Genomic DNA, 144,179 nt, shown 5'->3' with positions numbered 1-144,179 from the left:
CTAAAAAGTGACAAAGTAGATTGTGAGAAGCATGGCCTGATCACGAACGTCACTTCACGGTGAAAACGAAATAAATTGTATACAATTTGAATGCACTTCACTCCGCTTTCACCGTGAAGTGACGTTCGTGATGGTGTGCTATCACGACCCTGTGAGACGCGTAAAATATTGTATCACAGAAACTTTCCTGACGTTTATTGTTAATCAAACCGTTTAATACCGATTGACGACAGATAACCTATGGCTCATACAGACAACAATAAAATGCTGTCCGTAGATTTCGAGTAACCCGTCGAAATCATTTGATGTCCACTAGTGATTTAAAAGTTGGTTATCGGTATGTTGTACAGGTTGTGTCATATTATGTCCTTTTGACTACGTCTAACCGGAAGATATAAGGGATAAAAAGGAAAATCTAGACACTGAATAGTAGAAAAAAATTTAAGATTTCGAATGCTTATAACTCCAGCATTTAATTTATTAGATCGCAAAGATTTTTGCATCGATTGATGACAAAAATTCCTACGCGTCTATCACAATGAATTACATTTTGTTTTCCATTACATAAACATTTGAATAATTGTGAAATGTCAAGCATTGTTCAAATGCGATATGTGCCTCGTTTTGATTGATCAAATTTGTGCTCCTCAAATGGTTCCGACCAGGGACCGAAATCTTCGAAGGTGGAAAATGAAGACCGACTCTACTCTCAGTAACTTTGCTTCGACTAGGACTACTTCGGCAGTCGCCGTTGACAGAAAGTAAATTGACCTGAAAATGAATTGACTAGCGTTGAGAGCGAGGATGACTGATGAATTATTCTAGTCAATACTTATTCTGCCTGACGCGACTAATGAATACAAATCTGTCTCTTCATTCAACTGACTTCAATCCATACTTCCATTTCCCCCTGACACTAATTAAATACCCGCGTACACAATCTTATTTTTACGTCCATATAAAGTGAAACGTGATTTCTGATAAAAAACAGGAAGTGGGTTATATCTATGGTATAACTGCAAGGGTGACGTAGGACTATCGTTGATTTAGGGATCATTTGTTTGAAGTTGAATCTGAATTCATTCTGAATGAATGAATATTTGGGGGACTTCGAAAACGAGAGCGTTACATTGGAAGCAAAAGGTTTTATGCATCCAATATTGGATACGGAATTATCCTACTGATGGGGAAGAATAATCTTCAGAAGCTACCCTGTTAATTGCGATTGATTGAAAAATCACAAAACCAAATGTATTTGGTCACAGTGTTACATGGATAGAAAACATTAAAATAAACTCTTTCACATGAATGTAATTTTAAATTCCCAGAGGAACTGGCAGATTATTTTCAGTAACGATTAGATATTTCCACATTTTCCTCAATACTGGAAGCCCACCAGTGGTTAATGCTAGCTCGATAACCATCTGTTAATAGCACTTGATTGAAACATATTTGGTCACAGTGTTACATGGATAGAAAACATTCAAATAAACTCTTTCACATGAATATATTTTTAAATTCCCAGAGGAACTGGCAGATTATTTTCCGTATCTTTCTCGATGCTAAATGACATCCAAACGGAAAGAATTCCGCGCGTGTATGTGTGTGTGTAGCTGCTGCTTCGAAATCCTCCCGGGGAACCGTTTGTGGCATCACTCTCCTCCTGATGGATTCCCTTCTGGCCTAAGGTGCACAAACAGGCTCTTGGTGACACCGTTCATCCGCGCTTTCATGATAAACGAAGAGCTTCACCACAACAGCGACAACATGCTCCAATCGCTGTTCAATTTGAACTGAGTGGATTTCCGAGCGGCGCTCGCTTATATACCGATTGGTGATTTCAATAGCCTGTTTTGAAAGCAATTTTAAGACTAATGAAACAAGTTTTTGGATCAGAAAGTAACAAGTATAGAACGCGTAGACATTTTATCTTTCGAATGAAGTGTTTATCATACCATTTCGTTCAGTTGTTTAAGAGCTATTAACGCTCAAAATCTCGGTCTCCGGCGTAACGCTTTCGTTTTCGAAACTTTGATTTTACACCCCGGTATAGAAATGAAAGACGTAGTCCTACGTCAAAAAAGTAGTTACCCCTTCAATGGACGAATTATTGTCTACCCATCGTGAACTCAAACCAACGAACGAACGAAGACATTTATCAAGTATGCTATAAAGGTCCTCACGTTAGTATTAGTAAATAGCGTGCTGTTTGGGTACAGCAATGCACGCTTTTTTATACGTATGAGTAATTTTCATCTATGATACAAAACAAACTAGCGCACCTGTAGTACGAGGGTCACTATTTATATTTCGGGAATTGGCAACACTGATGTCATGTGAGTCCATCTGACGGTTCCATCGTAAAGTTTGACATTTTTGACGATACACGTACTCAGAACATTTTGTCATACGGACGCTATTTGTTTATTTTATATTTAGTTGAAAGTTTGGTCTCGGCAAAAAAATGGAACTGAATCGTGAACATTTTTGTGCGATGATTTTTTACGACTTTCGACGTGGATTATCACAACAAGAGTGCGTCAATCAACTTAATTTGACTTTTGGCGATGAAGCTCCATCAAAAACCACTGTGTATCGCTGATATAGTGAATTCAATCGTGGTCGTAGTTCGCTGTCCGACGAGTCTCGTGAAGGTCGTCCAAAATCGACTGTAGTGCCAGAAAACATCGATGCTGTGCACGAAATGATTAAGCAAGATCATGTAACCTATTGTGAGATTGAGGCATCCCTAAGCATTAGTTCCACCAGCATATATGCGATTTTACATGAACACTTAGTTGTGCTAAAATTATGTTCCCACATAATTTGACAATCGCTCAAAAAAAGGCTCGTGTCGATTGGTATAAATGCTTTGAAAATTGGTTTAAGCGCAAAGTGTATCGATCATCGTGGCGAGTACTTTGAAAAAAATAAAAATATATTCGCAGCTTAACTATTTGTTATTGTTCCTATTCCCGAAATATAAATAGTGACCCTCGTATATGTCAAACCACGATGAACTCAAACATCGATACATGCGTACGTGGTACATGAGAGAGAGGGGAACGAATTCATTTTTGGGGAAGTCACTTCAAAATGCAATGAAGACAATTTGACGGAGAAGAACGAAATGAGATAGTCGAGTCGTAGAGGAGGAAAGCGACTAAACATCCGACTGTTTAGTCGGATGGACAGTTTATGGACAGGACAGGAGATTTTTGTTCAAAATTTAGTCGTTCAACCATTTGATGGTTCAGTATTTAGATGGTCCTAAAAGCTATTGTTTTGTTCTCGCCCATTTCAGAAGCTTCTATTTCTTCATCTTCAACACCTTCGTAGATATCTTCAGATGCTTTTCCAAATCTTCAAAGTCTGGTCCTGAAACCTCAGATTTAATGTATTATTCTTGGCATATATTACTTAAGAAAGTAACATAAAGTGTTCTGGTGTCCGAATTAATCTGAGTGGATTTAGGTGTTTCAGTTTGTTTTGTTCAATTCAACAATCCATTGCAAAACGTAGTTAAAAAAAACATCGAAATAGGATTTTGGTCGTAGTTGAATCTCTCTAGGTTATGTTTAACGACCTTTTTTTCAGCCTTTTCGAAGGTTCGAGCTTCAATATTCCCTGAACTGATTCAATGCCTTCTATTCGCTTTGAGATGTGCACCTTTCAATTCATTAAAAAAACAAACTTTCAATGGAAATGAATTTTCACAACAGTATGAGTGCACTTTTGGAATTTAAATTCTCTGTGCTTTAGTAAGAAAAAAGGTAAACAATGTTAATTATTTTTATTATAACGCTATATGAATAAAAACAATATTAGACTCAAGCCATCATTGCAACGTTATTTTTTAAAAATCTGTAAATTCTGTATGAAACACAAAAAAAAAATGTAATTATAACAGATAAAGTCTAAAAAATCTGCAGAAATACAAATTATTATGTAGATATCAAGTAATTTTTAGAGGTAAAGAAGAAACTTAAAATTTTGTGTTTTTATGTTTTACCCGCTGAAAATTCCTCGAACTATTGCGGAAAAGGTTTCATATTGCACTGATGAATAAAAGTGAATCGAGAGCGTAAATGAACGGACGTATCCGATCGTATTCCGGAGTGGGTAAAGAACTACACTCGACAAAAAAAACCATTCTTCTTCTTTTTGGCTTTAAAAGGGTTTAAACTTTTCAGTTCATTCGCCTCTACAGGAGCAAAATGCAACATCGAAAATTCCAAGTGATTTTTGAAACGCTGTAACTCTGTTATATAATAATGCATTCGTCAAAGCAACAACTGGACCATGTATGGAATGTTTCCAAGTTTGCAGTGGGCAATTAGAACATCGATTTGCTGTGGCTCATTGTTTTATGAAATATTCCTAATTCTAAATTAAGGGATAAATTTTCATTCGATAGAGAATACCTCTGTAGTAAATAGTTCTACTGAAACTTTCTATGAATCAAATGGATGCGGAATAATCAGGTTCATTGGATTGCTATTGGGAATATATTTTAAAAAATAAAGAAACTTTGAAAGCAAACCAAAAGCGCTTTATTTTTTATTGCAATGTCTTTTGTCTACAACGCATATATACATCGAATTAAAAATATGTACGTGCGATATCCCTAAACTAGGAATTTGTGGCTTGAAAATGTGTTTTATTATCTTCATGTCATCATTTATATCTAAGCGTTTCGAAATCGCTTAAAAATTTCGAGCCTTTACTCCTCAATCCTTTATCAAGTGAAGATCTGTATATCAGTGCATGGTTCCTACTTTATCTTTTTTTTCTTGAAATTCTTTTTAATTGATAAAAAAAAATTGTGCATATAAAATTGTTTTGTTCATTTTTGTGCGCTCCAAAAATTCAAAAAGTTCGTCACTGACGGAGCTCATAGAGTGACACAATATAACGGATGTTAAATAAAAAATGAGAATTTTTTCAATACCTTTCAGTAACTCAAATAAAGAGCGTAAAATTTTCTTTCTCCAAGAAAGTAGCTCTTCGGGCTCCCTTGAAACAGTAGGCGTGTTTGGTTTTGCTAGTTTGAATTTAGTCAAAGCAAAGATGGCGTCGAAACAGCACGTGCTCCGCGAACGCATTGTACGGTTCTACGAAACGCATTTCCAGCAAGGAAAAAAGTTCACGGTGGCACATTTTAAGGAAGAAAATGTACCTGTCAGTACGGTATATCGTATCCTGGTTTCCCTGAACGTAGAGCGGAAGGTCGGAAGTGGTCATCCGGTGACGATAATGACGAAGCAGAGGAAGACATCGTTAAAGAAGCTGTTTGACAACAAAGACGCAACCAGCCTGCGTGACGCCGGTCGGAAATATGGCTGCTCCCACGTATTGATCCATCGGACCCTCAAGATGGAAGGAATCGTCTGCAGGAAGAAGACGAGGTCGCCGGAGTACACGGAGGAGCAGATTGAGACGGTTAAATCACAGTGTCGGTGGATGACCAAAAAATACCGCGGGACGTTTTTCGTTCTGGACGACGAAAGCTATTTTCCGCTGTCCGAAACGCATATCCCAGGAAATGATAATTACTACTCCAGCGACAAGTCATCCACACCGCCTGAAGTGAAATACAAGTTCAAGCACAAGTTTGGAAAAAAGGTTATGTTGTACATCGCCATTTCCGACCTGGGCATTTCAAAGCCTTGGTTTAAGCCGTGCGGTCTGGCAATCAACCAACAAATCTATCGAGAAGAGTGCCTCGATAAAATTCTGCTGCCGTTCCTGAACGAGCATCACGTGGATGGGAAGTACGTCTTCTGGCCGGACAAGGCGTCTTCCCATTACGCCAAGAAGACGCTGGCGTATCTTGAGGAGAAAAAGATACCGTTCGTGCCGAAAGCTCGTAACCCAACAAACTTGCCCCAGTGCCGCCCAATAGAGGATTTCTTTGGCTCACTCAGTGCCCTAGTGTATAAAAACAATTGGAGGGCTAAGGACACGAAGCAACTGACTACAAGAATCCGGAATTGTATCCGGAAAATGGACGTAAGTGCCGTACAACGTTCTTGTGAGAGCATCGCGACAAAGTTGCGTCGAACAGCAGACCACGGCCCTTACTCAAACATTCACTGACATTTTTTTGAAGAAAATACATTATGTTATTAATAAAAAAAATACTGAAATCGATGAAAAAAAATTTTTTTTTATATGTGATTGAAAAAATTCTCATTTTTTATTTAACACCCGTTAGTATACAATCCACTTCAAGGAATGTTGTTGCTACTGCCAACACCTCTGGAAGCTTTAAGATTTCCAGATGAAAAAGCACACTTCTGAAATAAAGCTGTGAACGTAAATAACTTTCTATTTTTGAATATGTATTCTATGTGATAGCAACACATTTCACAAGTGTTTGAAAAATCGTAAACTAAAATTGTACCTGATAATGAATTTAAATCCAATTATTTTCATTCGATTGGCGTTGCTCAAGATCAATCTTTGAAATTGTGTGGTTTATATTCGGATGCGGATTGTTCAACTGTATAATGCGCGTTTCCGTTTCCGTTTTTAGCCTTTATATCTTCGCAGATAATAAAAACAAAGTATTACAAGTATTTCAAAAGCAAATTCATATGAAACATATGCATACTCATTTCTCATTTCCTTGCTATAAAACCTCAATGTGACACAGCAAAGCGTGGCAGGGCTAGTTAAATTTTAAACAAAATAAACTTAAATGAAATAAAAAATTAATTTAGGCGCAGTTCAATTATTTCCCCGATTATTCTAATAAAATAAGGAAAAATATCCAGCATGGACAATATTCAAACGTTTAGGTTGGTAAAACAAAATTTTGGAAACATTATTGAAAGGTAACGTCTTAATGATTGAGTCATGGAGCAGTCACGTGGTGGGCGTTTGAATGGCATCGTATTCCATAGTTTGAGGAACAGTTCAAATGTTTTTCAGAAACGAAAAAAAAGGAAAAATCTCTTCTGTTTCGTATTATTTCACTGTCTGAACCACGAAATGGGTAACCCTACACGATAGATTTGAAGGCGTCAGCGACAAATTTTCAACATGGCTGGTTCAAAATTCATAAAATTCGATCAACTGCATGACTTGTTTTTCCAAGTATTGAGATGATTTGATACTCTTATAATATCACGTTCACAAAAAGGAAAACATCCAGTTCCGCAAACCCATTAATGGTTCAACTCACCGATCTTGGTGGAGGCGCAGGAGCTCGTCGCTTCTTGCGTGGCCTTGTCATACTTTGCCGCACGGTTCCGCCGGCACTGATGCAGCTCTCGGCCAATGAGACACTATCATCGAGGTCATCTTCTTCGAAGGGGTTGGTGCTTTTTAGACTAGATTGTGAAACCCTGGCGGCGATAGAAGTGTGAGATAAGTTGCTGGCTAATCGCAGGTTACAAGTTACAAATTTGACTCTATGTTTACCCTGCAGTCATTCCACGTCCGCTGGTGGCGACGTTATCATATCGGGACCGAGGGGTCGATGTAACCATGCCGTTACCGCTATATGTCGCGTACCCATTCTGGATTGTGCTTCGATAGCGATCGTTCCTATAGAGGCCAATTCCGTTGTTCTGTTTGGAAGATAATATTTCAGTATTTCATATCTTAATCCAGAATCAGACATACCCTCGACTGGTCCTGCAATGAGCTGCGGTAACACGAGTTGCGTTGAAACAGCGGAGTGGTTGTGTTGGACTGCGTGTACCGTGGATTGTGTCCTACGGTATTGATCGTGTTCCGGTAGGCCGAGGCATTACTGATTGTGTTGTAATGCAAATCATGTTCATTCCTCCGTAGCGGTGGTGGACTTTCCGATGTTTTTGTAACTCCTAGCGACGATGCGCGTTTCTTTTTGACGCGAAATGTTTTAAATTCCCTGGTTGAGGAGAAAGAGGGCGAGAAAAAACATACAAGTTACATAAGTAAATGTGTTTCCTTATCAGTTACATGTCGGTAGTGAGTGATTTCATTGATTAGTGTTACCGATGTTGATATAAATGGGGTGCGCTTAACGCAAGTTCATCGAGCGTCACTTCAATTCAATTTACCTCCACAAGTGCTCGCAGAGTACGGAGCTCATGCGGTGCATTTGATAAGCCATAAAATTGACTAGCACACGCCAGACAAAGCGATCTAGTTGATCTTTGCACTGCCAATATATTATTCGTTGTACCCATTCATTTATTTATCCCCGGTTGTTGCGCGATTCTTGCATATTCTTCACAAGTACCTTTTAATTGAACTTAATCGAATTCCTCATACGGTCTTCTGGAATATCGCTGTGAGGAGATCACATGAAGACAAGTGAGCGATTGGGAACGATAAGGCCGAGATGAGAACATCTCCCTGATAAGAATTTTCTGTTCTGTTGTTTTTGTTGTGGCAATAGTATTTTAGCCAACATAGGAGATGTACTTGACAACCGTGGATTAAGCCCACAATTTGAATGAAAAATGAACTTGAAAGTAATTGTGAGTAACATGATAAGTTTTGATATTTTTATCTTCAACCTTCGTTAATTTGAATGGGATTTGATTTCTTTTAAGAATCAATAAAAGCTGAGGTAATACCGTATGTATCATACAGCACAAATGCGTCATTAGGTTGCCATTGTGTCATCTTTCTTACCAATGAAAGCTATTATTGGACATGACTCCAATGATAATTCAAAATTGCTGCATATTAATAATATTAGGCTGTCAAAAAAGACCTGCGGTATTTTTTTTGAATTTTCATTTGTTCATAAAGTTAGTTACAATCATTTGTTTTAAGTCAAATATGCGCCGTTTTGTTCGATGACTTGTTCCCAACGAGATGCCAACTTCATAAAGGGTGTGTCACATCAAATTGCATCACGGAAAAAAACGCTGTAGAAATTCGCCCAGTAGACCGATCATTTTGAACATTTTAGACAGTAAAATAAAAACTATTAAACAACTTTTGGCATTTTCTTTTTATTCATACTTCGAGCCCAAGCCCGTATGCTCGCACCTTCCTCTTTACCCCAACCATAAGGTTCTGTACAACGTCAGGTTGTAGTTTTTTTTGAACAGAAATTCATTTTCTCTTGAAGTCCGCCTCCGATTTGACAACTTTTGGGTTCTTCCGGAGGGCCTGCTTCATAATCGCCCAATATTTCTCTATTGGGCGAAGCTCCGGCGCGTTGGGCGGGTTCATTTCCTTTGGCACGAAGGTGACCCCGTTGGCTTCGTATCACTCCAACACGTCCTTTGAATAGTGGCACGAAGCGAGATCCGGCCAGAAGATGGTCGGGCCCTCGTGCTGCTTCAATAGTGGTAGTAAGCGCTTCTGTAGGCACTCCTTAAGGTAAACCTGCCCGTTTACCGTGCCGGTCATCACGAAGCGGGCGCTCCGCTTTCCGCAAGAGCAGATCGCTTGCCACACCATGTACTTTTTGGCAAACTTGGATAGTTTCTGCTTGCGAGTCTCCCCCGGAACGCTGAATTTGTCCTCTGCGGAGAAGAACAACAGGCCCGGCAGCTGACGAAAGTCCGCTTTGACGTAGGTTTCGTCGTCCATTACCAGGCAATGCGGCTTCGTCAGCATTTCGGTGTACAGCTTCCGGGCTCGCGTCTTCCCCACCATGTTTTGCCTTTCGTCGCGGTTAGGAGCCTTCTGAACCTTGTATGTACGCAGGCCCTCCCGCTGACAAATTCAGCTTATTGGCGACATCCCGGACCGAACTTCTCGGATCACGTCTAAACTGCTTAACTACGCGCTTGTGATCTTTTTCACTGACGGAGCATCCATTTTTGCCGTTCTTCACCTTCCGGTCGATGGTTAGGTTCTCTAAGTATCGTTTTAGTACTCTGCTGACCGTGGATTGGACGATTCCCAGCATCTTACCGATGTCCCGATGTGACAACTCCGGATTCTCGAAATGAGTGCACAGGATTAATTCACGACGCTCTTTTTCGTTCGACGACATTTTTCCAAATTTACGAAAAATTGACAATGAAGCATGGCCAACGTGATCTATACACTCTTATATGATTATAAGCGAAAGCTGAAGATATTATTCCTAAAAATTAAATTAAAAAAAGTTAAAAAAAAACACACCCTTTAATACCCCTATTATAGAAGCTCGCTTCCTTATTGGCAAAAAACTCGGATAGCCAATTTTCACAGGCCTCTTCTGACTACCTAGCTTGTTCGCCATGGACAAAAACAGGTGGTAGTCACTTGGTGCAAGGTCCGGACTATACGGCGGATGCAAAAGAACCTCCCATCCGAGCTCCCGGAGCTGTTGGAGCGTCACCAAAGAAGTGTGTGGCCTGGCGTTGTCCTGATGGAAGACAATGCGGCCTCTGTTTATCAAAGATGGCCTCTTCTTCATGAGTGCTATCTTCAAGCGGTCCAGATGTTGGCAGTACAGGTCCTAATTGAGCGTTTGGCCATAGGGAAGCAGCTCATAGTAGATTATTCCTTGACAATCCCACCAAACACACAGCAGAACCTTCCTGGCCGTTAATGAGGGCTTGGCCACCGTCTGAGCCGCCTCAGCGGGCTTCGACCACGACCGTTTGCGCTTCACGTTGTCGTAAGTGACCCACTTTTCATCGCCAGGCACCATCCGCTTCAGAAACGGGTCGATTTTGTTGCGATTCAGCAGCGATTCACATGCGTCGATACGGTCAAAGATGTTTTTTTTGCGTCAACGTGTGTGGCACCCATACATCGAGCTTCTTTGTGAATCCAAGCTTCTTCAAATGGTTAATAACGGTTTGATGACTTATCCCCAGCTCTTGGCCGATGCTACGGCTGCTACTATGCCGGTCTTTCTCGGCTAATTCAGCGATTTTGTCGCAATTTTCGACGACAGGCCTTCCGGAGCGTGGCGCATCTTCGACGACCTCTACACCAGAACGAAAACGTTGAAACCATCGTTGTGCGGTGGAAATGGAAACTGTATCGGTTCCATAAACTGCACAAATTTTATTAGCAGCTTGAGATGCATTTTTGCCTTTGTCATAGTAGTACTGTAAAATATGTCGGATTTTCTCTTTATTTTGCTCCATATTTGCGACACTATAACTCACGAACGACTTAACCAAACAAAACACTGTAGCGCGCAAAAATACCTTTCCAACAAGCTATAGTATGACTCGATACAAGGAATACAACTAGAACTACGCGCTTACAACGACACCTCGCGGAAATACCGCAGGACTTTTTTGATAGCCTAATATATCATCGGCATTGGTCGTTTATTGTTCATATACCCATCATTTGAGTTACGCTACCCAACTCGTCAAATGTTCTTCATTCTTGCAAATTATTCTCAAAATATGTTCGACCACAGCTATTCGTGATAGCAAATAAGGTCTGGCAATTTGATGTCTATTGATGCCCTTGCGAAAAATGCGGTCCTCTGAAACTAAATCCTCAAGATTGTATTTTTTTATAAACCGGTTCTGCAACGTCAAACCGTTCATCAGAACATCATGGTTGCTTTCGTTTTCATTTTTATATTTGTGTTGATAATCAGGTCGTATTCGACCTGGTAGTTTTTATTCAATTCTGATGTTTCTAGTGTTTTTAATTGTTCACAACAAGACTTTGAATTCATTATTCGATATATGCTTTAGTATAAGACTCAGGTTTTGTTGCATCAGAAATTGTACGAAACTTAATGTGCGTGCTGATTTTTAGGGAAAAATAAAACCATCATTATTATAGGCAGCTTGAAAAAATCCATGCCAAATTCCAGTTTAGTTGTTCAGTTTCTCGTCGAAAAACTGATCGAGCAGCTTTTTGTAATGTTGAAATAGTAGAGGAGAATTTTGCAGATACTTGAACAAGCGACAATCTGAAGGTGCAATATTAAGGGCAATTAATGGTGGTTCATTTCGTTTACCCCGTTTGTGTTTACCCTCAACATTGTGGTAAATATTCAATTTTTCATCATCTTTCACGATATTAAAGCCAATAATCTTGTTTGAAAAAATATTAAACATAGAAAAAAAGCGGATTTTGTATTCGTAATTCCTGTTTTTATTGTTTTTCATAGTTTACGTGGTTTCGGGACGAAGGGCACCATATTTTTTATATTTTTTCTTAAAAGCTGAGTTTTTTTACACAACTTTTCTTTTCGATTTTATGTTATGATTTTTCAAAGTTTTCATGATTTCAGTTTTCGTTTAGTATTCCTATGCGACTGGACTACATCTATGCGACTAGAATCCAATTTTAACGCAAGTGTGGTATTTTTTCGAAGAAGACAATTGGCTTCAAATTGGTATAGTGTTAATCTGAATCTACCTAGTAGTTTGAATGTTATAATTTTTTTAAACAAGTCATTTTAGGAAAGAAGGGAAAAATGATTTTTCAAACCTTAGGTTAAGATATTTGAATTCGATTTTTTCAATTTTTTTTTTGTTTCAAGCAACAAAACCACGTGAATAATCGATTTTTTTGTGGACATCTCTACTGAAGAGTTACTTCTTAAATTTTGCTAAATATCAGAATGATTAAATAAGCGAACTTGCGAAATAAAAATAAAAACGAGGATTAGAATCTTCGGTAAGATATGATATACAGATATCAGTACATTTTTCCGGATAAGCTAGAATTTCCTAGATTTATCTGACGCTTTCAATAAGAAAACTAAGGAATATAATCTGTCTGAAACAAGGAAAATATTAGGTTGCCCCATAAGTTTCTTCCGCGCCACGTGGAAGTGATACTAAGTGACTGTATTTATATAAACATGCAGGCCGGTCTCTCATCCGATTATGGCATCAATTTCAGTCGTCTCAGAGCTCTTAGAAAGTATGTTTCGTTGATGATAAAGTCGTCTCATTTTTTTATGCAGAGTTCAATATGGAGAGCCGAATTTGCGGCATGTTATGCTTCATCGCATTAGAAATTAAAAATTTTGCACAATCAAAACACGAACAGTTTTCAAAGTAGAATTGAAATCCCAAAAAAACACAAATACACCTCGTTGATTCAACCGGACGCTAGGGGTACAGAAATACTTAACTTGTTTACGTTATGCCTTGCTTGTACCTGAAGTCGGTATCTTTATGTTTCGAAAATTCAAAAAAAAACGATGTTCCACAAAATTGGTCAAAAATAGTTTTACCATCTTGTACTCATTTTTCGAATTTTCTACATGATTTCTATTTGGTATGAAAAAATAAAAAAAAATTAAATAAAAAATACATAATGTAGGTATTGTAAGTTAAAGTTTTTTTTCGTAAATAAAAAAAAGAGTACTGATTTTTTTCTCAGTGTATATTTTTTTCACGTTTAAACATCAATGCTCTTTAACTCTTTCTAAGATACTATTTCGGTACGACTTATAGTTTCTGAGGTATAAATTATCAAAATTACACTTGAGTCACAAAATTCCCAATTGCTGTGGAAAACTCATTTTTCCTCCAACCCGAACGGAATACAAAATTCCATTCGAATTAAAAACACATGTTTTTGAAATCTGCATTTTTAGGACGATTTCATTTGGAATTGCTCATAAAAAGGATCCTTTCATAAAGAGACTTGCAACTGGAGACGAGACTTGGATTTTATACTGAAATGTGCATCGAAAACGTACTTGGTCTGAAGAAAATAGACCTTCAACTGTTACGAAGCCTGGACTTCATCCGAAGAAGGTTATTTTGTGCATTTGGTGGGATTCGAAAGGTGGAGCTCCTTTCTCAATTGAGAGCCACTTCCTAGACCTCGCTCCATCTGATTATTAGCTATTCTGCCGTTCTACGCATAGTTGTCCCATGTTACAAAATCAGCAATTGAGAAAAACGCAATCAAAGTTTTCTCGCATATTTGTCTACCAAATGCTTTAAGCATTTCAATTTAGCAATACACCGGGTTTTTTTATAAGGACTATACTATTGTTTAATGAAATGTGATGAGATCCCCTTACTGAATCAATCAAGCTTGATTACGGGCTTAAAAATTCATTGTAGTACTGTTATGTCTAGAATATCAACATGGGACAATTGAACTTGAAGTTGTTTTTTGATATACTGGGAACAAACTTTTTTTTTTGGTGTTTTTCCGAAAGATTTTGCATAGAAACACCGTTTTATGAAGAAATGAGTGATCTGCAACACCTTCGCAGAATGTAAATCTCATTGTTATTAGACATTCGCTAACAAGGTGTAAACGTATTCTGTTAAACTTTTTCTTATTTGTTTGAAAATTAGTTCGTTCTTCCAAACCAGAAATGAATGCATTAGCCCTGCCGAAAGTCTGACATGAAATTTTTGAACCGATACATTCAATATGGATCTACAAAAAAATACATGGTGGGACAGTTATGCATGGAATATCAACATGGGACAATTGAGCTTAATGTTGTTTTTTTAAAAGCTGGGAACAAACTATATGTTTTTTTGTGTTTTTCCGTAAGATTATGCATAAAAATAACGTTTTATGAAGAAAAGTGAAAATCGTCAAAAAGTAACATGGGACAACTATGTGTAGAACGGCAGCTTTTCCTTTAGCATTAGCATTAGCATTGAGCAAGTTGCACAATATCGCAGGTGGTACGATTTCAGAACTGTTACGTCAAAAGCTCGCCTCCATCCGTTGCTGATGATTGGTAATATCTCTGAAGGCATGCTTTCTCCAACAGTTAAGAATTGTCCTGGCCACGTCCTTGCAACTGCTGAGGAAAGGGGAGGAATGTTAGTTCGACATTTACTTAAGAGAGATGCAGAGAACTCTATGACCTCTCATAAATGTCTTGGGAATTTAGGAATGTGTTAGTAGGGAAGGTGAGCCATAGGATACACTCAGCCGGTGTTACTGGTGCAAGTTATTATTACTATTACTATTACTATTACTATTACTATTACTATTACTATTACTATTACTATTACTATTACTATTACTATTACTATTACTATTACTATTACTATTACTATTACTATTACTATTACTATTACTATTACTATTACTATTACTATTACTATTACTATTACTATTACTATTACTATTACTATTACTATTACTATTACTATTACTATTACTATTACTATTACTATTACTATTACTATTACTATTACTATTACTATTACTATTACTATTACTATTACTATTACTATTACTATTACTATTACTATTACTATTACTATTACTATTACTATTACTATTACTATTACTATTACTATTACTATTACTATTACTATTACTATTACTATTACTATTACTATTACTATTACTATTACTATTACTATTACTATTACTATTACTATTACTATTACTATTACTATTACTATTACTATTACTATTACTATTACTATTACTATTACTATTACTATTACTATTACTATTACTATTACTATTACTATTACTATTACTATTACTATTACTATTACTATTACTATTACTATTACTATTACTATTACTATTACTATTACTATTACTATTACTATTACTATTACTATTACTATTACTATTACTATTACTATTACTATTACTATTACTATTACTATTACTATCACTATTACTATTACTATCACTATGACTATGGGTCCAATTTCAGAAAACGAGACGAGCAGACGAGCGCGAGACGACGAGACGACGAGACGAATTGACTATGGCTATGATTATGACTATGACTATGACTATGACTATTACTAATACAATTATAATTACTCTTACTATTAATAATAATATTTAGATTTTAATTACTTAGATTTTAAGACTTTTTCAGATTTTTAGAGTTTTAAATTTTTAAATATTTGGATTTTTAGATCATTAGATTCTTAGATTTTTAGATCTTCAGATTTTTTAATTTTTTTTATTGGCAGACTTATCTCACTTCTTAACTAGGCGAACCTAGCCAGAATTTTCACCTGCCCCCGGGCTTCTGAATGCCAAAGGGGGACTAGGCTCTGCGGAATGCACGTATCTGCATGCTCGTGCTGTTTTAGTCCTGACCGAGGAATTGTCGGACAATCGCGCAGGTGCTAAGGATGACCGACTTTTGGATGCCGGCCAATTCCTTCTCGATGTTCAACACCTTTAGCGCTTCCAGAAGTGTCTTCGGGATAATTCCAGTTCCAGAGAGAACGACTGGAACAATTCTTGGGACCTCCCTTAGCCCCCACAGTTCCTTGAGCTCCACGGCCAATGGTCGGTACTTGCAGATTTTGCGACCGTGGGTCTCCTCCAGATTCTGGTTCAGTGGAATAGCGACATCGATGATGGTGACTTTGCGGTCGCTCTTGTCGTAAACCATTATATCTGGGCGGTTGTGGTGGATCGAGAGGTCGGTCAGAACAGTGCGATCCCAGTACAGCTTGAAACGGTCATTTTCCAGGACAGGTGCAAGCAGGTACCGGTAGTTTGGTACTTTGTCTTCCAGTAGAGCACATTGGAGCGCCAGTTGTCGATGAACAATACGGGCCACGTTGTTGTGGCGCTCGGTGTAGGCTGCGTTGGCCAAAACGGGACAACCTCCCATAATGTGCTCTATGTTTTCACCTGGTTGATGGCACATCCGGCAAATGTCATCAACGTCTTGATGCCAGACGTACCGCCTGCAGTTTCTCGTCGGCATTATCCTGTCCTGGATGGCTATCATGTCGGCTTCTACTACTGAAGAGAGTTCACCACGCGTTAGCCACAGATTAGATGCGGCCTTGTCGACGTGTGGCCGATCCAGTTGATGGGGGTGGGCACCATGCACTGCCTTCTGCTTCCAAGCTGCAATCTTCTCCTCCACTGTCTGCAGATTGCAGTTGAGTTGGTACTCCGCTTGCGCCAAGTGCAGAGCGCTGTATCCTCTGTCGGCGGCGCAGACAGCCCGGTATAGCGCGTTTTGGTTGGCGCGTTCTGCGAAGTACTCGCGCAGTTGTCGTACCTGGGCAACACACAGTGCAGAAATGTCGACGATTCCAAGTCCCCCTTCTTTGCGTGGTAGTGAAACTCTCTCCAGTGCCGATTGAGGATGGTGCATTCCGGCCTCTTTGAATGCTTTCCTCATCCTCCTCTCAAGGTCCTCTAGGTTAGTTTTGCTCCATTTGACTACACCAAAACTGAAGGTCAGCAGGGGAACCGCGAATGTGTTGATCGCGCGTACCTTGTTCCCCGCGTTGAGGAAAGTCCTCAGGACACAGTTCACTCGACTCAAGAACTTGTCTCGCAGCTCCGTCTTGATGTCGGAGTGGCGAATCCCGGTGAGCTGTCGGAATCCAAGATATTTATAGGATTCGCCACGAACCATGTCTCTTATAAACTCGCCGTCATAGACCTCGTAGCCTCCGGATTCGGTAAGTTGTCCTTTCAGCAGGTGGACACAGCGACACTTGTCGAGGCCGAACTCCATACAGATGTCCCTGCTTATGTCTTCGACAACCCGGATAGCTACACCTAGACGCTGACGTGAATCAGCGTAGACCTTGAGATCGTCCATGTAAAAGGTATGGGTCACTTCTTCGTGGGCGCCGTCGCCATACCTTATTTTATAGCCATGACCGTTTCTATTGAGCGTCCTACTGAGGGGGTTCAGTGCCAGACAAAACCAAAGCGGGCTGAAAGAGTCGCCTTGGAATATCCCCCTCTTTATCTGCAGCGTTCTAGACTGCAACACATTTTCCCCATCACTGAGGTGCAGAGACGTACTCCACTGCCTCATCGCATGCTGCAGGAACCTAACGACGACGGGATCAATTTTGTAGAGCTCCAATACCCGGACGAGAAACGAGTGAGGTATGGAGTCATAAGCCTTCCTGTAATCGATGTAGGCCATACTTAGGTTCCGCTGGTTATATACCGCCTGGCCGACTATGGCTGCGTCGATGATGGCCTGGTCTTTGCAGCCATGCGTATTTTTCCTGCATCCTTTCTGCTCTTCTGCGATGATGTGATGCTGTTCGCAGTGAGCAGAAACTTTGGCGGTAATTATGCTGCTCAGTATTTTGTACAGACTCGATAGGCACGTTATCGGTCTGTACTTTGATGGGTTCAATGTGTTGCTGTCTTTCGGGAGGAGGAAGGTGACGCCACGGGTGGCGAATTCAGGAAGGTTGTGTGGGTCACGTAGCACCTTGTTGAAGCACTCAGCTATCTTTGGATGTGCGACGGTCAGCTTCTTGTGCCAAAAGTTCTGGACACCATCGGGGCCCGGTGCTGCCCAGTTCCTCAGGTACCGCGAGGCTTCGCGGACATCGTTCTCTCCGACGATGATAGCTGGCATCTCTCCAATTTCACCACAACTCTCCTCCTCCCGTCTTAACCACATTTGCCCGTCGCGATGTTCTACTGGGGTCTCCCAAATACCAGCCCAGAAGTTCGTCACATCGCTAATATCTGGCAAACCTTCGCGGTAGTCGGGCTTCTCGTCGCTAATGTGGTCGTAGAACGCCTTTTCGTTATCTCTGAACATCCGATTTTGTTCCTGGCGCTTTGCAGAGTCAGAGTAACGTTTCAGCCGTTTAGTTAGGACGCTCAATTGCTGTACCAGTGTGTCGAGTTTTTCCGTCAGCTGGTGAGCTCCCAGCTGGCGAAGTTCAGTAGGCCGCACGATCACAGCAACTTGACGACATAATTTCGCCGATCTGCTGCCTCTTTTGTACGCCATCAGTCCTCCAATTGCGGCGCGCTTGTTTAGGATCCGTTGCTCCAATCTCCTTCGCCATGGAGGCTCACGCCTTTCACGGAGATGTTGGAGCAGTCCGCCTCTTGGCCTAATACGGTATCCTAAACTTTTGGCGGTCGCCACAGCAGCACAGTAAACTTTCAGTTGCAGCTCCTCCATGTTCTCAGCATCAACCAAGTGCAGCGGAAGAACGTGCTCGTTCATGAGCTTTACTGCACTTGTCAGCCTGCGGGAATGCTGCAACTTCGGGATCCTGGGGCGCGACAAAGGGTCCGTGTCGCGGAACTGTGAGATCGCCTCGTCGTAATGGAAGACCAGATCGCGTAGTAGTTGTTGATCTGGCTGTGGATCTTCCGGCTCAGGGGGTTGTTGTACTGTGGCCTCCACTGGTGCTGATTCGCGTGCCCCACTCGCGAATGAATTGCTCAGCCGTACTGAACTTCGTCTCGACACATCGCTTGCTCTGCTTGTTCTGAGGCTTAGTTCTCTCTGCACCTGCTGCTTGATCTCGTCGACTTGCGTTTGGGAGAGCATATTGTTGCGTACAATCGCTCTACGCCTCGCGTTCATCGCGTTTTGGTCAAGCCTCCCGACGAACTCTGGATACGCTTCCTCGAACATTGCGAGTATTCGAGGGCGACCGCTCATGTCCGTCTCCAAAGCAGTGCAGATGTAATAGGCGCGGATCACGAATTCATTCATTTCATGTGTCCACATGATCCGTCGCCTAGTAGTACCCACAAGTGTGGACGACTGTCGTCTGACAGTCGCAACACGCCTCGTAGGCGCAGCGTTTCGTTGGTGATGTCGATGGCTGCTGTTTCCGTGTGGCGGTAGCTCTTCGGGTTGAACCCGGCTGGTGGCCCGCTCTTGCACATCACCCTCCAGCCGCTGGCCGCTCGCTCTTACGCCCGTTCCAGGACCAGCTCCAGTTCGGGGACCCTCCTCGGGCGATCGCATTCTGAGTATTCTTCGTGAACGTAGCTCCATTTTCTGGGTGTATCTCCTTTGCCCGGGAGACAGCGGGTTGGCAAGGCCTCCATGACCCGGGAGGCCTTCCCCGGGAGAGATATAGCGCTCTGACTCGCTCGCACCCCCTCACTTAGCCACTTTCGACACCCGTTCTCGGAGCCAAGACCAGGTGTGTGTTTCCAGTTCACGCCCGATCTAAAAATGTCGTCATATGATCTTCGTGGAGGCGTGAGATAGGAACATTTGAGACCAACAGGTAGGCTCCTACCCTAGTGTTGATCCCCATTTGAGAACCATTAATTTTAATTTTTATATTTTTAGATTTTTAAATTTTTAGAGAATTTTTTTTTCTAGAGCTTGCCACTCATAATGCATTCAAGGCGTGTTATTTGGCATAGAAATCTCAACTAAGTACTAAAATGACGCAAGTAATACCACGTTGAGACGGCGAAGTTCCTCTAGGAACGTTAGTGCCATTGAAGAAGAAGAAGATATTTGTATTTTAAGACTTCTATATCTTAGATTTTAAATTTTTTAGATTTTTAGATTTTTAGATTTTTAGATTTTTAGATTTTTAGATTTTTAGATTTTTAGATTTTTAGATTTTTAGATTTTTAGATTTTTAGATTTTTAGATTTTTAGATTTTTAGATTTTTAGATTTTTAGATTTTTAGATTTTTAGATTTTTAAATTTTTAGATTTTAGATTTCTAGATTTTTAGATCTTCAGATTTTTAGATTTTGGATGTTTAGATTTTTAGAATTTCAGTTTTCAAATTTTTTGGGTTTTTAGATTTCTATATTTTAAATTTTTAGATTTTTCAAGATTTCCAGATTTTTGCTCTTTAGATTTTTAGATTTTAAAATTTTTTAGATCCTTAGATTTTTTAGATTATTAGATTTTTAGGGCTTCAGATTTTTGGGTTTTAAGATTTTTAGATTTTTATATTCATATTATTTGCTTAGAACTTTGCTTTCCGGGATCGTTCTAACAATCGTTTCCGGAATAGCACCGACACCGAGATTGCTAAATCGGTGAGTGGAAAAACACCATCACTATCTCGCATCATCAGCGAGCAAGGAGAAGTTAACTTAGCATCCGATCTGTTTATGAGTTCAATATGTAGAACGGCAGCTTTTCCTCTCCTTAAAAACTATGGGTGGGTTATACCTAAGATATAACCGCAACGTTGATATAGGACTACCGTGAGTTCAAAACTCAGGGCCCTCAATTGGCCATCTTTGTGTTGTTACAGAATAACTACGTCCACGCAACAATCATCATCGATGGAGATCGATCCACGGTCGAAATAAGATCGATTTAGCCTGCTGCTCTGCTCTACAAGAAACATCGGATCAACTGTCTCCGCTGTCCGGTGGTCTAACTGAACAATGGAAGAACAGAAGGAATACTCTTACGCCTAAATGGCTACTGTGTAAATGTACCATATGGAATGGTATAAAAGGGAATACTCTTACGCCGAAAAATGGCAACTGTGTAATGTGCTAACTATAGATATGATAAACATGTGACACGTACACGATTAAAATTCGATTCTGTTACAGCTAAAATGCTAATGAGCCTAAAATTAACGAATGAGAGAAAAAAAACTATATCTAGGCTTTCTTGAATCTACAAAAATCCTCGAATAAATCAAATGGTTCCTATAAGATGAAAGGTTGCGATGAAAAGTCGAAGTTATACAATAAATCAGAGATTATTACTGTAAGCGATGATGATTTATTTACGGATCAAATCTATCGATTGATTCGTCGTTTGTTACAATTCCAACGAAAAATTGCATTGTGTACCTATGAAATTAACACTATTGCTCATCATCTCAGTGCAAATCAATGAAAATTTATTCTATTCCCCCTAACATTGCACATGGATATCAATCGCTGGGGCGGAGGTGTAAAATGATGCTGAAGTTCATCTTTGCGCGAACTGAAGGTGATAATAGTTATCACATGCGTTGTGCAACCTTCGCCGTTAGCTATGCACATCTTGGACTTCTTTTGGATCTATAAAAGCGAATAATAGCACTTGAATAGTTACAGTATCAATATAGTCGGCCAGCTACGTTATAAAGCAGATTTATTTCACCGTTCACAATGAAATTGTTCGTAGTTCTATTTGTGACGCTGTTCGCGGTTGTTTTCTCGGCACCGCAGGGACCCACTCCGGTGCCAATTGTGAGTGAAAATTCCGCCATACAGCCTGACGGTAGCTTCCAATATTCTTTCGAAACCGGAGATGGAATAAAGGCCCAGAATCAGGGATCGTTTAAGAAAGTCCATGTGTCGAAGGCTGACGGCAGTGGAACCGAAGAGGTACAGGCACTCGTTCAAACCGGAAGCTTTTCCTATCCGTCACCTGACGGGAGCCACATCGAGTTGAAGTATACCGCCGATGAGAACGGATTCCAACCTGAGGGAGCCCATCTGCCTGTGGTAACCCACGCCTGAAGGACACGTTCAATTGAAACACATCACGAATACTCACAACAACAATGAGTTAGGAATGACTACAAATACAGAATCGAGCTTTTCTATTTAGACCACTCCAAATATTCGCAATATCAATCGCAATGTATGCTACTAAAATTAAACGCATTCAAGTTTATTCCACTCTCAATCCCCCCAAATCAGTGTATCCCAACAATCGCTAAAATGTTTTGACAAATACCGCTCAATTCAAGTTAACGATCGTTTGGTCAAGTTGACCTCAAGTCAGCCGCGTGATTGCTGCACTTGTTCATCTCTGGAGAATACACTAGACCCTCAGCATCAATATTTACATCCACATAACAGATTCGATCGTTCCTCATTTCTCAGTTGAAATAGGCCAGCTACTGAAAGAAAAAAAAAAACAACAACGATATATTACGCAAGTTGATTGCTGTATTTTCACTTCGTGCCGTGCCAGGCGGGTTAAATGAAACAATCAGCCGTAATATACACAGGCGCGAATGAAAACAAACAGAAGCCCCCGCCGATCCGACCCGGAGCAAGGCGCTTGAGATTTTACTGTATCGTAATGACAGCTGTTTGACGACTTTTTTCCTAGCCAACTGAAGTGCATTTGCATCAAGAGCAGTCTATTCAGAGCGTGGAACTATCAGAGGCTTAGCCGGATGGATAAGCTTGTTAGAACATTAAATTGATAAAATGTTTTCTTCCACCAAACAAATCAAAATCGAACCATTGAGATAATGTTTTACGGCCATACGCAGTTGAAATGTTTTGTGTTTAAGAACGGAGCATTTTCTTTTTGTGGCAGAATACGTCATGTAGAGGATTTCGATAGTTCAAAGAGTTTCCACTGTTTTTAGTCGTGAAAATTAATAGTTTATTAAAAAAAAATATAAATTTGAAGATATTCTTTGGAGCTAAGATTGAGAAGGTCGGTGCAAGTCTTATGGAGGGTGCTCACGTTGGTCAACGCGAATTGGTACAAAATGTCACTACTAGATCAACGAATTATAGTCCGTGAATTATTCAAACGAGCGTCATATAGTGTAAATTATTTGGGTTTTGGGAGTTAAAACAGTGCTAGAATAAGCATCTTCATACGAAATAGGAAGGCAAGTGGGTAGATCCTTCAATTCGTTGCTTCAAACGTTTTTCAAACCCGTCGCAGGTGGTACGCACGGCTCACATAGGCATTTCGTCCCAAAATCGGAGGATCACGACCTTGAATTGGTCCAAAGATACATTTCGCTCGTTTACCTTCGACAGCATATATGACCATACGAAGTAATACAAGGGGTTAGGTATTGTGGACCCTCTTTGGCCAAAAAGTCGGTCAAATTTTCTCGACACCAGTTTTATCCAGAATCACAGTATGAGAAGGCGCTCCGTCCTGCTGAAACATGTAATGATCATTCCGGTACAATTTTTTCATCGACATTCCGCATAATTTGGCTTCACTACATTCTGCGAAACATCCATTTTGTATTATAAAGTGTTACTTTAAACACCTTTCTCAATGCAACGAATCTATCTATCTGGGATATCCCTTGAACTGCAGGCCCATAATTTGTCGTTTTGGATACTGTAAGACTGACAAATAACATTTTTTCCGAGAACACCAAATGTTGTCCACCGTACCGTGATAGTAGGTAGTGTTGCCCTTTAAAACCGTTCGTTCTTCAAAGCTTACAAAACTCCATGAGTTTCACGTTCCTTAGAAGCTTAGAAGCCTGGCAACCCAATGGCAACCCAACCCAAATAAAATATATATAGAAGGTGCATTTGCATATGAAGTAAAATTCCGATTATACGCGAGCGTAACATGAGCACATTTATAACACATGTGAATTGGGGCTTTTTTTGGTATTAACAAGTTCTTCTGCATAGTAACTCGATCTTGATAATTCCTCAATATTTTCCTTCGTGGATCGTATTATTTTCACATATTTACGTTGGAGAGCCTTAACCCTTCTTTTCGTTGGACGAGGCATTTTGATTGAATGTAATACTTTTCCGTTTACTGTTTTTGAAAGCATAGGCAGTCGTGGCAGTGTTCCGAGCTCTGCAATACAATTTTCTTAACCAATGTTAAAGTTGCTAAAACTTTCATCATAGATCCATTAAACGTAAAAATAATAATTGTATTGATATCAACACAATTTTATTCTATTGATTTTCATGCCATGAAACGCCATGACTCAGGAATAACATTTTATCGAGTGGTTTTTATAGCTGGTTTCTGGCATCAGTGTCGAAAAAATAACGACGCTTTCACCAATACAAACAAAACCATTGCCGAAAATTGAAAAATGAAAATTTAACTTTCAGAGTACTAGCTCGAGTTTTCCTACGTTTTTCACTATACAGTGCGACAACAGATGAAGATTGAATATCTTGTGAGTAATCGATTAGAGTTTGGTTGATATTACTTGATGGGAAGTGTGCGAAAACGATCATTTTCTTCACACTCTTTCGCAAAATTATTGATTTTCCGGCGAGGGGTGAGGGAGGGAGATGAAAGAAATGAGCGCCATCGTGGCAGCCATTTGTGGCTAGCTTCTACCTTTACCTTAAGATGTCTGTCTTTACCTTTCTTCTTCTTCTTATACAACAGTTTTTTACAACAGTCTTCATATCCATATGCATAGATTTTCAAGCAATATGTAACAATATGAGTTTGAAAAAAATTGTTTTAATTTGAAAATTTTAACTTTTGAGAGCATACCATCCCTGTCATGTACAAAAGCTGAAAGAAACATTTTATGAGCATGAAGTAAATATAGAAATTATGAATGAAAATGAACTTGAATATATGAAATGAACATTTGATGTAATAGAGTAACGTGAAATTGTTCAGTAAGTATGATAAACGTATAAACTGTTCACTTTGAGATCGTGTATGCTGTCTTGCAAAAAAACAGCCAAAATTCTATGGCTCCTGCACGATCGGTGATGTCATATGTGTCGCTTTAGCTTCATGCATGGTATACGAAGTTCTGGAATATTTTGAATAACCAATTTCGAGGTTGTCCGGTCCAGTCCGACCATCTGCCAGATTATATAGCATTATGCAGCACAATGCATAATATATCCTTTATGCATTGAGATGAAAACTCGAAAAGATATACAAGAACCTTTCAGTTCGCCAATTTTATTAACTTTGGATGATCCCCAAATTATTAGGCGCTTGAAATTTCTAATAGTTTTGCTAATACAGTGTGTGTTTTAGAAGGGTGTGAAAATATGTATTGAAATAAAATACAGATAAATAGAAAAATAGTGTTATCTGCCATGAATTGGGATTCATTTAAAGAATAATTATTTTGACATTTTTATTTGAATACTACTTCGTTCCGCCCAAAATTGAGTTTTTGATATGGATACTTTAGAACATTGACGTTTTCTTATAAGGCGAGAGTTTGTGGGTCCAATCGCAAAACTCTTTATTGATTGAACTTCTAATTGGCCCTTATATTTTTCAGTATAAATCTCCTAATACTTCTACCAAAACTAGTCTTTATAATATTAGGTTGGGGAAAAAGTTATCCACTATTTTCTCGGTAGCTGGTTTTTGGTGACAAATATCTCGTGTAATATCGATCATACAATTTCAGGTTTACGCTCGTTGTAAAGGTGACATTTCACACTAAAAAAAATTCTTGCTGTTTTTTGTTAGTTCCATTCATTTGTGAGTTACAGGGTGCTAACAATGGAGGTCAACAAAGAGAAAATTCGGTACATTTTACACATTTTTTTATAAATGCGAAAATGCAAGCGAGGCCGCTATAATTGTGAATGGTGTTTATGGTGCCGATACTGCAACTATAAAATACGTGCATTTTAATTTATAAAAAAAAAATTGTTTTTTTTTTCATTTTTTTTGATTTTTTTTTCAGTGCAAAACATTAAATTAAGATCTCTACAGTCAACAAATGGACCGTTTGACGCTAGCGATTGATCAGAAAAGTCCAGAATTGGTCAACAGAAGAGGTGTTGTGTTCCATCATAACAACGCAAGGCCCCACAATTCAATTCAGCTTCATTGGGAAGTTTCAATGCATCCACCCTATAGTCCTAACCTGGCACCAATCGATTATCACCTTTTTATCGCACTGCAAAATTACACACTGAGATACACACTCTTTACAGATACACGGGCCGAAGGTTGTGCAGTCCCCTGATGATTCAACAAGAGCCAAAGGTTGTATCGCTCATGACAACTCTACACGAGCTGATGATTGCGCCGGCTAGTGATCATTCTATCCTGGGTTCCTCGAGTCGAGAAAGACGCACCACGCTAGATATGGGGTACAGACAAGGGGCGTTGCTGATTAACGATCAGCTGCATCTCAATAGGAAGCCAAATACTGGCAAATGTCGTATATTGTCAATATATGGCAACACTTAAACATATCTGGTGTTATACTTATCGCATCGGGTCATACTATACGGCTATTTAAAGATGACAATCTGTGCTACAAGTGTCGTTTTGACAGTGTTGTGATTGTCCTTTTCAGTCTCAAGTTATAGCGCGTCAAAGATGGAGTCCACCAAGCAAGAAATTCGCCATATTTTACGTTTTTACTACATGCGAGGTAAAACTGCAACGAAGGCGGCCGAAAAAAATCGTGTAGTTTATGGACCCGATGAAGTTGCCTTGGCAACAAGTTTGCGAACAAAACGGCACATATTTGATTTAAATTGGATAATTTTATGTATGTTAAATAAAGCGTCAAATTTCGATCAGAAATACGACATTTCTTTTTCCCCAACCCAATATATTGTGAACGTTTTATAATATTATTTTATAATTTTGTGTTTCTATTTTGAATTACAATTCGTATATTCGGATTTCTGATAAAGGATTGAAAACTCCCCAGTGAGACAGTTTCAAACTTCATTACTTTAACTCTATTCCAAATTCGAGATCTGAAGTGGATTGGTACATTTTCCAGAGTTTCGGTCTCAGATCTCAGATAATGAATGGAACTGCGTTTTTATGTGTTTGTTTTGCAGTTTAATCCACTACATATCAAGTATTCATCGACATAATATGCCGATGCATAAAATTGAGTGTTTGCGTGTTTCTTGATTCCATTTTAATTTTTGTATTCATTCTTTAATTCTTCAGTTCTTTAATTCATTGATTATTCAATTCTTTTTTTTTTAATTCTTTCATTCTTTGGCTTTATAATTCTTCCATTCCTTCATTATTCCCAAACATAACGCGGAGAGTAATTTCAACGAATAGTACGTACGATGAATAATAGAGTATAAAGATTTTTTTCGGTTACCTTTTCAGGTTTCCACAGTCCGAGATATGTATTGTAGATCCTTCTTATTGTAGAGGAGTTTCTCGGTGACCTTCTCAGGTTTCTCATAGATAACCTCCATTGTCGGGTGTCGAAATCATATGTAATCGTATCATATTCATTGTTATAATATTCTAGAAAGTATAGAATCGTACGTCCCGCAGTGTATTACCTTAAATAACTTCGATTTTTGAGATTTCGTTTCGTCGAGTAGTTTAGAGTTAGCGTTTACAGAATCACAACACTTACCGCAGTGAATCCTGATTTTTAACCTATCCCACTAACAAACATCCCTTCCATGATAAACGCTAGGAAACCACGCTATAGAGGCGACCCTTCTGGCCTTCGGGCGGCGAATATCATACTAACATTCCTTCCCTTCCTCTGGTGACAGTAAGGACGTTTTTTTTATTCTTTATTTTTGAGACTTTCAGCCTCCTGGGCTGGTTCGTCTCAGGCTGTAAGGACGTGGCCGGCGCCGTTATTGACCATTTTAAGCTCGAATCACCGAAAATTGCACAACGAGATTGATTTGCTAGTCCCAAGCGCCATTCTGTGTGTTCTTTATGCAATTTGATTGGTTCAGGTTTATCACGGAGAGCAACTACGAATTGTACAGTCTACCCAAGCTCAAGCTCAAGCTCAAAAGTAGTGGAAAAAGATCTGCATGGTGGGGTACGATTACGAGATTGAATCACTGTATAAAAATTGGCCAATTTGAATATGCAAAGAATACGAGAGAACCAAAAAATAGGGAAAGCATTTTTGTTTCGTGAGAATGTACTGGGTTATGTAGAGAAATCTGTAATTCAGAAACCGAGAGTTAGAAAAATTTCATTATTTGTGTGGAAATAAACCCTTCTTTATTTTAGATGACAGTATTGTTATATTCGTTTTAGAATTGAAGCAAAATCCGCTAAGAATCGAATGGTTTATTGTGATTTTTGAAAATGATGTTACGGGTGCCAAAATTTCGCATTTACCCATCATATGCCCACGTGTTGAGAACGATTTTCTGGAGAAGAGTAAACAAAATATGCCATTTGGCCGGTGTATTTAAAACGTGGAGAAAACATTTGCAACAGATAACTTTATTCAGTCATCCCATATGTTTTTCGCCCGCATTCTGCTGCATATAAGCTGCTGGATGAACAAACGACAAGACAACCTTGAAATTAGTTATTCAAAATATGTCACAATTCAGTAGAATATAGTTAAGTCTATAGCTGCACAGAAATGACATCACCGGTGATGTTGCAGTACACGAAATTTATGCTGGGCTTTCGTTAATATACAATAATTTATAATGGATTTTAAGTTACATTGTTGAACTTCTACTCATAACCAATAAAGCGATCATTAACTACATGGAGGAATTTAAATGGACAGAAGGTCAAATTGTTTGTGCATTTGTTCAGAATATTGGGCATTCTCATCACGAATGAATTCAATGAATTCGACAAAACTTATATTAGCATTGGACATATTTAAATCAATCGAATCGAATTGGGTATGTGTGGATCTTTTATGTATAAATTCGAAAATAAAACTGGTTTATTCATATACAACATATCACAGCTAAATGTCAAGAACCAACATATAAAGAACATCGGAATAAATATTCCCAGACATCTAGAAATCGATGATGAACACTATTAGTAGTGCTGGACAATACCAAAAAGTTGTACATTCATAAAAACCATTGAAACATCGTTTCATTGTTGGAGATTTCATAACCGCTATCTGTCATCTGCTAAAGTATCTCCCAATTATGATGAACTCCCGCGATGTCATTGACGCCGCCGCGTATTCAAAACTTCAACAGATATGTTGTTCTTCATTTCAAAATGCTGATCGCCAAAATGCTGACCACCTTGAAATTATTCATAATCAGCCGCATCATTGCTTTCTAGTTATCATTTTTGTTAATCGGAACTTTCGTGGCATCTTCTTCGCCGATTCGGAGAAACTCCCAGTGCTTTACCTAGTTTTGTAAAATTAACACTTCGTTCCAAGGTGAACAGGTCGCCTCGAGGGGGAGATTTTCTATATAAAAGATTCGTATTTGGGTGCTTGCCGTAGTACTATTAGATCATATTTCGTACGGTGAGCAGGACTAAAATTTAAGCCACAAACAAAAAATGAAACTCTGTGCAGTATTGTTGGCCATTGCTTGCGTAGCAATGGTATGCGCTGCACCCCAGCAGCGCCCCGAAGAGCCAGTGCCAATTCTGTCACAAAATGTGGATCGGTCCCCGGATGGTAGTTTCCGTTTCGACTTCGAATCGGGCAATGGCATCAAAGTTGAGGATCAGGGAGATATCCGAGTGCTGCAGGTGCAACGGGAGGATGGAAAGGGAACCGAGGAGGCCGTAGTTTCGGTGCAACGTGGAAGCTACTCGTATACCGCTCCCGATGGCACTCCGATCACTGTTCACTGGACGGCCGATGAGAACGGATTCCACGCCGAGGGTGACCATTTGCCAGTTGGGCCATAAGTGACTGAGTTATTGTGATAAAACTGAATTCGAAAGCGCGGTCAGCGAGGATGTTGTTGTGTTTGAATGTTTTGTGAAAATAAAGTGTGATGTGACAAACTGAACTTTTGATTTTTTATTGCACTATTTCCGTTTCCAAAACAATATTCTGAGTGAGAGTTATGAAATAAAACATTTCCCATGTGTTCTCAAGTGCGATGTGGAAACGTGGGTTCGTACCCACGATGCATATTGTCGTAAAGCATCGCCTAAATTATGCTCATGCTCTGGTGTCTAATAGTTCATACCAGCTCACAAGCCAGTATGTGATTTAAGGCTAAGGTGGAAGAAAGCCACAAATGGCAGCCACAATGGCGCTCATTTCTTTCATCTCCCTCACTTACCCCTCGCCCGAAAATCAATAATTTTGTGAAACAGTGTGAAGAAAATGATCGTTTTCGCACGCTTCCCATCAAGAAATATCAACCAAACTCTAATCGATTACTCACAAGATATTAAAGTCTCATCTGCTGTCGCACTGCATAGTGAAAAACGTCGGAAAATTCGAGCTAATGCTCTGAACGTTAAATTTTCATTTATCAATTTTCCGCAATGGTTTTGTTTATATTGGTGAAAGCATCGTTATTTTTTCGATACTGATGCCACACAATATAATCGAAACAATTAGAAAAACCACTCGATAAAATGTTATTCCTGAGTCATTGCGTTTAATGTCATGGAAATCAATAAAATAAAATTGTGTTGATATCAATACAATTATTATTTTTACGTTTAATGGGTCTATAATGTAAGCTTTAGCAACTTTCACATTGGTTAAGAAAATTGTATTGCTGAGCTCGGAACACTGCTACGGCTGCTTATGCTTTCAAAAATAGTAAACGGAAAAGTAATACATTCAATAAAAATGCCTCGGCCAACGAAGAGGAGGGTTAAGGCTCTTCAACATGAATATAAATTTGCTCATGTTACGCTCGCGTATAATCAGTATTTTACTTCATATGCAAATACACCTTCTTCATATAATTATAATTGCAACTGTTCATCGGAACACATCGTTCATACATTTTACTTTAGCATTGAATTGTAATTTTTTTCAAATGTATTCTAAGATTCGTGTCCAGGGATGCCAGGCGATTTTTTCAAATGTCTTCTCATGGTACGAAAAATGTCTTCAAATGTCTTCACAACCATGACAGTTTAACAGTAAAGTTTAATGACATATTCAATGTTTATTCTAATTGGTATTGTCATATGGCGCAATTCTTTGAGATTTTGAAGTTTACTTTAATAAATGTGAACAGTGAATATATTGCGTAACTGCGAACTAAATTTTATAAGTTTAGAAATGATAATAGTCTTGATAAACCGTTGATTGAATGTTCGTCTACAAAAACGGAACTGTAAAAACTCAATTTGTTAATTTCAGCTTTGTTTTGGTTGTGACTCAAACCATATCCATAAAACTAATTATTGAAACAGTTAGTAACCGGTAAACCTACGATTTGTGAAGTGATTGTTTGAAAGATCTTGATTAATCTACTTGAAGTTCTCCAGAATTTGAAGTAAAAGTGGTTTTGTTGCTGAATTTATTTTATATGCTTCTGGATTTTCTGCTTGGAAAGGTTTGAAAAAAGCAAGTGAATGACCCCAGGACAAAAATCTCCGTTGATTACTAAGAACAAAAGTAAACAAGTGCCATTGATAAAAAAAGCGAGCGAATGACACTGAAACAAAAACCTTTTGACTTCTTTTGACATTATTTTCGGCCAATAGTTAGAGTTTAATGGAAATAATATCTCTCAAAAACCCACGTACGCTATCATACTGAAATGTTTTCATATATTCCATAATATCTTCAAAATGTTTTCACAAAATCAAATGTCTTCACAGTAAGTCAAATGTCTTCAAAATGAAGACATGTCTTCAAATCTGGCATCTTTGCCCGTGTCAGTGAAGCGCCACACAGTCTTATAAGTGAATTGATCTATTTACATGTGCTTTACTCTTCTCTCACAAACACTATTATCCCATAAGAACACTTTCTTTTACCTATACTACTACAATGGCTTCCTTCCACCTTCACCTCAAGGAACGAGGAACGGGGCTCTTTTGGTATTAACAAGTTCTTCCGCACAGTAACTCGATGTTGATAATTTCTTAATATTTTCCTTCGTTGATCGTATTGTTTTCACATATTCATGTTGGAGAGCCTTAACCTGTCTCTTCGTTGACAAAGGCATTTTGGTTGAATGTAATACTTTTACTATTTTTGAAAGCATAGGCAGCCGTAGCAGTGTTCCGAGCTCTGCAATACAATTTTCTTAACCAATGTTAATGTTGCTAAAACTCTACAGACCCATTAAATGTAAAACAATGATTGTATTGATATCAACACAATTTTATTTTATTGATTTTCATTAGCTTATTTTTTCATTAGGGTGACCATTTCCATTTTAGGGTTGTTCGAAAAATAAACTTTTTCCTCTTTTTTCCAAAAATGACTTTTTCAAAAATTCATAACTTTCGAACTACTAGACCTATTCAGATGATCGACATATCATATTTAATCCAATCAACTGGTCTTTTTTGAAAAAATACTATACCTGCAGAAATCTGCTCTCGCTATTATTGATTGTATTCGTTTTTTATTGTTTTCATAGTCTCGGGATTGGTCCGCTATATTTTTATATATATTTTTCTGGAAAGCTGAGGATTTTTCACATAACATATGTCGAAACCAAAGAGGCTTTTGTTTTTAGTTTTTGAGTTATGATTTTTCAAAGTTAACCGATGGTTCAATCAATAAATTTTTCCTCTTTTCCAACACAAAAATTCATAGCTTTTGATCTACTGGACCGATTCAGATGATCGACACATAAAATTAAAGCCACCTAGAAAGTCGAAAACGAAAAACATTTTCGACATATGTTATGTGAAAAATTCTCAGCTTTTTGAAAAATATATAAAAAAATATAGCACCCTTGGTCCCGAGAGGATGAAAACAATAAAAAACGAATACAATCGATAATAACGAGAACAGAACTTTCTGCAAGTGTAGTATTTTTTCAAGAAAGACCATTGCTTTAATTTGATATGTCGATCATCAAAATCGGTTTAGTAGTTCAAAAGTTATAAATTTTTGAAAAAAAGTCATTCTTGGAAAAAAATGGAAAAAGTTGATTTATCGGACAACCCTAAAATGGAAATGGTCACCCTAATGAAAAAATAAAAAAAACACGGGTCAAATGTTTTGCGATAAAGAACAAAACTACCACTTTTCATTACCACTTTTGGTACTCTACTCGAAATGTAAGGTTCGCCTGAGACATCAACAGTGGAAATAATAAAACATTGCTCTCTTGTTGTTAACAAATAAAAGGGGTATTTTTAACGAGCGGATGCGAAGGTAAATCATGTAAATATTATGCATTCTTTCTTCCATGAGGCGAATGAACTGAAAAGTTTAAAGCCTCTTTAATCCAACATCATCATCATCTTTCTTCCAACTTCGTTCCCATGAATGTTGTATGTAATACAAAATTGCGTGCAATAATTCGTTCTATCCAACAAATAGGAAAGATGTTAAAGTAATCATATGCAAGGTGACATGCATCACTCAAACTTCATGCAAGATTTAATTAAAGCAACGAGGAAAGTGTTACCCGTACAGTAATCGTTCATTACTTAGGAGGAGGCAGCGATTATGCGAAGACTTATTGAGATCTGCATTACATCGCAACACAAAAATGAAACGAAATGATATATTGATATTCTTCATGGCTCATATTCATAATTCCCAATGACTCAATTCCTGCTACGATAGATTGAGCAGTAGAATCAATACGACTTGATTGTGATAGTCTTCAAACGAACATCATTTCACCGAAAAAGCTACTGCCCCTGATACCTAATAATAAGAATAAGACAATGGAAAAAAACAATAACATAGCTATCCATTAAAAAAAAAGCAACTCCATGATTTCATGTGTATTTCACCTCAAAATATCACGAAATCGTGAATATTTTCAACTTGTTTTTTCGTTTCTTCCCCATAAATTTCATATGTAATGTAATCAATGACGATATTTTTTTGACGTAGAACTGCGTCTTTCATTAAGGGTGTCAAATCAGAAAACAGGTCACGTTTTTATGAAATAAAGTTAACGTTAATAACTATTTTTGCCGTGAACGTATTCTGTCGATCCACATACCAAACGAATCGGAAATTCCCTAACATTTGTTTGATATGCTATACATTACAATCCCATAGTCTGTATATGGTTTAAATTGATGAAAATTAGAAGCATTCCCATTTCCTCATACATTTGTTCTGTCCATTTGTGCGCTTTCCCGAACAGAGCTGTTAATAACGAGCAACTTATCGACGAGCAACGAAGGGGAAATCGTAAGATTTAAAGTCTCCGTGAACAAAGGAAATGAAGAAGAATGGAGGGGAGTATTTGCCTAGAGTATAAACAGTGGATCTTGCAGAGGCAAACTTCATTCTTCGTGAGGACACCGACTGGACAACACCGTTGCTGGGCGAGTTGGACAGTGAGGGATCGAATGGGTTTCTCAAGTAAAGGGGGGTGGAAAAGTAATATGAGAAAAGAGTAGAGTTTTCCAAGGGCTTTTTAAAGGCTAGAGACGAATGAACTGAAAAAGTTTAAAATTTCTTTATTTCAACAAGGAAAGGAAGGAAAGGCAAGCTTTCAGTATCGTTCTAGATACGAAACAATGAACATCGCTTGTTCTTCCTTGTTTTGCCCCATCACATGTCTTCGTTTCGGACTGAGCTGTGGACGCGACCAAATTACTCACTCGCTGATGGCATTGCAATCATTGCATCAAACTGACGCCATTGCATTAATGTTTTGAGCTACACAATTGTGTAGGGAATAATCAAGCTATGCTATCGTCAACTCACCAAGAAAATAAATGTTCTGGAATTTTGTCAGTGATTTGGTTTCGCATGACGATAGGAAAACTCTCTCCACAAAGGATGACAGCTAAGTTAATCTAGACTGGCAATATTACCAGAAAGGGCTTCTGTTGAGAAGGGCGCAAAACAGAGATAAGTGTGTGTATATTTAGTTGCTTCAAGACATCGATATATGGATATTTGTGTGCGTGCGTGCGTGCTTCATAACCCATACGTAAAAATAGTGCATCTTCGCTACGCTGAAACCCCATTTGTAATGATAAATATAAACAAGAAGGGGAGATAGCGGGAGGGAATTATTTACGCTAAGGTATTAGTAATGAATCTCTGCTGAGGCAAATATTCAGCCTTTTTCCAAGCAGTTAACATTGTTTGTTTTCTGCCATCATAAAGACTTCGTTGGTGCCTTTGACATTGCATTAATGCATTGAACTGACGCTATGGTGAAGCAGGTGTTAAGGTTATGCACCAAAAAAATATTTGGGGAATACCAAGTTATTCAATAAGTTATAGTAAGTCATTAACTTATTTGGGTTCGCGTGCAGATAGAATTTTTTTTTCTCTTATTTAATCACAAAGAAAGTAAATGTCGTTCTGGAATTTTGTATGTGATTTGGTTCCGCTTGCCAGTAGCAAAACTTTCTCCACTAAGGATGACAGCTGCGCTTATCTCGAACATGTATTGTTCTGCGAGCACAAGAATGAATCATCAAACAATTATCGTCAATGATTCTACAATAAAAAACATTTCAGGGCGACCAAACTGGTAGAATGGTTATGTCAAAATTTTTGTTCCATTCTAAAATAATATCCGCAGTTATAAACAAGCGACTTGCATTAAACTACAGCGTAGTTCTACGTCAACAATGCGGTCGTGTCTTGAACACAACCTCCTATAATTTTTTTTGCTTATTGATTCACATATACTTCATCTATCATTCCACCCTGTCATGTGACCTACTGATATTCATCAATCATTTTCATTTAGTTGATGTTTCTTTGTTATTGTGTTATTTCAGTTATTGCGTTTCTTTGTTCGTTATAAACCGTTTGAAGGTTATGAGCACATACAACAAACGGCTCTTTTAGCGCTATTATTTAGAGTTCCAAAAGAGTTAAACTAACAGATTTCTGAACAATGAAAAAAAATACATTTAAAATAACCAAGTGTTCCGAACAATCACAGTCCTACGTCAAACCTCCGTCCGTGCTCCTAGGCTTAGATCCTTCTACTTTTTTTCCATCACGACAGCGCACTAGCTTTGTGGTGTCAAAATTAATCAAAATAGGGTTCCTACTCGTTTTACATCCCCCTATTATCCAGACTCGCTTCTCTCGCATTGATAAATGTTTCCCAATTTCAAGAAATGGTTGATTGGAAAAAGTTTTTGTTTAAACGTCTATAAAAATTACGCCTTTGTTTTCCCAAAAAATGGGCACGAACTTCCCGAACAACCCAATATGGACTATCTTGATTTCTTGACATTTTTAGTGAGAATTTCATTTTCCATGTAAATCATCAAATATATTTTCACCGATGCGTTTGTTTATTCCATCACTATTATGTTACACGATGATGAACCTTTCGTTGCTACGTGGTTTACTTGCTTGCATTGCATAGAAAAATTTCCTGCGTTATGAAAATATAAGCACATTGGTATAACACTTATGAACAAATGTGCTAATATTCCAAACAATTCTTCACAACCCTTGCGCCCCATCAGAGAGCGCGATGAGTGATAGTGGGTGTCATACCCAAAAATAACAATCGATCGCTTCATCATAATGATCTCATTTCATCCGTTCCACAAACACACTTGTATATTGTCTAATGGGCACGGTTCATTACAGCTCTGCTCACTCTGTCACTTGACTGTTTATGAAACGTGCCGCGAATAAATTTACTTAACAAGTGTCACAAATAAATAGTACAATTGAAATGCTTGCGTATAGACTTACCACATATCTCTCAGGCCATCTCTAATGCTGGACAGACTACCGCGACGCTCTGATTTCGGCTTAAGTGATCGGAAGTTCCAAAATCGCAAACGCTTATGGTTCTCGTCTTCGTAGAAAGGATTCAGATGTTCCGGGTAGTCGTATATCGAGCTTTGGCTGCCGGAGCGACCCGTTGTGTCGTAGCTGTATGACATTTTTTTTTCTTTGGCACTTTGGACTACACTTATTCTGATGATTTCACTTCTGGGGTGATTTTAGCAGAATTTTGCACCTTCTGCATCTCCCTTACGTTATGAAACCACTATCACTCACTTCTTCCGCCACTTGTGTAACATGGATTCACTTGTGTGTTCACTCGAGGCTCTCGCTAAGTTTGATGTTTTTGCCTAGTCGCGATGATAAAGATGGCGATGTTTAACTTGCAATCATTTGTAGCCTCCTCGCCAGCGCGCTGTTGTTTCGTAGTTTATTAGCGACGGAATGATAATTCGTCGAAATTTACGGTGGTTTTGCTGTCATTTGCCTGCCGGCCAGCAGCTCTGGAGTACTGAAACGCGGGATGAGGAAATATAAATCTTAATATATGCTAGTTTTGAATTCCAGCGTGGTCGTCACCTTAGCGTCGCCCTCGCCGAACTTGCGGGAACATTGGCGGTAGAAACTGCAAAATGAAATCGTTTGCAGGTACAGCCAGCCCAGTGCGGACAATCATTATCTGTACAATTTTATCTTATCAATGGTAGCTGCGACACCATGCACAAGGTACACATGTGTGTTATCAATGAGTGCAAACTCTGTCTTCGTGCGATATAAGAAGCTATTTTTGAGGACAGAGAAGATACTTCTTTATGGCGTATTGCAATATCTCTATCGTATCAAATTCGTATAAATAAATAATGATTTCAAATAGCTTAATAGCAAGCATTTTAGGAGTCAAAGATTGTTGTTGTCGACGCAATCTCGGTGTTGTATATTAATGTGAGCTGATAAAAATAGGATAGATAATTCCAGATGTTTCAACAACCTTGTTAAAGTACTCTCTACTTTGCACATCAAAAAGGAATGTGAGCTTTTGAACAATCTTCTTCAATCAAGTGTCCGTTGAACAGGTTGGCATTTACTTAGAAGCACACCGTGCCATAATATAACAAAAAGATTTTAATGAAGTAATTGGTATTGGAAAAAACAGTTAAATCACCATAGAGCTAATTTCTCTGCGGGAATAAAGGTCGTTCGTTGAATTTTAGTCACTATCGGGCGACTTCGAATTGGTCTGAGGCGAAAACGACAAACCTGCATTCCATCAACATGTGCAAGATAACGTACAAGCTCACGATGCACTGCTGATGTGAGAACCTCTAAATGGGAGATTGACCAGGTGCGCAACCTTACTATCGTCTGAGCTTCAGAGAACTACAACAGCCAACTGAATGCCATTGTGGATAAGAACCCCAAAGGTGATATCAAGATCTATCTAAACGACTTCAAAGCGAAGATTGGCTCTGATTCAGCTCTGTCATGGGTCTCCATGGTTTAGAAAAGAAAACAAAAACGATGAGACATCACGATCTCGATCACGATTCCATGGAGATCCCGCGATGGCTCTACCGAGAACCAGATCGACTTCATCTACTGAGTTTATCAACAAAGAGAACTGAGGACCTCGTTGATGAACTCAGTACTTGATCCGCGGATGTACTGGTCGGTTGCAGCGTCGAGACCAGTGGACCGCCATCAAGAACGCCTTCATCGCTAGCAATCGCACCCTGGGTGAATTGCGTATCCGGAGGAGGGAGTGTATCTATGATGTCACCTAGAGAAAGATGAAGGAATGGAGGGGCGACAAAGTCGCAGTTGAGCAAATAACACCGGAGTGTTAAAGACGCATGCACTAGATTGCCCAAATATGGGGAAATGCGTTTTTCTTATTTTTAGCTGAATACTCATGACGGTAAACCATTCAATAAAAATAAACTGTCAAAAGTGGGCCAGAGGGGTTTTTATGAGCTTTTGTTAATTTAATTCAATTGAGAAATGTATCACGCCAGTTTATGCGAATAATGAGTTGTTCAAGACCCTTGTCAACTTGCTCGTTGCTCGATGCCCGATGCCTGGAATGTCTTGTTTTGATTCGAAATGTCCTGGTTCTCCTAGTCGGATAGCGGAAATACGCAAGCGTCAAGCGTTTCTCCAATCAAAGGTCTATTTTGAAGAGCTTTCAATGCAAAGCAATCTGCTACAACAAAATTGGAGGTGAACAATGATCCGAAATTAATTCTTGGTTTTGATATTGGTTTTCATGGTTTTGGCTTCCATATATTTTCTTTTTGTGAAAGGATATTTGCACTAAATGAAACTTTTGCTCCTATGGGTGGCATTGAATGGTCCTGTTCGAGCATTCATGTGTAACGAAACAATTGCTGAATGAGAAGCAAGTCAGTGCTTTCTACCATTTTTGCTCAAATCTTGATTCCAAGAATGTCATTTTGTGGCTCGACAATTGTGCATGCCAGAACAGGAATTTGAATCTGATTGTATAGAATAGCAATCAATTCTTATCAATTCTTCAGCAAACATAATCCATCGAATTAATCAGAAATATTTGGAGGTGGAACAAACATATTTGTCAGCTGATTCATTCCAAGCGTCAGCAGAACGAATTGTGAAGCATAGCTTTTGAGACTTTGCTGGGTGTGTTTAAAAGTCCACCATTGAACTTCAGAATTGTGAAGTGTAACCTACAGATTTTTGAGTCTTTGAGTGTTCAGTTCAATTCAAAAATCGGGTTTGAATGAATACATGAATAGTAACCCTTTGTACTTGGTTTGGGATAAGTGCAGATAGCAGGTCGAATCGACCGGACATCCAAATACGATAGTCAAAATTCACACTAATTAGAATTTGATACATCTCAAGATTGAATTTTTGAGTCCACTGTTGACTGTTGATCTTTGAACTAGTGGACAATTACCAAATTTGATATCCATATTATGAATTTTAGGGTTTCTCTTGTATATGGCCTCGAAACTTGTTTCCGGTATGTCTCCGGAATCTGTGGAATTCGATTATAAAAAAAATCAGGACTGTGGGTTCATTTATTATACAGAAAACAATATATTAGGTTGGGGAAAAAGTGATCCATTATTTTTGGGTGGAATTCAAACGTTTTTTAACATGCTTCGGATTGTTCGACTTAGGTAAAATATGCACCGTTTTGTTGTAAAATTTGTTGCCATTGTAAAGGTAGCTTGTTAATGCCTCTCTAATAGTAGTCTTGGTCCTTATTGGCGAAAAATTCTAGCAATTGATTTTTACAGTCTTCTCTTGATCCAATTTTCTTATCACTCAGGAAAGTTTGAAAATCCAAGTTAAAGGTGGTAATTGCTTGGTGCCAGGTCCGCGCTAAACGTTGGATGCATTAAAACATTCCAATGAAGCTCCAGGAATCTCTGACGAGTCACTATAGACATGCGTTGTCCTGATGGAACACAACAACTCCCTATTGGCCAATCCTGGATGTTTCTGGTCAACAACTAGGTTCAAACGGTTCAGTTGTTGACAGTAGATATCTGAATTTAGTGTATTGCACTCAAACAAAAAAAAATAATAAAAAAAATCAAAACAAAAAAATAAATTGCACTTATACATATACATATACAGTATCGACACCATCAGACCATCAGACATCATTCAGAATTTCAGCGGTCTGGCTTGCATTTTCGCCTTTATTGAAAAAAAAGTTTAAAATGTAAAATCGAATTTTCTCTTCGTTGACTTCCATTGTTAACACGCTATAACTCCCAGCTGAATGGAACAAACGAAAAACAGCGGAAGAATTTGTTTTAAAGGGTGTGTCACATCAAATTGCATCACGGAAAAAACGCTGTAGAAATTCGCCCAGTAGACCGACTTTTTTGAAAATTTTAGACAGTAAAATAAAAACTATTAAACAACTTTTGGCATTTTCTTTTTATTCATACTTCGAGCCCAAGCCCGTATGCTCGCACCTTCCTCTTTACCCCGTCCATAAGGTTCTGTCCAACGTCAGGTTGTAGTTTTTTTTTTAACAGAAATCCATTTTCTCTTGAAGTCCGCCTCCGATTTGACAACTTTTGGGTTCTTCCGGAGGGCCTGCTTCATAATCGCCCAATATTTCTCTATTGGGCGAAGCTCCGGCGCGTTGAGCGGGTTTATTTCCTTTGGCACGAAGGTGACCCCGTTGGCTTCGTACCACTCCAACACGTCCTTTGAATAGTGGCACGGAGCGAGATCCGGCCAGAAGATGGTCGGGCCCTCGTGCTGCTTCAATAGTGGTAGTAAGCGCTTCTGTAGGCACTCCTTAAGGTAAACCTGCCCGTTTACCGTGCCGGTCATCACGAAGGGGGCGCTCCGCTTTCCGCAAGAGCAGATCGCTTGCCACACCATGTACTTTTTGGCAAACTTGGATAGTTTCTGCTTGCGAATCTCCTCCGGAACGCTGAATTTGTTCTCTGCGGAGAAGAACAACAGGCCCGGCAGCTGACGAAAGTCCGCTTTGACGTAGGTTTCGTCGTCCATTACCAGGCAATGCGGCTTCGTCAGCATCTCGGTGTACAGCTTCCGGGCTCGCGTCTTCCCCACCATGTTTTGCCTTTCGTCGCGGTTAGGAGCCTTCTGAACCTTGTATGTACGCAGGCCCTCCCGCTGCTTGGTCCGCTGGACGAACTTGACAAATTCAGCTTATTGGCGACGTCCCGGACTAAACTTCTCGGATCACGTCTAAACTGCTTAACTACGCGCTTGTGATCTTTTTCACTGACGGAGCATCCATTTTTGCCGTTCTTCACCTTCCGGTCGATGGTTAGGTTCTCGAAGTATCGTTTTAGTACTCTGCTGACCGTGGATTGGACGATTCCCAGCATCTTACCGATGTCCCGATGTGACAACTCCGGATTCTCGAAATGAGTGCACAGGATTAATTCACGACGCTCTTTTTCGTTCGACGACATTTTTCCAAATTTACGAAAAATTGACAGTGAAGCATGGCCAACGTGATCTATACACTCTTATCTGATTATAAGCGAAAGCTGAAGATATAATTCCTAAAAATTAAATTTCTACAGCATTTTTTCCGTGATGCAATTTGATGTGACACACCCTTTAGTGCGAAATGTCACTTTTAGAACGAGCCCAAACATGTAATTGTAGGATCGATATTACGCGAGATATCGATCACTAAAGCCAGCTATCGAGAGAAAAATGAATTACTTTTTCCCCAACCTAATACAGTCAACTCTCCCTAACTCGATATCCAAAGGGACCATCGAGCTAGGGAGGTATCGAGATACAGAACATTTTTTCCTAATTTTTTTTTATGTCTCAAATTGTCATATATTAGGGTAAGTGTCCCAATTATGGTATGAATTTGAATTTTTAATTCATTCCCTTAAAGTGAAAAAACACCTTTCTCATATAAAAAAAAACATTTTTTCCAGAATCTTTCAGGAGGTGATAGACGGTTATATTTCACGAAAAAAATTCTTCTACGCATATGTTAGAATTTCAACGATGACAGACTTATAGAACTTTTTCTTTGTTTCGGATTCTGTTGGCTCAAACTGACTCTACATTGAAAAGTATGCTACGTAATCCGATTTTGTTGCTTTCATTTGAAAGATGAGAAAATTTGGTACAGGATATAGTAGTGGAACACCTAAATTAGTGGATAAAACATTTTTTGAAGTGGAAAATTTAAAAGTTTTTTTTATTTGTAATTATTAATTTTATCCTAAAAATTCATACTAAACTAGATTGTTTCTATCAATTAAATTAAAGCTCTCTAACCTCTCTACAATTTGTTCTTTGACGCCCAACTTCTATCTCTCTTAATTTCGCTGCAATATCGATATAAACAATTCCTGATGAAGATTCAATCAAAATCTTCAAAAATCGCGATTTTTAACCCACTGTACTTATAAAAGCCACTTAAATTTTACCTTAATGCTGAAAGGTTAATTTTTTTTCTTGAAATTATTCATATTTGAATTATAAAAAAAAACTTTTTTTTTCAAACTGTATACAATCGAGTCCAAAATTTTACATAATCGAATCATATATAATCGAGTTTGTATATAATCGAGTCCGACTTGCACGAGGCACTAGGTTAACAATGAAAATATTGATTAAGTATGTTACTCAAACTGAATTGTAACGATCACGCAGGAACTGTTCAATCACAAAGAAATGTTCGAATAGTTTCACAGGAACATTTTCAGTTGATTTCAATATTCCGGACATATTCTTCAGGTTTGATTAAACGTTCGAATTAACATCTCAATAGAACTACTATCTTCAGCGTTTTTCTCAGGTTTTTCAACACTTTCCAGTATATCGGTATCTGGCATCAGATCACAGCAAATCACGTTTTGGTCCTTTTTGCACTAATTATTAAAAGACATTGAGCAATCGAACGGTATTGTACCGACGACATCAGCAAGCTCACGACGCATTAATTATGCCAGCGGAATATCACTCCCGTCCATGTTGGTTGTGCTTTGAAGTTAGGAATTCCCAGTTTCTGGACAAATTCTCAAGCCATATCCCGAAGAATAGAAGAGGGGTAAATTATTCTGTCTAGCTTGACAAGACAAAAATTAATTGACCAACCTTATATGCTTTTGGTCTAAATACAATTTTCCATTCCGATTCCATTTTTACTTTAGTTTGAGTAGTGTTGATACCGCACTTTGTGCAATACTGAATTTTTTTGCAGCTTCAGACCCCTTCCGTCCATACTTTTCGACCTGCTCGATGATGCTCAAACGTTGCCCAATGGTTAGCGTTTTAATTGTTCGCTTGAAAGGTTTCTCGTGGTTTTCCATACTTGAAAAGAAATTGTTTGATGACACGAACACTCCGTCTTCACTTTTAAGGGCAATTGAAATCTGAGGTAATAACGCACAAAAACATGTACGCGAAAATCAATCGAGTTAGGGAGGTGAAAATCCATGGAAAAATGAATCAAAACACATCGAGTAAGAGAGGCATCGAGTTAGGGAGGTATCGTGTTATGGAGAGAAGAATGCTTGTAAAATCGAAGGTGCCATGAAATCCATCGAGTTAGGGAAAATATCGAGATACAGAACATCGAGTTAGCGAGAGTTGACTGTATAACGGGTGTTCAATAAAAATAAGAATGTTTTCAATACTTTTTTGTAGAAAAAGTAAACAGCTTAAATTTTTTTCTCACTGAGAGAATTGCTAAAAACGGGTTGCTCGTTTCTTTTCACTCGTGTGCTGTCAGTTTGATCAAAATGGCGTTGAAACAACAAGCACTCCGCGAGCGCGTTGTACGGTTCTTCGAAACGCGTTAAAGTCAAGGAAAAAAGTTTACAGTAGACTACTTTCGGGACGAAAATATGTCGGTAAGTATTGTTTACCGGATCCTAGCATTCCGGAACATCGAGCGGAAGACCGGTGGAATTTCTGAAAAAGCTGTTCGACAACAAGGACGATACGAGTTTGCGTGACGCCGGCCGAAAATTTCATACGGACGAGCAGCTAGCGACCGTGACATCTCAGTGCCGGTGGATGACGAAGAATTATCGCAGGACGTCGTTTGTGCTGGACGACGAGAGTTATTTTCCGCGACAAAGCGTCCACACCCCCGGGGCTGAAGTACAAATACAAGCATTGGTTTGAGAAGAAAGCTGTACTGCATATTGCAATTTCCGACGAAAGGATTTCGAAGCCCTGGTTCAACAAACCAAGCGGACTTGCCATCTACCAGAAAGTATACTAGGAGTAGTGCCTGGAGAAGATTCTGGTTCCATTCTTAGAGGAGCATCATTCTGATGGGAAGTGCGTTTTCTGGCCGGCCAAGGAGTCCCATTACGCCAAGAAGACATTGGCGTACCTAGAGAAGAAACAGAACGGAATCCGACCAACTTGCTCCAGTGCCGTCCGATCGAGGATTTTTTCGGCTCCCTCAGTGCCCTGGTGTACAAGAATAATTGGCGGGCCACGGACACCAAGCAGCTGATCACAAGGATCCGGAATTGCATCCGGAAGATGGATGTCAGTGCCGTCCAGCGCTCTTGTGAGACCATCTCCACCAAGTTGCGCCGTACGGCTAAGCACGGCCCCTTTGCCAACACTCACTAACTTTTATTTGAAGAACAACTGTTTTTAATGAAAAATACTGAATTGTTTGAAATATTTTTTTTTACTATATCACTGAAGAAATTCTCATTTTTAAATGAACACCCGTTATACAGCTGAAAATATGGTTAATTCTGACCTTTTTCAAACGAATTGCCATCTATTAGGAGCGACGTCATTATTGTGCACAAGTGGCTGTTACGTTAAAAAGGTTTTTTCAGTATAATTTAGAATTGTTTTCGAACAAACATACCATGTTTATATGTTTGACGTTTGTATAATGTGGTAAAGAATGTTAATCAGTAAAAAAGGCGTGTTATTTTGCATAAGCGATCTCAACATTATAGTAATAAAAATGACGCTAGTTAAAATCTGCGTTGAGATGGCATGAGTTCCACTGGGAATGTTGGGACTATTCAAGAACAAGAAGAAGTGGCGGTAACTCAATTTTATTTTGCTTTATCTTCACATTGAATCAAAAAATGTATGACCCTTTTAGTTTAAACTGCACTATAACTTATGCAACTTCAACAAGCATTGTTTGAAACCATCGCAAGTTCGAATAGACATATATCAAAAACAATTTTTCTATGTTTTCAATTTTCTCTTCGTTGCGCGTTTCACATAGGTTTTCTTCGAACCTTCGAGTAGCATTGTTTCACAATTAGAAACAACATCGAACAACATGTATGGAAGCGAGAGTCTATTTTCCAAATTCCACTTCCTATGCAAACAAAAAAAAATTGTATGTTCAATCGAAACGGTACTTGTTTTATTAATAAAACCCGGTGTTTCGTCTGTTTACAGCACTAGACAAAATAACGCGTGAATGAATCAAATTCGTGGCTTATGTGTATTGGATTAATTCAGTGTGCTCGCTGACCGTCGTTTTCGGGTCTGAAGGAAAAACAACACATCATCACTCCATTGGGGGTACTTCTCTCATGAGGTGTCGAATGAAATGAATGACACGCGGTTACAGGTGTATATCTGTGTCTTTATTTACACAGAAGTCACGTTATCAGTTTGATGTGTGTAGCAGTAGCGTAAACCTGTGGCACCACACGATAGTTGTTATTAATAATTGAACAGAGGATTTAGTACCTCATGCTACTAAGCGCCCTCCATGCCATTGGTTTACCAGCCAAGAAGTTGAATTTGCGAGTCACGGTGTGAGCGTTGGGAGCTGCACCTCGAATCTTAATGTGTGTGCAGCTCGACAGTGTCCAATTGAACTCGTGGTAAATCCCCCGGTGTAGTCATACTTCTTGGTATGGTCTTTTGCACGTCTGGTCCGATGTTGAAACGAATGAAGATGAGAGAAATATTGCAACCGTGGTGTCCATGTACTTTTGCAATCCTTTCAGTTCTCGCAATGTTCGCGAAAAGTGAAGAAGCAACGGGTACAACATATGGGTTCGAGGTTGTTTTACAAATTGTTCTCGAGGTCGATGTTCGTATACAACAATTCGGCGAGCAATTAAAAACCACAAGCGAACGCTGAATTCAACTTTCTTCATTCTGAATGATAATCCCCATGATGTCACGCAATTGCTTGTCTGACAGCGCAGGGCATATGACGTGTGATGCACAAAGGTTGTTTCGTGGCATCACTTAGCTTTGTGTAGTATCCATAAAGACACTGCTACACTACGCACTCGAGTGCTCTGTGCAATGTTCTGTACTCTATCTATCTATCTATATATATATATATATATATATATATATATATATATATATATATATATATATATATATATATATATATATATATATATATATATATATATATATATATATATATATATATATATATATATATAAATGGATTTCTGTATGTCTGTCTGTCTGATTCTTATGGACTCGGAAACTACTGAACCGATCAACATGGAAATTATTGGTATGTAGGGGTTTTTGGGCCCGGGAAAGGTTTTCGTGATAGTTTGAGACCCCTCCCCCCTCTCTAAGGGGGGGCTGCCATACAAATGAAACACAAATTTGTGCATTACTCGAGAATTATTCAAGCAAATGAAACCAAATTAGGCATATTGAGGTTTTAGGGTGCAATGAATGTTTCTATGGTGGTTAGACTCTCCACCCCCCAATCAAGCAAATGAAACCAAATTTGGCATGTGGAGGTTGTGGAGGCAATTGGAAATTTTCGGAGAACTCTGAAGGAAAAAGGGAAAATTCAGAAAATTTAATTCCCATCTGTTCTATAATTATATAGTGACAAGTGCTGTTAATCCATTTGATGTTTGCGCTAGCGAAATTGATCTTTGTTCGAAACTGGAAATGGATTTTAATGTGATAAAACGCACTCCTATATCTTCTTCTATCTATACCAAAAAAAAAAGAATCGCCAGATGTGTTGATATGAGCAGAACTTGAGGAACGCATTGTCCGATTTAGGGCTGTCTTCATTCTATCATATTTTCTGGATCAAATATTTATTCCATGTAATGGAGAAACATCTGCAAGTGAATGAAAAATATTGCACGAGAATTGTGTCTGAAAATAATCTGATTTTATAATGATGAGTTTTGTTAGAAATACTAGGAACTTTATAGTATAAAGTAAATTCAACGGAGACGAATAGAAGATCAATCAATGAACAGTTCTGCGATTGGATCTATGAATTTGATCATAGTAAGAAAACGTGAATGTTTGAAGGTATTGATAACAAAAAACAAATTTTGAGCGGGACGAAGTTTGCCGGGTCAGCTAGTTTGATATAATATAATACAAAATTTATCCCTTCATCATTATTTTCGACAATTATTTTTCGAATGAACATCAGATTGGAATTTACTCATTGTATCCGCAGAAAAAGAGTTTGACTATCAATTTTGTTCGAGTAGATCAATTGAAGAGTTTTATGATTTTGTCGGTGAATTTTATACTTAAAATGCTTGAGCATGATAACAAACGACTCGTTTCTCTTGGATCTTCTGCCGAAAATATTCTTATTTGGGGGAATCCGTTCCTTTTTTACTCCACAAGTAAGTCTTGTTGTACTACGCGATTTATTTGGAAAATCAAGCCTCAAACTATGGTTACTTTATACCAGTGATCGATAAGAGAACTTCTCTTTTAGGAAAAAGATAATGTTGCTGTTGTTGTTGTTGTTGTTGATTATTTCATTGAAATTTTTCTAGGGGCTAATCCAGGAGAAAAACAGTGTAATAAAAGTTCATTCCTGAACGTTGTGAATGTGTCCCTGTTGTGGTAGATGAAAATATTTTGATTGATTAGTTGACAATGATTAAAGGAATTACAATTAATAAGTTATTACAAGTTATTATAATTAAAACAAGGAAACCAGTTTCAAATCGTGCAAATATATTCAGAAAAGGAAAATCAATTTCTACAGTGTAAGAAATTCGTGAAGCTCACTGAAAATAGACCCTATAGGTGGTCCTTCTTGTCGCTATAGCCCTATAGCTTCTTGTCCAGTAACTCCTATCCCTCTCTCCCCGCTGTGCCGACCGGAGTACGAGTAACCATAGTGAAGATCGGAAAACCAACCCCGGTGGATCTCGATCGTATGCTAACAGGGAAGAGGGCCTATCCGAGCATCTTTTCACTATGGAGATGCGGCTCAAAACAACCTCTGTTTTCCATTTCATGAGCGGCTGATCACTGTTCTCGTGCTAGCGGGAACTCTAATCGGAGCTGGGCACGATCATGGTATATGTATCTCCTTTTGTTTTTCAGCTGCTAATCTATGATACAATACAACTTTATTTAGAGAAAAGTCACATCAATTAGCACATTAAATTTTTACATGGTTGATATGCGATGCGTAAATAAAAACGCATAAATTTCGGAATCCGCGTAAAAAGCGACTTCAGTGTAACTATATATTGATGTATATTTTCTTTAAAAATGTTCAAATATTCAAATTATCTACGTGGTATACCTATCTCTACGGATATGCACTGATTGATATGATTGATATGGATATGATTGACTAGTCTGAGGGATCAATGCCTAGGGATATGGTGATGTAGAGTCTCTCTATTCATTATTTCTATATATTTTCTAGATAGACATAACGGATCCATGAACATATTGTCTGGTGTTGTCTTGCTACACAATTATTTTGCCGTGTCTATTCTCACATTCCTTTAGTTTTTTTTCCTTCAGAGTCCTGTTCAAACGTATTAATAGTAGTCAACATCGATCACAATTGATTATTACAAATTGAAATCATTGTTTCTGAATCGTTTAACTCACTTTCCACGCATGCTTACCGATGGAACGTAATTGAAAGATCGGTTAAACAAACAATTATTATCAGCTGAACTGCAAATTGCGTTTCGACATAGGACTACGTCTTACATTAAGAGTGTCAAATCAGAAAACAGCTCTGCGTAATTGCGCAGTCGTTACCAAGGTTTTACCGAGTTTCGATTATAGCTAGTTGAAAAAAAAATCTATTTAATAGTGTATAATATTTTCTAGAAAGAATTTGGAACAGTTTTTCTTCGATAATGATTTAATTTTATAATAAGTTGATTTTTGTATTGAGATAATTCTAATACTGCACGAGTAAGAATAAGAGTTACATACAATCAGCAATTAATTATTTTCATTAAGATTGAGAACAAACTTAGAACTATCTGCAGGGATGGTAGTTTGAGAGGGGGTACACTTACTTCGCATGAGAACATCTTTAAACATCTTATTCTCTTTAGAGAGTTCGTTCTAACGCCATAGAAGAAGATCAAAATTATCTGATTGCAATCTTTTTAGACCCGAGGTTCAGGTCAGACCATTTAGGAGTTCTTGAAACGTAAACAGACGACAAAAATCAGAAAATATAGTCTTCAAATCACAACGAATCTTTTGAGAATAACAGCTTATTGCTGTCGTCTTCAACACCTGTTCAACGAAACGAAAGTGCTGGAGCTGAATAAAACGTTGATGATATGAGTTGATAATGATTCAACTTTCATAACATTTTTGACATGTGAGTAATCACACCTTATTTTTCCTCACGTGTTTATATACTATTGTGTTATAATTTATCTTACGTTAATAAAAAATTATTTTTTTTTCAAATATCCACTATCCGGTATCCGACCGGATAGCAACGGAAACGGATATCCGTTTCATCTCTAATAAAAAGATATGGGTTTAATATTATGCGATACAGAACAAATCTACCACTTTTCGCGAAAAACTGAGAACCACTTTATCGTTTTCACATGGAATGGCTGTATAGAGATAAACGGATATAGAGGTAAATAGCACGATCTGCAAATTTTTAAAGACGGTCTACAATACGAGAAAATTTTGTTGCAGTCCATTGTGTTATACTGTTATTCACTCTATAAGGAAGATTGTTCGACTGATGAACGATGTTTGAATCTGAGTAACTTTAGGAGTTACGTTGAAAAACATTTGAAGGCCTGTGGCTTAATACAAAGCATAGCGATATTAAAAGTACTTCTGTATATGTATATAAACAAATATTTTTATCATGATGATTTATTTGGAAAAGTTTTTGGAAATGATAAGAAAATTCATAAAATTCCATTAACATGACGGTATAACACGACAAACATTTGATATTAAACGTTTAATAAGGACCTATTTACTATTAAAAAGACAATATATCAGAAACATTGTTTTAAAATATCTCGAGAATGGCTGTATTCAGAAGGAGATTGATAAAGTTTTTTTTGTTTTAAATCATATTAGGATTCATAATTTGTGGCTAAAAATGATTATTAACATACAAAAATTGGAATTTACGAAAATTCATGAAAATTCGATGTTCCATAAAGTTTGTCAAAAACAGTTTTACCATCTTGGATTTATTTTTTTAATTTTGTACATGACTTCTACTTTATATAAAAATAAAAAAAAAAAAAAAATAAATAAAAATAAAATAAACTCTCTGGAACTGGAATTATCCCGAAGACACTTCTGGAAGCGCTAAAGGTGTTGAATATGGAGAAGGAATTGGCCAGCATCCAAAAGTCTGTCATCCTTAGCACCTGCGCGATTGTCCGACAATTTCTCGGTCAGGACTGAAACAGCACGAGCATGCAGATACGTGCATTCCGCAGAGCCTAGTCCCCCTTTGGCATTCAGAAGCCCGGGGGCAGGTGAAAATTCTGGCTAGGTTCGCCTAGTTAAGAAGTGAGATAAGTCTGCCAAATAAAAAATAAAAAAAGGTTCTCAAATGGGGATCAACACTAGGGTAGGAGCCTGCCCGTTGGTCTCAAATGTTCCTATCTCACGCCTCCACGAAGATCATATGACGACATTTTTAGATCGGGCGTGAACTGGAAACACACACCTGGTCTTGGCTCCGAGAACGGGTGTCGAAAGTGGCTAAGTGAGGGGGTGCGAGCGAGTCAGAGCGCTATATCTCTCCCGGGGAAGGCCTCCCGGGTCATGGAGGCCTTGCCAACCCGCTGTCTCCCGGGCAAAGGAGATACACCCAGAAAATGGAGCTACGTTCACGAAGAATACTTACAATGCGATCGCCCGAGGAGGGTCCCCGAACTGGAGCTGGTCCTGGAACGGGAGTAAGAGCGAGCGGCCAGCGGCTGGAGGGCGAGGTGCAAGAGCGGGCCACCAGCCGGGTTCAACCCGAAGAGCTACCGCCACACGGAAACAGCAGCCATCGACATCACCTAAGAAACGCTGCGCCTACGAGGCGTGTTGTGACTGCCAGACGGCAGTCGTCCACACTCGTGGGTACCACTAGGCGCCAGATCATGTGGACACACGAAATGAACGAATCCGCGCCTATTACATCTGCACTGCTTTGGAGACGGACATGAGCGGTCGCCCTCGAATACTAACAATGTTCGAGGAAGCGTATCCAGAGTTCGTCGGGAGGCTTGATCAGAACGCGATGAACGCGAGGCGTAGAGCGATAGTACGCAACAACATGCTCTCCCAAACGCAAATCGGCGAGATCAAGCAGCAGGTGCAGAGAGAAATAAGCTCCAGGAACAACAGAGCAAGCGATGTGTCGAGACGAAGTTCAGTACGGCTGAGCAATTCATTCGCGAGTGGGGCACGCGAATCAGCACCAGTGGAGGTCACAGTACAACAATCCCCTGAGCCGGAAGACCCACAGCCAGATCAACAACTACTACGCGATCTGGTCTTCTACTACGACGAGGCGATCTCACAGTTCCGCGACACAGACCCATTGTCGCGCCCCAGGATCCCGAAGTTGCAGCATTCCCGCAGGCTGACAAGTGCAGTAAAGCTCATGAACAAGCACGTTCTTCCGCTGCACTTGGTTGATGCTGAGAACATAGAGGAGCTGCAACTGAAAGTTTACTGCGCTGCTGTGGCGACCGCCAAAAGTTTAGGATACCGTATTAGGCCAAGAGGCAGACTGCTCCAACATCTCCGTGAAAGGCGTGAGCCTCCATGGCGAAGGAGATTGGAGCAACGGATCCTAAACAAGCGCGCCGCAATTGGAAGGCTGATGACGTACAAAAGAGGCAGCAGATCGGCGAAATTATGTCGCCAAGTGGCTGTGATCGTGCGGCCTACTGAACTTCGCCAGCTGGGAGCTCACCAGCTGACGGAAAAACTCGAAACACTGGTACAGCAATTGAGCGTCCTTACAAAACGGCTGAAACGTTACTCTGACTCTGAAAAGCGCCAGGAACAAAATCGGATGTTCAGAGATAACGAGAAAGCGTTCTACGACCACATTAGCGACGAGAAGCCCGACTACCGCGAAGGTTTGCCAGATATTAGCGATTTGATGAACTTCTGGGCTTATATTTGGGAGACCCCAGTAGAACATCGCGACGGGCAAATGCGGTTGAGACGGGAGGAGGAGAGTTGTGGTGAAATTGGAGAGATGCCAGCTATCATCGTCGGAGAGAACGATGTCCGCGAAGCCTCGCGGTACCTCAGGAACTGGGCAGCACCGGGCCCTGATGGTGTCCAGAACTTTTGGCACAAGAAGCTGACCGTCGCACATCCAAAGATAGCTGAGTGCTTCAACAAGGTGCTACGTGACCCACACAACCTTCCTGAATTCGCCACCCGTGGCGTCACCTTCCTCCTCCTGAAAGACAGCAACACATTGAACCCATCAAAGTACAGACCGATAACGTGCCTATCGAGTCTGTACAAGATATTAAGCAGCATCATAACCGCCAAAGTTTCTGCTCACTGCGAACAACATCACATCATCGCAGAAGAGCAGAAAGGATGCAGGAAGAATACGCATGGCTGCAAAGACCAGGCCATCATCGACGCAGCCATCGTCGGCCAGGCGGTTTACAACCAGCGGAACCTAAGCATGGCCTACATCGATTACAGGAAGGCTTATGACTCCATACCTCACTCGTTTCTCGTCCGGGTATTGGAGCTCTACAAAATTGATCCCGTCGTCGTTAGGTTCCTGCAGCATGCGATGAGGCAGTGGAGTACGTCTCTGCACCTCAGTGATGGGGAAAATGTGTTGCAGTCTAGAACGCTGCAGATAAAGAGGGGGATATTCCAAGGCGACTCTTTCAGCCCGCTTTGGTTTTGTCTGGCACTGAACCCCCTCAGTAGGACGCTCAATAGAAACGGTCATGGCTATAAAATAAGGTATGGCGACGGCGCCCACGAAGAAGTGACCCATACCTTCTACATGGATGATCTCAAGGTCTACGCTGATTCACGTCAGCGTCTAGGTATAGCTATCCGGGTTGTCGAAGACATAAGCAGGGACATCTGCATGGAGTTCGGCCTCGACAAGTGCCGCTGTGTCCATCTGCTGAAAGGGCAGCTTACCGAATCCGGAGGTTACGAGGTCTATGACGGCGAGTTCATAAGAGACATGGTTCGTGGCGAATCCTATAAATATCTTGGATTCCGACAGCTCACCGCGATTCGCCACTCCGACATCAAGACGGAGCTGCGAGACAAGTTCTTGAGTCGAGTGAACTATGTCCTGAGGACTTTCCTCAACGCGGGGAACAATTACGCGCGATCAACACATTCGCGGTTCCCCTGCTGACCTTCAGTTTTGGTGTAGTCAAATGGAGCAAAACTGACCTAGAGGACCTTGAGAGGAGGATGAGGAAAGCATTCAAAGAGGCCGGAATGCATCATCCTCAATCGGCACTGGAGAGAGTTTCACTGCCACGCAAAGAAGGGGGACTTGGAATAGTCGACATATCTGCACTGTGTGTTGCCCAGGTACGACAACTGCGCGAGTACTTCGCAGAACGCGCCAACCAAAACGCGCTATACCGGGCTGTCTGCGCCGCCGACAGAGGATACAGCGCTCTGCACTTGGCGCAAGCGGAGTACCAACTCAACTGCAATCTGCAGACAGTGGAGGAGAAGATTGCAGCTTGGAAGCAGAAGGCAGTGCATGGTGCCCACCCCCATCAACTGGACCGGCCACACGTCGACAAGGCCGCATCTAATCTGTGGCTAACGCGTGGTGAACTCTCTTCAGTAGTAGAAGCCGACATGATAGCCATCCAGGACAGGATAATGCCGACGAGAAACTGCAGGCGGTACGTCTGGCATCAAGACGTTGATGACATTTGCCGGATGTGCCATCAACCAGGTGAAAACATAGAGCACATTATGGGAGGCTGTCCCGTTTTGGCCAACGCAGCCTACACCGAGCGCCACAACAACGTGGCCCGTATTGTTCATCGACAACTGGCGCTCCAATGTGCTCTACTGGAAGACAACGTACCAAACTATCGGTACCTGCCTGCACCTGTCCTGGAAAATGACCGTTTCAAGCTGTACTGGGATCGCACTGTTCTGACCGACCTCTCGATCCACCACAACCGCCCAGATATAATGGTTTACGACAAGAGCGACCGCAAAGTCACCATCATCGATGTCGCTATTCCACTGAACCAGAATCTGGAGGAGACCCACGGTCGCAAAATCTGCAAGTACCGACCATTGGCCGTGGAGCTCAAGGAACTGTGGGGGCTAAGGGAGGTCCCAAGAATTGTTCCAGTCGTTCTCTCTGGAACTGGAATTGTCCCGAAGACACTTCTGGAAGCGCTAAAGGTGTTGAACATGGAGAAGGAATTGGCCGGCATCCAAAAGTCGGTCATCCTTAGCACCTGCGCGATTGTCCGACAATTTCTCGGTCAGGATTGAAACAGCACGAGCATGCAGCAGATACGTGCATTCCGCAGAGCCTAGTCCCCCTTTGGCATTCAGAAGCCCGGGGGCAGGTGAAAAAATTCTGGCTAGGTTCGCCTAGTTAAGAAGTGAGATAAGTCTGCCAAATAAAAAAAGAGTATTATTTTTTTTTCTCAGTGTACTTTTTTTCATGTTTGAACATCAATACTTTATAACTCTTCCCAAGACACCTTTTCGGTACGTAAGTTACACTTTAGTCAAAAAATTTTACAATTGCTGAGGATTTGTACAGCCGCGGAGGTGGCATTATTATTTACTATAGAAATGATATTTCATGTAGAGTGTTATGTTCATCTGAATTTTCTTCTTCTTCTTCAATGGCACTAACGTTCCCAGAGGAACTTCGCCGTCTCAACGTATTTTTATTTGTACTTAGTCATTTTTATTTGTACTTAGTTGAGATTTCTATGCCAAATAACACGCCTTGAATGCATTCTGAGTGGCAAGCTCTAGAATACGCGTGATCACAGTGCAAGTCGGAGGAAAATTTCTTTGACGAAAAATTCCCCCGACCAGAACGGGAATCGAACCCGAACACCCGGCATGTTAGTTATGACGCTAACCACTCGGCCAAGGGAGCACAGCAATCTGAATTTTCTACAGAAGTTCATTATTCCAATCGTACGGAATATTTATTCCCACATGAATGATAAATTTTTGTTAGCTACGGTTTACAACCCTCCTAATTCAGATTGTTCTGAAATTCTATCCGATAAGCTCACTGAGTTTTCTTGGAATTACCTCAACACCGTTATCATAGATGATTTTAATACTGACCTTAAAAAGAATTGTACAAAAACTTCTAAATTACTAAGCGTGACTAGCAATTATGGTTTAAACTGCATCAACACCGATCCCACGCACTACCATTCCAACGGTTGTTCACAAATTGATTTGATCTTCTCATCCAATTTGAATTTTGTGGGCACCTGTCATCAGGTGTCTGCTCCTGTGTTTTCATATCATGACATTATTTTCGCATCGCTTGATGTGTCCCGCGCTCCAGTATCGGAGGTTTATACTATTATAAGAATGTAAATACGAGTGAACTTTTTAATGCAGTCAATTTGGTCAAACTGGTCATTATTTGAGAGCATTGATGATCCAAATATAGCAGTTGATTTATTCAATGATATATTAGTTAAACTATATGACAATTTTATTTCTATTCGCTATTGTAAACCTAGGCGTAATCCATCATTGAAAGGAATATTGACTCTCGAATATCGAACTGTACCTCTGATAATCATGTGCAATATAAACGATTACGGAACCGAGTTACTAATTTAATAAATGTCGCTAAATCAAACTATGTAACTAGTATCGATTCCTCTAACTCCAGTAAGGAATTATGGAATAAACTGAAAAGGATCAATGTATTGCCTATGTCTTCACGCGCTACCCCGTTAAGTAATTCGAGTAACGAGATTAATGAATATTTCGGAATAAATTTAGTTCAGGATAGAAATTTTACATCAGTTCCACCCTTGAATGATAATGGGTTTAAGTTTTCTTCAATTCGTGATTATGATGTTATTCTAGGGACCACTGCTGTAAAATCTAATGCCGTGGGTCTTGATAATGTACCGCTTAAGTTTATTCGTCTGATATTATCTCACATTTTGCCAACAATAACTAGAATATTCAACTTGATTATTTCTTCCTCAAAATATCCTAGTGTTTGGAAGTCGAGTATAGGTATTTCTATTCGTAAAAACCCTAAAAGTAATGATGTAAGCAATCTGCGACCTATCAGTATCTTGTGCGCACTTTCAAAAGTGTTTGAAAAAATCTTGAAATCCCAAATGAATGGTTTTGTTTGTACCCACAGTTTATTATCTCCAAATCAATCTGGGTTTCGCACTGGTCATAGCACTACAAGTGCTTTTCTAAAGGTACATGATGATGTTCACTCTGCAATTGATAAAAAAGGCGTTGCCTTTCTATTGTTAATTGATTTTTCTAAGACCTTTGATAGGGTGTCTCATTCAAAACTATTGCAGAAGTTATCTGAAAAGTTTATGTTTTTTAGGTCTGCAGTAAGTCTCTTACATTCATATTTATCATGCAGATCGCAAGTGGTATCAACAAATGGGACTTTCTCAGATAGAATAGATATCATGTCTGGTGTCCCACAGGGATTAATGACTTGCCAGGAGTTCTCAAAAACTGTAAAATTCACATGTTCGCTGATGATGTGCAATTATATTTTTACGCTGTTGATCTTTCCTTAACAACGACGGCCACCATTATCAACGATGACTTATCTAGAATAATGAATTGGTCTGAAGGAAATTTACTGCCCATAAATTCATCAAAAACCAAAGTGATGCTTATTAAGAGAAATCTCTATGTGAACATTCATCCTGAAATAAAACTTGGCAACGACACTATAGCATATGTGTCCAAAGCTTCCGTCCTTGGCATTCTTGTCCTGAATAATTTAGAATGAGAGAGTCACATAGCCGCACAATGTACAAAATCTACAATGGGCTAAGGTTACTAAGAATCTCTTCTAGCAAACTACCTACAGTTATCAAAATGAAATTATTCAAATCCCTATTACTACCACATTTCATATATGGTGACGTTTTTCTTTTGAATGCATCTGTCATGACATTGAATCGACTACGTATTGCCCTTAATTGTGTGGCATGGTTAAACGCAAGAAATCAGCAATAGAATAAAATATTATTTATCTCATGGAATTATAATTGCAAAAGTCTCAAAATAACGCAGAAACGTTGAATTCATGCTCAGGTGAACTAACTAATTGTAGCAAGTTAAATGGATTGTCCTTACGCTACAAGTAATATATATATATATATATATATATATATATATATATATATATATATATATATATATATATATATATATATATATATATATATATATATATATATATATATATATATATATATATATATATATATATATATATATATATATATAAATACCGAACTCCTCCGAAACGGCTCGACTGATTTTGATGAAATTATACTCAAAATACTTGGTAGGTATGAGAATAGGTTGTAAACTATATATGATACCGGTAGGATACCGATAACCATACATTTAATACCGAATAGGGTGGCTCTATGCAGAAAAAAAGATCTGGATATTTTTTTTTCAAAAATTTGACTTCATATCATACATAAAACCTTAAATTTTGACCCCAATTCCCTATTTTTAATTGCGATTTTATTATTTTGGTGTCAAAAATATTCTAATAATTTAACCGTTGTTCGTTTTTTCAACAGAACGAATTCATTTAAGTTGTTCAAAGACTGATGGCGTAACGCCCGCTTCATTGAACATCCATCTACAAATACACAAGTAACATCAATTCATCTAAAGCAGGGAGCATCTCCGACGAGCTGGAAGCCTTTTTGAATGAGCACAATGAGTTATCGAAATTCTTCAAATCACATTTGCTCGGATTACAAAATGACAATCACGCTATTGCCATCAACCCTGATAAAACATCAGCTGGAGAGCACGTGTATAGATCCAAAGCACAAGCGCTGCTGGAATCATGATAGCACGGTGACACGAGAAATTTAATGCGAAGAAAAAGCAATAATCTGGAATTCATCGTTGACACACACCGTTCATACGACCCTCGCTATGTTCTTCTTCAATGGCACTAACGTTCCCAAGGTTTGCCTTCTCAACGTAGTACTACTTGCGTCATTTTTATTAGTAAATAGTTGAGATTTCTATGACGAACAATACGCCTTGAATGTATTCTGGAGTGGCAAGCTCAAGAATACGCGTGACTACAGTGCAAGTCAGACGGGTTTCTTTAACGAAAAATCTCTTGCATAAACATTAGACCAACCCGTCACAGACCCCGTCACAGATACTTGATTCATTATGAACATCATTTCTCATTTTGATTTAATATTTATGAACATGCGACGAAACAAACAGAGGGCGCGCTCGAAGGATTTTTATGTTTATCATATGGTGATTTGACATGGTCAAGAAACGCCAATTCAAGATATCGTAAGCTGTGCCAACAATTTATGGTCGACATATACGCGAAGGTAGAGATTAAACGACTGCAATTCTTACTACACAATCAACAAAAGCGGTGCGAGGAATAATACATTCACTTGCGAGACACTATCATTAGCAACGCCGACACAGCTTTAGTTATAGCCAGCCCAAAACGCAATGCATTGTCATGACATTGCGCGTGTGTTCAAACACAAAATGAAGTTCGATCGTATTCGTCCCCACATATTGTTGGTTGTATTTTGTTGAATGGAAAAAACGCAATTTTGCATTCTGTTCAAGCTCAAGTCCAATCGAGTTGAGCAAATGTGACAACCTTGCCACCCAATTCGACGTAAACAACATTGGTCTCCATGTTCCATTTCTATGAAGCAAAAATAGTAATAGTTTTTCGGGTGGAATAAACACGCAAAATTTAGCATTCAAACACATTCAAAACAAATTTAGCATCCAAACGAAATCGAATAATAATTTTCATTCAAATATCAACAATTTAGAATTATTTCCGGAATTATGCCGATCAGATAGAGAGTAAATTGAACCACAAATACGGATGACTTATTTTGACCATTGTTTCGCGACAAGGCGAACGAATTTAAGAGTGTAAAAGTCGATTTCGATTGAATTGTAAAATCCGATCACTCATATGCATATATGAATATTGAGTTCTACAAATCGGTGAAGAGTAATAAAAACATCCATGAATAAAGGAAGCAATATGGCTGTGTTTCAAACTTAGATTACCGATGTAAATAGTCCTCGATTGAATGACAACGATAAAATAACGCGATTCCAAACAGGCCGATTAATCAGCTCCATTGAAGTTAGCTGGCGTATCGCTGTTTTCCAATTTATGAACGAGACCAAGCTGTTATAAACTAAGCCATGTTGAAAATCACATGCTCGTATTTTCTAACAAGGAGACAGCAATAAATATAGATTTTCTATATTTAATTTTTTCTACTTTACGACAAACTTATATTACTTTTTTCAGTTGACGTTTAACTTTTAAGAGATCAAACATGTCAGTTACGTTAATAAAATACACCAAGAAACGTCATATAACCTTTCGTTCAAATCATTTAATTCGTTTTTTTATCGGTCACATTCGATTTATTTTAAAGATCGTTAAAATATTCAAACACACTTACAATACATTAGTGTGTTTTATTCAACACCCAAAATATTCACTAGAAATAATTTATTTGGCAGAGAACGTTTGCCTAGTCAGATAGTAAGTAATAAATGAATAAATGAAATGAAATTAAATGAATTGAGAAAACACCCAAACGGAATACAAACTTTCATTCGAATCAAAAATACATGTTTTTGATATCTGCATTCTTAGGACGATTTCATTTGGAATTGCACAGAATACAAATTCATAAGGGGGTATAGGAAGCGGGGTTTTGTTGTACGATTCGAAGAATTGTCGTAAAAACTCTGAATGGTGATATTGAATTTGTTCAAAGGGTCTACGAGTTTCAGGTGTTACCACAACAGACAGCACGAGAAAGATTACCTGAGAATGTCATAATTTGTAAATTTCTAGTTACGCTCATGGCTGAGATAAAACTAGCTCAAGCATAAATAAATGCAATGTTTGTTCCACTCGAACGCCGCTCGTCTTGTCGCGTTCCACTCAACTGACTTACTGCCGGTTGTATCCTCCAATTAGTGTTTTTCTCATCGAATTATCTTCACACTTGTTCCGTGAATAACTCGGAGAATACGTTGGAAAATAATAAATCATCTGTAGATGAATTTATGGGAACGCGTAAAGTTCAATAAGTTGCCACCTGTTCAATTTGAAATATCCTTCGACGCGAGGGTGCGCCTTTTCATCGATCACTCTATGTTATGCACTATCATCTCGTGAGCCTATGATCACCGATATTGCAACCGGTGCTGCGCGAAAACCGCATTTGCTCGAGTGGCCGTCAGTGGGAGGTCATTCGCGAGCGTTGGTTCACTTGTGTATCTCTTTGAGTAAAATTTGAAATTTAAATTCATTCGACATTGTATTGTTATTGCCAGCAGTCAGATGCCGTGCAAAGTTGCGCACTGTACAGTTGAATCAAGGCTTGGAATTTCACACACAACAAACCGCATTATTTTCTGCGCACTCGAGATCTTGAAAAGGAGTAAATTGTATCCTCGCACACCACCAATAACTGGCCAAAAATCAAAGCTACGCTAAGCTATTTTTAGCGTTGACTTATAATTTCCACTACGCTATTTTTCGTTCACTCTCGCTCTCACCGAAGATTTTTCCCGTGAGCTAGCTTCACTTTTCATTGGATTGGGGGGATATTTTTCGCTAACTCACGTCACTGCTATTTTTTGACAAACCAAACACAGAATGCACTTTTCAGAGGTTGCCGAATTTTATCCATATTTGAGCAACCACTTAGCAGTAGTGGGTGGGTGGGTGAGTATCCACCACGGGGGCATGCTCACTCTCGTTTTGTTTTGATACTTATTTGCGCATCACGACGTGCCACAACCGATGAACCATTGACCGATGATCATGGGCGCCATGGGTGGTGCGAAAATTTGGCAGACTTAGTGACTCAGCGCACAGGAAGTAGTAGTACCTCTCGTTACTCCGAACAGTCTCAAACTCGATCGTCTCGCGTTCTCGAATCAACTGTCTTGTAATCGACCTCAACGGCCGAGCGTTGCACACAGTCGTTAGCCGAAGGAAAAAGCGAAGTGTGAGAGAGAAAGAGTGGCGTTTGAGAATTGTAACTATTTGCTGTGGTGTGTAATCCAATAGCAATAGCAATGCGCCACACAACGAACCGACTCCAAGCTGGTGGGTGATCGTGTTTATTGTGAATGTTAATGACGTCAATAAACAGTTTATCGGTGTGTTTGCTAGACAGTACGAAACAGAAACGTGATGAGCTGTTCGCCTTATTCATCAATACATTATGCTGCACTATGTTCTTGCTAGGAATAGGCGGATGAGTGGGTGAGAATAGAAATCGATGTTTTAATATTTGAAAGTGATTGGTTTGAAGCGGTGTTTATGATTTTTTTTACTGTTCGAACTGTTTGGTTGCAATGAATATAAATACATGCTCCACCACCGTCGGAAACGGTAAATAATTTAGCAAACCAGCGGGTCTACACCATTGAACCTTAAACTGATGTAGTTAAACACATCGTTTTTAGATTTCTTGGTAGGTTTCCATAAAGTTTGATAAGCTATAGAGTTGTTGACACGTTTGCCCACAGTGGTTCAATATTGAGATTGAGCGTGAATCATTACAATTGAAATACAGTATGCACGCGATTTCAGTAACTCGGGGAAACAAGTGTTAATACGGATACTTACTAAGGTTAACAGCGAAACGTATTCCGATGAAGTAATGTGACACAGCGCACCTGTGGCAAATCAGGTATTCAAATGTTTCAAACCATTTAAATAAATTTGTTTTGACGTAGGATTACGTCTTTCGGGAACATATGAGGGTACAAATTGAAAATCGAAAATCGAACACATCGTGAAAATTGTCCAATTTCGAACACTTATTGCTCAGTCATTTCATGATGGATTGATGAGATTTTTGCGTCAATCAATTCGGGAACTCCATAAAAAATTTTTACATTGAATAAAATAATATAAATATGTCTTGAAATTAACTTTCGAACAATTGAAAAATCGCAATCCCTATCCTAACAGAAATACCAACTTCTGATTGGTCGAAATTAACGACACATGCGGCGGCTCATGCACAGTAAAACCTGTTTTTGTGCGGTTTTTTTTTGACGTAGAACTACGTCTTTCATTAAGGGTGCCAAATCAGAAAACAGGTCACGTTTTTAGCGTTAATAACCATTTTTGCCGCGAACGGATTTTGGCGATTTACATACTAAACGAATCGGAAATTCCGTGAGATTTGTTTAATATGCTATACATTAGAATCCCCTGGTTTTTAAATGGTTAAAATTCATGAGCGTTTAACACTTTTTTTTTTCTTTATTATAGTGACTTTCAACACATTTCGGCTGGTCCATTTTTGGAAGAATGTCGGGAGTGAGAATTGAATTCGTGATCTCTGCGTGAGAGGTATGGATGTTACCACTACGCCAGATCGCCTCCAGATTTAACACTTTAAGCGTTTCCATTTTTCCATACATTTGTTCTGTCCATTTGTGTGCATTCCCGAACAGAGCTGCCAATAACGAGCAACTTATCGACGACCAACGGAGGGGAAATTGTAGGATTTAAAGTCTCCGTGAACAAAGAAAAAGTAGAATAATGAAGGGGAATACTTGCCTAGAGTATAAACAGTGGATATCGCTGAGGCAAACTTTCATTCGGCATCGGACTGTTGAGCAATCCAGTTCACTTTGCTTTCGCTGCGCTTCGATCTAAGAATGGACCCCACCAGTGGTAATCCAACTTAGATATCGTCGTTTGGTTTTTCTGTTTGTTTTTCGCGTTATTCGTAACCGTGTGATGTGTATGTGATGAGCAAGAAGAAGAAGGAGACAGGCTCGGGACCTGCAAAAAACGAACGCATTGCCAGGGGCAATAAAATTCGAAGCAAGCGTCATCTAATGATGCACGCAATGTTGGTGCAGTGAAAAGCGCTCGCATTGAACCGAGCCTTCGCAAGTGTGACACCGCATCGAACAACAGCGAAGTAGGCGATTTCGGCGCGTCGGTCGTAAATGTGAACGCCGTTACCCAGGCAGCAACCAAAATCAACCGCTGGTGATGAAGGCGGTCGCTCTTGACAAACTCATCAGCGAATTCGCATCGATGGGTGTTACATCAGAGTACGAGCTGTGTGGCATAATTCAGTTTATTGTTTATTGTTGTTTATTGTTTTACAATTCATCCATCGGACTTCAAGGTCTACATGAATACTACACTTAAACTACATTTAAAATTCGATCACGGAAAACTTTACAGCTCACATTGAAATCAAACAAATAATAAAAAGAATTAAAAAGAACACACATAGATGAAACTGGTTCGTGCTGAGCATAATCTGTTCGGTGTGGTGGAAGTCGAAGGAAACTCCGCTGTCTGAGTGGTCGTGGTACAACGTTAATATTGATTCGAGCGAGAATCCATGGGGCATCGATCTCGCCAAGAAGAAGTTTTCCGACGAATGTGGCTTTAGTTATGTTCCGTCTCTTCTCCAGTGTATCCATTCCCAGCAGACGGCATCGGCTTTCATAAGATGGGAGCTCATTTGGGTTTTGCCAAGGCAGAAATCTCAATGCGTACCTCAGAAACTTCGATTCTATTCTCCCAATCCTTTCGATCCATACCGTGCGAAAGGGACTCCATACTACAACCGCTGTTTCCAATGTGGACCGGACTAAACTGAAATACAGAGATCTTAAGCAGTATGGGTCACGGAATTCAGCGGATATCCGGAAGATGAACCCTAAGTTTCGGTTGGCTTTGTTGATGACATAGTCATAATGTTCACGGAAGTTTAGCTCTGAGTCCAGCATTACACAGAGGTCCTTCACAACGCGTGTCCTTTCCAATGGCCCATTCCCTATGCGGTAGGTCCAGATAATAGGGGTTTTCTTCCTAGTGAATGAGATGACTGTGCACTTCTTCACGCTTATGATCAGATAGTTTCGCCTGCACCAACTCGCAAAAATGTCAATGATCGTTTGCAACATCCTGCAGTCATTATTTCCAAGCAGTTAACATTGTTTGTTTTCCGTCATCATAAGGGCTTCGTTGGTGCCTTTGAGAATGCATCAGTGCATTAAACTGACGTTATGGCGAAGCAGGCGTTAAGGTTGTGCGCCTAAAAATTATTTGGGGAATACCAAGTATCTTGAATGTCTTACTGGAATGTAATAAGTTATTTGGGTTCGCGTGCCAGTCGCAGAACTGCCTTCAACTAGGATTGCATTTTCGCTGATATTGATCATAATTAAGCATTGCTACTGTTTTCGAGGTTGTTATTACAAAAAGAGTTTATTTCGCTTGTGTAGTCACCAAGAAAGTAAATGTCGTTCTGGAATTTTGTATGTGATTATGCTTCGCTTGCCAGTAGCAAAACTTCCTCCACTAAGGGTGACAGCTGCGCTTCTCTCGAGCATGAGAAAGTAATGCAACAGGCCAATAAGGCCAATAATATTAACAGAAGCGTTTCTTTTGAGAAAAAAGCAAAATGATGAGAAGTGTTTATATTCCTTGTAGTTCCAAGCTACCAACGTATGGCTTTGTATGCATGCCATTGCGAACGCTTGTTTGGCGCTTGGTTTATGTTGTACGAACGATGCCTAGAGGTACGATTCCTTTGAGGCAATACTAAATAACATGTAGCATGATATTTGATACTTGCAAGTGTTGTCATTGTTGTACGGTACGGTGCGGTACCAACGATATATTGATGTAGTTATGAGATGTGGAATAATGGTGCTGGTGCAACATGTATATAATCGACTGTAGCCGAGTCTATGTCAATTGCGAAAAGGGCCATCGGAATAGCGTTCGAGGTAAATTTTCAATGCCTTGACATGGACACAACCTCCAATAATTTTTTTGAGCGAATTTTCTTTTTGCGATTTTTTTGCGCGATTTTCTGTTCTTTTGCGGTTTTTTGTGCGATTTATTTTTGTGCGGTGTATGAAAAGGAGCATATTTGAGGAAGTTATCGTCCATTTAGTTTTTTTCGATGGTTTATATGCATTTCAGTGCGAAAGAAGCATATTTGCGTCTCAATTATCATCTTCTGAAATCATTTCCCTCCTCTCATCAAATACTCTAAGTTTTTCTAAGTTTTTGCATGACATGATTTCTAACAGCAACACGTTTCGACATGCAACTAAAAGCACAAAACAGCCACGCGCAACCGAAAAGGCAAAGTGTCCCATCGCAAAGTAGGGAAACAAAATGCAATTGAACGGTGAATGGCGTGGATTTGAGTTATTTTCTTGGGGGAAGCTTTTTTTTATGCGGTCCCTATCTACCGCACAAAAAAAGTTGTTTCCAAAATGTGTACCGAACTCGATTTTTTAAAGCTACTGGTGAAGTTTTGCACGATTTTTTTATGCGACTTTTTTTGTGCGGTCCCTATCCCCCGCACAAAAAAAATGGTTTGCCTGTACTTACAATTATTGGTCAGTTATTTCCTGATGGATTTACGAGATATTTGCATCAATCGATCTGAGCACTCCTTAACAACAATAATAATATATCATACTAGCTGACTCGGCAAACTTCGTCCCGCCCAAAAATTATTTTTTGTTATCACATTTATGTTTTCTTACTAAGCACACGTTCATCACTGATCTTCTAATCTACCCTTCAAAATTACCTTTTACTATAAAATTCCTAGTACTTTTACCAAAACTCGTCATTATAATATCAGATTATTTTCAGACACAATTCTCGTTTAAGATTTTTCAACCACTTGCAAATAACATGTTTCTCCGTTACATGGAATAAATGTTTGATACAGAATATATGATAGAATGAAGACAGATCCCTCCCCACTTCTCCTCTAGAGAGGGGGGAGGAGTGTCTATTCACCATAGAAACGTTTCGTGCCCCCTAAAATCTTCACATGCCAAATTTGGTTCCATTTGCTTGATTAGTTTTCGAGTTATGCAGAAATTTGTTTTTCATTTGTATGACAGCCCACCCTAAGAAAGAAGGAGGAGTGTCGAACCACCATAGAAACATTTATTGCATCCTAAAACCTCCACATGTCAAATTTGGTTTCGTTTGCTTGATTAATTCTCGAGTTATGCAGAAATGTGTGTTTCATTCATATGGGAGACCCCCTTAGAGAGGGGGAGGAGTGTCGAACCACTTTAGAAATGTTTATTCCCCATAAAACCTCCACATGCAAAATTTAGCTCCGTCTGCTTGATTAGTTCTTGAATTATGCGGAAATGTATGCTATTATACTTGAATAATTCTCGAGTAATGCAGAAATTTGGGTTTCATCAAAACCGACATTTATTCCCTAACAGAGATTACAAATTCAAGGTACCTGGGGGAAATCAGCACATAAAAATCCTCGTTTTTAATTTTCGTTCCAATAAGAATCTTTCGATGAATCGATTGAAGAATGATGTTTCAATGAACTCACGCTTAATTTTTCAATAGGACCTATCTGTTTCGATCGATTTACTTCATTGACTTTCTCTTCCGATAACCACGGCCTTGCAAGCAGATGTTGCACCAGTTTTTCGCACCAGTATAGTTTGATAAACAGGGCATCACTCTACACTCCTGATTGTCGAACACATCAGGAAATGCTTTCACCGCTGAGTTATTAACGGTAGAGAATGTCGGTGAAGAGAATCGATCACAACAGATAGGTCATATTGAAAAGTTAAGCGTGAACTGTTCTGTTTGATAGAATATAAATAAAATGTTAATAAAATAAATGTTGCTTCGTGAAATTATCAATTAAATTATTAATGATCGGTCATTCATTGTAAAACTTTTAGCACCAATGTAAGTGTAAAATTGTATACGGTATCGCTTGTGTTAAAATGACTTGAAATATGAAACGATTTTTTTTCTCCCAAGGAAAGTTCATGCGACGAGAAAAATTGGAAAAAATGAAGAAGTTCCGTGTTCCGTTGGGTTCAAAGCGAAAATGAAAATGGATTGAATAAACACTCAGAAAGTAAAAATTATATATGAAATTACCTTTTCCATTTCAAATATATTTTATCTATAATAAAATAACATGTTTTATTTTCTGGTAAGAAAAATTGATAATTGTGTTCGATAATGATAATTATCTTATATTACATTGATGAGTTTTTTTTTCTTCATTTAATTCATACATAACACAGGAGCCATCTCGTTCAGGGCCAAAGAGGGCGGCTTTCATCATATCTCATTCCACTTTGGCATCTTACGCACCATCTAATGACTAATCACCATCCTTCTATCATCATCACTCGGTTGTGAACATTGGTCGAGTGAACAAACAATACCTAACAAGCAGACAAAACGGCCCGTTTACGGGCCACCAAATGGTCGGTGTTAAGTCAGAGGGGACCAAGTCGCAAAATTGAAAATTTCGAGTTATTGATTACATTTGGTTGAGCATTATGTAAGGTACATACCACATTTATCAGATTTGGAAAATCACGCATACAGCAGGAATAACGGATCGAAATTGTTATGATTGATCAACGAAAATCCCTCATAGTATGTAGTCAGAGCGGACCATGTACCATTTACCATGGCGAAATGGCTCTATATCATGTGCAGACAGAGTGGACCATGTGGCAGTCATTTGTATATTGATTTTAAACAATATCCAAGCGCCGAATTCAAACCACCATAACATTTTCTTGAAGCTAATAGGAACCTTGTTGAAATGTGCTTGAACCCGTTAGTGTAAAATGTGCACATTCTGAGTATATTGAAAAATAAACTTGGTCCACTCCTGAACAGATCAGTGAAAATGCTGGTCTTCAGTGTGAATGATCACAAAATGTACTATTTAAAAGTGCGAATAAGGCTGTAGCGATGACAATGAATTTAAATTTGACGATTCTGTTGACGAATACTGTCTAAGATGATTGAAAATGGGAAGTTTATGCTTAACATGTTTGCCGTGCAATCCTATTCATGCCAGCAGTAGATGGCAGAGACTATTATGCTGAACGCAAACAAATGTTTATGCAGCTCCAAACTCACAATCCTTCTCGCTCTAATTTTCATAGCAGAATGGTACACTTTGACTCACAACTGTTAATTGATTGAGAAATATTTTAAAATTGTTCAGTCATAGTGAGCCAACTCCTTAAAAATGCTTCAGTTGGTTCAGTCAGAGTGGACTATGTACGTATAGGCAGCCAAATAACTGACTTTTTGGCATGATACATGATGTTTTTTTTTTACAACTATCATACGTCAAAGTATTGTCAGAGAGTAGCTAACATTTCTGAGAACAGTATTGAACGAAAAAATTAAATGCTTTTAAAATTGCAGAGCATTAAACCTTATCTTCGATTTTCTCGAAATCATAAAAATGTCACATGGTTCGATCTGACTTAACACCGACCAAATCATCATCGAAGAGTTTAACAATGTAATTCTTCAAACATATCCAAAACAACAGATAGCCTAACGAAATCCTACGTTATCTATGCGGTCGTGTCTCGGACACAACCTCCTGTGACTTTTTTTGTGTTTTTCCGAAAGACTATGCATAGAAACATCGTTTTATGAAGAAATGAGTGATCTGCAACACCTTCGCAGAATATAAATCTCATTGTTATTAGGCATTCGCTAACAAGGTGCACACGTGTTTTGTTAAAGTTTTTCTTATTTGTTTGAGAATTAGTTCGTTCTTCCAAACCAGAAATGAGTGCATTAGCCCTGCTGAAATTGTGACATGAAATTCTTGCACTTGAACCGATTTATTCGATATGGATCTACCAAAAATACATGGTGGGACAGTTATGAATGGAATATCAACATGGGACAATTGAGCTTGATGTTGTTTTTTTTAAAGCTGGGAACAAACTATGTTTTTTTCCGTAAGATTATTTATGCATAAAAACAACGTTTCATGAGGAAAAGTGAAAATCGTCAAAAAGCAACATGGGACAACTATACGTAGAACGGCAGACCGGTGGTCCGAAAAACCGGTTTTCTCCTTGAGAACGCATGGAATGGCTGTATATATGTATACTAGCTGACCCGGCGAACTTCGTCCCGCCTAAAATTATTGTTTTGATATAAATTCTTTAGAACGAATTTCTAAACTTTTTCTCATCATAACATTGTCCTATCGGCAGAATACAACAAATACAACAAAATGAAGATGGCTCAAAAGGGACCTTTCCTTCATCGGATGTTGCGATTAGCAACACATTTGGCCTTCCATTTTTACCATTTTTATTTATATAGATAGATAGATAGACGACATAGGAATGCGTTGTTTTGCCTGAAAATCCACTTCCACTCTCGAACAAAGATCAACTTCGCTAGCGCAAATATCGAATGGCCTAGCAACGCTTATCATGATGTAATTTTCGGTCATATGCGAATGTAATTTTTCAAATTTTCCAACATTCCTTCAGAGTTTTCCGAAAATTTTCCGATTTTGCTCTCCACTATATTGATCTACGGGAAGAAACTAATACAACAAAATTAAGAAGGCTAATATCGGGCCATCCCTTCTTCGGGTTTCTCGCTTGAGAACAGATTTGGCCTTCCATTTTTATTCATATAGATAGATATAGGCTAACAGTGCGAGGTTGAAGGGATTCTCATGAACTGGAATGAAACTACCTCCGTTATCGCTTGGATGTAGTCAATCTTAATATTACTCAAAGGTGTTCAGTCAGGGCTTTGAGAATCATCTCATTGTCGTTTACTCAAAAAAAGAGACCCCTCTAGGAGAGTCATTTTGAGAGAAATTAGCGACGCATATGTTGCCTTCCGCACGTTTGCTGTAAAATGATTCGCTGGGCGCTGATTCGGTATACTTGGTTCGTCGTCGGCCGTTCTTGACATTATTGGGATATCACAATCTGTTAAGTTTTACCAATCTCATCGATAGTTCTCATAGGTTCTCGACTCTGTTCCCTCTCTGTCATGAAATTTCGAATTGTAGTATAGTAAATGTATAGTATGTATAATAAATGAATACAATTTTTCATCCATCGTGAAAAATCGTGTCGTTTCTTTCGTCTGCAATCATGTCAGGGCAAAAGTACTTATGAAATCGTAAAAAAACGTTGACGCCACGGCCACTGAGCGATACTATGCTCACGACATCACTGCGGTGCGACCTATTTTGCGAACGTAACCACTGTGGTTACGCCGGACGGCAAAATGTTAATGAATGACTCAAAAAATAGGTCTAACGTTATGTGTATTGATATAAACTAAATATGAAAACTATTTATGTATTAAAACCAAATATCAAATATCTTTGATGTGATGAATAGAGCTTCTCATTTTTTATAAACCTGTAAAATATTGTTATATTTCAAAAGTATGCAACAAAAATAAAAAGTATTTTACAGATATGTCTGTGAATTTCAAAACATATTTGTAAATCTTGCATCTCTGGTGGTATGAGAATTTATTGCAAGAAATCGCTTGAAAAATGCATGAATATGCTTGAAAATGAAGTAAATTGAGTCCGCACCACTTAGCTATGACCAACTAGCCCCGCCCTACCCCACGTGTAACAAGGATTCTAATGAGATTGTTTGTGTGAATATTCTTCCGCCGGACCGAATAATAACCTACCAACCCTCTATGCCATTGTTTTTTCACAGTACTCTGATACTTTGCAGGTTTTGGAAAATGTTCGATTTTTTCGGGAAATGGATAATTGGGGAGACTAATTTTTAAGCATTGACATTTCTTCACAGTTAACAATAAAAATAACAGCATATGCTTTCGTTTGAAAGAAAAGAAATTACATGAAATAAGAAATGCCACATCTCACCTTAGGCTGATTAATTTGGGTTTATACATAGAAACCCCCATTCTCCTGTTCTTGTTCTTCCCGGAATCCAAAATTGATGCATTTATAAATACCGTATATTTGCTAATTGAACTAACCTTTTGTTCGCAGTATGTTTGCAAAATAGTCCAGGAGATGCATTTAAGTGGAAATTGGCATTAAGATGCATTTGATGCATTTATGCTCGACAGTTATTCTCTAGACAAAAACTGTCTTCGACAAAGTTGTTACATATGATAGAGCGCTCATTTTCATGTTGCCAGAATAGGGTGACCAGAATTGTCGATGAAATAAAAAATCTAACTTTCTTATCTCTATTGATAGAGGTAAATATAGTTCGACAATGTTGTAGTCCCAGTTATTTAAAACAGTAGTACAAAATTCTATTCTATCTCTTGAAATAACCGATATAGTGTGTTTTTCCTAATGCGTTGGGGTCACCATTAAAAAAAAACTGTTTTTTTGCTCTAACTTTCATATTTCAAATTTTACATACAAACTGTTTTCGAAAGACTTTTAGAACATACTGATACAAACATTTTGCGATGCAGAACTTGTCAATATCTCAATTTTACTCAAAGTTATTGATATTTCATCCCAAAAAATACGTTCTCTGCGATTGTTTGTCATTCTTAATGGGGCAAACACAAACAAAGTTTATTGGTGGCATTTGAAAGAACATAGTTTATTCTACATAATGTGTGATTCTCAAAACTATGTTATTTTTTGTGTTTGAGTAAATGAAAATTGAAATCATGAGTTTTCGGGTGAAAATCCATCAATAACATTGAGTAGGATTAAGATATTGACAAGTTCTGCACCGCAAAATGTTGGTCTTGATAAGCTCTAAAAGTCGTACCAAGACAGCTTTGATGTAGAATTTGAAATATAAAAGCTAGAGCAAAAAAAAAACGCTTTTTCATGGTCACCCTAATGCATCTTAGGAAAAAAGCACTAAATCGATTATATTAAAAGATAGAAAAAAGCTTTGTTCTACAAAGTTAATTAAAATAATTGGAGCTACAATATTGTCGAACTATACTTATCTCTATCTATAAAGATAAGAAAGTTAGATTTTTTATTTCATCGACATTTTTGGTCACCCTATTTTTGATAACATAAAAATGAGCGCTCTATCATATGTAACAACTTTATCGAAGACAGCTTTTGTTTAAAGAATAAATATCTCCCACAAAGTTGTTTTTTAACTAAGTTGCATTAGGGCTCCTGGACCGTTGTGCAATGGCTTTCATCAAAAAAATCATTTTTACAGCTTGATCGTTAATGGGTTAAATTAGAGTTATTTTCGATAAATCGATTCCTATTCCTATTGTTCAGATATAATTGCATTTAGCAGATATTGTCATTTAGAATTACCATATTCCTGTTTTATTGGGCTAGTAGTATGTTGAAAGCAGCTGTTTTGATCTGATGTATTTTTTCCAATCTTTGGTTTTGTTCTATCGATAGTCTTATGTTGCTGTTTGTATGATATTTACTTTGTGACAAGAGCCATGGACCATTATGAAGAATAATCGTTTGATTCGTTTTGTAGGTTCTTCAAAAATGTAATTCACGCAATGCTGGTTTATTGGACGGATATATCAGCGTTAATGAGTTTACACCTTCATGCACGCTACGCCACCGTTTTTAGTTTTTCCATGTTGTGTGCTTTGAGAGCTTCTTCAGCTCATTCATGGATATGGCTTGAAATATTTCAAGCTTTGCTTGAAATGGCATTTGCGGTATGATATAATTCATCACACGCTATATTTATGGCAAAACTATCAAAAAAACAAGTTATTTCAGTGTTACTTTGAATTAATGTTTTTGCTTTTATTTTAAATTCTTTATTTATATTATTATTTCATCAACCTCTAACAAAATTCCATTCCAGATATGTACTGGTTTTAAATACACTGGAACTCCGATTATCCGCGAGCGAATGATCCGCGGTGCGGATTATTCGCGAGAGTGAGCTCCATAGTAAATCTATAGGTCTTCCCGAAATTAGTCAGTGAGTGATAGGCTCATGGTTTTCTGTTATGCTCATGGCTTTCGAATTACTTTACCACTGCACAATGGTCCAGGAGATGCATTTGAGCGTAAATTAGCATTTAGAGCCTCGACAGTTATTCTCTAGACAAAAACTGTCTTAGACAAAGTTATTACTCATGATAGAACGCTCTTTTTTATGTTATCAAAAATAGGGTGACCAAAATTTTCGATGAAATAAAAAATCTAACATTCTTATCTTAATAGATAGAGGTAAACATAGTTCGACAATGTTGTAGCTCCAATTATTTGAGACATCTTTGTAGAACAAAGTTTTTCTCTATCTCTTGAAATAACCGATGTAGGGCCTTTTCTCTAAGATACGTTAGGGTCACATTGAAAAAAAACTGTTTCTTTGCTCTAACTTTTATGTTTCAAATTTTACATGCAAACTGTCTTCGAAAGACTTTTAGAGCTTACTAATACAAACATTTTTCGATGCAGAACTTGTCAATATCTCAACTTTACTCAAAGTTATTGATATTTCTTCCCAAAAAACATGCTCTTTTCAATTGTTTGTCATTCTTTCTGGGGCAAACGTAAACAAAGTTTATTGGCGGCATTTGAAAAAGCATATTTCACTCTACATGATGCGTGATTTTCAAAACTATGTTATTTTTTGTGTTTGAGTAAATTAAAATTGAAATCATGAGTTTTTGGGTAAAAAACCATCAATAACTTTAAGTAGGATTAATATATAGACATGTTCTGCATCGCAAAATGTTGGTATTGATAAGCTCTAAAATTCGTACGAAGACAGTTTTTATGTAGAATTTGAAATATAAAAGTTAAATAAGCAAAAAACACGTTTTTTCATTTTCATGTTTTTTTCAATATCTTAATCCTGGTCAAAGTTATTGATGGTTTTTTACCCGAAAACTCATGATTTCAATTTTAATTTACTCAAACACAAAAAATATAGTAAACATTTTTTATGTTTGCCCCAGAAAGAATGACAAACAAATGAAAAGAGCGAGCGTTGGAATGAAATATCAATAACTTTGAGTAAAGTTGAGATATTGACAAGTTCTGCATCGAAAAATGTTGGTATTAGTAAGCTCTGAAAGCGGTATGCGGTATTTCCGCGAGGTGTCGTTATAAGTGCGTAGTTCTAGTTGTATGCATTGTATCGAGTCATACTATAGCTTGTTGGAAAGGTATTTTTGCGCGCTATAATAGTCCTTGACAGTGTTTTGTTTGGTTAAGTCGTTCGTGAGTTATAGTGTCGCAAATGTGGAGCAAAATAAAGAGAAAATCCGACATATTTTACAGTACTACTATGACAAAGGCAAAAATGCATCTCAAGCTGCCAATAAAATTTGTGCAGTTTATGGACCCGATACAGTTTCCATTTCCACCGCACAACGATGGTTTCAACGTTTTCGTTCTGGTGTAGAGGTCGTCGAAGATGCGCCACGCTCCGGAAGGCCTGTCGTCAAAAATTGCGACAAAATCGCTGAATTAGCCGAGAAAGACCGGCATAGTAGTAGCCGTAGCATCGGCCAAGAGCTGGGGATAAGTCATCAAACCGTTATTGACCATATGAAGAAGCTAGGATTCACAAAGAAGCTCGATGTATGGGTTGTTGACGCAAAAAAAACATCTTTGACCGAAATCGACGCATGTGAATCGCTGCTGAATCGCAACAAAATCGACCCGTTTCTGAAGCGGATGGTGACTGGCGATGAAAAGTGGGTCACTTACGACAACGTGAAGCGCAAACGGTCGTGGTCGAAGCCCGCTGAAGCGGCTCAGACGGTGGCCAAGCCCTCATTAACGGCCAGGAAGGTTCTGCTGTGTGTTTGGTGGGATTGTCAAGGAATAATCTATTATGAGTTGCTTCCCTATGGCCAAACGCTCAATTCAAACCTGTACTGCCAACAACTGGACCGCTTGAAGGTAGCACTCATGAAGAAGAGGCCATCTTTGATAAACAGAGGCCGCATTGTCTTCCATCAGAACAACGCCAGGCCTCACACTTCTTTGGTGACGCGCCTGAAGCTCCGGTAGCTCGGATAGGAGGTTCTTTTGCATCCGCCGTATAGTCCGGACCTTGCACCAAGTGACTACCACCTGTTTTTGTCCATGGCGAATGAGCTAGGTAGTCAGAAGCTAGCCACAAAAGAGGCCTGTGAAAATTGGCTATCCGAGTTTTTTGCCAATAAGGAAGCGAGTTTCTATAACAGGGGTATTATAAAGTTGGCATCTCGTTGGGAACAAGTCATCGAACAAAACGGCGCATATTTGACTTAAAACAGATGATTGTAACTAATTTTATGAACAAATGAAAATTCAAAAAAAATACCGCAGGACTTTTTTGACAGCCTATTGAATTCAATTGAATTCGGAAATTGTTTTATTCAATCAAAAAATAAATCAATACAAACAAATAATTGCAAAGCTAAGGTAGTTCTAAGTCAACCTTGCGGTTATATCATAGATATAACCCACCCATTTTTATTCGTCGATTAAAGCAATGAAAATTCGAGATAAAAGATGGTACTAAGACTCGAGCATGATGGGAGCAGAAAAAATGTAACCATACGACCACATTGATAACATTGTAACACTCTTCGTTTGACACTGTTAGAAAATCGGTAGGCAGCACTACTCATGAGATCCATGGGGAGTCGCTTTAGGACCACCGTTTAAATGTTGAAAAAGATATTAATTTGGCCTCTGAATTTCTCTTTTATTACACTCATGCAGCAAATCAATTTACAGAAAACATAGCTGCAGTCATATCGGAAGAAAAAATACAAAAGATAATTCAGTTGAACTGTTTTTCTTTGAATCCTACGTTTAATTCATCTACAGTTTCTGTTTTCTAGTGATATTAAACATGGACAGTTTTTTTTTAAATAACAAATTGGTAATTATTGCACAGACAAATCATTTCCACAATTTCGAAGCAGCGACGAATTAAATGAATTGCACTGTTGCACTGTAAGGTGGATTGAGTAGCGAGCAACATTTTCTCTGGTTCGTAGTGATTTATTTTCAGCCCCGGCGTAGCTTCGGGGTGTGATAGGGTTTCATGCATTACTGCCGCTAGCCACACGGAAGTCACAGCGTAAAAACCGATGCGCAATTGACTATGGTTTATGCCACTTCCGGAAATCATCAGTCGATGTCATTCAACCCTTTGGTCTAGGGTGGACTTTCGAAGCAAATCGCGACCGGTTGGTGTTAATTATTCAAATTGCTGTGCTCATATTCGTGTGCTCCCAAATTCGATTCGTTTCTGGCCTGTTTGTGAAATTAAAATTTCATTAAACCAGTCGGTGCGAGTGGCACCTTTTTTGCACCTCGTGCCCGGAAAGCCATTCGAACCGTGTGATGGAAAATTTGTTTACGTACTCGATATTTATGCCCGCTTGCGGTAAAAGTGTGGGTGGAGGTTGAAAGTTTTTACTTCGTTTATTTGGTGATATGTGCGAAAAGTATACTCGTCTGCGCTACTCCGTTGTCTGATGGTCAAATCATAAAATAGATCGAGGGGTTGCGGGTAAGCCAGAGGGATGGTGGTAAAAAGCGCTGTGTTATGTGGTTCCAGTTTCGAGGCCCTCTGGTAGGGATGACTTCCGACCAAACCGGACATCAGTGATGGAATCGATAGACGAAGGCAAATGGAATGAATAAATTAAAGAGAATATGTTTTAATGCGATTCCGCTGTTGATGGACGCTGCAGTAGATTTTTGTTTCACTGAAAGGATGAGACAGAAGGAAAGAAGTGAGAAATACTTATACCGCAATATGTTTCAAAGGAAGTTTTCGAACCTTCATTGATGTGTGGTTTCACCGTGGATTGTGCTCCACTCCACGAGCCAGCCGGTGGTCCGGAGGGATTGTGTTGGGGGTTGATGGCAGCACTTGTCAACGACCCAATGGTCCCATTGGCAGCGCTGGTATATACGAACCCAATTTCGCTTACAATCCAATCTAGATATGGCTCGACTGGGATGTAATACGCGGTCGTCCGTCTCATAGCAATGCAGCTTTGGGGATTTGATGGCGGATTTATTTCCGCCAAAATGGCTGCTAATTTGAAGTTGCATACCAATGCTGTTCCCCGCTCTGCGCTGTTCCTCAGGGCATCCGAGTCGAGCTGCAAACGTGTGAAGCAAGGGTTGGTATTTGCTTTGCTGATTTTATTCATTTTATTGAATTTAAAATTATTACCGCTCGGTAGCGTTTTGTTAGCTGCTGATACTAAATTTATTGCCACGCGGATTAATTTGCATACGCTAGAGCGAGTTGAACACGTTGTGCTGGTTATATGAATTAGTTTTTTTTGTGCGTGTTTGAATTGATGGGCTGATTGAAAATGCTGTTTTGTTTCCGCTTGTTAGTATTGTTAATGATCAATGTGATCAATATGGTAATACTATATCGAATGCATTGCGTTCACATTTGATTGATGGTTGACAAGCATGGGTGTTTTTCCGAGTTTTAAGCCATAATAACACGTTTCTGTTGATGAATGTTATTAGACAAAAACTTATCACGCATATTAATAACATGTTGTAACAGTGAAAATATACATGATAAATTACATAGTCTATGTATGTAGATATTAGTGATGAAACAGATAGTAGTTTGGCCGGTTAACCGAAAATCCGGTGGCCGGATATTCGGCTATTTATTTGCAAATACGAAACAGGGCGAAACTGCATGTGTGCATGGAGCAAATATAAGATGACATTTTAGGGAGCATAAACTCATTTTTACATGAATAAAAGAACGATTATTATAGTTTTCATTTAGAGTGAATATCCATTAATAGAGTATCAGGTTTTCTGTCAAGAATCTTGAATAGATTTTTTTCTGACAAGGACATCTTTTGGGACTGTTTTAACGATGTGGTAAATAAAAATGATAGTAAGCGTCGCGTTCAGGCAAAAAATCCTATTGGTAACGAAATTGGCTGTTATGAAAATATCTCGAATCGATCGCAATAATAATTTTAACATTCGGTAATCATTAAACTCTAAGCAGTACCCTCAATTGGCGAGGTTTGTTAGAGCTTATCTTTCAGTTCCGTGCAATCATGTTTACAGCGAAAGTTTGTTCTCTAAAGCAGGCCTGGTGAATGAAGCAAAACGCAATCGGCTGTCACCACCAACTGCTGTAAAATTGTTATTTATCCATCATATTTTATCACTGGTTAAATTTCACTGCCAATAAAAATTAAATGTCTTGATTAAATATTAATAATTTTTTTTAAAAATCTGACATTTCAGAAATCAAACCTTAGTTTTAATTATGCATACATTATGGTCATGAACTTTTTTGTTATATTTATCTTGTGATGATGAGAAATTATTTGTTTTATAATATCCGGTATCCGACCGGATAGCAAATATAGGCTGGATATGCCGGATACCAGATAGTTTCAGGATATGCGTTTCATTTCTAGTAGGTATATAGATGTGGAATGCTCATTTTTATCCTTTACTAGCAGACCCGGCAAACTTCGTCCCGCCCAAAATTTATTTTTCGTTATCACATCCACGTTTTCTTACTAAGTGCACGTTCATGGGTCCAATCGTAGAACTGTCATTGATTGACCTTCTAATCTACCCTTTAAAATTATTTTTTACTATCAAACTTCAGTACTTCTTCCAAAACTCAACATTATAATATCAGATTATTTTCAGACACAATTCTCGTGCAAGATTTTTTATTCACTTGCAGATGTTTCTCCATTACATCGAATAAATGTTTGATACAGAAAATATGATAGAATGAAGACAGCAAATCGGACAATTCCTTTCTCGAGTTTTGCTCTTATCAACACATTCGGTGATCCATTTTTATCCACATTAAAATCCATTTCCACTTCCGAACAAAGATCAATTTCATTAGCGCAAACATCAAATGAACTATCAACGCTTGTCAATACGTAATAGTAGAACATATGCGAATTGAATTTTTCGAATTTTCCCTTTTTCCTTCAGAGTTTGCCGAAATTTTTCAATTGTCATGTTTGGTTGGAATATGTGCATTATGTATATGGAACTCCTTTTCTTCTCCAGAGGAGGAAAGGGTGTCATACCATCATAGAAACATTTCTCGTACACAAAAATCCTCACATTTCATGTTTGGCTCTATTTGCTTGATTAGTTCTCGAGTTATGCAGAAATTTGTGTTTCATTTGTATGGCAGCCCCCCCTTAGAGAGGAGAATGGAGTGTCTAACAATCGTAAAAACATTGATTGTACCTTAAAACCTCCACATGCCACATTTGGTTTCATTTGCTTGATACATTTTCGAGTAATGCAGAAATTTGTGTTTCATTTGTATGGCAACTTACCTTTAGAGAGGGGAATGGAGTGTCTAACCACCGTAAAAATATTTATTGCACCCTAGAACCTCCACATGGCACATTTGGTTTCATTTGTTTGATTAATTCTTGAGTAATGCAGAAATTCGTGTTTCATTTGTATGGCAGCCCCCAATAGAGAGGGAGGTTGGAGATTCGAACCACCGTAAAAATATTTATTGTACCCTAAAACATCCACATGCCAAATTTGGTTTCATTTCCTTTTCCTTGATTAATTCTCGAGTAATGCTGAAGTTTGTGTTTCAATTGTATGGCAGCCCCCCTAAGAGAGGGGGGGGGGAGGAGTTTCTAACCACCATAGAATGATGTATTGCACCCTAAAACTTCCACATGCCAAATTTCGTTTCATTTGCTTGTTTAATTTTTTAATAAAATTGAAATTTGTGTTTCATTTGTATGGCAGCCCCCTCGTTTTGTCTCAAATTCCGAACACTTAAGCTTTGGTGGCCATTAAACAGTGTCTCATTCCTCAAAATGGTACTTTATCAGGAAATTTATTTTATTTTTGGATACAATAGAGCCTTCTTTTTCATTTGACTTCAAACGAATTGATTCACAAATATATTCTCATGGTGAAAAACTAAAATATTACATTAATCACATTTGGCTCAAATTCCGAACCCCCTTTTTTGTCCCTGATTCATATTTCGAACACATTAGTCTCAAATTTCGAACAGGCAAAATGCATTTGTTTAAAAAATCATAACTTTTGAACTACTGGACCGATCCAGATGATCGATATATCAAATTAAAGCAAATATGCTAGTCTTGTGTGAAAAAATATCTTACGTGCAAGGAAATTTGATTTAGTTTTCGTAATTATCGATTGTATTAATTTTTTCTAGTTTACGTGGTTTCTGGACCAAGGGCGCTATATATTTTTATATTTTTTCCTTGAAAGCTGAAGAGTTTTTACATAAAATATTCAAAAATCAGAGGTGTGTTTTTTATCGGTTTTGAGTTATTATTTTTCGAAGTTAACATTTAGTCTTCGTTCGATATTCCTATGCGACTAGACGAGATCTATTCGAAAAGGATTCCATTTTTTTGCAAACTGAATATTTTTTTCAAAGAAGACTAGCTCATTCACTTAAATTTAATATGTCGATTATCCAAATATGTTAGGTAGTTCATGAATTTTTGTTATGAATGTTATGAATTTTTGAAAAAACGTCATTTTTGGAAAGAAAAGTAAACATGAGTTTTAGACCAACGATTAACTTTGAAAAATTATAATTCAAAAATATTTTATATAAAAATGTAATATAATAATCGAGTTCGCCCTGTTACTTCAGGACCCCGGTTTTGTTATTGTGGTTTTAGTTGAAGACCTGGCTAAGAAAATCAATTTTACTTTTGTTGATTTGCACCTGCGACCTGCGTTTTGCAAGGAAAGTGCATGCAAACATTTGTTAACAAATGTTTTTATTTATACTGTTGCACCAGAATTGGGTTGTCCTGGTACCCTAATTTGTGAACTATCGTTGTATTTGCCGGAAAATAGTGTTCAAACATTTTCTTTCAAAATTCGATTCATGCGTCGAAACTTGATTCAAATTACGAACACTACTTTAACGATAATTTTAATAAAGATTTCTTCATTAAAGGTTTTTTTTTAAACAATTTATAGTATATTCGTAACGAGATTCTTACCGAACGAACGTATAAACAGCAATTAAAATACAAAAATCGAAAATTTCACGATGCTTGTTTTCAACGGAATTTGCAAACATTTTATCACTGGTTTTCGATAGTCACTTTTTTTGTAAATGTTTGATATTATAAATCATAGGCAGTATCTATAACTGTAAATGAATTTTAAAATGAAGCCTACAAACCAAAGAATGCTAGGGTTTTCATTATGGAATTATTTATAACATTAAAGTTCAGTAAAAATTTAAAAATGATATGTTCGGGATTTGAATCATACGTCGAAACTCGATTCAAATTCCGAACTCCACTTCAATACTAATTTTAATAAATATTTCTGCATAAAATATTTTTTTTATCCATTTAATGTAGATTCTTACTTTTCTAGCACTTTACATGAAAACAGCAAACAAACTACAAAAACTGAATGACAGGTGCTTGTTTTTTACGGAATTTGATTACGTGAACATTTTATCATTGGTTTCGACTGTCACGTTTTTGCAAATGCTTAGTATTATAAATTATAGGCTGTATCGATACCTGTAAGTGATGTTAAAATGAGGCCTATAACCCATAGAATGTCAAGGTTCTCATTATTTAATTATTTATACCATTAAAGTTTAATAAATTTACATTTAAAATGCTGTGTTCGGAATTTGAATCATGCATAGAAACTTGATTCAAATTCCGAACACGAACACACAATATGAAAACAGCAAACAAAATAGTTGAAAAAACTACAAAAACTGAAAAAATAACGATGCTTTTCTTTTACGGAATTTGCTAACTCAAACATTTATCATTGGTTTTGACTGTCACTTTTTTTGCAAATGCTTAATATTATAAATTATAGGCTGTATCGATACCTGTAAATGATGCGAAAATGTAGTCTATAGCCCAAAGAATGTCAAGGCTCTCATTATTCAACTATTTATAACACTGAAGTTCAGTAAATTTACATTTAAAATGAAGTGTTCGGAATTTTAATCATGCAAAGGAACTTGATTCAAATTCCGAACACTACTTCAATACTAATTTTAATGAATATTTCTGCATAAAATATCATTTTTTCATCTATTTATTGTATATTCTGACCTTTTCTAGCACTTAACATGAAAAAAAGCAAACAAAGAAATTGAAAGAACTACAAAAATAAAAATATAACGATGCTTGTTTTTTACGCAATTTGCTAACGCAAGCATTTTATCTTTGGTCTTGACTGTAACTTTTTTGCAAATGTATATTATTTTAATCTATAGGCTAAATCAATGCCTGTAAATGATGTTAAAATGTAGCGTATACTTCTAAGAATGTCAGGGGATTCATTATTCAATCATTTGTAATATTAAAGTTTAGTAAATTTACATTTAAAAATTGAGTGTACGGAATTTAAGACTGTTCGGAAGATGAGACAAAACGGTACTCAAAAATTATAAAAACATTCAAATCGCAAACCAATCTATCCGCAACTACCAATATATCAAAGATACGATTCAATATTGGTTGATTTTCAAATGGTTCCATCGGTTTCGGGTTGTTTATAAACACACTGAAGCCTTTTTCGACAAAATATGATAATGAAAAAACAAGAAGATATTTTTCAGCAATGTCCTACAACGCAGGATACTATGTTTCAATATTGCGTTGTAACCAGAACTTATGACAACCTTGGATGTATTCCTGCTTAAGCTCCTCATCCGTGCTGATGATAATCAACTTTTCTTGCATTAAAGTCTGCTTCATTTAATATTGGAACAAATTCTTTTGCTCATTGTGGCGCTCCTAGTGGACGGATTTGGAAACTTTTTTCACCCACGTGTCGGGAAATTCATTACCTTTCACCATGTATTTATGTCATAACACCAAACGATAGCATTTTGTAAACAACCGCCATGGAAGCCGAACGGAGAGATAAAATTGTGCACAGTTTTCTTGAAAATCCATTGTTGTCGGCATCTAAGCTAGCTAAACAGCTTAAAATGCCCAGAAATACCGTATGGCGTGTTATCAAGCAGTACAAGGAAACATTGACGACGGCTCGGAAGCCGCATTCGAAGCGTCGGAGTGGAACTGTCGACCGGAAACTGCGTGGGAAAGTCATCAAGGCCGTCAAGAGGAATCCCAATCTTTCAGACCGCGATTTGGCCAATAAGTTCCAGGCCGCTCACAGTACGGTGCGACGAATTCGTCTCCGGGAAGGAATAAGGTCATTCCGAGCCAGCAAACAGCCAAATCGGACGCTGAAGCAGAACAATGTGGCCAGAATCCGTGCTCGAAAGCTGTACGACCAAGTGCTGACCAAGTTCGACGGATGTATTCTGATGGACGATGAGACCTACGTGAAGGCGGACTTTGGGCAAATCCCAGGTCAAAAATTTTATTTGGCGATGGCTCGGGGGGATGTACCTGCAAAATTTAAGTTCGTGTTTGCGGATAAATTCGCCCGCAAGTACATGATTTGGCAGGGGATATGCAGTTGTGGACAGAAAACCAAAGTCTTTCTCACTGACAAGACAATGACATCAGAAGTCTACAAAAAAGAGTGCCTACAGAAACGGATTCTGCCGTTTATTCGTGCCCACGACCGTCCAGTAATGTTTTGGCCGGACCTCGCAAGCTGCCATTACAGCAAAACGGTTATGGAATGGTACGCAACGAACGGGGTCAGCGTAATACCGAAGGACCTCAACCCCCCAAACTGCCCCCAGTTCCGGCCGATAGAGAAATACTGGGCAATCACGAAGCGGAGGCTTAAGGCAAAGGGAAAACTTGTTAGGAACATGACTCAAATGAAGAACTGGTGGAATCAAATCGCCAAAACGGTGGACGAAAAGGGTGTGCGCCGCCTAATGTGCCGTATTACGGGAAAAGTACGAGAATTTCTTCGAAACAGCAATGAATAAATTTTTTTATTTATTTTTTTTATGAAAGAGTAATTTTCTTTACTCTTTCATAAAAAAAATAAATAAAAAAATACATTTGTATGAAAAACAAATTATGAATTCGTTAATAAATGACTGAACTACACGCAATTGTTTGTGTTCAAATATTAAATGAAGCAGACTTTATCACCGTGGCTAATTCCATGGTTGTGATATAGTACGGATTTACTATCCATTGAGAAATATGAAAATTTTTAAGATCCTAAAACATCTTAGTAAAATCCCTCTGTAATGCGTCCAAGTGAGTGACATATGATAATATAATATGGTCTTGAAGCTTTTGTGATAATTTTGACGAATGCGAAAACTGTGACTTTTCTTTTCTGCTCAGATTTTGTTTTTAAGGTTTCGTCAGAAAAGCCGATACTTTTAATCGAGTTGAAGTCGTTACCCTGCAGCTGAAACAAAAATTTAAAAAAGCCGAAAATCTTGTAGAAAATCGTGTAGAAATAACCGGGCAAAGATTTCGTCGTTTACCTCATATAGCCTGAGCAAATAATCGAGTGTTCCAAGAATTGCTTCGAAGCTTATTGGTATAACATATAGTAAAGACTGATGTGATCTAGGGCTCAATTTTTTTTGCTGTCTGTGAATCACCTGTTGTAACTTTGAGTGAGCTTTAAAACCACGATGACGACCAACCATAGAGCGTGTACCATCAGCAACATTCAGTTCCATGGAATAGCTTTGTTGGTAATAAAAGGAGATCGATTCTCCTCTGGTATCAGTCTCCATATGTGCAGCAAAAATCATTTCTTGCCACATATTTTCATCTTTAACCCTTTCAGGACCATTAGATGTCCAAGACTAAATATGCCAATACAACACAATATTTAAGCTATCGTGGGTGAAAAGTAAGATAATAACACCAGAAAAACATATCAGGGTGTATAGGTTTCCTATAATTTCATAGGAATTATTTTTCCCTAGGACTATAAAAGTAAATAAATGGAGAGTTAGGTTTATTATATCGGTGTTTTATTTATTGCTTTGTAATATAAAAAACATAATAAAAATTATCAGAAAAGTAAGATAAATAGTTAGTTATGGTATTCTACCAAAAAAATCGTTCACTTGTGAAGCACAGGATAAAGGATATTGCACATAAACACATGTATTATGTGGTCTTTGTTAAGTCAGATCATGTTTGACGGTTCTTTTTTTTTGGTTCAGAAACACATTTGCTGTCTTGGACATACGTTTTATCTTGACATTCAGTGAAAAAAAAATTCGATTCAATAATAATTGAACAATCGATAACGATTTTTGTAGAAGGGAAAAATATTTTCCTTGAGCGTGAAGGGTTAATCAAACGAACAATCGAACAAATTGAACAACATTTCTCTCTCTTCGCAACCCATCTCAAGTTTCCCGAAATAATTTTAAAAAAAATTGTTACGCCATGCACATAGATAACCAAGCATTTTCTAAATCACTTTAATCTAGTTCACTTTATTAAGCTATGTAAACACGTTGAAATCTCTTGAATTAAATTAACAGATGAGTGTACTGTCATTCAAGCTCCAACGTGTTTCAAAACGCAAATGAACTCGTCTTAGGAGTTGGCAGCACCATCTCAGATAGTAGTGAAACGTTGCACTATAGGATTTCAGGCGGACAAAAATCGGAAAAGTAACTGTAACCAATCTGTTTTTATATATTTGCTATAGAAAGAAGACACTTTAACTAAGAAAAGTTCAAAATTTCAGCACTCTAGCAGGTACCATACTTGAGATATTAAGAAATAAACATGAAAATTAAAAAAAAAAATGCAATTTTTTTTTCCAATAAAAGCGAATTACAAAAAACCTTTTTTTAGTCACAAATAACAGAATAAATTTAAAGTTCATTATATTCTTGAAAACGTTATTGATTGGGCTTTCCGAAAAACAAGTAGTTAACTAGTTTTATTGGGGAAAACTAGAAAATAAAGAAGAAAATAAGAAAAAAAAATCATAATTTTAACTTTGTTGATCGGCATCTTTTTACTCCCAGGAGCCCCCGGGTCAGGTCCTTGATTATTTTCTAGTTTAAGGTGCATACTAACAAGTGCTTAAGAGTTTACATGCAACAACCTGCAACGACGAGATTTGGAGCGTTTTGAAAATTCTATACACACATAAATTAGATTCCACCTACATATCTGCTTGATATTCAACGTCATCGTAACCGCTTTGAATTTCTATGTAACGTTTTAGTACCTATATTTATTACATGGTTGAAAATCCTTCAAATTTTTAATTGCAGCTATAAATGTTTGAAAATTAAAAAATTATAAAAAGTTTTTTTTCTGGTTACCCTATTTCAAAACTAGGCACCCTAATGGACAATTAAAAAAAATACGAATCTAATTTATTAGGCTGGTAACCAATCTTCACAATTTTGAGCAAAATTGTAGCATTTAAAAGAAAACTTTTTTTTTCTTAAAATCGTTTATATATATATATATATATATATATATATATATATATATATATATATATATTTATAAATATAATACATCATATCTCCAAGAAAGCTTGATCAATATTCACCAAAGTTGGCATACATGTTCCTTGCACATTACAGGTGGCCAGAAGCATATTAAAAATTAGAGGGCAGCCAAAGAAAGGGGAGGGGCTGAATTCCCAACAAATCCTACAATTATTTCCTCTGGTTTTATTAAAAAAAGACATACCTCGATCGAAATTTGACCGTAATATGTTAACAAATGGTTTTAATCAACTTGGCTCGACCATACCAAGTAGAAAAAATGCCAATAGTGTCAATAAAATGATGAAAATATTTTTGTCCGCCTGCTTGTATGGAAATCCCCCATAGTGCGTTGTGGGTGTAGAGACATGGGTCATTTAAGCAACTTTGCATACTTGATTACTTGATTTTTCTTAATTTTTTACAAAAATTTATAACTTAAAAACTATGATACCTACAAAATTCTTGTCAAAGGATGAAATGTAGGAAATTGTTTGAATTTTTGCAAAATATTACCATAAAATTTTTGGAAAAAAATTTCTCTGACAAAATAGTTATTTTAAAAATTAAAATTCATTTTTCTCAAAAACGCAATTTTTAAAAAATTCCCGAAAATATATATATGAATAGCCCTTACAATTTCCAACAAGTCATCCATACATCGAAAGATGGGCACTTTTACGGGGAAAAAGTTTTTCGAACATGTTTTTTTTAAAAAAATACAACTTATTCTAATTTTGTTTAAAGTCAATTAAGGAATAAAATATAGTGTATTCGACAAAGTTTCAGATCTTGTTAAAATATAAACTTTTGTTGAAGACATCAACTTTCTATCTTTTATAGTGTTCGGAATATATGTCATTTTTGTATGAAGACTCCTGAAAAAATAATGTTTTGTTCGTAACATTTTTGTGTGTAAATTCTCACGTTTGACATGTTTCCAAATAGAGAAAAGTTAGCAGAGCATTTAAAATGCGATAATTTATACATAAAAATGTAACGAATTGAACATTAATAGCATTTGTTCAAAGAAAAACATGAACTAGTTGTTGTTCGATAAACTTTTTCCATGTAAATGTGCCCATCGTCCTATTCGGCTATTTATATATTTTTTTTAGAATTTTAAGAGCATATGTTTTCGAAAAAAATGAAGTTTGATTTTCAAAATATTTCTTGTTCAATGACATTTTTTTTTCCAAAAAATTCTTTGATAATTTTTATTGAAAACTAAAACAATTTTCTACATTCTATCCTTTGACTAAAATTTTGTAGGTCTGATAGATTTTTTTTGTAGGTTATTTTGAAATTTTGAGTTTTATCAACTTTTTTTCGAACAATCTTAATTTAAAAACTATAAGATTTACAAAAAGTTGGTCAAAGAATAAAATGTAGGAAATTACTCATGTTTTCATTAAAACATATCAAACAAAAAAAATTGAAAATAAAATATTTTGAAAATTCAAATTCATTTTTCTCGAAAACATGTGTTTTTAAAAATCGGAAAAAATAGATATAAATAGCCCTTTAAATTTACAACCAGTCACCCATACATCGGAATATGGGCACATTTACATGGAAAAAGGTTTTCAAACAACAACTTCTTCATTTTTTTCATTGAAAAAATATCATTCATGTTTATTTGGAACATTTTTATGTATAAATTGGCGCAATTTCAATGCTCTGCTAACTTTTCTCTATTTAGAAACATGTCAATAACATGTCAAACGTGAGAATTTACACACAAAAATGTTACGAACAAAACATTATTTTTTTCAGGACTCTTCATACAAAAATGACATATATTCCAAAAACTATTTTCCCCCGTAAAAGTACCCATCTTTCGATGTATGGATGACTTGTTGGAAATTGTAAGGGCTATTCATATATATATTTTTGAGAATTTAAAAAATACGTTTTTGAGAAAAATTAATTTTAATTTTTAAAATAACTTTTATGTAAGCGAAATTTTTTTCCAACAAATTTTTGGTATTTTTTTATAAAAATGTAAACACTTTCCTACATTTCATCCTTTGACATGAATTTCGTAGGTATCATAGTTTTAAAGTAATAATATTGTGTAAAACATTAAGAAAAACAATTTGACTTTTTCCAAAAAGTAGTCTAATTATTTTTCGAATATTTCAAGTATGCAAAGTTGCTTAAATGACCCATGTCTTTACACCCACATCGTTTCACTGCTATCTGAGATGGTGCTGCCAACCACCAGTCGAGTTGGCATGAAATTCATCATATGTTTAAAATACAGAGAAATTTAAAACCTCCCTGTAAAACTTACGCGCTCAAACACATTATCTTGCGCCAATCTGTTCAGGTTTTTTTACTTGCCGAATTGTTCATCTTGTACTTTTTGTAATTTTTTTTCCTTCTAGCGCACGCTCATCGTCTTGTAGAGTTTTCAAAATGTACAGCGACAAAAAACAAATAAAAACTTTAGTTATTTTATAGGGGTCGATTTTCAGACCTCGTCGATCCCCAAAATTAATTTTCATTTGTGTCGACTCCCGGGAAACCGAAATCGAAATAGTTTTTTGCCACTTCAAATATGTCGAATTTCGTACCAACGAGAGTGTTTTTGCGGGGAGTGTTGCTTCATTGCTTCAATATGAAGAAAAAAGCTGCGAAAAGTCATCGCATTTAGGTGGAAGCTTATGGTGACCATGCTCCAACTGAGCGAACGTGTCAAACGTGGTTCGCACGGTTTAAAAGTGGCAATTTTGACTTGGAAAACGAAGAACGTTCCGGACCGCCAAAAAAATTTGAAGGTGAAGAATTGGAGGCTTTACTCGATCCAGTTCCGTCACAAACGCAACAAGAACTTGCAGATACATTTGGAGAGGCTCACCAAACCATATCCAATCATTTAAAAGCAATGGAAATTGTGCTGTATGAATTAAAGTCACGAGACGTCGAACTCCGTTTTTTTCACATGCGAACAACTGCTCCAACGGCATAAAAGAAAGGGTTTTTTTTGCATCGAATCGTTACTGGCGGTCAAAAGCGGGTCTATTAGGACAATCCTAAACGTCAGGCAACGTATGGATATGCCGGTCATGCATGAACATCGACGACCGCGCGGAATATTCACGGCCAGAAGGTTATGCTATCTATTTGGTGGGACCAGCTGGATGTGGTGTACTATGAGCTGCTAAAACCGAATGAAGGGGGACCTCTACCGACGACAATTGATGCGTATGAGTGGTGCACTGAAGGAAAACGGGCCACAATACGAGATAAAGATATTTTGCAGCACGACAATGCTCGGCCGCATGTTGCGAAACCGGTCACAACATCCTTGGAAACGCTGAAATGGGAGGTCCTATCCCACCCGTCGTATTCTCCAGACATTGCTCCGTCCGATTACTACCTTTTTCGATCGATGCAACATGGCCTGGTTGACCAGCACTTCTCCAATTTTGATGAAGTCAAAAATTGGATCGATTCGTGGTTAGCCGAAAAACCGGCCGATTGTTTCCGCAAAGGGATTCGTGAATTGCCAGAAAGATGGGAAAAAGTTGTGACTAGCGATTGGCAATACTTTGAATATTAAATTTGTAACCATTTTTGCAGAATAAATCATTATTTTTTGAAAAAAAAAACCAAGAAACTTACCGGTACTACTAATGACTCTTACCGGTACTCCGGTAATGACTCGAGATTTAGTCCATGTTCAAATGTTATACAACACATGGTTAATCAATGCCACTGAGCACAAATGTAAACAAATGAATTTGCTATGAAGTGCCAAACTATAAAGTCCCAGATTTTCATCAAATCACATACTTACCAGACAGGATTTGGCTTCGCTAAACCTATATTCGACGCAAATTCCATTCCGTCCCGCTACTACCGCTGCCATTTTAGAACTTCGTTGGGCGTCACAAACCCACTTGTCGAAAGTGCTAACGTTCGCTATCACACTGTATGGATAGTTCGAAACCTGTGGCGGGACAATGAAGCATTCGTGAGTTCAACATTTTTCGGAATGTGCGAGCGTAATTCAGTAGTATTCTACAAACAGGTTTCCGAAATAAAACCAGAAGTATTAATTGCTTTCTGTCTTGCATGTTTCGTTGCTTTTTCCGCTGCAAATAGTTCACCAAACTCCTCCAGCAAACAATAAATTCCGCAGCTAAATAAAATAATTCTCACGTAACTTTCTCCTTTAGGGATAGCAAAGTGCGCTTCGCGGGAAGGATTGGCGAGATGCAGCTCAAAAAAAAAAAAAAAAAACTACTCACCCCGACTGAGTTGTTATAAATGTTTATGAAACAGTTTTCATTAACTTTGTTGTTAGTCGCAACCGTTGTCTGCTGCTGCTGTTGATGGGCAGGGGTCGTTGTGGGTGGCCTCAGATGCGAACCTACGAGTTCTATCCATTGGACCGAAGTCGTATTGTACAGTGGAAGTGAGCGGTCAAGCTTATCACGTGCAAGTGGTGCCATTTTGCAAAATGTGCCGCCCGCAAACGCCGTCCGGGGTTGCCGCACGTGGGTTGTTGGAAGGAAATGGACACAAAAGTTTATTAAATTTATTATAATTAATTTTTGTTTCGCTCGCTGTCTCGATTTGGGGTGTTTTCCCATCTGACCGCGTGTTGGCGGCAGAGTACCAGCTCGGTGTGTTTTAATGAATGATGTGCTGATCATATTAGTTCAAAATTTGTATCGCTTGTTCCCCTCTGGACATGACATGATATGTGGTGTTCGAAATGTTCGGTCGAAACGTTACAACTCGGTTTGTTTAATTGAAAACCGGATCCGTTTGCGTAAATGTAGGTTGAAAACGGAACAGCAGCTCTTACCTTAAGCAGGGCGATATCATTCTCACCACTCGATACATTGTACTTGACGTGTGGTATGATGGATATAACGTTTCTCCTGATGGTTGTCATCGAGCCGAGTGCTTCGGCTGCTGGACTTAGGCTGAGATTCCCGGCAACGATAAAAACTTCCCCAGGATTAATTAGTCGACTGCGGAGGATACAGGCCGCATCGTATATTATGTGCCGATGAAGCCGATCGGAAAGAAGAGAATGCGAAATAGGAGTTAGTGGGTGTCTATCCCCGCAGCGGTTTCGGATCGGATGTGAATATTAAAACTTGGTATGTATATGCGGTTACCCGGCGGTAGGAAGTGTTGTCTTATGGAGGCGTTAGTAGCCAGCGGAAAAGGCACAGTACAAAATGTTGATGAAGCTTTTCACATGGGCGATATCGTAATCAAAGAGTTTTTACACTTTTGATGTATTGGACGAAGAGTTTTTAGAAGGTAGTGCAATTGTGATAGCTTTTGAAGTCTAAAAATGAAAATATGAGTAATTTATAGGCCACCGCAAGCAGATTTAGCTGGTCATGTCTAACGGTTTTTCGTTTCTTAATAAAGTTGACGAAAATAATTTCACTTATAGTAATAGAACATGTTGATCCATCCTAGATCCTGCACTTACGGACTCATGTGACTATGAATACTCGTTAGCCCTGAACGATGGAAGTTTTTTCGATCATAGAGCAGTATTAGTAAGTTTGAGAGGCATCGAAAATATCACGTGTTCTAATACGGATATTGATCTTGAGCTTGAGCTTGGGTAGATTGTTCAATTCGTAGTTGCTCTCCGTGATTGATCTGAACCAACCAAATTGCACAAAGAACACAAAGAATGACGTTTGGGACTACAGTGATAGACATTCGTTTAGCCGCACTTGAATAAAAAACTTGAAACACTTACAAAACAACTTGGAATGTTCTTTTTATCGGGATACTTATTTGCTGTAGTGATAGTATATTTAAGTCACTTTTATTGAAAGGACATGCGTCACAATCACACACACACAAGACGGCATCGGTGGATATAAACATTCGAACGTCGTTTTTTCCCGAGACATACGTTTAGCCGCAGGGCATAAAAATCGAATTTTTGCATAATCACCAAGCCTCTATCTGTGTTTTTTTGAAAAAATACTTGGGAATGTTCAATTTACAAGATAAATATTAGATGTGCAACGTAAGAAGTTGGTCAGATTAGTGATTTACGTGGAATTTAAAGGAATGGCGAAAGGTATTCTATTGATGGAAGAGGGGCGGAAAATAATAAAGATATTCAGTGAACAAAAGTTTTCTAATCGCTCGATCGTAACAAAAATTGGTCTATCTGAGAAAGTGGTACGGAATTTCTTTAAATAGTGCCAGAAATATGGGACATAACGACCCACAAATGGGAACACCAAAGTCACTTTGCGTCTTAAAGGTCGAATAAGACACGAAGCAACCAGGAAACGATGTCCTGCTCATACATTAAGGCAGAATCGGTTGTTCCAGTAACGAAGAGGCATATTGCGCGCATCTTGAATGAGTCACCAAACATCACGTGGAAGAAACCTCAAGGGAAGCCGAATCTGACCGCCACCCATAAGCAGAACCATCTCATTTTCGTTGTTGTATTTTCCGACAAAAAAAGATCAATTTGGATGGTCCGGACTGTTACAGTTGCTATTGGTACAATTTAAGTCGACGGCATGCCGTGAGATCGAAACGAAACTTTGGGGGCGGAAATTTGACAGGGTGGGGAGCCGTTTCCTATCACAGCAAGCTTCTCATTTGTTTCATTTTCACCCGAATGAACTCCGATAAATATCTTCAATTACTGGAGGACGTTTTGATTGACCATATTGAGAATAATTTTCAGCAGGATTATACATAGATCCACATTTCCAAGCAATCGAAGGCATGGTTTGCCGAGAAGGACATTCCGTTTCTTGAATGACCTGCTTGCAGTCGATTGCAATCTCATAGAGAACCTATGGAGAATCTTGACCGAGATGGTCTATGCAAACGGATGACAATTTGACAACATTTCCAGTCTCAAGGCAGTAATTCAGGAGTGTTGGGCTATAATCAATATGGCAACCCTTTAAAAGCTGTCTGACTCGATGCCAAATCGAGTTTTCAAAGTGATCCGCCGTGAATTTGCCGCACCAATTTTCTTTTATTGAAACTTTAGGATGCGGCTATACGAGTGTCCACCCTGATTACACATATTTGAATTACTTAGAAAACAAAAAGAGAATTTATACTTTTTTTTAGAATGAATTCTATGAAAATAAACAATAATCATAAAAGAGCAAAACTGTACAAAGAATTGACTTATTTTTAAAAATATTGAGGAAAAATAGGGTGCGGCTAAACGAATGTCTACCACTGTAGCAAATCATGCTCGTTGTGCAATTTTCGGTGATTCGAGCTTTAAATGGTCAATAACGACGCCGGCCACGCCCTTACAGTCACCAGGGGAAGGGAAGGAATGTTAGTATGATATTCGCCGCCCGATGACCAGAAAGGTCACCTCTATAGCGTTAAGTTAAGGAAAATTAGGATTCACTGTGGTAAGTGATGTGATTATGTAAATGCGAATAGTTGACCTTTCGACAAAACGAAAACTCGAACATCAAATTCATTTCGTAGCGACTGAACATACTGAAGCGTGAGCTGAAAAGGTCTCCTCATTGCAGTACGAATTCTTGAATATTTCAGCTATTTGAATCCATGAATAACCTGAGTAGGTTACCTGGTAAACTCTACTACATTGAATCCAGCCGACGATACATTCGATAATAAACCCGGCGGCGGATGATTACATTCACATACACTCATATGGTATATGTTTTACTACAGACGAACACATAACCTGAAGCGGCCCTAATTCCTCCATACATGTATATAGAGATGCTTGGAGAATACCTCGTCAAACCATTCTTCATATTTCATTAACACGTTCGACGCCCAATGCGACGTTTTTGAGTTTCTTGCAGGGCCCAACTTGCGAATAAATTATTAAATGAAGATCAAACTTAGTTTGTAGATAACTTTTACATGATCTAGCAATGTTTGTTTTCAATTGAAGACGAATTGATAACAATAACATATGCCAAAGTCATATTATAGGGGTTTTGCAAAAAACTGCAGTACAAACCATCTGTACTATAAATTAATAAAAAGTATAGTATAAACAGTATACTATTATGGTTATGATTTTATTATTTTTCTTCATATGCTATAGTTACATTTAGGTGCCTATTCTATCAAATTCCTTCTGAAAATCCTGTTCAATTTGAACGAGGAAAGTGTCACCCATATCTGGGTGACGGGGCGACGAAAGGGTTAAAGCACACTTGCGCTTTGTCGTCAAGTTCCAAAAATGAATCATCCTTGTCGAAAATCGAACACTTCTCTAATTACATTTTTGTTCAACTTATGTTCTTACCGAGTCTACATTTTTTTTACTGACATCAATTTTATTATTTTTGTGCGAGTAAAACAAATCTCAAATTTCCAATCGGTTCGTGGCAGTTCAACCCACACGGGACATTTTTTGATTACTCGGCGCATAATTATTTATCGGCAGATATAGCAGAGTAACTCCAAACGCCTCCCCAGAAATTTGAAGGTAGAAGAATTAGCTTGTAGAATTAATTCCGGAAAAATAAAGAGTCGATAGTTGCACGCTAACAGGATTGGTCGAGTTTTAGTTGTACGAAAAAAAAGAAAGCCAAGACCGTTCAGGCAACGCTACAAACCAAAACTTATCTGATCAAACTAACACGTCAAAGCACTATGAATTTCGAAGTCAATTTTTAATGGCATATGAAAACAGATACGAAACTACTATTTCCAAAATATGGAAGGGGTGATGCTATCAATTTTAACTGTATATTGAAAAGCCTTATTATTTTATCTTTAATTACCTCGTATGTCATCAACAATCAGAAACTAACTAAATGAAATGATGACGAAATAAAGGGTGTGTCACATCAAATTGCATCACGGAAAAAACGCTGTAGAAATTCGCCCAGTAGACCGATCCATTTGAAAATTTTAGACAGTAAAATAAAAACTATTAAACAACTTTTGGCATTTTCTTTTTATTCATACTTCGAGCCCAAGCCCGTATGCTCGCACCTTCCTCTTTACCCCGTCCATAAGGTTCTGTACAACGTCAGGTTGTAGTTTTTTTTGAACAGAAATCCATTTTCTCTTGAAGTCCGCCTCCGATTTGACAACTTTTGGGTTCTTCCGGAGGGCCTGCTTCATAATCGCCCAGTATTTCTCTATTGGGCGAAGCTCCGGCGCGTTGGGCGGGTTCATTTCCTTTGGCACGAAGGCGACCCCGTTGGCTTCGTACCACTCCAACACGTCCTTTGAATAGTGGCACGAGGCGAGATCCGGCCAGAAGATGGTCGGGCCCTCGTGCTGCTTCAATAGTGGTAGTAAGCGCTTCTTTAGGCACTCCTTAAGGTAAACCTGCTCGTTTACCGTGCCGGTCATCACGAAGGGGCGCTCCGTTTTCCGCAAGAGCAGATCGCTTGCCACACCAAGTACTTTTTGGCAAACTTGGGTAGTTTCTGCTTGCGAATCTCCTCCGGAACGCTGAATTTGTCCTCTGCGGAGAATAACAACAGGCCCGGCAGCTGACGAAAGTGCGCTTTGACGTAGGTTTCGTCGTCCATTACCAGGCAATGCGGCTTCGTCAGCATTTCGGTGTACAGCTTCCGGGCTCGCGTCTTCCCCACCATGTTTTGCCTTTCGTCGCGGTTAGGAGCCTTCTGAACCTTGTATGTACACAGGCCCTCCCGCTGCTCCGGATTCTCGAAATGAGTGCACAGGATTAATTCACGACGCTCTTTTTCGTTCGACGACATTTTTCCAAATTTACGAAAAATTGACAGTGAAGCATGGCCAACGTGATCTATACACTCTTATCTGATTATAAGCGAAAGCTGAAGATATAATTCCTAAAAATTAAATTTCTACAGCGTTTTTTTCGTGATGCAATTTGATGTGACACACCCTTTAAAATATGATCCAGTTTCACTAAATTAGATCTATCGCAATGCATTCAATTATACGAAAAAAAACTCACATATACGGCACTAACGAATACTCATATTGATTATTAAAATACCTTCTAATATACTAATAAATATGTTTCAGTGCCTCAGATATTGCGGAAAAATAAAGTTAGGACAAAAAACAAGGTGATTTTCGTCATCTACGTTTTATTTTCTATTTTTCTACATAATCGCCGTAACGTTCGAGGCATTTTTCATAGCGTGGCACGAGTTTTTCTATTCCGAGCGCGAAGTGCGTAGCGTCTAACTTTTTGAAGTACGATGTAACTGCGTCACGAATTTCTTCAGTGCTATCGAATCGTTGACCACCGAACGCCTGTCTCATCACCGAGAATAAGTGATAGTCGCTAGGGGCGGGGTCTGAGGAGTAAGGAGGATGCTCGAACACAGTCCATTTGAATTTTTTCAATTGCTCTTGAGTTACGAGAGCAGAATGGGGCCACGCATTATCGTAGATGAGGAACATTGCTTTCGTCAATACACCTGGTTTTTTGTTCTTAATCGCGATTTTTAATCGGTCCAAAACTTCACAGTACTTCAGAAAAAAAGAAACAAGAAACGGAACCACTGACACCTCGGAAAAAAATTGTAACGGGTTGTATTATGTATTATGTACAATTATATTATGCAATACTCTTGTTTACCACTTCGAATATTATTTTAGAATGCATCAAAATTTTTGTAATAGAATATGTTCTTCGTTGCAAATAAATTTGATGACCGTCCTTTTACGTTTGATATGATGTCTAGGACTACCAAAATGTGTGAACGGAAGAATTGTCAAACGATCATTGTATTTTACATTTCCCTCTGAAATTATTGCACATCTCATGTTTACGTAGTTCTCGAATCGCGAAAGTTCATTCACCTCTAGTATCTGAAATGACGATTTTCTCAGGCTTCTCAGTTTAAAAGTACGTTTTAGGTCTAGGTTGTAGTTCTGCACAACGACAATCGAGTCCAAAAGTACTCAACGCCAAAAAATACCCCCGAGTTGCATGTATTTGAAAAGCGGATTCCCCCAGGCACACTAATTTAGAAGTCCGTGTTAGGGAAACAGTTAGGGCGTTTAAATAGCGCTTGACATTTTACAGTTATTCAATTGTTCATCTCATGAAAAATAATATTTCATTAATTGTGATAGATGCGTAGAAATATCTCCTATCAATTGATGCAAACATCTTTCCGATCTGTTAAGAATTGTTCGAGTTATAACCATTCGAAATACGGGTAGGGTTAGCACACAAATCGGCAGAACGAATGTATGGGAAAAAACGAAGTTCTTCCAATTATAGAAGACAGAAAAACTATGTAACCAAACTCATTAGGCAGAGACAAATTATTTCCTATCAAAATTTAATTGGGAACAATAGTCATGATATTAGAAAAAGTATGGAGCATCATGAATGAGATTGTTTTTAAAAAAAGTCCAAGAATTCCAAGAATGCTATAACCGAATTGCAATATAATAATGCAGTAATAACTAATAGTACTGATATGTGCAATATCTTTAATAAGTACTTTTCGAATGTTCCTAATCAACTCCGTATCAATTTGTTGAATAATTTTGTAAATCAAGAACAAAAATATACATTGAAAAGAAGTATCTGTGATTCGCTTTTTCTGACTCCAGCTTCTGCCATTGAAGTTGATAATTTTATACGCGATATGTTCAAGGACTGCTGGAATTGATTTGGTACCGTCTACATTTCTGAAACCTAATGCTAATAAAATTGTTCCAAAGTTAACAGCACTTTTAAATGAATAAATGGAAGGAGGTGAATTTTCCGATAACTTAAAAAAAATTAATCCACAAGAAAGGCCCCAAAAATATAGCTGAAAATTATATACCAATTTCAATTCTCCCTGCCTTCTCGATACACAACAGACAATAGGCTAGCAAGCTTCATTACAATTAACAATCTTATAAATAAATATGAATTTGGTTTCCAAGCTCGATCAAATATTTCTAGTGCGGCGGTTAGCCTAATATTTATTTATTCACTAGCTGACCCGGCAAACTTCGTCCCGCCCAAAATTAGTTTTTTTTGTTATCAATAGCAATAAAACAAATCAATACCTTCAAACATTCACGTTTTTTTACTAAGCGCAAGTTCATGAGTTCAATCGCAGAACTGTTCATTGATTGATTTTTTAATCGATCCCGTTGAATTTACCTTTTACTAAAAAATTCCTAGTACATCTACCAAAACTTATTATAATATCATATTATTTTCAGACACAATTCTCGTTCGATAGTTTTCAAACACTTGCGAATAACATGTTTCTCCGTTACATGGAATAAAAGTTTGATACAGAAAGTACGATAGAAAAAAGACAGACCCCTTCCCTCTTCTCCCCTTAGAGAGGGGGGAGGAGTGTCCATTCACCATAGAAACGTTTCGTGCCCCCTAAAATCTTCAAATGCCAAATTTGGCTCCATTTGCTTGATTAGATTTCGAGTTATGAAGAAATTTATTTTTCATTTGTATGACAGCCCCCCCTAAGAGAAGGGGGAGGAGGATCTAACCACCATAGAAACATTTATTGCACTCTTAAACCTCAATATGCCTGATTCGGTTCCATTTGCTTAATTAATTCTCGAGCAATGTAGAAATTTGTGTTTGATTTGTATGGCAGGGGTGGAGTGTCTAACCACCATAGAAACATTTTTTGCCCCCTTAAACCTTAAACATGTCAAATTTGGTTTCATTTACTTGATTCATTCCCGAGTTATGCAGAAATTTGTGTTTCATTTGTATGACAGACACCACACCCCCCCCCCTTAGAGAGGGGGGAGGGGTCTGGAAATATCATAAGAACCTTCCCTTCACTTTTGCATAATTTTTTCTGGATGTTTTGGTTAGAAACAAATTTCGTGTTCTTAGTTGACGCCCAGGTACATAGAAATTTTATTTTTTTAGTAATTCAGCTGATTGTACTCGTTGCGAAATTAGATCATTAACAAAAGAAAGCATTGCCAATTTACGGCGTTCCTTTAGTGCTTGGATGTTTATGAGCATGCAGCGTGCTTCATATGAAGGAAGTGAAATTGAGGTCCAGTTCAACTTACGGAGTGCAAATAAGAGAAACTGTTTCTGGATTGACTCAACGCGTCCTTCATGTACGACCATATACAGGTTCCAAACGATGTTACAGTATTCCAGAATGGGCCTTACTTATGTTATATACAAAAGCTTTATTGTGTATGGGTCCTGGAAGTTATTTGAGAAGCGTTTGATAAAGCTTAACACACTATTTGCCTTATTGATTACAGAGTTGTAGTGTTCTATGAATGTGAGTTTACAGTCCAGGACGACACCTAGATCTCTAACTATTTCACATTTCTCTACATTTTGATTTCCAAGGCGTATTACAATATTTGGTACATGATTTTTTCTGCTAAATGTAATGGAGTTGCATTTTTTACATTCAGTTTTAGTAGATTTTTATTACACCAAGTATGGAATACATGTATTTCGTTTTGGAATGCTTCGATGTCGTTTTCATTACCAATTTCCGCGAAAAGCTTCATGTCGTCTTCATACACAAGTACATTTATACGCTTGAGAACGAAGGAGATGTCATTAACGTACAGAATGAATTTTAAAAATGAACAATTTGTTCACGATTTGTTAGATAAGAATTCAGCCAGTTTAAGAGTCCTTGTTCCATTCCAATTTTCTGCAATTTGAAGAGTAGTAATGGAATGTCGATGCGGTCAAATGCTTTACTGAAGTCAGTGTAAAGAGCTTGTACGTGTTTGCCATTTTCCGTTGCATTCAAAATAAATGTCACAAATGCCAACAGATTAGTTGCAGTTGAGCGGCCTTTGAAGAAGCCATGTTGCATACACGTTATTTTATTCTTTACTTGTTGGAAGACTTTTTCATTCACTATTGCTTCGAATAGTTTAGGAATGCAAGAGATAATGGCAATTCCACGATAATTGCGTACGTAAGATTTAGCGCCTGATTTAAAGGTAGGTACCAAAAAAGATTGTTTCCATTTTTCTGGGAATATTCCAGTTTGTAGTGACATATTGAAAATGCAATATAAGGGAAGGGTGAGTTCCTCAGCCAGGTTCTTCGGAAATACAGGTGCTATTCCGTCAGGTCCTGGTCCTTTGTTCCATCTGATTTCTTTAATGCATGGCATTTTCCTTGTTGTGAAAGATAGTTTACCGATATGTCATTTGGATATTCCGGTAAAAATGAAAAGTAGTCCCGATCGCGATTTTCTTCGGAAAATGTGGTATATACTTCCTGAAAGAAATTTGCAAAGAGATTACAAATTTCGTTCGAAGAATTCCCAACATCTTCATCGAGATGCATCTGCGTTGGAAAGTTATTGCTTTTGAGGTTAGACTTTACGTAATTAAAGAATTTCTTCGGACATGATTGACCTTCTGTTTCGACCTTTCTATTATACTCTTCGTTTGCACTTTTAATGGCAAAATTTAATTCTTTGGAAATATTCTGATATAAATTTTGATTACTTTTGTCTATTTTGTATTGACGTAGGACTACGTCTTTCATTTCTATACTGGCGTGTGAGTTTAAAGTTTCGAAAGTGAAAGCGTTACGCCGGAGAACGAGATTTTGAGCGTTAATAACTCCTAAACAACTAAACGAAATTATATGATAAACACTTCATTCGAAAGATAAAATGTCTACGCGTTATATGCTTGTTACTTGTTAACTTGTAACTTGTTTCAATAGCCCTAAAATTGCTTTCGAAACAGGCTATTGAAATCACACCAATCGGTATATAAGCGAGTGCCGCTCGGAAATCCATTCAGTTACGATTGCGCAACGATTGAGGTACGATCGCTGGAATGGGTGGCTGTTTCTCTAACAGAGACTTCAAAACCATTGAGCCTGTGGAAATCGGCATAGCAAATTAGATGCAAGCTGCGGGTGCTTTTGTACTCGCTTGCGTTTCTGGAAATTGGAATGTTCCCTAACACAGATTTCAAAACCATGGAGCCTGAGGAAATCGACATTGCAAAATTGATGCAAGCTGCGTGTACTTTTGTACTCGCTTGCGTTTCTGGAAATCGGAATGTTTCTCTAACACAGACTTCAAAACCATGGAGCCCGTGGAAGTCGGCATAGAAATTTAGATGCAAGCAGTGGGAATTTTCGTACTTGTTTGCGTTTTTGTAAATTGGAATGTTTCCCTAACACAGACTTCAAAACCATGAAGCCTGTGAAAAGATGCAAACTTTTGTACTCGCTTGCATTTTTGCTAACCGGAACGTGTTTTCCCAATACAGATTCCGAAAACAAGAAGTTGGGAGAATCGGCATCGCAGATACATTCAAGTCGGCAATACTTATATACCCCCAAATATTTTAACACTCCAGAATTCGTTTTGCTATCACGGTCTACAAAAGCGGGTTCAAATGCAACGCTTTGGCTCGGTTTGTCGAGACTGTATATCCCTTCATGCCGCCAGCTCACTGAACTTCTATGCATACCGTTTGATGATTAGGCAAAACGTTAATAACTGTTTACTGCGATAACTACTACCATAATGCATAAATTGACTTAAATTGAGATTTGTTTGCAATTGAATTCGTAAATAGCTTCATTCATTCACTATTTTAATCAATAATTTAATCAATAATTTAATCAATGCACAAAATATAGCACTGCCCAGCGAGAATATAGCACCCGATGAGGATCCGATGTGGGATTATTGCTAATTGAAGAAATACAATTGATTACTAAGACAACGGCAGTCCTACGTCAACCTTACGGTTATATCGATCCATAGTTTTTTTTGTGTGCTTTTTGTTTTCTTTTTTTTAAATTTCTCATTTGAGCGTTATACCAAATAGGATATTTGCTGGTTGAATTTCTTCGTCTTCTTTTCTTCGGCACAAATTCTGATATTATGTTATTCAGAATTTCGTGAAGAATATGTTTAATAAAGTATGCCATTCTATGGCTTGTAGGCTACATCTGATTGCTTCAAAGTTCGTCTTGTTGTATTCCGGTACTTTTTCGTACACCCAGTCGATGGGCAATTGTCTGTTATGTACAAAGATTGGGTATTCAATTGCTGTGTGAAATTTTTCATTTTCCAAAGGGGAGTCATGGACTCATTCACACAAAATCGTCGGTGATGTTTGTAAATAATAGGTCTAAATAATAATTTTGGGAATTTTTTACGTGATTTATTGACGTAGGATTACGTCTTTCGGGAACATATTGGGGTACAAATTGAAAATCGAAAATCGAGCACATCGTGAAAATTGTCCAATTTCAAACGCTTATTGCTCAGTTATTTCATGATGGATTGATGAAATTTTTGCGTCAATCGATTCCAGCACTCCATAACAATTTTTTACATTGAATAAAATAATATATGTCATGAAAATAACATCGAACAATTGAAAAATCTCAACCCCTATCCTAACGGAAATATCCACTTCTGATTGGTCGAAATTGACGATACATGCGGCGATTTCCTAACAGAGACATCAAAACCAAGCTGCCTGGGGGAAATCGGCATTGAAGGGGGAACTGTTGTTCCTACCGAAATGTGTCCCTTAACAAAGGCATCTAAACCAAGGTGCCCTGGGGAAATCGGCATTCCAAATATATGCAAGTCGGGGGCATTTTTATATTGCATGTTAGGTGAGTGATACGATTAATTCTAGCAAATAAAATTGAAATTTGGAACTTTAATATTGGTTGCTTCGTGAAAGTTCATATCAATGACCGATAGTGTATTGTGAAAAATTTAGCACAAGTGTAAGTGTAAAATTGTATATGGTAACAGTTATGTTAAAAATAACTTGAAATTAGAAACGAGTCATTGATATGTTCATAAATTAAAATCAAGGTGTTTTTCCAGTCGAGAACGGGTGGTTCGGTTTCAGCTGTCTGTTTTTTGTGTTCATTTCCACCCAAGGAATGTTCATACGGTGAGAAAAATAGGAAAAGTGAAGAAATATACGAAAAAGTGATTTCCCATATGCTCCACATATAATATAAGGTGGTGTTAGTCCAATTAAAATTCGTATTGGGTTGAATAAAAGGTTGAATAAACACCCAGAAAATAAATATTATAAAAGAAAATTACCTTTTCCATTTCGAATATGATTTCTCTGTGCAGTAGAACCCCGATAATCCGCGGAATAGTCGGGCTAGCTCACCGCGGATTACGAAAATTGCGGATAACGCAATAAAGGGCTAAAAATTAGGTGCAGACACAAAAAAAGAGATGTTTAAGCATAAAAACTATGTTTCATCAATACAGAAATCATTAAACTATCCATCTGTAAGGTCGTTTACACCAGTGATAAGATAATGTGAAAGACATGAACAAAACAAAAGAACAAGACCCTACCGCTCACTGGCAAATACCGCTAAGTTCTATAGAATTACAAGTGAACTCACTTTCGCGGATAATCGAGTAACATGTTTTTACTGATGACAAAAATTGATAATTGTGTTTGGTATTGATAATAATCTTATATTACATTGGTGAGTTTTTTTTTCTTTATTTCATCCTTACATAACACAGGAGACATCTCGTCTAGGGTTACAGAGGGCGGTTATCATCATGTCTCATTCAAAGATGCCAGGGTCACCAAATCATTATCAAAGAGTTTAACGATGTAATTCTTCAAGCATATCCAAAATCAACAGATAGCCTAGCGGAATCCTACGTCAACTATGCGGTCTTGTCTCGGACACAACCCTCCTGTGACTTTTTGATTAAGACCGAGATGTGCAATTTCGTCAAATATATAATGAAGGGTTTCATTTTCCCCGACGACTGGAAGTAGAATGCATTCATTATCGTTATCGGGAATGAAGTCTACTTTATTTGGATTGAAGTCGCCATAGATATGCAATTTCACTTCTGGCTCTAGTTTTTCTGTAATTCGATTTGCCGTTTGAAAAAATAATTCATACGACATTTTATTTGCGTGTTCGGGTGGGAAATACAAGGTAGCAAATATATGTACTTCGCCAGCTTTAGATAATTTTGCCCAAACTTGTTCAAATTCTTTATGTTTTTCGGTTATAAGTTCTTCAGAAGTGAAATTTGCATCAATGGCAATGAGGAACCCTCCTCCAGACTTCTTCTGAGATAACGATAAGTTGCGGATATACAAATTCCACTCCAGTATTGATTAAAGAATTCAGCTTATTTTTGTTGACATATCCAAGGCATTTGACTTTGTTCAACACGATATATTGCTACTGAAACTCAACAGATACGTAGTACGAGGGAATGCGCAAAATCTAATGCTTTTTATTTGGCCGAATGCACCTGCTTAGCTGTAACACTCAATAAATTCATGCGAATTATTTTTTTGGGAAAAATACAGTAACCCAGATTCAAGCACAATAGATTTATATAGAAATAATTACATGTTACATGTTTTACATGTTACATGTTTTAATCTGATAAAATATTTTGAAACAATTGTGTTTGTCTATGAGATAAAAAATAATATACCTAAAAGCAATATAAGTTTACAAAGCAGAGCCGAAATTCGCAGATAAAAAATACGATTAATTAATAATTTTCGAGTGTCAGTCCCGAGAACGAATAATCTCAAACTCTGCAATAACAAATTACAATAATCAGCCAATAAATATAAAAAACATTTATCTACTTCCAGGATTTGAAGAAAGCTTTGAAGCTGTTCGCTTTTCATAATATTCCATGACATTTGATATTCATAATATTGCAAATATTTGTTTCCCATAATTATGTAATTACATATTATTCTAAATTCTAATACGATTAGACTCTTGAGTAACAGAAGGATCTCAATATCAGCCACTTTCACTGCCGAAGGTCTATTATTTCGAAAGCTTATATTGCACCGAAGATATACCTGTATATTGTAAAAATAGTTTAAGAAAAATATTGTACTGATTATATGCAGGGTTTTTTTTTCATGATGTAATATGGATAATGTATTTCCTCTGTGGCTTACCCCTTTTGAAAAGACGTAAATAGATAAAACACTAAAATACGATTATTCCTTGTTTTTTTCCCTTGTTGGGTGTGAACCATTGCGTCCATTAGTTTGAACTATTGTGGTAATTATTCCAAGTTTAGAAAAAATATTGAATTACACGGAATCTGTTATCAAATTAAAAAAGAAATCATCAAACTCTACTGTGCATCTCTGTTAACCAACAACCTACTCCCAATAATTTTGAAACATTTTACCCTCTTCAGCCAAAAACTTTATGCATAATACCAAAATATTATTTTTTATAAAATCTCTTACTTAACGCAACAAAAAATCTGCTGGAAAGTATACGCCTGATTCAACTTCTATTTTGATTACAGTGCACCCACGGGGAAACCGCTGGATAGGGTTGCCTAGCGGCGTACAAGATGGAAAGTAGATTCACTTCGTCCTGCGTCTATGTACAGACGTGACTCTAGCGCAACATTCTAGTGTTTCTAGCTAAGCATAAATATTGCTTACCGCGAGTGAAACTTGTTTGCAGTTTGTCTATTATCATTGAATTACACCATCCGACGCACTGTTATGTACACGAGTATGCAACAACATCTTGATGAAGGCAAAATTTGGTACGATGAAAGCCAGTTCTCTGGGAACTGGCTGTAAACCGATTCCCTGAAACTGTTCATACCAATGATGGAGCAAACTATGATTAAGATATCGCAGCGTATATTGCATCTTACAATCTTTGCTGGTACGTACTAATTTTCGCATTGTCTTACCTCAAATTTGTGAATTTATCACGAGTGTACAAACAGCTTGCAGTAGTGAGTATATATTTATCTCTGATGATCACTCCACTACCGATATGCTCTGACACGCTTCCGCCGATATCTGGAGGATAGTAACCAATAATCGCAGGAACACTGGAACGTATCGAGACCTAGAATAAAATATAATAGTAAAATAAAAATAATAGCACCCCAAAATGAAACCAATCATGAGAGCCTCTGTTATCTCACATGGTAGGGAGCGACAATTGTGTTAGCAAAGCAAATGGATGCCATCATCGAACAGAATCCAATCGACAGCCACATTTCTAATTCTGTTTATTTGCACTTTAGAGTTCAGAAAAAAATTTCAAGTATGCTAATGTTTGTGTCAAATCTAGAATTGCTTGCTAATGGAGATCCGGTATGGCAGAGTAGCAGTTGTAAATCGACCGAACACCGATGATTCAAGCTAGTATTTAGCAGGCGTTCGTAGGCTTTTTGCTGCTGCCTTTATCTGATGTTGTTTACGATGGCGTGTAGATAAATCTGCTTATCTCGGATGAATGATTAAATTGCAAACATAAGCAATCTGTGTTAATCACATGACATAGTTTTGTTTTTCACCGGATTCAAATTCATATCTGAATATATATTTTGAATAGATGTCAGTCTAACATTTGCTTCAAAAATTCAGCTACAGCCGCCATCTGTATAGTGTATAGAGAGAAGTAAAAGCAATCCATTATTTTACATGAAATTGATAGCAAAGTTAGAACGAGTGGAATTAAGTCAAGCATGCACCGATTTGTTCGATAATTTGTTACCATTTTGGAGGTAGTTTCATTCTGTCTCTCTTATAGAGATCCCTGTTCTGATTGGCAAAACACTGAGACAGGAGATTTAGCAGGCCCGGACGATAGGGTGGATATATAATAATCTTCCAACTCAGCTTCCGAAGCATCTTGCGAGTCACTATCGATTATGTGAGCTGGTATTTTCCTGATGGAACACAATTCTTTTTCTTTTGGTCAAAGCCAGCGGTTTTTGAGCGATTGCTTCGTTCAGACGGTCTAATTATTAAGAGAATAGAGTCCATAGAGAAGCAGATCGTAACAGATGGTTACTTGCCACCTGTTCCTGGTTTCCTGGCCAAAATTTTTCGCCGGTTCATCATGTTTCGACCACGACCACAAATACCTTAACCGTTTCACTTTACCTTATTGTGAATGACTCTCCATCCATCATCAGTCACCTGGGTTAGAAATGAGATGATTCTGTGTCGATTCAACATCGTTTTACGAATAGAAAATCGATCTACATTCTGTCGAATAAATCAAATATATAGAATTTGTGTTTTTAAAGAAAAATTATATATTTTACTTCTAAATTTATCTAATCGCCGTCAAAATAGGCCTCTTCTGAAGCAATACGCTTTTCCAACGAATGAAGATTGGACTAGAAAAAAATGATCTCCAAAAATCCAGTTTAATCGGATATTCTAGTGAAGAGACCCGAATTTCGAGGGTTTTTTCGAGCTTCGTAAAAACAAAACAAATAATATTTTTACTATCCATTACATCGTCTTTTAACATTTATGCAATTTATCATTACATTTATCTTTTAACAATAAAAAAAGAAGGGTGGGTAATATCAGGGACATAACCGGAGTGACGTAGGACTATACAAAGGGGACAGCTTTTGCTAAATATATATTTCGAATATATATTTTTATTTTCTTCTCCTACGTGAATACCTACCTATCTACCTGAAAAATGGATTAGTTTACTGTTTACTGTTCATGAACATGTTGGGGGTTCTGAAAAGAACCTTTGGTGTTGTGTTTTTGCGTTTTTTTTACAAACTTGATTCTTGTTTTTTTTCTGAAGGCTTTGTACTTATTAAATGTTCAACGCCGGACATCTTTCGGCGTATGCACATATCGTACAATCAAAATGATGGCTGTGATAGGAAATGCATCGGTGGTTATCAGCTCATTCACTATCATATATTTCACTATTGAGCATATTACCGTACCTTAAACTGTGGTTTCGGAGACGAATGAATTGTAAGATTTGTAGTCTCCGCAAACAAAGTTAATAAAATTGAAAAAGAACTGAGGTTTTGGAGACGAACTCTACGATCTGTCGAGAAATACACGAGCTAGAAGCGTTCTTAAAAACCAACAGTAAATACAGGGACGGATGACCTTCGGATTAAAGTCCTTTAAAATAAGAACAGAGCAGCAGGAAAAACATAGCTCATCATGTTGATCCTTAGTTAATTTTCTATACAATGCAGATGTAACGTCAGTCAATTTTCAACATCAGTTATCAACCAAAGAAAGCAGTTCTGGCTACCGAGAAAATTCGTTAATGCCATCCTGCATACAATGTGGTGTAATTTGAAGCCACTTTTAATTCGGAAACCAAGCATGGGTTTGTGAAAACTGAATGATCAATTTAAAAGACCCAAACCATCAATAAGTTCAAGAACAAGCATAAACAAAATAAATCAGTTTATATTATATGTCATATTATGTCACTTTAGAATGCATTGGTATTGTGAATAACTTTTAATAACTCTTCTTTGAATGGTTTAATGGCCCTGAAAAGCGCGGTGTTTTACGGTGGCTGGTTTTGCCACCAAAGCAGTCTGTATAAACAAACTTTTTCCTTCATCTACCTGCTGCCGTTTTGCGATTGCGTTTGCCACTCGCTGAAACTAGTTGTTGCCTCCGAACCGAATGTGCTCTGTTCTGTAGGCGGGTTTTCTTATTGTCGTGAGCAGCTTTGCAAGCCAACTCGAGCACTCCGGCGGCCGAAATTCTATAACCGCTATTAGGTATACTGGTGCTCCGGCACCAATCCGTTGATGCGATGTGATGTGAAACGATGCCATACAACCACACTGATTTACGGTTTGAAAGAGAATGATATATTTTTCAGCGGATCCGCGCCTTTTGTACTCTAGCGGTACACACTCACAGGATAGAGACAAATCGGCAGACTCAGCCAAAGGGGCGAGTCCAACCAGACGAACGAATGAGCGTTTAAAGGCAGCGATGGCAAAAAAATACATTCATTACGATTTGTTCGCTCGTTGGATTCACATACAGGCTAAAAAGGGTCCTTTTCAGGATCACAAAATTATCTAAAGTGTTTATTGTTTCGTTATCACTCGATATCCCCATCTTGTTCGGCTAAACCTTCCTGTTTAGCGATTTGTTGCCACTCGCTACAGCTTTCACAGTTGGAAAATTTCTTCCCATCCAGCTTTGTGACTTGTTTTACAGTAAATTACATTCAATACGACGTTCCGAAGCACCACTCAGTGTCGCATTGGAGGCGATTTTAACCTGTAATTGAACATTTGCGATGACAGTGATACAGTGTCGACTTTCAATGTGGGGTCATAATTTGGACCCCGAACTCTATGTTTACAAAAATGTTCAACTAAATATGTCGCATTACATGTCCGTCCAATTAGCTAAATGTCGAACTAATTGTAAATCGCAGTACTTTCAATCTGGAAACAATTTAAGAATTGGTGAAAATTGAATAATCAGGAAAGTCCCCAAGTATCAATAAGCTCAGAACAACTGCCAAATTCACATACGCATCAGATCCTGGCAAACAAATTATGAAAAAAATCAATTTGTGTTTTATTATTATTTTGGATATTATTTTAGAAAGCATTGAACTGTATTTCGTAAACTCTTTTTTGAAAGGTTTAATGGCCCTGATAAGCGCCTTGTTTTATGGAATGGTTCCAATTTAGAAAACTTTGTACTCGTGGTTTTGAAAAAAACCATTTCGAACGCCCTCGATGCCGCCTTGTTCTGGATTTGCCACCAAAGCAGATTGTAAAAAGAACAAACTTTTTTCTTCTGCTGCCAACTGCCTTTTTGCGATTGCGTTTGCCACTCGCCACTCGCTGCAACTGCCTGTTGTTGTCTTGATGTCCACCGAATGTGTTCTGATCCGAATGCAGTTTTTCTTATCGTCGCGAGCAGCTTTGCCAACTAACTCGATCACTTCGGCGGCCGAAACTAAACACGGTTCGAGCGGGATTTTGCCTTTCCCTTCACTTTTCCTCCTTTGCCATGTCCAGACATGGCTGCTTGGGTTGGTTTGTTGATGTGTTGTGATGCGAACCGATGTGGTGTACGGTTTGAATGAGAATGATCGTTACGGCAGCGGAGCGGGGATTTTTAAGCAGACTGGCTGGCTCGAGAATTACGCATGTGTGAAACTGTGACCAATGTTTCGTTCATTTTTTTTCTTTTTCCTTTCCAATCGTGCTTCATTCTATTTCGCTGCTGCTCTGGTTGCCCGTTTTATTCGGTACGATTTGAGGAGCACAAAATGGACCAATCAAAAATGGGCACATAGTGCATTTGGACAATGCTTGATATTTAACAATTATTCAATTATTTATCTCAAGAAAAATGAAATGTTATTCGTTATGATAGATGCGTAGATATATTTCCTATCAATTGGTGCAAAAACCTTTGCGATCTATTGAGAAATGCTCGAGTTATGAGCGTTCCAAATCTTGCATTTTTTCCTACTTGTTCAGTGCCTAGATTTCCATTTCACCCCCGATATCTTCCGGTTAGACGTAGTCCTACGTCAAAACAAAATTGAACGGAGAAAAAATATACATAACTAGAGTAGTTGAGAGCTGATGAAGTGAGATGGTTAAAAATCAAACAAATTGCGTTTAAAAATGTTTTTTTCTTACGTCTCCCGATATTTTAAAAATAGTAAAGTTTGAAAAATATCACTTTTTAGAGGTTCATGCGATAGAGAGATGCCTGCAGATTGTATCCATACAAATTTGATCCGAATCGGTTCAGTAGAACTTGAGATATCGTGTACGCCAATTTGAAAAAAAACTAGTTTCGAGAAAAACACGTTTGAAGTTCATTGTTGTAGCCCTCTAATTCTGTAAATAATAGGGTTTTCGATATGGCCTTTCTGGGGTACATTCTTGAATGTTTAAACTACATAAATATGAACGAAAAAAAAATTGATTTTTTTTAAATTTCTAGACTAGAATACTGCCTTAAATCGAATACTTCACAAATTTCCAGGGATTATTATTTAACGTTATTTATAACGAGGCTTTGTCCATCTTCCTTACACAATTTCGACCAGTGTTTCATCAAAGCTTCATCGGTTTTGAATGTTTTTCCGCTTTTATTCAGCTTCTTCTTCATAATCGCCCAAAACTTTTCGATCGGACGAAGTTCTGGTGAATTTGGCGGGTTCGTCTCTTTCGGGACCACATTAATGCACTTCGCTTCGTACCAATCCAATGTACTGGAAAAAATGAAGATGGTAGAGTTTCGAGCGACATAGCATGCGCTGCCATAACTATTTCTCAAATAGTGACGTCAGTCGTTGTGTTTATCTTTGATTGTCCACCGCATCTTTCTGAAAATGCCATTTTCAGGAAGCAATTTATCAATTAAAAACGTACATTTTTTAGAGTTCCCGCTTAATATAAGGCTAATGTGATAGCGTGCAGTGAATATTTGTGAAATCACGTCGGAAAAGACGGATAAAAGTGATATTTCCATGTGCCATTTTCACTCCCTCACGTTCATAGAAACAAACGAAGTTTCATTAGTTTAACGTTATGATGTGGGTGTTTCGAAGGCTCTCAGTGTTGGTGTGTATGATGTGAGAGAATAATCGCCCATTTTTCAAAATTTCACTGAAAATGTTACTGCTTTCGGGAACGAAGCATACGACTGCTCTCCGGACCTTTTTACCACATAAATAATCGAAATAAGCCACGATACAATTGTCATGTGTTAAAAACAAACAGTTGAATAATTTCATGAGAATTTTGACTCAAATTATCATGCAACCGTGAGTACTTTCAATATTGTTTTGTTTCTTTCATATAAATTCGATATTGAATGCAAATAATTACGACACGATATATTGCTTGCCAATACAGATGCCTACTGCTCCACCTCGATATATACCTCATTGGTACCAATCTATACAGGCTTGGAGTGGGACCACGGTTAAGCGGAGGAAGGACAGCAAGCGCTTCTGCAAGCATTCCTCTCGATAAATCTGCCTGTTAATGGTGCCGGTCTTAACGAACGGCTTGCTGTACCGTCCGCACCTGTAGATCGCACAACAGGTACTCCTTCGCGAATTCCGGAACTTTTCCGGAACCTCCATGCGGACAAAATGCGACAAAAAAACTCGAGGTTTGCCTTAATGTATGTCTCGTCGTCCATGACGAGACAGCCTTGCTTAACCAGGCAGTCACGGTATAGCTTTCGCGCACGCCATTTGGCCACCGTGTTTTGCTTGTCAGTCCGGTTTGGCGCCTTCCTGACCTTAAAAACGCTTCATTGTCTGCTGGACGAATCACTTCGACGAATTGACTTTTTTTGTCCACGTCTAGGGTGAAAAGGTTCGGGTTCTTCTTAAAGTATTGCCTTATCTTCCGCGCCTTCTCTGGGTATTTCGTTTTCGGTTTTCGACCGCTTCCAACGCGCCGCTCGATGGTCTTCGTCTCCCGGAACATCTTCACAACGCGGAACTCGGTGGAATGGTGGATTTCAAGCCTTTTGCCGATCCATCTGTGCGACAGACCAGGATTATCGATCACCGCGCCCAAGATTTGCTGGTGTAGCTCTTCTTGTTTCGAATGCGTCTCGGAAACTACTTGACAGATCACGATAAAATTTTGCATACATAAACATAACACTCTGAACCACACAAACCAAAATTTCATTAATTTTTACCCACGCGATAAAAAGTTACACCAAAAAAAAGTGACGCATTTACATTTTGACGCATTTAAAAAAAAATAGGTAAGAAATAAAAATAAAAAAAAGGTTGAATGGTTTGATTGTAGAGCATACAGATAATGATGTAATAATGTTGCCTCAAAAGGCAACACGGAAAGACAGATTGTAATTGTGCCTACGCTTATTTCTAAAATAATATAGCGAAGTCTCCACCATTATTTCATATTTCCTCATTACAATTATTTATTTTACGTCGCATTTTTGTTGCTCTCTCATGTTGTTTCGGGCATTTGTAACATTCGGGTGAACGGTATTCGGGTGAATGTGACATAACCGCGAGAAGGTAATCTTCCATTTCGTGCCAACAAGCAACCCGTTGGTCGAAACAAAAGCCCGGAAGTTGTACAGCAAGATTGAACGGGATCACGTATCATAAAAAAGTAAATAAGGTCTTGGACGGCACAGATGAAGGATGAAATAATGAACTGGTCGGTGAGGGTAAGCAATAGAATATGCAAAAACTGATATGTAGAATATTCAAAAACTGATGTCAAGAAAAGTTATCAATTTCACCTAAAACAAATCAGAATAAAGGGGGTTTCCGTAGTTACATTGGTTGCGCGTTCGCTTAGTAAGCGATCGATCGTAAGTTCAAAACTCAGGGCCCTCATGGACCATTTTGGGTTGTTACAGAATAACTACGTCCACGCAACAACCATCGGCGATGGAGATCGATCCACGGTCGAAATAAGATCGATTCATCCATACAACTGCTCTGCTCTGCAAGACACATCGTGCTGCTGTTCTATAAATTACTCAACAATGATCAAACAACTGTCTCCGCTGTCCGGTCTAACTGGATAATGAAAGAACACATAGAAAACTCTTACGCCTAAATTGGCTACTGTGTAAATGTGTACCATATGCAATGGTATAGAAGGGAATACTCTATCGCCGAAAAATGGCAACTGTGTAATGTGCTAATTATAGATATGATAAACATGTGACATGAACACGATAAAAAATCGGCTATGTTACAGCTAAAATGCTAATGAACCTAAAATAAACAAAAGGGATAAAAAAAAATCAGAATAATATTGTTCGCTTTAAGGTGTAATAACCTTTAATGTGATAATCCGCAATTTTTGTTTTATTTTTTAGCACTTGTGTCCAGAATTAAATTAAGTCGACCTTCACATAACATCCTCTTATTCCGGATTAGTTTTGATTCAAATGTTTAGAAGGTTGAAGGTTTGTTGAGCTGAATCAACTATGGATATTATATATTAGCCGGGGAAGGTTTTCGTGATAGTTTGAGACCCCTGCCCCCTCGCTAAGGGGGGGGGGGGGGCTGACATACAAATGAAACAAAAATTTCTGCATTACTCGAAAATTAATCAAGCAAACGAAACCAAATTTGGCATGTGGAGGTTTTAGGATGCAATAAATGTTTCTACGATGCTTCGACACTCCTCCCCCCTCAAATGTCTGCATAACTCAAAAACTAATCAAGCAAATTAAGCCAAATTTGACATGTGAAGATTTCAGGGGGCACGAAACGTTTCTATGGTGAATAGACACTCTTCCTCCCTCTCTAGAGGGAGAAAAGGGGAGGGGCGTTATTCTATCATGTTTTCTGTATCAAATATTTATTCCATGTAACGGAGAAACATGTTATTTGCAAGTGGTTGAAATCTTGAACGAGAATTGTGTTTGAATATAATCTGATATTATAATAATGAGTTTTGGTAGAAGTATTAGGATTGTTTTAGTAAAAGGTAAATTCGACGGGGTCGATTAGAAGATCAATCAATGAACAGTTCTGCGATTGCACTCATGAACTTGCGCTTAGTAAGAAAAAGTGAATGTTTGAAGGTATTGATAATTAAAAACAAATTTTGGGCGGGACGAAGTTTGCCGGGTCAGCTAGTATATAAAAAATGGATTTCTGTCTGTCTGTCTGTCTGATTCTTATGGACTCCGAAAATGATGAACCGATCAACATGAAAATTGGTACGTAGGGGTTTTGGGGCCGGGGAAGGTTTTCGTGATAGTTTGAGACCCCTCCCCCCTCTCTAAGGGGGGGAGGGGGGTCTTCCATACAAATGAAATACAAATTTCGACATTACACGGAAACTAATCAAGCAAATGAAATGAAATTTGGCATATGGAAGTTTAAGGGTGCAATAAATGATTCTATGGCGGTTAGACACTCCACCCCCCTCTCTAAGGGGGAGCTGGCATACAAAAGAAAGACAAATTTCTGCATAATTCAAAAACTAATCAAGCAAATGGAGCCAAATTTGTCATGAGAATATTTTAGAGAACACGAAACGTTTCCATGGTGAATAGACACTCCTCCCCTCTCTCTGAGGGGAGAGGAGGGGGTGACTGCCATAGAAATGAAGCATACATTTCTGAATAATTCAAGAACTAATCAAGCAAACTGATCCAAATTTGGCATGTGGAGGTTTTAGGGGGCAATAAGCATTTCTAAAGTGGTTCAACACTCCTCTCACCTTTCCGAGGGGGGAGGGGCTGTTATAGAAATGAAACACAAATTTCTGCATAACTCAAAAACTAATCAAGCAAATTAAGCCAAATTTGACATGTGAAGATTTCAGGGGGCACGAAACGTTTCTATGGTGAATAGACACTCTTCCTCCCTCTCTAGAGGGAGAAAAGGGGAGGGGCGTGTCTTTATTCTATCATGTTTTCTGTATCAAATATTTATTCCATGTAACGGAGAAACATGTTATTTGCAAATGGTTGAAATCTTGAACGAGAATTGTGTTTGAATATAATCTGATATTATAATAATGAGTTTTGGTAGAAGTATTAGGATTGTTTTAGTAAAAGGTAAATTCGACGGGGTCGATTAGAAGATCAATCAATGAACAGTTCTGCGATTGCACTCATGAACTTGCGCTTAGTAAGAAAAAGTGAATGTTTGAAGGTATTGATAATTAAAAACAAATTTTGGGCGGGACGAAGTTTGCCGGGTCAGCTAGTATATAAAAAATGGATTTCTGTCTGTCTGTCTGTCTGATTCTTATGGACTCCGAAAATGATGAACCGATCAACATGAAAATTGGTACGTAGGGGTTTTGGGGCCGGGGAAGGTTTTCGTGATAGTTTGAGACCCCTCCCCCCTCTCTAAGGGTGGGAGGGGGGTCTGCCATACAAATGAAATACAAATTTCGACATTACACGGAAACTAATCAAGCAAACGAAATGAAATTTGGCATATGGAAGTTTAAGGGTGCAATAAATGATTCTATGGTGGTTAGACACTCCACCCCCCTCTCTAAGGGGGAGCTGGCATACAAAAGAAAGACAAATTTCTGCATAATTCAAAAACTAATCAAGCAAATGGAGCCAAATTTGTCATGAGAATATTTTAGAGAACACGAAACGTTTCCATGGTGAATAGACACTCCTCCCCTCTCTCTGAGGGGAGAGGAGGGGGTGACTGCCATAGAAATGAAGCATACATTTCTGAATAATTCAAGAACTAATCAAGCAAACTGATCCAAATTTGGCATGTGGAGGTTTTAGGGGGCAATAAGCATTTCTAAAGTGGTTCAACACTCCTCTCACCTTTCCGAGGGGGGAGGGGCTGTTATAGAAATGAAACACAAATTTCTGAATAACTCGAGAACTAATCAAGCAAATGGAACCAAATAAGGCATATGGAGGTTTTAGGGTACAAAAAATGTTTCAATGGTGGTTAAACACTCCACCCCCCTCTCTAAGGGAGGGCTGCCATACAAATGAAACACAAATTACAGGGGGCACACAAATATAAACTTCTGCATAACTCGAGAACTAATCAAGCACAATTTGAGATGTGAAGTTTTTTTGGGTATGAAATGTTTCTATGATGGTATGACACCCCTCTCTCCTCTGGAATGGAGAGGGGGTCCCATATGAGAATTGAAAATGTTGGGAAAAAATCTGAAGGGAAAAGGGAAAATTCGGAAAATTAAATTCCCATTTGCTCTACGCACGATGTAACGCACTCCTGTATCTTCTTCTATCTATACCAATATAAAAGAAACGGCGAATGTGTTGATAAGAGCAGAACTCGAGGAAGGAATTGTCCGATTTAGGACTGTCTTTGTTCTATAATATTTTCTGTATAAAACATTTATTCCATAAAACGGAGAAACATGTTATTTGCAAGTGGTTGAAAAATCTTGAACGAGAATTGTGTCTGAAAATAATCTGATATTATAATGATGAGTTTTATTAGAAATACTAAGAATTTTATAGTAAAAGGTAAATTCAATGGGGTCGATCAGAAGATCAATCAATGAACAGTTCTGCGATTGGACCCATGAACTTGCTCGAAAACGTGAATGATTAAAGTTACTGATAACAAAAAACAAATATTGGGCGAGACGAAGTTTGCCGGGTCAGTAGTTATAATATAAAGTTGTCTTCAAAAACAATTTTCGCACAAGATTTTGTTCACCACCTGCAAAAAAAGTGTTTTCCATTTAAACAGAATGCTAATTTGGTACGGAAAGGTTATTTTTCATTCAATTTTTATTTATTTATTTCAAATTTAAGAACGTGTTCATTCCGCCTGAAAATCAATCAATTTTTTGACGCTCCTCTAAACTAGTAAACGAAGCTCAATGCCATCATCAGATTGTTAACGAGCAAGATAGCAGCATTAAACATAAATCGGATATGATATCGAAAAAGAATGAATGTGTTCTCAGATCCAAAGTAAGGTAAATGATTTTGGTTTGCCCAATCGAAAATATGATCATGATTTGCCCACTTTTTTGAATGCTGTAATTCAGCTCTCCTGTGTCAAATAAGATATTCGAATGTTTCAAAACATAGAAGTAAAATTGTCTTTTTCATGATTTACAGTAGTTTTGTTGTATATTTTTACGGAATCACATGTTTTAAAGGATTACAAAATACACCTTCTGTTTGTGTCAAAACGCCCCTCACTCGAGCTAACTTTTAATCGATCACCAGATGATTATTTCGCACGTATTCAGACCTTTTCTGGATTATAACACTTACAAATATTGTAAACATCATGCTTGCACACCATTTGTATCAGATTTTCATAGCTAAACCATTAAATTAACGCATTTTGATGTACTGAGTTCATTCTGATCATGAGTTGTTCAATTCAATGATGTTATTTTGTCCACATGATTTCTATGACAACCGCTTGGCGCGCTGCAGTTTGTTTATGGTGTCCTTCGCGGATAGCAGAAATAAAGTTTCTCTGTGTTGAGTGTGTTGAGGTGAACACTTTTAAAACGCCCTAGAAAAGAAAATATTCTGAAGAAAGCCTAAATTATGAATGGATTACTATGATTACAGTAAACTCAAGCAATGATAAATGCCACATCTACTAGAGAATTCGAATATTTTCATTCAAAAATGGTTATTTCTAAAACCGGAAAAACCATGATCATTTTTGGACAAACTATGATCAGAGGTGGTCAAACCATGATCATAATTTCTCTTTGAGGAAAATCGTTAAAAAACATAAAAAATTGAATAATTTCAACTACTTTAAATATTAGCAACTAGAGACTTGAGGCTTTTCAACAAACTCATATCAATTATATGTGATTTTCATGAAGAAAGATCGATTTACATTTATTAGTAGCGTAAAAACACCCCAAATCGGACAAACCAAGATAATTTATCCTATGCTCATAAGTACACTCGATAATTACGAAGTATATACATGATAAATGATTCATACGAAATCAGCTAAACATCCATTTTCGAAAAGTAAATACTAGTTGTTACTTTTATGCATACCAAACGTAGTAAAAACTTAATCTCACTGCTCGACTGCTCGATTGAAGTAAAGTGAAGCTGAAATTTGTTTTTATTCATATGGCATAATGACTTTTGGGATTATGTAATGAAATCGAGTGATTAACTATTTTGAATGTAACTATTATGAGGCTATATTTAAATTTTTGAACAACACAAATATAAGAACACTTCAAGCAGCTATTTTCGTGTTAGTTGCAATACAATTAAACTGGCCGCCATCCGCAGTCAAGGACATTTCCTTCTTCAACTCATATTCATCCTTTTCAACTGCCTGATGTTTGTCGTATTTCTTCAACCATACCAGATGAAGGAATTTGTAGCAAACTCCACAAACAACGGCAAAGTATCCCATGTATCGGAACGCCATTTTTGTATCAAACTGAGCAATCAGAAAGCCTCCGAAAACCGATCCAAATCCTTTCCCCAGACAGAAGTGCACCATTCCGGAGACACCTATAAGCGTTGCTACGAGGCTGTTCGGAGCGAGGATGGCGCAGTAAGTTGTGGCTACCACCCACATAAAGTAGCAGGATATTCCCTCATTCAGCTCGATCGGGAAGCACCAGAATGGGTTACTAAAATGATTTAAAGAAGCTATCACTCAATTTTGGGGGTATCGATGTAACTCACCTAATAAACGAATATCCTAGAATCCTCAATGCGTGAGCGAAAAACGCAACCACCAACAGATTCACATGGCCTGCCCACCTCGTTATCGGCCCGGTAAGATACATCATAGGAATGCTGGCAACTGTTCCAACGGTATAGGTCAGTCCGAGCAGATAGTTCGGGGATCCCATCTCCTTCATGATCACGAACAAATAGCTTTCTATGAATCCCCAGAAACTTCCAAGGAAGAACAGGAAGAAGATAAACATTAACACATGAGGTCGGAAGAGGATCTTCACCAGATGCTTCATAATGTTTTCCGATGGTAGCTTCCTGTCGATCGGTAGAAATGCCACCGTAATGAGGGATAACCCCAGCAAGGTATCGTAGATGTAGAACGCCGGCGTATAGTTGGTGTCGGAGTATCCCTCCGAAAAGTAATCGATCAGCAAACCGGTCAGTGGAGTGAAGAGTGCCATACCAGCACTGGAGAACAATTTCTCTCGACCAAAATCGCCGCCGTACTGTTCGATCATTGCGAGTGCTATCGGATCGGACATGGTAAGGCTTGCAGAGAGCATTGTCGAGGCAAAGAACCTGATTACCACATAATACCAGAAGGTACGGTCGTACTCGACGGAAGTGGCACATTGTAGGTGCACCGGTGGCAGGAGGTTTTTCTCCCATGAGCCGTTGACACAATCCGGAAGCTGGAGGAATTCACAGGATGTATGGATTTCATTAGACTGTTCGAGTAGTACTTCGACGTAATTCACATTATGCGACGAAGATGTACACAGTTGTCGCAGTTTCTCCTCCAAGAGAGTGATTGATGGACAGCTGGGTTGATTACATGAGTGACTCTGAAAAGTTTAGAAGAAATGTGTAGGAAATATATATGTAGAAAATATAATTTTTATACTATACTTTCTATTAATTTATATTTCGGATGATCTTACGAATATTTTCATGATATGACAAATGTAATACAAATGTTTTAGTATGTCTTTTTGTGGTAAGTTCCAACGATGTACGCCTTGAAAATAAAAAAAATATAATTGCTAACTCATAGCTAGTGTAAAAGTTGTCTACAAAGTGCATCCATCATTTAATAATTTATCCACAAGTTCAATGCGGATAAATTTTATCGATTTTTCACCTTAACACTTGGTGCTGCGACCACTTGTGATCGATTAAAAAAATCGGAAATCGAAATGGAAATTATCGATCTTCTAAAAATCGATCCGAGATTGCCCAATCCCACACCGGATACGCCAGTTCCGGTATCTTTAATGTCCTTACAACTTTGGAGAAGGATGAGAGAATTGAACGGAAGACTGGTTCTGGTCGTCCGACGGTGCTACGCGATCAGCCATCAACGAAAAGGGGGTGTCAACTCCGCTCTTCTTCCATTCGGTACTTATGGTGAACGGGAAGGTTTACAGCAGCCTGCCGGAAGTTGCCTCCTCCATCCAAAAATGTCTTCCGGAAGAGAATGTAATGTTATGGCCGGACCTGGCCTCCGCCCATTACAGGAAACTCGGCCGAATCGCCACATCTTTGGTCTAAGTTATGAGAATAATTCATAAACATGATCATGAGTTGATATGCAACGTGGTGATCTTCGTGGTGAGAGTTTGCAAGTAAGAAAATAATAATAGCCTGTCTTCGAACATAATTTGAGAAAACCAGCATTAGTCCAGTGTTCTACACCAAGTGAATAAATGGAACAAGGAAAGAAGCCAGTCGATTGCATATTCGAGCTGAACATAACAGTGGACAGTATGTTCTATGATAATATACAGTCTTGAACCGCAAAAATAAATTATTTCTACCTATTGTGAATAATTGCTGCACAGACGAGAGCAGAGCGATGAATGAAACATAACGAATCACAAACGCAATCGTGTAATCGTGTATCGTGTTTCGAATGAGGGGCAAAGAAGAATATAAACTTGCAGCACTGAAAGCGATCATGGCATTTTGGTTCATATGCTTGCGTTTCATGAAGTGTTAACCGAAGCAAAGTTATCTCGTTCTCGTGTGTGTTATGATTCATGACACACATGAGACAACAAACGAATGCCACATTTGTAGATGAACTACGTCCTGTTTGAAATCGGACCTGGAAAATATCAATGATTGAAGTCAATGGAAGGCCTCTATCAAAACCAAGTCAATCCAAGTTATTGATTTTACCTTGTAACAGAATAACACGTAGCCTACTCAGTTTTACTGAGATAGATCTGAGTATGTTGGTCGCTCATTGACCGGACACTGTTTGAGTCGGTATCACCTCAAAAAATAGATTAACTGGCAGATGATAATGTTGTTTATGCCATTTTGAAGCTGAAACTTCGGAACATTTACTGTGTCAATGCAGTGAGTTGATTAAACGAAAACCACGGATTCATGAAAAGGGTGTTTTTACGTCTAACGGGATATGGTCTGCTGATCCAAAAAAGGTAAGGATCTTCATAAGAAATAGATCAAACTAATGGTCGCATGGATGACGTGTGCATGATCCGCACAGCCATCATAAAATCCGTTACGGAGGCGCTAGGAATACAACCATCGTTCGGCAGAAACGACGGGTATAATACGGAATGTGAAGTTTATGTTCCACCGGCCAACATACCAGTTGTGTAAATACGAAACCACTAAAAATACACGTTTATTGTTAGCGTATGGTTTAAAATATTCATTCCAAGTAATGGTCCATTTCCCATCAACTTAAGTTTCTCAATCATTCGGTTAAGAAACGTTTTTCAGATGAACATTTCTTACCGTTTTTCGGAAACGGTCTACAACACGAGGAAATTTTTTGCAGTCCATTGTGGTATACTGTTATTCACTCTAGAAGGAAGATTTTTCGACTGATGAACGACATTTGAATCTGAGTATTATATACATTATATACATACTAGCTGACCCGGCAAACTTCGTCCCGCCCAAAATTTGTTTTTTGTTATCAATACCTTCAAACATTCACGTTTTCTTACTAAGCGCAAGTTCATGAGTCCAATCGCAGAACTGTTCATTGATTGATCTTCTAATCGACCCCGTTGAATTTACCTTTTACTTAAAAATTTCTAGTACTTCTACCAAAACTCATCATTATAATATCAGATTATTTTCAGACACAATTCTCGTTCAAGATTTTTCAACCTTTTGCAAATAACATGTTTCTCCGTTACATTGAATAAATGTTTGATACAGAAAATATGATAGAATAAAGACATATCCCTTCCCTCTTCTCCCCTTAGAGAGGGGGGAGGAGTGTCTATTCACCATAGAAACGTCTCGTGCCTAATAAAATCTTCACATGCCAAATTTGGCTCCATTTCCTTGATTAGTTTTCGAGTTACACAGAAATTTGTTTTTCATTTGTATGACAGCCCACCCTAAGATGATGATGATGATGGTCCCGCCGCCTTCCCCTACAGAGGTTTGAGCAAGTCGAGTTATCTAAAAGATAATTTATTTTTCTCAGCATTGAAACCAGTTTAACAAAAAAAAAACGAACTGATTTTATTTACAGATATAAATTTGAATATAGTATTGCATTGTCAAAAACAACCCAAGCCGATACCCAGTCGTGTCCGCCACAGAGCCGATACGGTCTCGACCACACTCTTGCAGCCAATTGGTCCACCAAAGCACAAGTCCAACCGCCAGCCTTGTTTTGGATTGACAATAAATATCCTCATCCAGAGAAGTCGAGAAATTTTCATTTACGAAAAATTCCCAGACCGGCTCTTAAAAAAAAACTTTTACTTTATATCCTTTATATCTGTGAAACGCGCGCGGGGCTCAAACTTTTGTAGACAACTTTTATTTTTTTAACTAATACAAAACAAAAACAACAAAAAATAAAAATAGTCCATCATCACCAAGATCATGATAGACATAATAGAGACGAATACAAATTGAAAACTAAAAATATAAAATTAATCAAAAATTGTTCAAAATTGTGTAAACAATATAATCCGTTTAAAAAAAAACTTCGTCAGGTTGAAAATATTAAAAACAAGAAAAAAAATCAAGAAAACTGTTCACATTAAGATATCCGTTCGTATGAAACGTTGTCAGTCAAAAAATATTCGTCATAAATAAAATTGAAAAAAAAAAAAACTTTCAGCTGTTAGGAAAACACAGCCTTAACGTGTGAAATACAGATTCTCTTAAATTCCGCTAGTGTTGTTGCACGTTTAATATGTGTTGGCATCGAGTTGAAAACATTTACTCCTTTAAAATATAGAGAATTTTGTGAAGCACATGTTAAGAAAAGTGGTGTTCTTATTTCATTCGCGTTTCTAGTATCCATGAAAGTCACTTCCTCTTTCAACTCGATCACACAAATATCGAGGCAGCAAACCGTTAACTACTTTAAAAATGAACACCATAGTTAAATAAACAATCCTTTGCTTCACATATAACCATTGCAAAGCGTCCAGCATCAAATATGAGGAAGTGAACCTATTGCATTGTAAAATCAAACGCATTATTTTATTCTGCAAGCGCTGTAATCTCGATATTTGTGTTTCATTGGCCAAAAACAAAATGGAAGAACAAAAGTCCAGATGAGGAGAGATGGTTGCTTTGTATAGCTGTATTTTACTGCATATAGTTAAATCGTTTCTTAGTCGACACAAGATTCCATTCTTCTTGGCAATTTTCTTGGTGATATTGTCAATGTGAGTATTTAACTTAAGTTTATCAGCAATAATCACGCCAAGATATTTAATCTCCCGAACGCGATCAATGGTCTCATCATCAATTACAATAGAGACGTTTTCATTTATGAGATTTCGCGTGATTATCATATATTTAGTTTTACTTATGTTCAATTTTAATTGCTTATACTTCAACCATCTACTTAAAGAACCCAAATCTCCATTCAAGTGTAAAACTACCTCATATACATTCTTAGCTGCAATGAATAACACAGTATTATCAGCAAAAAGATTAATATCGCAATATCGTAAAACTCGTCGTATGTCATTGATGTACATAATAAATAAAATGGGCCCTAATACACTTCCCTGAGGTACTCCAAGATTATTCCCTAGGGGATTGGAAATTGATTCATTAAAAACAGTCCGTTGAGTTATGTCATTTAAATAGTTCAACAACAAGGGCCTAGAAATTGTCTCGAAAGCGCGTTTTAGATCCAAGAAAACAGCAACAATCGTGTCTTTATTTTCTAGTTTTTCGTTCCATTTTGCTAAGACCAAGTTCAATGCGGTTTCACAGGAATGGCCTTCCCGATATCCGGATTGTTCTGGTATTAGCAAAGAATTACGATTCAAATATTCCAACAGCTGGCCTTTAACAACAAGTTCCAAGATTTTCTCTAACGTGTGCAACATGTTGATGGGACGAAACTCTTCGGCTTTAATCGTTCCAGCAAACTTTTGAATGGGAACAACTAAAGACTCTTTCCATACTTGAGGCACATGCCCAGTTATCAATGATTTAATTATAAGGTCCTGCAGGATGTGACAAATCACATGAAAGCAATCTTGAACAACTCTAGCATTTACGTTATCTACTCCAGCCGTTTTTTCTAATGAGAAGCAAATGATTTGAGGTTCGTTCAATTTTGTGAAAATTCTCAAATATACAACTACTGTTAACCGGCTGTTTTATTTCATCAGGTTCATCGATGGATTGATTGATCAATGAAACACTGTTGACAAAATAATTGTTGAATTTGGATGCTATTACTTGCTCAGATTGTTCTAATGTGCCATTAAAAGTTATGGTCCGCGGTTTGCAATTACTAGGCCTTAACAAAGGTTTCAAAATTCTCCATAACTCTTTACTGTTGTTTTGATCAGAGGGGGGAGGAGTGGCTAACCACCCTAGAAACATTTATTGCATCCTAAAACCTTCACATGCCAAATTTGTTTTGGTTTGCTTGATTAATTCTCGAGTAATGCAGAAATTTGTGATTGATTTGCATGACAGCCCCTCCTTAGAGAGGGGTGTGGAGTTTCTAACCACCATAAAAACATTTAGTGCACCCTAAAACCTCCATATGCCTAATTTGGTTTCATTTGCTTGATTAATTCTCGAGTAATGCAGAAATTTGTGTTTCAGTCGACATATCAAATGAAAGCTAATTAGCTATTCATTCTTGGAAAAATGCCACGCTTGCAAAAAATTCGGGTTTGGGATTTGTTATTATTTATTGTATTTGTGTTTTATAGTTTTCATGGTCTCGGGACCAAAGGCGCTATAATTTTTTATATTTTTTATGGAAAGCTGAGGATTTTTCACATAACATATCTTGAAACCAGGGGGATTTTTTTTTTTTTATCCAAAATATATATTTTTATTAAGGCTCATATGGCGTCAGCCTAACGGGACCGGGAGTTCAATTTTTCTACAATGTTTGCTTACAACTATGTTAGTAATATGTAACCGATTACTCGATTATATGTAAACCAGGGGGATGTTTTTTTTTAATTTTTGAGTTATGATTTTTCAAAGTTAACCGATGGTCCAAAAAATTATTTTTTACTTTTTCCTTAAAAATGACTTTTGTCAAAAATGTATTACTTTTGAACTACCGGACCGTTTCAGATGATCGACATATCAAATTGAAGCCTACTAGCTAGCTTTTTTTGAAAAAATAACACACTTGCCAATTAACTGTATTAAAGTCACATACATCCAGTCTAGTCGCATAGAAATATTGAACGAAAACCGAAAACATGATAACTTTGAAAAATCATAACTTAAAAATAAAAAATAACACCTTTCTGGTATTCGGATATATTATGTGAAAAATCCTCAGCTTTCGAGAAAAAATATAAAAAAGTATAGCGCTTTTAGTCCCGAGACGATGAAAACTATAAAAAACAAATACAATCAATTATAACGAGAACAGAATCCAAATTTTCTGCATTTTACGGGTCAAATGTTTTGCGATAAAGAACAAAACTACCACTTTTGATGAAAATCTGAGAACCGGTATATCGCTTTAGCATGGAATGGCTGTATACAGATTTTCGGGAAAAGTGACTTTCCATAATTTTGTTCTTTACCGCAAAATATTAGACTCGTTTTCTATTTTTTCATTAGGGAGACCATTTCCATTTTTAGGTGGCCGACTTTTTCCCCCTTTTTTTTTTTTCCAAAAATGACTTTTTTCAAAAATTCATAACTTTTGAAGTACTGGATTATTCTTCGAAAATGCAAAAAAACATAAGATTTTGTTTTTATAACTATTGATTGCATTTATTTTTTATGGTTTTCATGGTCTCGGGACCAAGAGCGCTGTATTTTTTTTTAATATTTTTTTTTTTAAAGTTGAGGTTTATTTACATAGTATATCCGAAAATCAGAGAGGCGTTAGTTTTTGTTCTTGAGTTATAGTTTTTGTTTCAAATTACATCAGGATTCCTAATTGTGTAGCGCCTCTTTATAAGTACAATTAATTAATAGCATTAATATTTGTTCCAACTAGAATGTAGAGTGGATTCATATAGAATTTTCAAATAAAAATATCGGAATTTTCCACACATGTAAAATTCCATATATCATAAGATAGAGCGGTAGAGATGTAAACATAGAGTAGGTTAGAATAAGCAAACTCTGCATGTGGAGTGCAGTCGGTAGGAATTGAAAGAAATAAACTCACAGCTTGAATGAAAAAGTTATTTTTATACACGAGAGGAAGAAAGTGCCTTAGACCGCTCAGGCAGCGTTGCAATTGTTTTACCATCTTAGATTCGTTTTTTGAATTTTCTACATGACTTCTATTTTATATGAAACAAATAAAGAAAAAAAATACACATTTTAGATATTGCAAATTAAAGTTTATTTTCGTAAATAAAAAAATGACTACTAGTTTTTTTCTCAGTGTATTTTTCTTCACGTTTAAACACCAATAGTCTATAACACTTTATAAGACACTATTTCGGTACAACTCAATTATCAAAGATTTCTCTTACTAAAATCGATAGGCCCTATTGAAAAGTTACACTTAAGTCAGAAAATTCCCAACTGCTGTGGAAAACTCATATTTCCTCCAACCCAAACGGAATACAAACTTTATCGAATCAAAAATACATGTTTTCAAAATCTGCATTTTCAGGACGATTTCATTTGGAATTGTTCTTAAGTTCTTTTTATTAAATTTTATTAAATTTTTAGATGAGATTTTATACAGTGTATTCAAAATATTATTTTCCCCAAAAAAGTTCCCAAATTTTCCAACGACTTTTTCAAACTTCATATTTGATTCAGACATCTGAATTTTGAGTTGAGATTTTTTGAAAAAAAGATCAACTAATTTGAATACGCTCTTTTGAAAATTCCGATGTAATTTAAATTGGTCATATGATCATGAAAATTTTAATTTTGGGTAGGTTCCATCATATGCACCCAATTTCAATAAAATCGAAATGGGTTGCATAGAAATTTTCTGTTTTTTGGCTGATTTGGCGTGGAATCGGTCTATCATATTTCTGAGCTGGTCAAAAAACCAAAACGAAAACCTAAGAGAAGAGGGTCCATTGAAGGGCGTGAATCAGATTTTCATAAAATCGCTAGATTGGAATCCATGAAGACCACGAAGGAGATGTAGAGCGATGTTCTGGATGTCGATAAGGACCTGACTTGGATGCAGTACAAGGCAAAACTTGCGAGTGTTAAGCATTAGAACTTTTCGAAAACAGTTCTATGTTTCATCTGATAGTCGTACATATAAATAAAAAAGTATATTTTTGTTTCAGCAACAAAAAATTGCGTTCCCTTGATTTAGATCCCTGTTCGAAGATCTAATTTTGGTCGTAGTTTACGAGACACATGCTAAACCATGTAGCTCAACCAAAAAAAACCTATGAAATATTACAACATCGCATTTTCCTGGAAGTGAGTATAAACTGATATGATGAAAAAGAAAATTCAGTATGTCATCCGATAAATTGTTAATATTTAAAAAAATATTGTTCGTGGAAGAACAAATACAATTATTCAAATGAAACCAGCGAATTACGCATCGTCAAATATTTACCACAAAAATTGATCCATTATTTCCACCATATCCACCCGGCACGATGTATGGCTGAGCCGCAACGAGTTCGAACGGCTGCCGTCTCGGAACCAAATTCAGTCCGTGGTGTGATACGATATTTAGCACCAAACTAACCAACAGCACCGGTTTGTACCGGCCGAATCGATCGACAATGTAACCGGTAATCGGTGGACTGAGGCAGGTGGTGAAGAACAGCGTCAGATAAACGGTGGCAATTTCGCCCACTGTCAGGCCAATACTTTGCATGTGGATCGTGAGGTATGGCACCAGCGATGAGGTGGCCCCAAAGATCAGAAACAGAGACACTTTCAGCAGCACCAGATGGGGATTGATGGTGCGAGCTTTGTCGCGTTTCTCGATTGCTTCCCCCTGCCCGGTCAGGGGCTCATCTGTTTCCGCTTTTGGCACCATTTTTACGTGCTGATCTGGTTAGCTTGGGGTTCTTCCGGGTGGACGAGTTGAGTTGACGTTGTTCACTAGCAGACTCCATAAAGGTGACAAATGTGACGCAGAACAGTGGTGGGAAAATATTAATTCACTCTAATTTTCCGCTCCAGCTAGCGACAACGCTCAATCACTTTCTTGAGATGGCGGTGTTTAATGTGTTCCACAAGGGGAAGACGGAATGGGCTAGACCGAGTGTGTGTTCCTTAGCAGATGACTGACACTGACTAACTGGCGGGACCAATTGCTGCACTGAGTGATGCTTCGCTCTGGCTCAGGAAGATAAATTTGATAATTTGAAACAACCATACGACACATTCGTGAGCGTAACCCGAGTACAAATTATTGAATAATAAATTATAATGAAGCTTGTTAGTCCGCGGTATCTAGCGCTGGATCTAATATACAATTCCTGTTGACGTCAAACTTGATAATTTTTACAAATTATTTGTTTGTTGTATAACGTTTTTATACTAGTGCCATTAGACAAATATTTTGCATTTCCTACCCATCGGGAACCGTTCGCATGAATTTGCTTAACAACCAAAATTATCACGCGAATTAGCGGTGGCTTAACTCAACTACTTTCAGCTGATATAAAATCCCTTCCTCGTCACGTGTGCCGATAGCAGTACTATGCTCTCTTCAATTTGCTTCAATTGAAATTATATATTTGTTACGTTTCTATTTCACTAGTGTGGGCTAGACACTTGAGAAAAAATTGTTGTTCCAGCTGATAGTTTTTACTTTGTTTCGCTGGTTCTTTCGACGCAGCTTGGGTCGTTTGCTGAGGGATCTGAGGGAAAACAAGATTCACTACGAAAAACCTAACAAAAAAAAAGGTTTGGACGGCCACACACGAAATAAACTTAACAAATAACTTGATTTCTGAACATTGATTTTTTTTTTATTATATAAATTTTCTCAAATAGGCTCGACCTCACCGGTTTATGTTGCGGCCGATCGCTGCGTTGATCGACTTCCGGGACGTTGACAGGAACGGGCGTTGACAGGACCAGGACGGCTTCGGCAGGGCAGGATGATGAACACGACGGAAACACCAAACTTATACAACGTGGCGCAGCCTTATATATAGATGGCCGGCCACACTAGTTGACCAGAGGGTCGAGGAGGTCTCTGGATTTCCCACGTTCTCTGACTCGTCAAAATTGACGGGGTAACTATCCACGGTTCCGGAACCACTTTTTCTGGGACTAGCAAATTTGGGTTGCTAGCTCACACGCACGGACAATCTCTTTCCTTTTTCGTTTCGGGATCACGTTTCAAAATTGTCACAGCTATCACAACTGCGTCCGTACTCCTTTAAATCTTTGCAAAGACTCCTTGAACTTTTTTCATTTTTACTTCCTCCAAACCTAAATCTCTCGACCCTATTCATATCTTCTGGTAGTTTTCCATTAGGTAGTGTTTCCAATGCCTTTGCCGACAACACAAACACAACTTAATACTATTGGTTCCGGTTGGTGTCACGATTAATAAATAAACATTTAAGGTAGCATGCTATACCTGGACAATTAAACCTAGCATTTGCATTCCGCATATAAATGAATAAGTAAATAAACAATGAACTGAATAAACAAAACACGCAATTGTAAATAAACTTTGAATGTATAAATAAATAAATCAATAATTGAATAAATAGCTGAATAAATATATAAATAAATAAATAAATAAATAAAAAAAAATAAATAAATATGCAAATAATTATATTTCTTTTCCTACTACTAAATAAATACAACAAAAAAAAATAATTCTTTGTGAAACACCAACCTGAGGGTCTGCGATTAACTGTTTATTTGGTTTATTACAAAAATGAGTCCAATTTTTTCATCTTTTTTTACGACAGTTAATCACAGACTCCCAATACTACGTCTTTTTTTCTTTTTAGTCACTTGCGAAATTACATTGAGTCAAACACAAATTGTGGACATGGACTGTGGATTTCTCAAATGACAAGACAGACAAATATTTAACTTTTTTTTTTGACAATATCGGTAAAGTACAAACCCACGATTGGCCTTCCCACCAAATTCATTATTGTAACCCAACGTTTGGTTATACAGCTTAGTGTCGTTATATTTCGTATTTGTTTAACTAAAATAGACAACAAAGCGAGTTGAAAATGAAGACTCTGTCAGTAAACCAGAGGAATCAACGATTTTGTGGAGGAATAAGGAGAAGGTTGATTTACGTAAATTCATTGTATGTACAAAAAAAATAGGATGAAAAAGGTTTGGCGCATAGACGAAATTTTCATTTTTCGTATATATAGCTACTAGAGCTTTATTGATAGTGGACAAAAATGGACTCAACATTTAGTTTAACGTGACACCTGTACAAGTGAGGTTATTCGTAAAATTCTAATTCAAGAGCATAAAAACGGAAAAATATTAATTTTCCTCACGAAATTCGATTGGCGGACTTAGGGAAATGTCTGAGCAGAATCGTCGGACTATATTTACCATATATTCCAGAACAAGTAATGAGCAAATAGTCTGATCTTCCATTGTCAGTCAAATCAGTTCCGCCTGGTCAAATGAACAAACCCATGAACATGGAGAATGTCAATAATGTTGGTGTTTGCTCGCGAGCATACTACAGTGGTAGACATTCGTTTAGCCGCACCCTATTTTTCCTCAATATTTTCAAAGTCAATAAGTCAATTCTTCGTACAGTTTTGTTCGTAAAAGACAATTATTGTTTATTTTCATCTAATTCATTCTAAAAAAAAGTATAAATTCACTTTTTGTTTTCTAAGTAATTCAAATATGTGGAATCAGGGTGGACATTCGTTTAGCCGCATCCTAAAATTTCAATAAAAGAAAATTTGTGCGGCAAATTTCGAGTCAAATCGGTAGCTCATATTTAGTATCTCCACCTCCATTTCGGATCACTTTGAAAACTCGATTGGGCATCGAGTCAGACAGCTTTTGAAGTGTTGCCATATTGATTATAGTCCAACATTCCTGAATTACTGCCTCGAGACTGAAAATGTTGTCAAATTGTCATCCGTTTGCATAGACCATCTCGGCCAAGATTCTCCATAGGTTCTCTATGGGATTGCAATTGACTGCCAGCTGGTCATTCAAGAAGCGGAATGTCCCTCTCGGCAAACCATGCCTTTGATTGATTGGGCTTGATTCTCGAATACACTTCACGGTGGAAACGAAATAAACGGCACGCCATAAAACTACGTTTTACGAGTTAGTTAAGTGTCGAAGATAATAATGAGTTTTCACACAGAATGAGCACTTTTCAAATAAAAAAATCATTAATGAAAATTAAATTCTTCGTATCAAACTGGTTTTCAATGTGAGTGGAAAACTTCGTTTTCTTCATGTGATATAACAATCTCATACAAAAAATTCACCTGAAGATAATTTGATATTATAATGATAAGTTTAGTGGGAAACTAATCTCGTATCCAGATGTCGACACCGTACCGTTGTCATCGCGGATACGTTTCATTCCGTTTCCACTGTGAAGTGTATTCGAAGTGTATTCGAGAATCAGGCCCAACATTTTCTATTCTAGTTTCCATTTCATGTATTGCCGGGCGAAAATGAGATGGTTCTGCTAATGGGTGGCGATCAGTTTCGGCTTCCCTTGAGGTTTCTTCCACATAATGTTTGGTGACTCATTCAAGATGCGCGCAATATGCCTCTCCGTTACTGGGAACAACCGATTCTGCTTTAATGTATGAGCAGGACACCGTTTCCTGGTTGCTTCGTGTCTTATTCGACCTTTAAGACGCAAAGTAACTTTGGTGTTCCCATTTGTTGGTCGTTATATTCCATATTTATGGCACTATTTAAAGAAATTCCGTACCACTTTCTCAGATAGACCAATTTTTGTTATGATCGAGCGATTAGAAAACTTTTGTTCACTGGATATCTTTATTATTTTCCGTCCCTCTTCCGTCAATAGAATACCTTTCGCCATTCCTTTAAATTCTACGTGAATCACTAATCTGACCAACTTCTTACGTTGCACATCTAATATTTCTCTTGCAAATTGAACATTCTCAAGTATTTTTTTCAAAAAAACACAGATAAAGGCATGGTGATTATGCGAAAACTCGATTTTTATGCCCTGCGGCTAAACGTATGTCTCGGGAAAAAACGACGTTTGAATGTTTATATCCACCGATGCCGCCTTGTGTGTGTGTGTGATTGTAACGCATGTCCTTTCAATAAAAGTGACTTAAGTATACTATCATTACAGCAAATAAGTATCCCGACAAAAAGAACATTCCTAGTTGTTTTGTAAGTGATTCAAGTGCGTCTAAACGAATGTCTATCACTGTAGTGTGTATACTGTTAATCAGGATTGCAAAAAACAGGCTTGCGAGCAATTCTTTGTTAAATTCTTTTGTACTAATGAATAAAAAATAGCTACAGGGTCGGTCATTTAAAGTGGAAGGATTTGTTTTTGCAATAGCAAAGTAAAGAAGTGGAATTTTAAATTTTTTTTTGAAATTCATTTATTTTGGTCCAAGGAGATTTGTTCTAACTACTTTTTGATTATGATATTTAGTAAATGACCGCCTCTAGCCTTGACCGCAAAATGTGCCCTTTTTTCGGCATTTTCCATCACTTTGCCCAATGTTTCGGCCGATATGGCAGCAATTTCTTGTCGGATATTGTCTTTCAGCGCAGCCAGGGTCCTTGGTTTACCAGTGTATACCTTGGATTTTAAATATCTCCATAAAAAAAAGTCAGGAGGCGTCAAATCAGGTGATCTCGGTGGCCAGTCATAATCGCCGTTTTTCGATATTAATCTTCCGGGGAACATTTCGCGCAATAATTTGGTCGTGGCAGCCGCTGTATGGCATGTAGCGCCGTCCTGTTGGAACCAGTAATTGTCCAATTATTTTTCACGAACAAATGGCAATAAAAAATCGGTTATCATTGTCCGATAACGCTCCCCATTCACGGTTACCGTTGCACCATTTTCGTTTTCAAAGAAGTACGGGTATTCTCGTCGAAACGTCTTGGTCGTTGTCTGGACAGATGACTGGCATTACCAACACTACCAGACGATATATATTTGGCATATAATCGACGCATAGTGTTGTCTCCAGGCGATGTTTTAACTTTATTTTTATTTTTCCACGCACGTTTAGTTAACACAATTGAGAAGTTATTTTGAATGTACAGCTGAACAATTTCAGCGCGTTGTTTAGGTGTGTATTGTTCCATGGTTAAAATTGTACTGAAATGACGCTTCCAACGCGGTATGACATTTGTTAATCTGACATCTCTGTCAAAAGTTTCATCTTTTTTTACGACAGTTAATCACAGACTCCCAATACTACGTCTTTTTTTCTTTTTAGTCACTTGCGAAATTACATTGAGTCAAACACAAATTGTGGACATGGACTGTGGATTTCTCAAATGACAAGACAGACAAATATTTAACTTTTTTTTTTGACAATATCGGTAAAGTACAAACCCACGATTGGCCTTCCCACCAAATTCATTATTGTAACCCAACGTTTGGTTATACAGCTTAGTGTCGTTATATTTCGTATTTGTTTAACTAAAATAGACAACAAAGCGAGTTGAAAATGAAGACTCTGTCAGTAAACCAGAGGAATCAACGATTTTGTGGAGGAATAAGGAGAAGGTTGATTTACGTAAATTCATTGTATGTACAAAAAAAATAGGATGAAAAAGGTTTGGCGCATAGACGAAATTTTCATTTTTCGTATATATAGCTACTAGAGCTTTATTGATAGTGGACAAAAATGGACTCAACATTTAGTTTAACGTGACACCTGTACAAGTGAGGTTATTCGTAAAATTCTAATTCAAGAGCATAAAAACGGAAAAATATTAATTTTCCTCACGAAATTCGATTGGCGGACTTAGGGAAATGTCTGAGCAGAATCGTCGGACTATATTTACCATATATTCCAGAACAAGTAATGAGCAAATAGTCTGATCTTCCATTGTCAGTCAAATCAGTTCCGCCTGGTCAAATGAACAAACCCATGAACATGGAGAATGTCAATAATGTTGGTGTTTGCTCGCGAGCATACTACAGTGGTAGACATTCGTTTAGCCGCACCCTATTTTTCCTCAATATTTTCAAAGTCAATAAGTCAATTCTTCGTACAGTTTTGTTCGTAAAAGACAATTATTGTTTATTTTCATCTAATTCATTCTAAAAAAAAGTATAAATTCACTTTTTGTTTTCTAAGTAATTCAAATATGTGGAATCAGGGTGGACATTCGTTTAGCCGCATCCTAAAATTTCAATAAAAGAAAATTTGTGCGGCAAATTTCGAGTCAAATCGGTAGCTCATATTTAGTATCTCCACCTCCATTTCGGATCACTTTGAAAACTCGATTGGGCATCGAGTCAGACAGCTTTTGAAGTGTTGCCATATTGATTATAGTCCAACATTCCTGAATTACTGCCTCGAGACTGAAAATGTTGTCAAATTGTCATCCGTTTGCATAGACCATCTCGGCCAAGATTCTCCATAGGTTCTCTATGGGATTGCAATTGACTGCCAGCTGGTCATTCAAGAAGCGGAATGTCCCTCTCGGCAAACCATGCCTTTGATTGATTGGGCTTGATTCTCGAATACACTTCACGGTGGAAACGAAATAAACGGCACGCCATAAAACTACGTTTTACGAGTTAGTTAAGTGTCGAAGATAATAATGAGTTTTCACACAGAATGAGCACTTTTCAAATAAAAAATCATTAATGAAAATTAAATTCTTCGTATCAAACTGGTTTTCAATGTGAGTGGAAAACTTCGTTTTCTTCATGTGATATAACAATCTCATACAAAAAATTCACCTGAAGATAATTTGATATTATAATGATAAGTTTAGTGGGAAACTAATCTCGTATCCAGATGTCGACACCGTACCGTTGTCATCGCGGATACGTTTCATTCCGTTTCCACTGTGAAGTGTATTCGAAGTGTATTCGAGAATCAGGCCCAACATTTTCTATTCTAGTTTCCATTTCATGTATTGCCGGGCGAAAATGAGATGGTTCTGCTAATGGGTGGCGATCAGTTTCGGCTTCCCTTGAGGTTTCTTCCACATAATGTTTGGTGACTCATTCAAGATGCGCGCAATATGCCTCTCCGTTACTGGGAACAACCGATTCTGCTTTAATGTATGAGCAGGACACCGTTTCCTGGTTGCTTCGTGTCTTATTCGACCTTTAAGACGCAAAGTAACTTTGGTGTTCCCATTTGTTGGTCGTTATATTCCATATTTATGGCACTATTTAAAGAAATTCCGTACCACTTTCTCAGATAGACCAATTTTTGTTATGATCGAGCGATTAGAAAACTTTTGTTCACTGGATATCTTTATTATTTTCCGTCCCTCTTCCGTCAATAGAATACCTTTCGCCATTCCTTTAAATTCTACGTGAATCACTAATCTGACCAACTTCTTACGTTGCACATCTAATATTTCTCTTGCAAATTGAACATTCTCAAGTATTTTTTTCAAAAAAACACAGATAAAGGCATGGTGATTATGCGAAAACTCGATTTTTATGCCCTGCGGCTAAACGTATGTCTCGGGAAAAAACGACGTTTGAATGTTTATATCCACCGATGCCGCCTTGTGTGTGTGTGTGATTGTAACGCATGTCCTTTCAATAAAAGTGACTTAAGTATACTATCATTACAGCAAATAAGTATCCCGACAAAAAGAACATTCCTAGTTGTTTTGTAAGTGATTCAAGTGCGTCTAAACGAATGTCTATCACTGTAGTGTGTATACTGTTAATCAGGATTGCAAAAAACAGGCTTGCGAGCAATTCTTTGTTAAATTCTTTTATACTAATGAATAAAAAATAGCTACAGGGTCGGTCATTTAAAGTGGAAGGATTTGTTTTTGCAATAGCAAAGTAAAGAAGTGGAATTTTAAATTTTTTTTTGAAATTCATTTATTTTGGTCCAAGGAGATTTGTTCTAACTACTTTTTGATTATGATATTTAGTAAATGACCGCCTCTAGCCTTGACCGCAAAATGTGCCCTTTTTTCGGCATTTTCCATCACTTTGCCCAATGTTTCGGCCGATATGGCAGCAATTTCTTGTCGGATATTGTCTTTCAGCGCAGCCATTGTCCTTGGTTTACCAGTGTATACCTTGGATTTTAAATATCTCCATAAAAAAAAGTCAGGAGGCGTCAAATCAGGTGATCTCGGTGGCCAGTCATAATCGCCGTTTTTCGATATTAATCTTCCGGGGAACATTTCGCGCAATAATTTGGTCGTGGCAGCCGCTGTATGGCATGTAGCGCCGTCCTGTTGGAACCAGTAATTGTCCAATTATTTTTCACGAACAAATGGCAATAAAAAATCGGTTATCATTGTCCGATAACGCTCCCCATTCACGGTTACCGTTGCACCATTTTCGTTTTCAAAGAAGTACGGGTATTCTCGTCGAAACGTCTTGGTCGTTGTCTGGACAGATGACTGGCATTACCAACACTACCAGACGATATATATTTGGCATATAATCGACGCATAGTGTTGTCTCCAGGCGATGTTTTAACTTTATTTTTATTTTTCCACGCACGTTTAGTTAACACAATTGAGAAGTTATTTTGAATGTACAGCTGAACAATTTCAGCGCGTTGTTTAGGTGTGTATTGTTCCATGGTTAAAATTGTACTGAAATGACGCTTCCAACGCGGTATGACATTTGTTAATCTGACATCTCTGTCAAAAGTTATGGGGTTGCCAGATGCTTCCACTTTAAATGGCCCACCCTGTATTAAACCTGGAGCTGCGTTACTCGTTAGTAAAAAGTGTATATCGAATCAGGTATCAGATAAAACACTCATGAATTTCGACCACTGCTGGCGAGACACTATGTGTATGACCCTATCATATCCTGATGAATCATAGTTTTTCTTCTATTGGAAAATCTGGACGATTGCATACTTCGCACCAGGGACCGGCAATGTCATATTCTACCGAGTATAGTCAGGAGACTATGATGACATCGGCGTTCGCATTCAATTGGAAATGAGTTTTTTGCTTTTTCCAGCAGTTTCTGTGTCAACATTAATCAACGCCATTCTGACATTGTCGTTATGGTCTTCACGTTATATTGAAGTGATTGCAATTTAACATTATACTTTTGTTTTACATTTTTGTGTCATTTCAACTAACTCTGACTTGTTACTGCATGTCTACATAATTTTTGAAAGCTAAAATTCCTCGCACAGTTTTTGTTCCTATTCTTGTTCTTCTTAGATTTGTTTTGTTCGAATTGTATTCTAAAAACCAGAGTTCAACGGTTGTTCAGGGATGGGGAAGAATCAGAAATTTTGTAAGATTTTTTTTCGTGATAAAATTTTACCCCAAAAGAAAGACATATTTTTATTTTCGTTTGCACAGAAGTCAGTAAAATCTAGGTTTCGGATCTTCTTAAATTCATTATCGATATCCTCAATATCATCTCGATCACGAATATTTGGAAAACTTTGATACTTTGAGTGCCAAATACGCCTTCTATAACGATCGAATGTCAATAAAAGGGAGGCAAATTAGTAGGAAACATTACACCATATTCAGACGGCGCCAGTGGTTGTGTGGTTAGCGTAACATCCTCACAATCCGATCGGCCTGGGTTCAATCCCAGCTGGCGTCGTTGGGATTTTCTGAGGCGAAAAATCTCTGGTTACGACTTCCTTCGGAGGGGAAGTAAAAGAAGTTGGCCCGGCTCATGAGTTGTTGAGTCTGATAGGTAGGAACAGGTGGAGTCGCCTCCCTGATGTCGGTGATTGGCACTGAAGTTGCGGAAATAGGCCGACGAAAAATAAGCGAAGATAAAAAAAAAATACACCATATTTATGTATGCTTAGAGCAGATAGATAGATATGGATAGAGAAAGACAATAAACATCAAAAATGTTTTGATGTGAATGGAGCGGAGTAGAATTCTCATAACTGGGAGAAAAAAATATAATTTTGGGGAGTAAAAAAATTGAAATGACAAAAAAATAAAAAAAGCCAGATAAAACTGTAAAAAAACTGTAGATTTTATGCATTTGGCAGTTTCGCTAAAATGCTTAAAAATACTGACAATATCCAGGAAATACTCAAAGGTAGGCAACTCCGGTTGTAGAAGGCGATAACGCATGACGTTACATGACTAACAACAGGGCACTAATTCGCTGGAATGAAACGATAATATATCCCATATATAAAGTATATACAGCCACAATAAAAAAGATCAAAATTATAACATCATGTTTGTCACAATAAATGTAGGCTGGCGGTCATAAAATCATTGAGAGAACAATGCGAGTTAATCCTAATTGTTTCATCTTATTTTTCGCTCTTTACAAAGCCACACACGGTTTACAAATAATCTGCACATTTCAGTTAGTTGCGTCAATCGCAACCGACGTTCTGTAGAGGATTATCATTTGCATTTGGGTAATTTTTACTATGTGTTAATAGCAAATCACAATTAATTACTTTGATTGTTTTTGTGAAATTCAAATTTTGTGTATTCTTACACATCCGAGATATTGAATAGACTAAATTGAAAGAAATTATATCCCAGTTCATCAGTAAAATTAGTTGCACTGAATATTGATCACGACAACAACAATGCCTGCGTGTGATTCAAAAAATACGATTTTTAACTTGGACTCGAGTAGAATCACTGTGTGTTTTTCAATTTGCATTTAGCATCAGGGAAGACTGCTGTCTGCTCACTAGCTGGAGCGAGACAGTGTATTTGATGATCATGATATGTTGAATAAGAAAGGCTCTTAACTCGGAGAGTTCATTTGCAAGTGTTTGAAATCGCAAATGATTTATTTATTTATTGACACCGTCTTCGATTTGTCGCACAGACTATAATTTACTTATATCCATGTTTTTTTAAATTATTAAAATTATTAAAATTATTAATTATAAAAATATTTGAACAAAACTACCAATTTTCACGAAAATCTAAGAACCACTATATCGGATTGGCATGGAATGGCTGAGTATGCTGTCAGAGTAGACCATGTGCATACGACCATAGCGACTTCAGAGATGCCACGTTTTTCTGACAACAAGAAAATGGAAGGAATTTCAAATGAAATGTTGAATTTCTCAGCATCAGAAGATTCTTCCCTTTTTTCTTCAATGAACACGGAGAAGTAACTCATATTGAAACACAAAGGATATGATTTTTTGACGATTCATAACTTTTGAAAAGGTGATCTTATATCTTCTATACAGCCATTCCATGCAAAACCGATATAATGGTTCTCAGATATTCGTCAAAAGTGGTAATTTTGTTCTTTATCGCAAAACATTAGATCCGTATTTTTTAATTTTTTCATTAGGGTGCCCATTCTTATTTAACGATAAACCGAATTCAGTTGATCGACATATCAATTTGCTCATGAGCTAGCCTTTGATTAAAAAATATTGAACTTGCAAAATAAAAAATGGATTTTATTTTCGTAATTATTGATTGAAGTCGTTTTTTATAGTTTTCATGGCTTTGTACTAGAGGGCGCTATATTTTTTATATTTTTTCTTTAAACTTGAAGGCTGATTTTTAACATAACATATCTTGATATCAGAGATGCCTTTTTTTCGGTTTTGAGATATGGTTTTCAAAATTAACTGGCGGTTGGAATAATCATTTTTCCCCCTTTATCCAAAAATGACTTTTTGCTAAAATTCATAACAATTGAAATACTAAATCGATTCAGAAGATCGACATTTTGAATTGAAGCCATTAAGCTAACCTGCTTTGAAAAAAAAATATCACACTTGCGGGAAGACTGGATTCTAGTCGCATAGGTCTAATCTAGTCACAGTCATTGAACGAAGACTTAAAACATGCTAAATTTGCGAAACAATAGCTCAATAACAAACAAAAATAGCATCTAAAATATCGAGATATGTTATGTAAAAATTATCAGCTTTCCATTAACAATATAGCGCCCTCTATCTTTAACCGAGAAAACTAGAAAAAACAACTCAATCAATAATTACAAAAACAAAAATCGGAATTTTTCGCAAAAACAATATACACTAACGCATAAGCTTCAATTTGATATGTCGATCATGTAAATCGGTTCAGTAGTTCAAAAGTTATAATTTTTTTGTAGTGGAAAAAAATGAAGCAAAACTGTTTTATCGAACCATCGATTAACTTTGAAAAACCATAACTCAAAAACGAAAAAAAATCATCTCTGATATAGATATATGTTATGTAAAAATCCTCAGCTTTCAAGAAAAAATATTTAAAAAATATAACACCCTCTAGTCCAAAGCTACGAAAACAATAAAAAACGAAAACAATCAATAATTACGAAAATAAAATCCATTTTTTCGGAGGTTCAGCATATTTTGTTTCTATTATAGTGTTCCGTCACTTTAATTTCCATTTATGGAAGAATGTCGGGAGTGAGAATTGAACAAGTAAAAGGTATGGATGTTCCCACTATGCCAGATCGCCTCCCATTTCAATATTTTTTAATAAAAGGCTAGCTCATTAACTTCAATTTGATATGTCGATCAACTTAACGTGTTCAGTGGTTCAAGTTATGAATTTTTGAAAAAAGTCATTTTTGGGAAAAAGTGGAAATAAATGATTTATCGAACCACCAAAAAATTATAGAAGGTTGTGTCCAAGATACGACCACATTGTTGATGTAGAACTACGCTGTTATTTTATATAAGTCCTTTGTTTATAACTTCGGTTAATCACTATATATATATATAAATGTTCTGTTCGTTTGTGTACGCGTCAAAAACTCGAAAAGCACGCAACCGATTGAGCACAAAGTTGGACACAATGTACAACCCACTTCAAGGAGTGTTGTTACGACATAAAAAAATGAGTGGGTTATATGTATGATATAACCGCAAGGTTGGCGTGGGACTACCTTAGCTTAGCAATCATTCGTTTGTATTGATTAAATTCTTGATTGAATGAAAAAGTTTCCACATTAAATTGAATTCAATATATTTGCTTTGCGAGTAAAAAGATTGAACAAATACCATGTAAATTCAATTCAAGCATTGTGATAGATTGTTCTTCGTTACAGGTAAATTTAATGACAGACCTTTTACGTTTGGTATGATGCCTAGGACAAAATATATGTACGGAAGAATCATCAAACGTTTGATGAACCAGCCTAAGGCTGAAAATCTCTCTGATAAAGACAAAAACAATTATCAAACGATTATTTTATTTACATTTCTCTCTGAAGTTTACATCTCTCAAGTGTACGTACTTCTCGAACCACGAATTTACTTGAAACTGCTTGAATTTTCCCTGGTTCCTAAGTTTATAAGATCGTGTTAGGACAGACATAATCCAGTCTGCACAAAGGCAAGCGAGGACTAAAGTAATCGCAGTTTGCATTTATTTGAAGAGTGGATTTCCCCAGAAACCTTGGTTTAGAAGTCTGGAAACACATTTCAATCGGAACAAAAATATCTCCGACTTGCATGAATTCGCAATGCCGATATCCCAACGCTCCATGGATTAGAAGTCTGTGTTAGGGAAACACATTTCAGTCGGAACAAGAATACCCCCGACTTACATGTATCTGCAATGCCAATTTCTCCAAGCTCCATGGATTTGAAGTCTGTGTTAGGGAAACACATTTCAGTCGGAACAAAAATGCCCCCGACTTGCATGAATTTGAAATGCCGATTTCCTCCAGGCATCTTGAACGTTATTCCGGTGGCCTTTTTTTTGCAAATGGCATAGACTCGGCTACTGTCGATTATATACATGTTGCACCAGCGCCATTATTTCACATCTCATAACTACATCAAAATATCCTTTGCACCGCATGGAAACAACAACAATGACAAAACTTGCAAGTATCAAATATCATGCTACATGTTATTTAGTATTGCCTCAGTGTAATCGCACCTCTAGGCATCATTCGTACAACGTATACCATGCACCAAACAAGCGTTCGCCATAGAATTTATACAGGTGGCTTGAAACTACTAGGAATATAAACACTTCTCATAATTTTGAGCTATTCTCAAAAGAAACGCTTCTGTTAATATTACTGGCCTCGAATGAAGTTGCATTACTTTCTCATGCTCGAGATAAGCGCAGCTGTCACCCTTAGTGGAGGAATTTTTGCTACTGGCAAGCGAAACCTAATCACATATTAAATTCCAGAACGACATTTACTTTCTTCGCGACTAAACAAGCGAAATAAACTCTTTTTGTTTATATCAACAACCCCGAAACAGTAGCATTGCTTCAGAAGGAACAAGATTAACGCAAATGCAATTCTAGTGTAAGGCAGTTAACTTATAACATTCCAGCACAATATTCAAGGTGCTTGGTATTTCCTAAATAATTTTTTGACGCACAACCTTAACGCCTGCTTCGCCATAACGTCAGTTTAATGCATTGATGCAATGTCAAAGGCACCAACGGAGCCCTTATGAAGACGGACAAGAAACAATGTTAACTGTTTGGAAAAAGACTGAATATTTGCCTCAGCAGAGATTCATTACTAATACCCTAGCGCAAATATTGCATTCCCGTTAGCTCCCCTCCTTGTTTATATTTATCATTATGACTGTATAATTTGCACCACCAAAAATCACAGCATCAAACATTACGCGATTGTTGCATCGTGACAGGGCCAATGCACACGAGAGCAGATACAAATGGGATTTCAGCGTAGAGAAGATGCCCTTTTTTACGTACGGATTATAAAGCATGCACGTGTGTACACAAATATCCATATATCGATGGCTTGAAGCAACTAAACATACACACACTTATCTCTGAGCTTTTTCT

General features: G+C 37.7%; 5 protein-coding genes across 11 annotated transcripts in view; 2 read left to right on the top strand and 3 right to left on the bottom strand.

Annotated features, from left to right (window-relative positions):
• The window catches only part of LOC129775712 (uncharacterized), a 63,532-nt gene extending 1,746 nt beyond the window's left edge, over positions 1-61,786 (bottom strand). The window contains exons 1-6 of one of the 6 annotated variants that reach the window (XM_055780745.1): positions 61,682-61,750; positions 37,374-37,575; positions 36,759-37,305; positions 7,633-7,882; positions 7,429-7,577; positions 7,190-7,352 (exon numbers count right to left, since the gene is read on the bottom strand). In XM_055780745.1, coding sequence (XP_055636720.1) covers positions 7,190-7,352; positions 7,429-7,577; positions 7,633-7,882; positions 36,759-36,952 — 756 coding nt within the window. In that variant the 5' untranslated portion in view covers positions 36,953-37,305; positions 37,374-37,575; positions 61,682-61,750. Of the gene's footprint in view, positions 1-7,189; positions 7,353-7,428; positions 7,578-7,632; positions 7,883-36,758; positions 37,306-37,373; positions 37,576-60,606; positions 61,134-61,346; positions 61,482-61,544; positions 61,569-61,681 lie in introns of those variants that run through there. The other 5 variants (XM_055780746.1, XM_055780744.1, XM_055780749.1 and 2 more) reach the window with 5 other exon arrangements.
• On the top strand, positions 21,645-22,710 carry LOC129775714 (larval cuticle protein 65Ag1-like). The gene has a single exon (XM_055780751.1). It carries the CDS (start codon positions 21,688-21,690, stop codon positions 22,039-22,041), a length of 354 nt encoding a protein of 117 aa, XP_055636726.1. The 5' UTR covers positions 21,645-21,687; the 3' UTR covers positions 22,042-22,710.
• On the top strand, positions 29,458-29,961 carry LOC129775713 (larval cuticle protein 1-like). The gene has a single exon (XM_055780750.1). The coding sequence runs from the start codon at positions 29,501-29,503 to the stop codon at positions 29,855-29,857; it is 357 nt and encodes a 118-aa protein (XP_055636725.1). The 5' UTR covers positions 29,458-29,500; the 3' UTR covers positions 29,858-29,961.
• Positions 61,787-76,054: 14,268 nt separating the features above from the next.
• LOC129777991 (inactive serine protease 54) lies at positions 76,055-107,111 on the bottom strand. 2 transcript variants are annotated; one of them, XM_055784610.1, is made up of 7 exons: positions 106,864-106,925; positions 106,664-106,807; positions 91,828-91,996; positions 91,265-91,444; positions 90,811-90,963; positions 77,376-77,703; positions 76,055-77,301 (listed from the first exon to the last, which is right to left on the bottom strand). In XM_055784610.1, the coding sequence occupies exons 1-7, from the start codon at positions 106,881-106,883 to the stop codon at positions 77,195-77,197; spliced, it is 1,101 nt and encodes a 366-aa protein (XP_055640585.1). In that variant the 5' UTR covers positions 106,884-106,925; the 3' UTR covers positions 76,055-77,194. The 2 variants fall into 2 exon arrangements, with proteins under 2 accessions (XP_055640585.1, XP_055640584.1); XM_055784609.1 differs by having other exon boundaries at positions 76,056-77,301; positions 106,664-106,824; positions 106,904-107,111.
• Positions 107,112-119,055: 11,944 nt separating this feature from the next.
• Positions 119,056-129,618, bottom strand: LOC129778711 (uncharacterized). The gene is made up of 3 exons (XM_055785782.1): positions 128,899-129,618; positions 119,892-120,733; positions 119,056-119,836 (listed from the first exon to the last, which is right to left on the bottom strand). The coding sequence occupies exons 1-3, from the start codon at positions 129,328-129,330 to the stop codon at positions 119,431-119,433; spliced, it is 1,680 nt and encodes a 559-aa protein (XP_055641757.1). The 5' UTR covers positions 129,331-129,618; the 3' UTR covers positions 119,056-119,430.
• Between the last annotated feature and the right edge of the window lie 14,561 nt (positions 129,619-144,179).

Source organism: Toxorhynchites rutilus, chromosome 3, assembly GCF_029784135.1.
Source record: "Toxorhynchites rutilus septentrionalis strain SRP chromosome 3, ASM2978413v1, whole genome shotgun sequence".
NCBI lineage: Eukaryota > Metazoa > Arthropoda > Insecta > Diptera > Culicidae > Toxorhynchites > Toxorhynchites rutilus.
This window is presented reverse-complemented; position numbering and strand designations above follow the sequence as displayed.

What these genes read in the sequence shown, in the direction of transcription:
- LOC129775714 (XM_055780751.1), top strand. Translation starts at nt 21,688, where the DNA reads ATGAAATTGTTCGTAGTTCTATTTGTGACGCTGTTCGCGGTTGTTTTC.
- LOC129775713 (XM_055780750.1), top strand. Translation starts at nt 29,501, where the DNA reads ATGAAACTCTGTGCAGTATTGTTGGCCATTGCTTGCGTAGCAATGGTA.
- LOC129777991 (XM_055784609.1), bottom strand. Translation starts at nt 106,978, where the DNA reads ATGTGGCTGTCGATTGGATTCTGTTCGATGATGGCATCCATTTGCTTT. An exon ending in GATAAATTCACAAATTTGAG is followed by an intron (nt 91,997 to 106,663) that starts GTAAGACAATGC and finishes TATCCTCCGCAG; the next exon opens with TCGACTAATTAATCCTGGGG. An exon ending in TTTATAACAACTCAGTCGGG is followed by an intron (nt 90,964 to 91,264) that starts GTGAGTAGTTTT and finishes GTCCCGCCACAG; the next exon opens with GTTTCGAACTATCCATACAG.
- LOC129778711 (XM_055785782.1), bottom strand. Translation starts at nt 129,330, where the DNA reads ATGGTGCCAAAAGCGGAAACAGATGAGCCCCTGACCGGGCAGGGGGAA. An exon ending in ATAATGGATCAATTTTTGTG is followed by an intron (nt 120,734 to 128,898) that starts GTAAATATTTGA and finishes TAAACTTTTCAG; the next exon opens with AGTCACTCATGTAATCAACC. An exon ending in CTAGGATATTCGTTTATTAG is followed by an intron (nt 119,837 to 119,891) that starts GTGAGTTACATC and finishes AAATCATTTTAG; the next exon opens with TAACCCATTCTGGTGCTTCC.